Genomic DNA, 144,179 nt, shown 5'->3' with positions numbered 1-144,179 from the left:
CCGTAGTCTAGCTTTTTTATGGTGGTTTTGGAGCAGTGGCTTCTTCCTTGCTGAGCGGCCTTTCAGCTTATGTCGATATAGGACTCGTTTTACTGTGGATATAGATACTTTTGTACCCGTTTCCTCCAGCATCTTCACAAGGTCCTTTGCTGTTGTTCTGGGATTTATTTGCACTTTTCGCACGGAAGTACGTTCATCTCTAGGAGACAGAACGCGTCTCCTTTCTGAGCGGTACGACGGCTGTGTGGTCCGATGGTGTTTATACTTGCGTACTATTGTTTGTACAGATGAACGTGTTACCTTCAGGTGTTTGGAAATTCCTCCCAAGGATGAACTAGACTTGTGGAGGTCTGCAATTTTTTTTCTGAGTTCTTGGCTGAATTCTTCAGATTTTCCCATGATGTCAAGCAAAGAGGCACTGAGTTTGAAAATGGGCCTTGAAATACATCCACAGGTACACCTCCAATTGACTCAAATGATGTTAATTCGCCTATCAGAAGCTTCTAAAGCCATGACATAATTTTCCAGAATTTCCCAAGCTGTTTAAAGGCAGTCAACTTAGTGTATGTAAACTTCTGACCCACTGTAATTGTGATACAGTGAATTATAAGTGAAATAACCTGTCTGTAAACAATTGTTGGAAAAATTACTTGTGTCATGCACAAAGTAGATGTCCTAACCGACTTGCCAAAACTATAGTTTGTTAACAAGAAATTTGTGGAGTCGTTGAAGAATGAGTTTTAATGACTCCAACCTAAGTGTATGTAAACTTCCGACTTCAAATGTATTTTCACACACACCTGTTCCGAACCGCCCCAGAGTCTGCAACACCACTAAGCAAGAGGCACCACCAAGCAAGCGGCACCATGAAGACCAAAGAGCTTTCCAAACAGGTCAGGGACAAAGTTGTGGATAAGTACAGATCAGGCTTGGGTTATAAAAAAATACCTGAAACTTTGAACATCCCACGGAGCACCATTAAATCCATTATTTAAAAAATAGAAAGAATATGTCACCACAACAATCCTGCCAAGAGAGGGCCGCCCACCAAAACTCACAGACCAGGCAAGGAGGACATTAATCAGAGAGACAACAAAGAGACCAAAGATAACCCTGAAGGAGCTGCAAAGCTCCACAGCGAAGATTGGAGTATCTGTCCATAAGACCACTTTAAGCCGTACACTCCAAAGTTGGGCTTTATGGAAGGGTGGCCATAAAAAAAAGTCAGTGCTTAAAGAAAAAAATTATCAAACACGTTTGGTGTTCGCCGAAAGGCATGTAGGAGACTCCCCAAACATATGGAAGAAGGTACTCTGGTCAGATGAGACTAAAATTGAGCTTTTTGGCCATCAAGGAAAACGCTATGTCTGGCGCAAATCCAACACCATCCCCACAGTGAAGCATGGTGGTGGCAGCATCAGGCTGTGGGGATGTTTTTCCATCGGCAGGGACTGGGAAACTGGTTAGAATTGAAGGAATGATGGATGGTGCTAATAACAGGGAAAATCATGAGGGAAACCTGTTTCACTCTTCCAGAGATTTGAGACTGGGTCGGAGGTTCACCTTCCAGCAGGACAATGACCTTCCGAAGCATACTGCTAAAGCAACACTTGAGTGGTTTAAGGGGAAACATTTAAATGACTTGGAATGGCCTTGTCAAAGCTCAGACCTCAATCCAATTGAGAATCTGTGGTATGACTTAAAAATTGCTGTAGACCAGCAGAACACATCCAACTTGAAGGAGCTGGAGCAGGTTTGCCTTGAAGAATGGGCAAAGGCAAAAATCACTGTGTCTAGATGTGCCAAGCTTATAAAGACACACCTGCATGAGATTCTAGAATCTATCCAAGCAAGGAATAAGGCCTTTTAAAAAATGTAAGAACTCTCAAGAGCAGCATGATTTTGTCCTATATAAACATCACATAAATGAAGCACAGAGCAGGATGGATGAAGCTAAGAGGGGTTACTTTGCTGAGAAAATAATTGAGAACAAAAATGCCCTTAAAAAGCTTTGGAAATCATTTAAGGAACTAGGCTGTAGTAGTACTACCAAAAACAAACTAAACAGTATTGGACTGAACATCAAGGGGGAGCTGGTATATGAAAAAGCAGAGGTTGCCAATGAATTCAACAATTTTTTTTTTACTTCTGTTGCCAGCAAGCTGGTTAGCAAGCTGCCCACCAGTTCTGGTTTGTATGGAAGCAACCAAGTCAAGAAGTATTATGTAGAGTAGGGGTTCAGCCAAACTCTTTTTCTTTTGCAAAGGTAGCAACAGCCAAAATAGTCAGTATGCTGGCAGAGCTTAAATGCTTCAAAGCCACAGGCCTGGATAATATTCCTGCAAGGTTTCTTATAGATTCTGCTGAGCAAATTGGCCCTTGTATTACGCATATCGTTAATCTCTCTCTTGAACAAGGCACCTTTCCCAGGGACATGAAACAAGCTAAAGTTATACCTCTGTATAAGAAGGGGATAAAGTCTGACCCTGGGAATTATAGGCCTGTATCTATCCTCTGTGTAACATCAAAGATCCTGGAGAGAATTGTACATGAGCAAATGTATGAATATGTTAACAAACAGGGTCTAATGTATGATTTTCAGTCAGGTTTTAGAAAAACATAGTCCACTGATTCATGTCTACTTTACTTGACTGACTTCATCGGGAAAGAGATTGATGAGGGGAATCTGTGTGGAATGGTACTGCTTGACCTACAGAAGGCTTTTGATACAGGTATCCACTGTCTCCTAATCTCCAAACTGGAGGCACTGGGGTTAAGCAGTATCCCTCTAGGCTGGGTAAAGTCCTATTTATCAGGAAGGGAGCAAGTGTTAGAGATTAATGGTTTACTGCCTCAGGCAAAACCAATGAGTTGTGGCCTTCCGCAGGGGAGCGTGCTTGGGCCTCTGCTGTTTTTATAGTATATTAATGATATGGCAGATGCTTGTTCTTGCCGTCTTTTTCTTTATGCGGATGACTCTACACTTTTGGTGTCTCACAAAAGTAACACTATGTTGGAGAGCATACTTAGCACAGAGCTTACTAACATTAGCAAATGGCTTGGAGATAATAAGCTCTCTGCACTTAGGGAAAACTGAAGCAATTGTTTTTGGACCCAAACCTAAATTGTGTAGGTCGTCTGAAATCAGAGTGGAGTTAGGGGGTGAGGTGCTGACTACTAAAACCTCTGTTAGCTACTTGGGATGTATCCTTGATGGAAGCATGGGAGGTGTGAGCATGGTCAAAAAGGTGCTAGGAAAGGTTAATATCAGGACTAAGTTTTTGTCTAGAAAGTCCAAGCTGCTTGATAAGGACTCCATGAAAGTGCTAGCTACAGCCCTCATTCAATGCCATTTTGACTATGCTAGTACTTTCTGGTTTGGGGGCTTATCTAAACTTATGAAGGGGAAGTTCCAGATACCCTGATCAGCTTATTCTGGGCTAGTATTGAAGGTGAGTCCACGTACTCACATAGGTAGGAGCTGCTTTCAGGAACTAAACTGGCTGCCTGTTGAGGCTAGGGTGTCCCAGATTAGACTAGGTTTGGTTGACAGGAGTATTTATGGTCTAGCGCCCAGATATCGAAGTGATTACTTTCCTCGTGTTAGGGATGCACACAATCACAGCACCAGATCAGGTGTTGCTGTGTGTTTATACAGGTTTAGGAGTATCGCTGGGAAAGGTACTTTCTTGTATACTGGAGCCTCAGAATGGAATGAGTTGCCTCTGCCCATAAAAACAACATCCTCTGGGCAGCTTTAAAATAAAGTAAAAATTTGTTTGATGTCTTCTGTGCCCATATGAATAACCCCTATAATGTAACTGGAATGATGATAGACCTTCTGTTTTTGTTTTATTATTTCACTGCCATACTGTGTTCGATCTTGTCTAGCCATCTTGTCTCAAGAGGACCACAATGGAATTAAGTCCCAGACTTTGTGTGTTATCCTCGATGATTTTCTTCATGTGCATGTATGGCTTTTTCAAGTTTTATGTGAGCTTGTTTTTTTTAAATGGTCGAATTAATAAACTAAACTACCCCAAGAGACTTGCAGCTGTAATTGCTGCAAAAGGTGGCTCTATAAAGTATTGACTTTGGGTGGGTGAATAGTTATGCACACTCAAGTTCTGTTTTTTTGTCTTATTTCTTGTTTGTTTCCCAATAAAACATATTTTGCATCTTCAAAGTGGTAGGCATGTTGTGTAAATCAAATAATATAAAAAATAAAAATCTACTTTAATTCCAGGTTGTAAGGCAACAAAATAGGAAAAATGCCAAGGGGGTGAATACTTTCGCAAGCCACTGTACTACAATGGCTCAGACTATACTTTAGGGTTCATCAATTAGGTTTCGCCTTGGGCCAATTTTTTTCTGAGCTAATAGTCGGTCGGCCAGAACATAATTAGCACAATTAATTGGCCTACACTACAAATTGACCAAAATGTTTAATATCTGATTAGTACATAAAATTCTGTGACAAGAACAATAATTTTGATCTGATTACGCTCATAAAAATCACCATGTATCTATTCAATTATTATTTGTGTATATTTCTCTGTGCATTGATTGGTGGGGAAAAACAGGGCTACTGTAGCCTACTGTAGGCTACAATAGTGGCGATTTTAGCCTGTAAATCTTGGTGGGGCCAAAAAATAAAATAAATGTGGGATGCATGCCAGCAAAGTCACAACAATAAACAATACATTAATTGCACTATACCACTGCTACACCTGGCTATCAACTGAGCCTTGTCTGGCAGCGAAACAGTTCATTCAGCCTGATTTACTGACTTAAACTGCTGATATGGCTGACTTGTTTAATTAAACAAATGTGATTTCTACTGACAATTGAGATGTACAAACTATGGCATAAGGGGACGACAATTGCATAAGAGGCCATTCGTAATTTCGATTAAGACAACAATGAGCGAGCTAGGAAGGACGTAGTCAATATAACTTTGTTCAGCACTTCTGAAAATGTACAGCGACAGATTTCAGAACATGGACCGTTCTTACAGTGTTCTCCCTGTACACCAAGTCAGAACTGTAGGATAAGTAAAGGGGAAATATAAGCAGACAATGAAAACTCTTACTATATTCAATGATTACATTTTTCAAAAACAGGTTATAGGCTACATGTGCACCACCAAGTCAGAACAGTAGGCTAAATTAAGAGGTGAAAATAGACCAAATTATTAGGGTGGGGCAGACACATGGGCTACTAACAGCATACAACACAACATACTTAGCATTACTTTCTTAGCTACATTATACATATCTCCCTTGCATATTACATCATTTATGCAGCAGCATACAAGACATATTTGGACTCACCTTGTGCTGTGCTCACTTGAACAGGAAGGTGGCGCAGCGGGCATTCGTGTGCAAATTTTGTCATCAAAGTCTGGCATTCTCTGGATTTATGGTGCTTTCAAGACAACTGGGAACTCGGGGGGGGGGGGGGGGGGGGGGGGGGGGGGGGGGGGTGAATCATGATGATGTAAGTGATTTTCAGGTCGTAGCGCTAGAAAGAGGCCCAAGTTCCCGATTTAAAATTCCAAGTTGGATGAAAGTTAAAACAATTTTCCCAGTTGTAGCTCATTTCCCCCCCCCGAGTTCCCAGTTGTCTTGAACTCACTAAAGTAAAATTTTGCAGTTCTGAGTTGTTTTGAGCACAGCACAAATCATGCTTCATTGACAGCAAGACCAATGTTTAATTTCTATAACTTTAAACTAGGAAAATAGACCCTTAATCTTAGACTTGGGACCACACAGCCACGCCACTGAATAGCAGGCTAATGATTGCTTTGCAATGCTTGCAGTTAGCCACCGATTCCTTCCAAACCACTCATTGTTGAATTTGGAATCTGCAATGGCCGACGAGCACTGATACGTTTTAWRTATTTTCTCATTATTTCTCTTCATATAAGGATTTGCCAGTAGATTGTCGACTTGATTCATGACTGCTAGCTAAGATTTTGAAAGTCCAATCAAAGCTACTGTAGATATAACTTGATTTGACATTTGTGGCCATTGACCTCGAGTCTTCTTGGATGGGCACTTCTAATGCAACTCTATGGCAGTACAAGGGACTAGAATTTTAGAGCTCTACCCTTAGACTTGGTGGTGACGTAGTGTCTCCATGAGTGGCAGAACACTGAGCCAATCATGGTGCAATGTTCTGTATTTTCCCACCACAGAAAGCACTGAGCTAGGCTGAAACACCTGCATTTTGGAGCTGCCTTAAGAAATCAAAAGAGACCATGTTTGTACGCAGCTTTATTAACTTAATATATATATATTTTTTACATTGTTTGCAAACTTTTGTGACATATTAATGCCCCACCTGCATTGAACYACAGCTTGCCACTGGGCTACACTACTTTTTTTAAAGTCAACATTCGTTCAGAACAATAGGCTTGATAGCCAGAGAAAATGTAACTCAAAAGTATCAAAAAGGTGGATAATGAAAATCGTAGTTTCAGTGAATGTACAGAGACATATGGGTTCACCTTACCATCTTATTTGCAATGAAAATGTTGCCGTTTTTTTTACTGACATTCTGTCACTTAAACGCGTTAAATCTCCAGTTACAAGAAAAAGGTTAAACAGTCATAGACATGGTGGAACAACTTAAGGCCATTCTTAGGAAACTTCGGTTGTTCGATTTGTACTTGTCATCTGGAAGGCTACTACACTTCAGCACACTGAAGAAACAAGGGACCAGGTTGCAACTTGGAGGGGTTCATCAAGCAGTTGAGGAACAACTTCGCCAGATTTGAAGACTACAACATGCCCAAGGATATCATTGCGTTTGTACATGATTCTGTACCTGATAGAAACAGCACAAAATTGCACGTCATGCAATGTACGGCTCACCATCCAACTCTGCACTAACGCACTGTACAAAATATACGAAGCCCCCCCACCAGACACAGTAAGTTGCTAACTAGTATTGGCGGGAATTCTCTACAACAAAATGCACAATAAATATTCACCAAAAAACGCTGCATCTTGTGTGATGTTCGAATAACATTTACAAACAAATTGATATAAATTGTACATTTAAATCATCACTTGGGAGTATAAACATCACTTTTGACGTACAGTACTTTGCAACCAACAATTTACCGCTGGTTTGGTGCTTGTTCACTGGGACGAGTCTAACTGAAATATCCTCACTCGTAAGCAAGTCACGCAAACCAGCCAATAAGATGCCATGTTGGGTAGGTGAAGGCAAGACAAAACTAAAACCAAAAACCCATTGGCTTAACAATAAAGTGGCAAGGGGAATCACCAATATAACCCTGTTACACTTCTCTATCCGCCCAGGTGGATAATTATCATCCCTTGCTAAGAAAACGATACCCTTGCTGGATGCGGCCGTAATTCAAACTGAGCTGATTGAATTCCAGACATCGAGCTAAAATCAGGGATGTGTTTTGGGTGGCATGCTCAGAGGAATACAGCTAATAAAGACACTTGCATTTTATGTGCTAACAATGTTCGTATCGACTTACACCTGCGAGTCCTCATTTTCCTCTATGAATGCAATATAAACTCAGGACAGGACCAGCTTTCACATAAATCAATCGGAGGACTGCCTGCGCATCAAAATCACATCCATCTCACGCGACATCCACAAGATCGTGTCCGAGGGGAAATGAGTGAGTGAGTAACTTAATGGCCTATATGACGGTATTTAGTACATCCGTGAAAAGGAGAGCCGCACACTCTAGGAGCTCAGATGCAATAATTGAATAACCAACGTTTCGGCAGACAAGCTGTCTTCATCAGGGTATAATGACGAACACTGCGGGTCACTAGTTTATATAGTGTCAAAGGACACACACAGGTGTCTGTAATCATGTCTGGGTGCGGCTTGATATCATTTGTTAATTTACAGATGCAAATATAACATATAAAAAAACATAAATGGATAGCACAGGATCATAGATATAATTTTGCTACATAGTCCTACAAACATTTTCAATGAATAGCAAAATCACAAAAATGACTTCAAATCAAGGTCTACGTTGAGACCGAAGGCAGCAAGGGTCTTTAAATGAAATATCCAGGCAGCCTCTCGTTTTAACCATAAATTGTCGAGGTCACCCCTTTCATAGGGAGGGTGAAGTGTTCGATGCTGATATAACGTAGGGACGAAATCGAGTGGTTCGCTCCCAAAAAGTGGGCCGCCAAGTTTTTGCACCTAATGCTACGATACTCCGAGATTCGTACTTTTAATTTGCGCTTCGTTTTACCCACGTAATTTTTACCACAAGGACAAGTTATAAGATAAATAACTGCCTTAGTGGAGCACGTGATAACACCATTCATTGGGATTTGTTTCCCTGTTTGGGGGTGTTTTGAAGGATCCACATGTGTAAGTGCCATTGCATTGAGCGCAGCCATTACACTTGTAGTTTCTATCCGGTAGAGGCGCAAATAGACGTTGTGCAGGGTATTTTGGAGTGGGAAATCAGAGTTTACCAATTGATCTCTGAGACTTCTGTCCCGCGAGAATACGACCAAGGCAGAGACCGAAAACACATTACCGATACTGTCATCGGATTTTAGAATGTGCCAATGTTTGAACGATTCCCACAATTTGTTCAGAGCACTTTGAATAGTGGGCAGTATGAACGCAAGAATGCTTCTTTTTGCGGGACTGTCCTTGAAAGAGATCATGTCTCGATTTATTAGGGATTTTCTTAATGGCAGTATTAATCTGACCATTTTTGTGCCCCCCCTCCTTGAATCTTCTTTGCGTCTCAGCCATATTTCTGTCGACATCTGATTGTTTTTTGCAAATTGTTTTGATTCGACAGAATTGGCTGTAGGGCAAACGTTTTCCTTGGAGAGCGGGTGACAGCTCTCAGCACTCAACAAACTGTTACGATCAGTGGGTTTCGTGTAAAGATCAGTGTATAGAAAATTATCCTCACACAAAATCAGAAGTTCAAGGAAACTGATTTGACAGATGTGTCAGATTGCATAGTAAATCTCAGGTGCTCAGAACAAGAGTTAAGAAAAGCATGGAATGCCTTGAGCTGTTTTGCATTACCCCTCCATAGAAAATAAATATCATCAATGTACCGTTTCCAAATAATAATGTTAGGCAAGAAAACATTTGAGAGGATTGAGAATAGACTGTTTCTCCATGTAACCCACATACACATTATCATAGTTATGAGCCATAGGGGATCCCATAGCAGTACCCTTGGGTCTGAATAAATAACTAATTTAGAAACATGAAATAGTTGTGTGTGTGTGAGTACTATTTCAGCCGAGGGCGCGCAAGATGGCGGCCAGTGCAGATAATTTGTTTTGGTAGCTGAAGGAATTATTGGATTTCTTTACCCAATTATCGCCATTGGAATATTTCTACGGTCATAAAACCCCGTATTAATATTTTTTTGTTTATTTACCAAAGTAATTGATTACTTTCTGCAAGTTATTCACCTCTAAAACTAAGTTTGCGACAACACTAGATAGCCTGATAAGCTAGCTAGCTCAAAAACTATCTTGTCGAACGTACATGGAAACTGCCACGACCAGAACCAAAAGGAAAGAAATGGAGAGATTGTCAGATGGACAATTAACCACAAAAGATAGTATGATTTTGGGTACTCCTCTTCAGAATGTAACTGTTGGGGGGAAATAGTGCAATGGGTGATGAAAATGTGGTGAGCACGGACAGCAATGCTCACAACTTGCGCCCCTCCAGTCCCCAGCTCAGGCCTTTACCTTACGACCCCGGCACTCCAGTCAAGCCCCAGGGGGAAAAGATGAGAGGCCAAGAGGGTATGTCACTTCTTGACATGCAAAACAATATTGTAATGCTTTTGACAGCAAAGATAGATTAAAGGGCAAATGGCTTGGAGGTCATGGTTAGGGAGAATACGATGAAAATTGAGGCCATTAAAAAATCTGTTGACTTTATCTTTGGAGAAGTGAAAACCCTCAAAAGTGACATGAAGAAAGTGGAAGTTATCTGCTAGGAAAATGAAAAGAAGGTGGCTGAACTCGAGGCGGAGACATACCAGCGCAGGTGGAACCTGAGGCTCCATGGAATTCCAGAGCAGGRGGGTGAGGACATCAAATGCAGAGTTGTTGACATCTGTGGAGCTGTCATTCCCCAATCAAAAGCAAAACTTCAGGAAAATGTAGACATCGTCCATCGTTTGGGAATATATATATATTTTTTTATTCGTAATTTACTCAAGCGTAAGGCTATTTTCCTGTATTGCAAACGGTTTAATGCAGACTTTTACTTTTTACAAGAGACTCATGCTTGTTCTTCCGATCTATCTTTTTGGAAAAATCAATGGGGTAACGATATCTGGTCATCATATGGCAACAACCACTCTGCAGGTGTAGCAGTTTTAAGAGGTGCATTTAAAGGGAAGGTCATCAGTAGTAAGACTCACCACTCTGGACATTGGTTAATTTCAACAGTAAATTTCAACAGTGAAATGTTTTTATTAGGTTTCAACTGTTCTGCCTGCGGCTATGGAACCCTGACCTGTCCACCGGACGTGCTACCTGTCCCAGACCTGCTGTTTTCAACTCTCTAGAGACCGCAGGAGCGGTAGAGATACTCTTAATGATCGGCTATGAAAAGCCAACTGACATTTACTCCTGAGGTGCTGACTTGCTACACCCTCGATAACTTCTGTGATTATTATTATTTGACCATGCTGGTCATTTATGAACATTTGAACATCTTGGCCATGTTCTGTTATAATCTCCACCCGGCACAGCCAGAAGAGGACTGGCCACCCCTCATAGCCTGGTTCCTCTCTAGGTTTCTTCCTAGGTTTTGGCCTTTCTAGGGAGTTTTTCCTAGCCGCCGTGCTTCTACACTTGCATTGCTTGCTGTTTGGGGTTTTAGGCTGCGTTTCTGTACAGCACTTCGAGATATTAGCTGATGTACGAAGGGCGATATAAAATACATTTGATTGATTGATTGATTGATTAGGGAATATTTATGCATCCAACAACAAACAAAACAACAGGATATTATTTAAAGACTTTGAAGAAGACATTATTAGAGTTATAGGTGTATTTCAGGATATCAAAATTATCGTAGGTGGAGATTTTAATTCTGTATCTAATGTGATGATTGACAGATATCCCCCTTCTAACATATCCAGCATAGTTAATTCTGAGTTTAATAACCTATGTCTTGGATTAGTCGATATTTGGAGATCTAAATATCCTGATAAAAAGGAATTCACTTGGAGTAACAAGGACATGTTCAGACAGTCAAGAATTGACTTCGTGTTGATTTCAAATTCATGAGATAATTCTGTAGTCAAGGTATCAATCGAACCATCAATTCTTACTGATCATAAAGTTATATTCTTATCTTTAAATATTCATGGATCTGATGTTAAACCGAATTGGAGTTATTGGAAACTCAATAGTAGACTGTTGGAAAATGATCATTTCAAGATGGATGCCAAAGATATTATACAAGACAATTGGAGGAAAGCCCAACTATTTAAGTCTTATGGGAAATATTGGGAATTAATGAAGTATGAAATAAGACAAACAGCCATGAAGAGACGTAAAGAAATTGCTGAACTTAAAAGATTGAGGGAAGATAAACTTGTTAAGGAAATACTTTCTCTAATCTCTATGGAAGACCTTGATGAAGAAGGAAAGGGTCAGTTATTCTCTTTACAACTAGAAATGGACCGAGTGTATGAAGAGAGAGCGAAAGGGGCATTTGTAAGATCAAGAAGGAGATGGTTGGAGGAAAGTGAAAAAAATACAATACTTTTACAATTTAGAAAGAAAAAATTCTGAATTTACATCTATTCATAAGCTCAATATAGATGGCAAAGAAAATGAAAACCCCAAAGATATTTCAAAATATGTTTCAGAATTCTATGGTAACCTTTATACCAGTAATGCCTGTCCTACTAGTGACATATCTGCCTTTCTAGACTCTGTCAAAGACTGTGCAAAATTCATAGATGAAGACTTCCAAAGGTCTTGGTGATGAAATTATTTCTATTAATGAAATTTAAAAAATTATTTACATTTACATTTAAGTCATTTAGCAGACGCTCTTATCCAGAGCGACTTACAAATTGGTGCATTCACCTTATGATATCCAGTGGAACAACCACTTTACAATAGTGCATCTAACTCTTTTAAGGGGGGGGGTTAGAAGGATTACTTTATCCTATCCTAGGTATCCTTAAAGAGGTGGGTTTCAGGTGTCTCCGGAAGGTGGTGATTGACTCCGCTGACCTGCGTCGTGAGGAGTTTGTTCCACCATTGGGGTGCCAGAGCAGCGAACAGTTTTGACTGGGCTGAGTGGGAACTGTACTTCCTCAGAGGTAGGGAGGCGAGCAGGCCAGAGGTGGATGAACGCAGTGCCCTTGTTTGGGTGTAGGGCCTGATCAGAGCCTGAAGGTACGGAGGTGCCGTTCCCCTCACAGCTCCGTAGGCAAGCACCATGGTCTTGTAGCGGATGCGAGCTTCAACTGGAAGCCAGTGGAGAGAGCGGAGGAGCGGGGTGACGTGAGAGAACTTGGGAAGGTTGAACACCAGACGGGCTGCGGCGTTCTGGATGAGTTGTAGGGGTTTAATGGCACAGGCAAGCCCACGCAACACTGCAGTAATTCCAGACGGGAGATGACAAGTGCCTGGATTAGGACCTGCGCCGCTTCCTGTGTGAGGCAGGGTCGTACTCTACGAATGTTGTAGAGCATGAACCTACAGGAACGGGTCACCGCCTTTATGTTAGTTGAGAACGACAGGGTGTTGTCCAGGATCACGCCAAGGTTCTTAGCACTCTGGGAGGAGGACACAATGGAGTTGTCAACCGTATGGCGAGATCATGGAACGGGCAGTCCTTCCCCGGAGGAAGAGCAGCTCCGTCTTGCCGAGGTTCAGCTTGAGGTGGTGATCCGTCATCCACACTGATATGTCTGCCAGACATGCAGAGATGCGATTCGCCACCTGGTTATCAGAAGGGGGAAAGGAGAAGATTAATGTGTGTCGTCTGCATAGCAATGATAGGAGAGACCATGTGAGGATATGACAGAGCCAAGTGACTTGGTGTATAGCGAGAATAGGAGAGGGCCTAGAACAGAGCCCTGGGGGACACCAGTGGTGAGAGCACGTGGACTTAAAAAAGGTCTTGACCAAATCATTGATGATACCCAGTCTGGTTTTATGAAGGGCAGACATATATGTAATAATATTCTACTAGTACTGGACTTGATAGACTACAATGAGCACATTATGGAAGATAGCTTTATTTTATTTGTAGACTTTTACAAGGCATTTGATACAATTGAATATTATTTTATTTTTGAGACTCTTTGATTTTTTGGTTTTGGTCAATATTTTCAAAGTGTAATTAAGACACTTTACAATAATAGTAACAGCTCTGTTAAATTATCCCATGGAACTTCACAAAGATTCGACATTAGACGTGGAATTTAACAAGGATGCCCAATTTCTCCTTTCTTATTTTTATTTGTCACACAAGTTATGGCACTTCATATAAATAAGGATAGTTTTAGGGGTATTCAGATACAAGACAAAGAGATAAAATGTTCACAATTGCCTGATGACACCACCATTTTTTGAAAGATCATAATGAAGCCAGGAAAGCTATTGAGTGTATTAATGCCTTCTCACATGTATCAGCTTTATCTCTGAATATTAGGAAATGTGAATTATTTGCATTGAAAAGATGTGACTTAAACTCGGTATGTAATATCCCTGTAAAAGATGTGATCACATATCTTGGTATTACAGTTAGCAAAGATCAGAAAGAAAGGGCCAATTGGAAAGAGATTTAACTCCTGGTTATTAAGAGATCTTTCTTTATCTGGACGTGTACTTTTATCAAAATCTGAAGGTCTGTCCAGATTAGTTTATACTTCCCTTGCCTTGGATGTTCCTCTGCCAGTAACTAAAATGGTTGATACTAAATTATTTAACTTCATATGGAGGAATAAACCTCATTATTTAAGAAAAGCGGTAATATGTAGCACCCAAGGTGAGGGAGGGTTGAATGCTCTGGATTTTAAAACCTCTAATATAATATTTAAGATTAAATGGATACAAAACTATTTAAGAAATAAGGATTGCATCTGGAATATCATCCCTAATTTAATATTCCTACATATTGGTGGTCTAGAATTCTTACTCAAATGCAACGTTGATATCGGTAAAACCCAAAAAAAWTTTCAAGTACTTCTAACTTGGAACCTCATGTACAAACACAATTTTTCTCCTCATAGGTATACAATCTGGAATAATAAAGACATAAAATACAAAAACAAGTCTTTATTTTTCCAGAACTGGTTTGACAACAACTTTATTTGGGTTAACTTCTTATGGCTGCAGGGGCAGTATTGAGTAGCTTGGATGAAAGGTGCACAGAGGTGCCCAGAGTAAACGGCCTGCTCCTCAGTCATAGTTGCTAATATATGCATATTATTAATAATATTGGATAGAAAACACTCTGAAGTTTCTAAAACTGTTTTAATTATGTCTGTGAGTATAACAGAACTCATATGGCAGGCAAAAACCTGAGAAGAAATCCAACCAGGAAGTGAGAAATCTGAGGTTGGTCGATTTTTAACTCATCGCCTATTGAATACACAGTATGATATGGATCTGTTTGCACTTCATATGGCATCCAATAGATGTCAACAGTCTGTAGAACCTTGAATGAAGCTTCTACTGTGATGTGGAGCCGGATGGGAGCTGTTTAGAGCCAGGTCCTGGTCACGCGCATTCCACATGATATCGACTTGCGTTCCATTACTTCTATAGACACAAAGGAATTCTCCGGCTGGAACGTTATTGAATATTTATGATAACAACATCCTAAAGATTGATTCTATACTTAGTTTGACAAGTTTCTTCGACCTGTAATATAACCTTTTGAAGTTTTCATCCGATGTTCGGCTGGACCTGCACGAGCGTTTGGATTTGTGTACTAAACGCGCTAACAAAGTAGCTATTTGGACATAAATGATGGACATTACCGAACAAAACAAACATTTCTTGTGGAAGTGGGAGTCCTGGGAGTGCATTCCTACGAAGATCAGCAAAGGTAAGTGAAGATTTATAATGCTTTTTATGAGTTTTGTTGACTGCACAATTTGGCGGGTATTGCAGCCATAAGAAGTTTTAAACAATTATTGAATAGTGATGGACAACTATATGATTATCCAGAATTGATTAGAACACACAATGTTACATTCACTCCCGAGGAGTATCAAATTGTTGTTAGAGCTATCCCTAAAGGTGCTATTCTTCTTTTAGGAGAATATAACAATAATCCAAGTGCAACTGTTGAGGATTTTGTAGCCTCAATACAATTAGAAGGAATATAAGGAAACGATGTCAATATGTTACTATCCCCTCTGCTAAAATGTACTGAAATGCAGCCCTAGGACAAGTGAACTGGAACAAAGTTTCGTTGTTATCTGGTAAATATTGTATATCTAATAAGGTGAAAGAAGTATCATACAAACTCATTCATAGAATCTACCCTGTAAAGACCTTTATATACACAGATGTAAAATAGCTAATGATAACAAATGTGTATTTTGTGATTGTGACCAAGAGACTGTTGACCATTTATTTTGGGACTGCTCTTATGTCAGAAGATTTTGGTGTGAGTTAGAAGATTTTATTTTAAAAGAAACAACTATTAATGTTCATTTGAAAGACTCTGATATTATGTTTTAATTTGAACCAAATGATATGGTTCCTGATTTAACTTTCATTAAAATMAAGTGGGCAGAGAACAAACCCCTCTTCACATTATTTAAGATAGAATTGAAATATTATTTTGAAATGATCAGTAAATGTAAAAACAAAAAAGCAATACGCACCATGAAAGTATTTAACAAATTGAAAATTAATCTTGATATGTAATACCCCTATCTGTTAGGTTTATGTACTCTTGTTTGTATATTTCTGTTTTTTTGTATTTGTTGTGTTCATAATAAAAATATATATATAAAAAAAGAAAAAGAAATAAATACATAAAAAAAAAATGTAAGTACTATTTCAGCCGATGTTATAACACATGCACTGGAAGGTGTCACGTTGCAGAAGAAAATGTTCCATGGCTTCCATACCGCCCTCGTGTGGAATATTAATGTATAACGACTCAACATCAAAAGTAACTAACAAAGTATTCTCTGGAAGAGGATCAAGAGATTCAATAATATAGATCATACTGCTGGTGTCCTTTACCAAGGAGGGGAGCTGTTCTGCGAGTGTTCTAGTAAAAAAATCAACAAAAATCGATAAAGGGGCCATTACTGCAACAATGCCCGCTATAACTCTAACCCGGAAGCTTACAAGAAATCCTGCTATGCCCTGCGACGAACCATCAAACAGGCAAAGCGTCAATACAGGGCTAAGATTGAATCATACTACACCGGCTCTGACACTCGTCTTATGTGGCAGGGCTTGCAAACTATTACAGACTACAAAGGGAAGCACAGTCGAGAGCTGCTCAGTGACACTAGCCTACCAGACGAGCTAAATCACTTCTATGCTCGCTTCGAAGCAAGCAACACTGAGGCATGCATGAGAGCATCAGCTGTTCCGCACGACTGTGTGATCATGCTCTCCGTAAACAACTTGAGTAAGAACTTTAAACAGGTCAACATACACAAGGCTGCGTGGCCAGACAGATTACCAGGACGTGTGCTCCGGGCATGTGCTGACCAACTGGCAGGTGTCTTCACTGACATTTTCAACATGTCCTTGATTGAGTCTGGAATACCAACATGTTTCAAGCAGACCACCATAGTCCCTGTGCCCAAGAACACAAAGGCAACTTGCCTAAATGACTACAGACCCGTAGCACTCACGTCCGTAGCCATTAAGTGCTTTGAAAGGTTGGTAATGGCTCACATCAACACCATTATCCCAGAAACCCTAGACACACTCCAATATGCATACCGACCAAACAGATCCACAGATGATGCAATCTCTATTGCACTCCACACTGCCCTTTCCCACCTGGACAAAAGGAACACTTATGTGAGAATGCTATTCATTGACTACAGCTCAGCGTTCAACACCATAGTACCCTCAAAGCTCATCACTAAGCTAAGGATCCTGGGACTAAACACCTCCCTCTGCAACTGGATCCTAGACTTCCTGACGGGCCGCCCCCAGGTGGTGAGGGTAGGTAGCAACACATCTGCCTTGCTGATCCTCAACACTGGAGCTCCCCAGGGGTGCGTGCTCAGCCCCCTCCTGTACTCCCTGTTCACCCCGACTGCATGGCCAGGCACGACTCCAACACCATCATTAAGTTTGCAGACGACACAACAGTGGTAGGCCTGATTACCGACAACGACGAGACAGCCTATAGGGAGGATGTCAGCGATCTGGCCGAGTGGTGCCAGAATAACAACCTATCCCTCAACGTAACCAAGACTAAGGAGATGATTGTGGACTACAGGAAAAGGAGGACCGAGCACTCCCCATTCTCATTGACGGGGCTGTAGTGGAGCAGGTTGAGAGCTTCAAGTTCCTTGGTGTCCACATCAACAACAAACTAGAATGGTCCAAACACACCAAGACAGTCGTGAAGAGGGCACGACAAAGCCTATTCCTCCTCAGGAAACTAAAAAGATTTGGCATGGGTCCTGAGATCCTCAAAAGATTCTACAGCTGCAACATCGAGAGCATCCTGACTGGTTGCATCACTGCCTGGTACGGCAATTGCTCGGCCTCTGACCGCAAGGCACTACAGAGGGTAGTGCGTACGCCCCAGAGGAAGGCCCTGAAAATTGTCAAAGACCCCAGCCACCCCAGTCATAGACTGTTCTCTCTACTACCGCATGGCAAGCGGTACCGGAGTGCCAAATCTAGGACAAAAAGGCTTCTCAACAGTTTTTACCCCCAAGCCATAAAACTCCTGAACAGGTAATCAAATGGCTACCCGGACTATGTGCATTGTGTGCCCCCCAACCCCTCTTTTACGCTGCTGCTACTCTCTGTTTATCATATATGCATAGTCACTTTAACTCTACATTCATGTACATACTACCTCAATTGGGTAGCAAACCAGTGCTCCCGCACATTGGCTAACCGGGCTATCTGCATTGTGTCCCACCCACCACCCGCCAACCCCTCTTTTATGCTACTGCTACTCTCTGTTTATCATATATGCATAGTCACTTTAACCATATCTACATGTACATACTACCTCAATCAGCCTGGCTAACCGGTGTCTGTATGTAGTCTTGCTACTTTTTTAGCCTCGCTACTGTATATAGCCTGTCTTTTTACTGTTGTTTTATTTCTTTATCTACCTATTGTTCACCTAATACATTTTGTTGCACTATTGGTTAGAGCCTGTAAGTAAGCATTTCACTGTAAGGTCACCTGTTGTATTCGGCGCACGTGACAAATAAACTTTGATTTGAATAATAGGATGTCTTGGAGGTTTTGTAACATTCTTGTGTAATTTTGGCTAAGTATAGAAAGTCGCAATTTTAGGTATAGAAGTATAGAAAGTGGCAACACGACTTCTGCCGAAGTTGGTTCCTCTCCTTGTTCGGGCGGCGTTCGGCATCGCCAGTCTTCTAGCCATCATCGATCCACTTTTCATTTTCCATTTGTTTTGTCTTGTCTTCCCACACACCTGGTTTCAATTCCATCATTACATGTGTATTTAACCCTCTGTTCCCCCCATGTCCTTGTCCGCAATTGTTTATTGTAAGTGCATGTGCACGTTTATCTGGTGTGCGACGGGTTTTGTACCCATTGATTGTTTGTTCTGATTCTGGTGGTTTTTATTATTAAACTGCTCTGTTGTAAACACAGTTTTTGTTCTCCTGCGCCTGACTTCTCTGCCGCCAGTACGAACCCCTTACAGTGTTGAATAGCAAAAGTTGTGTTGTTTTTTTGGTGATTTGACCAGAACTTAAATACCTATCTAGGACAGTTAAGATAGTGTTCTGAAATTGGGAAGTAGGGTCACTTCTGAGATTCTTGTTAAAGGTGTTGTCAAGCAGTTGTCTATGACACTCATTTACATAAACTGTCCTATCAATGAGTACATCCAACCCACCCTTATTAGCAGGGGGGTAAGGACTGACATATCGGATTGTAAATCAAGCAAAGCTTGTTTTTCATCCTTAGATAAATTATGGAAAGATATGTACTCATGTTTGTTCTTAAAAAGATTACCAACATGTTTTTCAACGAGTCGTTGAAAAATGTCTCAATAGAGCAGTGGTGTAAAGTACTTAGGTAAAAATACTTTAAACTACTACTTTAGTAGATTTTTTGGTATATGTACTTTACTATTTATATTTGACAACTTTTACTTTTTCTTCACTACATTCCTAAAGAAAATAATGTACTTTTTCCTCCATACATTTTCCCTTATATCAAAAGGTACTCGTTACATTTTAAATGCTAAGCAGGACAGAAAATTGTCCAATTCACACACTTATCAAGAGAACATCCCTGGTCATCCCTAATGCCTCTGATCTGGCGGACTTACTAAACACAAATGCTTTGTTTCTAAATTATGTCTGAGTGTTGAAGTGTGCCCATTGCTATGCGTAAATAAATTAAAAAACAAGAACATTATGCCGTCTGGTTTGCTTAATATAAGGATTTTTTTTATTATTCATACTTTTACTTTTGATACGTAAGTATATTTTAGCAATTACATTTACTTTTGATACTTAAGTATATTTAAAACCAAATACTTTTTGACTTTTACTCAAGTAGTATTTTACTGGGTGGCTTTCACTTTTACTTGAGTCATTTTCTATTAAGGTGTCTTTACTTTTACTCAAGTATGACAATTGAGTACCTTTTCCACAACTGTAATAGAGTGATTGTGATTGGCTGGAGGTACAAAATAACTCTTACTTCTAAAAGGAGTCGGGAGTATGTGCAGGAGAGCAGCCTACATGTTCAGTTGAAATATCATGATTTGGGAGCTAAAGTATTCCCTTATTAGTAGATACTAACATTATTGTGAGTGCTAATCCAGGAATATTTAGGTCTCAAGCTGACAGTGTTTTCTGTTTGTTCTGTCGTTACAGGAGCAGGCTATCCCGATAGACATTCAGACACAGACATCGCCTTTTTTTCTTTAAATTATTGTTTTATGCAGGATGCTACATTTTTGGCCAGTTGCAATTGTTAGTAGGCCTAATAAAAAAAATCCCGCTTCTATTAGGCCATACATTTTTTTCTTGTGAAAGATACTGTTAAGCTTTATAGCCTACCTCAGCCAGTTGTTATTTTATATAGGCCTAGGCTCGGAATAAATAGACTCCAATTAAGCCCTCTTGTGGTTCGTAAAAACAAATTAAAATGAAGATAATTGTTGAAATTCATTTCTCGACTGGTGTAGGTTTTCTCCATCTGTCGCTGTACAACACTTGCGTAACAAGTTAGCTATATTTTCAGCACCAGGCGCTGTTCACCTCCTGTTGATTGCGCTGTGGTTGCAGCTTTACGTTTCAGCACCAAAAAATGGTCCGCTGCCTGCTTTATTAGTTGACTGTCTCCTGCATTCTCTCTCCTCATGAATGAAGTTCAAATGTAACTTTTTAATTATTTAGGTAGGGTAACTTCCTTCTTGGGACACTGCATTTGGAAATTGCTCCCAATGATGAACCAGACTTGTGGAGGTCTACAATTTTTTTTCTGAGGTCTTGACTGATTTCTTTTGATTTTCCCATGATGTCAAGCAAAGAGGCACTGAGTTTGCTTGATCCCTGCTGCAGTGTGTGCAGACCTGGTCAAGAACTACAGGAAACGTATGATCTCTGTAATTGCGAACAAAGGTTTCTGTACCAAATATTACGTTCTGCTTTTCTGATGTATCAAATACTTATGTCATGCAATAAAATGCAAATGAATTACTTAAAAATCATACAATGTGATTTTCTGGATTTTTGTTTTAGATTCCGTCTCTCACAGTTGAAGTGTACCTATGATACAAATTACAGACCTCTACATGCTTTGTAAGTAGGAAAACCTGCAAAATCGGCAGTGTCTCAAATACTTGTTTCTCCCAACTAGTAATATACATGTGCCTGCTGGAGGTCATTTTGCAGGGCTCTGGCAGTGCTCCTCCTTGCACAAAGGCGGAGGTAGCGGTCCTGCTGCTGGGTTGTTGCCTCTCTACGGCCTCCTCCACAGTCCCTGATGTACTGGCCTGTTCTCCTGGTAGCGCCTCCATGCTCTGGACATCACGCTGACAGACACAACAAACCTTCTTGCCACAGCTCGCATTGATGTGCCATCCTGGATGAGCTGCACTACCTGAGCCACTTGTGTGGGTTGTAGACTCCGTCTCATGCTACCACTAGAGTGAAAGCACCGCCAGCATTCAAAAGTGACCAAAACATCAGCCAGGAAGCATAGGAACTGAGACGTGGTCTGTGGTCACCACCTGCAGAATCACTCCTTTATTGGGGGTGTCTTGCTAATTGCCTATAATTTCCACCTTTTGTCTATTCCATTTGCACAACAGCATGTGAAATCTATTGTCAATCAGTGTTGCTTCCTACGTGGACAGTTTGATTTCACAGAAGTGTGATTGACTTGGAGTTACATTGTGTTGTTTAAGTGTTCCCTTTATTTTTTTGAGCAGTGTATATATACACTTATATATATTTAAAAAATTAATAATAATATTTACTTTTAAAAAAGAAAAAAAATATTAAAACCTCAACATCAATATTAGAGTCAACATACAAGTGTAAGTAAAAACGAATGTAAATAAGTTAGAAATTGTGCTACTAATGCACAAACACATAGCTTTAGGAAATTGTAGAAATAAAACATTTTCCTTCTTCAGAAGTAGCTAGGCAGGCTAACGTTAGTTAGCTAATTAATTTGCTAGCTATCATACAGTAGGTGTATATTAATAATTGTATAGTGTAATGAAAGAGGTAGGGAGCAGGTCTCGAACCCTCGACCTTCTAGCCCGAAGTCCAGCGCGCTATCGACTGTGCCCCAAAAACATACTCAAGTGGCAGGGTTTATATCCGCGCTTATAAACCCAGGGTCGTTACAATAGTTAATATAAGTAGACATGCAATCATAATTGACTGTAGCGCATATAAAGCACCCAGAAGCAGTGTTGCCAACTCCTCAGTAAGGAAAGTAGCTATTGGCTGTCCTAAAAGTTGCTAGAAGTRGCTAGATGACGTCATCACATAATTTGCATAATTGGCCATGTGCATGTAATCGTGATGGACGCTGTAGGAGAGAGGAATAACGTCGTGGGAGAGACAAAAAGTGAATAAAAAACAGCCTAAATATGTTTAGAACTACAAATGAACTTTCTCCTGTCGATTCTTGTTTTTTTTATGTCACAATTCCAACCCTCCTCCTTTATCCGGGCTTGGGACCGGCAAAAGTGACCCAAAAGAGACACTCTGGCGGAGTTACTTATTTTTTTATTTACATTTTTTTATATATATTTTTTTGTTTCGTTTTCTTAATTTGGTTTGGTTTTTAACCTTATGGTCCACTTAGGAGCCTACAACAAGTCACAGTAAAACATGAACATTTTTAACCATAACATTTTTTACATTTTTTAGTATACAATCTACATTAACAATCTAAATGGACCAAAAAGAGACCCAAAATGAGTAAGCAGCTGATGTGCCATAAAGCTGCAAAACATCAGGCAGCTGGTGCTCATAGCAAGCCTCACCAGACAGCTTCAGTCCATATCGAATGTACAGGATGGAGTTAAGGGTCTGCAAGGACATCCGATTTCTAAGTTTGCTTTTAACCACACTCATCGGCTGAATACTCTCTCGACTTCAGCATTCGAGTGTGGCAAGGACAACACAGACACAGCAGCCATGGCAAGTTCTTGAAACGGGTTGATATCAGCTGCATCCCTGAACTTCCAAATCTCACTCCAGAAGCCCAGTGTGTTTTTTGTCTCATTCCATTTACTAAGATGGATGGCACGCCATTTCTGGACAATCTTGTCTATCTCTGCAGGGGTCTTGTCTATCTCTATTTCTCCAGGGCTCTTATTGTGCTTTAGAGTTTCCTCCACATTGAAAACTGACATGTACTGCAATGCTTCGATGTTGTCTGGCAGTCTCACCCTCAACTCATTAGTGAGGGAGATGGTGAAGGCTACACACCGCTTTCGGACATTGTTTTTATTCTCAGGCGCAAGATGGAGCTCAGCTGCCTTTGATTCAAAAAGGGAACCAAGGTATGGTTTGGGACTGATGTATCCATCTATTGGCCCTTTGAGTACATCAACATTTGCCAGTGGATTCAGCACCCTGCCGCTCACAGACTTGATCAAGCTAACCAAGCTGTCAAGTAGCTTAAGAGGATCTACTTGCTCTCCCTCAAAAGCCTTGATGGCCAACTGTACCTCACCCAACACTGACTTCAAGAAAGTCGGATACAGTATGTTTTGAGGATCACTGTACATGGAGTATAAAACCTCAGCCATGTAGCAGTGTTCACTGGACTTGGTGACTGCGAAATGCAGCCTAAGCTCCTCCCACTGGTCCAAAATGCGTGAAACCGCGGGTTCAATGGAGAGCCAACATGTGGCACACACCTTGGTTATCTGTAAAGGTTTCTCCCCACAGTTGATGGTCTCATATATGGCCTTGTAGGCCTCCCTGCGCTTTGGAGACACTGAAACCCAGTTATAAGTCTCTCGTACGTACGTACTCTCCCAAGTACTCCACACTACCGGGGATGGTGTCATTGGAAGCATGACTTACAGAAAGCTGCAGAGAGTGGCACACACAACGAATAAGAACCAGATATTTGAGGCCATACTCCTCCTTCAGCACTTTATGGACCCCATTGTTAATCACCGTCATAACAGAGGCATTGTCAGTCCCTATCCCCAGGAGTTTGTCTTTTTTAAGACAACACTTCTCGAGGAAAGCCACAACAGCACGGGCAATAGATTTGGCATCTCCTCCCTCCAACTCAACAAGCCCCATAAATGTTGATACAATTGTCTGCTTGGTGTCACTAAAGTACCTTATCACAACTCCCAGGTACTTAGAAACACTTACATCTGTGGACTCATCGAGGAGTAGGCTGAAATGCTGGTCACCCTCATCTGCGACCAACCTTTTCAGAAAGTATGGTGCTATAACACCATTAATCATTTCTGTGCACTTTGTCCTGTGCATTTTGAAGTGGGTAGCAGCAGTGGAGTCAGAGAAAGCAGCTCTACATGCTTCTCCAATGTGAACACATGCCAGCATGGAACAGTGTTCAGCGATAGCTAATACCATGGTGGCTTCAACCTTTTTTGCAGAGTCAATTTTTTTAACCATAAATGGCAGTTTGTTTTGGGTGGAACTGTTATAAGGCTTTTGAGTATGTTATAGAGTTGTAATGTTTTTTTTTACATCACTAAGTTTGGCGTAGAAATCAGCCTTACAATACAGGCAGTATGCCCGTGTATCATCTCCAATAAACGGCTTCAACCAGCCTTTGAATTCAGGGTTTGATTCCCACTCCTTTCTGTATTTTTGAGTGTACAGTTTAGACTGAGACATGAAGAGCTAGCCAGCTAGATGTTTAGCTTATGCCACAGAGAGGCACACACACAGTGGACAAGGTGAGGAAGTGACTGAAGCTGTGTGAGTTAAATGCAGTGATTTATTTTTGTGCAGTGATTTATTTTAGACAAATAACATTTTACATTTACATCCCTCCCGGAATGTAAGCCACGGCGGGATCAGCCAGCGGTGACTTACCGCATGCGCGATTCATTTGCAGTCTGGATGCGGAGGGGTGAACATCTCCTGCTCTGACTGCAGCTGGGAGGGACTGCTGCGTGAGGACTGGGCCGCCTGTGAGTGCTTTGTGATGGGGTGGGACCCACGGCAGCACCCGCTGCTCATTGAGAAGAGTAAGAACGATACGTGCTTTCACGTCAGAGTCTCCAAAAGTCTCCAATAACACCAGAAAAAGTCGCTAGATTTGTCGCTAGTCGATTTTTAAAAAATGTGTCGCTATAGGGGTCTGAATACTCACTAAATATATCGACAAAGTCGCTAAGTTGGCAACACTGCCCAGAAGCTACTGGTGGCTGAAAACACAATCATTGCGGGATGAACGACTGACACATTTCTGGGCAAGGGAGGTCCATTTTAAAATAATTTCTTCCTCCCTCGCCCCTTGAACGTCATCAGAAGTGTATATCGACAGAACACACCTTCCACGTTGTGCATTATTTTCCAGGGAAAATCCCTTACATAAGAACAATTATTTATTTATTGAATATTTAACAAATACTATTCCTTGCGATGAAATATGTATTAAAGGAATAGTGATGGTTTAACTTGGTGTTTGTCTCCACAGCTCTCCATAAGGAGCCCTACATTATGTTCTCCACAGAGAATAAGTCTATTATCTGCATGAAGTGTTTCAGAGACATACAAGTGTGAGGGAAGCTCCTACTACAGCAACACAAGATTCACACAGGAGGAACACTGTTAGTAAAGCTCATTTATGTTTCTGCCAAATTATTGCACTTAGATTCGGTTCTGGTACCATGTATAGCCAAGTTATCTTTACTCATTGTGTATTTATTATTACTTTTATTATGTGTTTTACTTTTCTATTATTTCTCTATTTTCTTTTTCTGCATTGTTGGGAGGGTCCGTAAGTAGGCATTTCACTGTTAGTCTACAGATGTTGAATACGAAGCATGTGACAAATAAAATTTGATTCGATTTGAAATTTCACAGGGAGAGCCTGACATACTGCATTAACATTGCAACAGAATGCATACAACCCAGCTAGCACTTTCTGAGAACCATATGTTTCTTAGAGCTTGGTGAGAGCGTGGTTATCCTATGGTTGTTTTGCATACAACCTTCCCATAACATTCTGGGAATGGTGCAAGATAGTTGCTTGGCTTTTGGAACATTCTCAGCACATTTAAGGAACTTGACAAAGAAACATAATTTTCTTGGTATTTCATTACTTTAAACAGAACGTTTCCTAAAAGTTCAAACATGGTTACATTTCATTTCAAACATTCTCCAATTGGTTTGGCATTGGGAATGTTCTGAAATAGTTCAGAGAACATTAAGAAACAACTTTCTTCGTTGGGAATTGTAGTACTTCAGCATAACGTTTCCTACAGTTTTCCTCATGGTTCTATTTAAAATAATGTTCTCAAATTGTTCCAAGAATGTTAAGAAACAACGTTCTTCTGTGGGAATTTCAGTACTTCGCATAACGTTTTCTACAGGTTTCCTCATGGTTGTATTCAAAGTCTTGTTCTCAAATTGTGCCAAGAACGTTAAGTAAACTTTCCAGAAAACCACAAGAAAACTTTAGTAACATTCAGAGAATGTTCTAAGAATGTTATTTAAAAACTTAAACATTCTGTTCTCAGCATCAACAAAACTCTCTATCCTCTATCTTGTTCAGTGTGTTCAGGAGTGTTGGCAACGCCCACTAATTGGCCACACCTGAGGTTAAGGAGTCCTTGTTTCCTTTGAAATGGGGTCTGTTTGAATCGACTAAACTGAACAGCTTTGTATGCGTAAAAACAAACATGGTATGCTAGCTCCATCTTGGTGGTGCAATGGACTAATTCCATGGATAGAGAATAGAAGATTATAGGTTTGAATCTCACTGATGCCGTGTCACAATAAAAAATAAATGTGTTTGCTTGATTAATGCCTAAGGAAATTAATTTCCATGTGTCCTATCTCTGCTTGGAGTAAAAAAAAAAAGTTTACCCAAAATAAGATAGCAGTGTTATTAAAGTCTTATTGAAACATTCAGTGAAAGTTTTAAGGACGTTATTAAAAAAAAACTCAATAACCTATAATTTCCATTCTCAGAGCGTTAATTAAACCTCCCAGAAGGAACCAGAGTAAATAAAAAATCCCAGAAGGAACCCGAGTAAAACGTTCTCAGAACTTCTATGCAACCTAAAAATAGAACAGGCGAAATGTTCACTTCCGTTCTCAGAATGTTTAAAAAACATTCAATTTTACCGGTCTGGAAACTTATGACTTTGTTCCCAGAAACAATGGGAAACCAAAAATGTATGTTCCCACAACTTCCAAGGAACCAAATGTTCTAGCTGGGAAGGATGTGAGATACTAGAGCAGGCAGTGCTGGTGAGTGGATTTACTTTTATTCTCTTCATACATTGTGTGTTATAACATCGATGGTTCGCAGTCACCCCCTCTGAAAATCCATGTTTTATCTGTATAGTCCTCAACTCCATTGCCTATGTAGTAACTCTGAATTGTTTCCATGCTGTATTTTACATGCCATAGTATTGGATCCTTATGTTGTTTTTGAAACGCAACAGGCTGGGTCTTGGGTTTGAGATAAAGCATATGATCATGTGTGTTTGGTTTAGCTACAGGTTAGTTCCAGGTGAATGAGCATATCTACCATGTCCATGTGTGAGCCTTGCTTCCTCTGTAGGCAGTGAAGGAGCTGCAGACATTGGCCCGTGAAGCTATTATGCTGAGGGCCATGATAGGGGAGGTGTGCTCCAATATCGAGGAAGAGGAGAACGCAATCTGTGACCTCTTCAACAGTATACAGGTAAAACTTCACTAAAGGACTCTTTTCAGGTCACCTGAAAGAAAAACAGATGCTATTGATAATGTTGTTATTGAGATACGAATGTATTAAATGAACATTGTGAAATGTAACTATCTAAGTGCAAGACAATAAATATAATTCCAAATTTGAATATGTGATGATGGTGCCTGACCACTGGGTGTCTCTCTTGCTCTCTTTGTGAAAATATTGAAAGGTCTTCTGCACTCAACAAAAACTTTATCAATGGAGTTAAACCAAACACTTACTGGTACAATTACAAGACAATGTCTACCACAAAATTACATTTTAGAGAAAACTCACTACAAGTTAAATCCCCAGACAGTTATTTGCTCAAATGGAGGGTTGCAGACAAGGACCACAGTCTTTTTCACGGTAGGCCTACTACTAGCAGACAACGTCATAGCCCACAGCCATTTTACATTTTAGTCATTTAGCAGACACTGTTATCCAGAGCGACTTACAGTAGTGAGTGTATACATTTTCATATTTGTTCCCACTGGTCCCCTGTGGGAATCAAGCCCACACCCTGGCATTGCAAATGCCTGCTCTACCAACTGAGCCACATTTTTCTTGTGGTTAACTGTTTCTCTGCTCTCATCTGTCAGGAAAGAGAGGAAGAAAATTCTGTTGCGAGCGGCTCACAGGTACTGCATTACTTTGCTTTGAAACGGTTGCTTTGATGCCATAAAGACAATGGATAGGCAATCTGTTAGGAATGGATTGAAGTTTGCAATTTCCCCAAGATCTCAAAGTGTCTTACATTGTACAGGGTTAACAAACCTAATTTACCACTAAGAAAGTACTGCAGGCATTTTATGCCAGAACCCTGGTGTAGGCTAGTTTACATTTGGCCCCATGAGAGAGACTTTACAGTACACAGTTAAAACAAGAATGGAAAGGCAAACAGTGAAGACTGCTTCAAACAATACTCATCGTTCCACTGTTGCAGTTCGTGGTTACATGAAAAATGTGTGTAGATAACCTCTGAAGTGTTGATATTCTCTGGGAGCAGTCCATCACAGCTAGTGGAGCAGGAAGCTACAGCCTGGGGGCCAATGGACGGCAGCATTACTGTCTCTGGAGTGTGTGAGGGAGAAAGTGTATCAGATTGCATTGTGTAGAGATTTTTAATGAGATTTTTGTGCCCTTAGTCCTCCATCTTTCTTGCCCCGCTGCCTGGAAGCAGACCAGTGACTGTCTGGATTCCCAGAAGGGAGTTAAAGGCTATTTATGGCAGGCTGTGTGTTTCCGTCTCTGTGTCTGTGTGTCTGTCTGTGTGTATGTGTTTGTAATGGGAAGCAGACTATAGATAAGGACCTGGATATATAGAGCATGAGTTTCTGTGTTGTTGTGTGGGTATTTCTTAACCCTCTGCATCGAGGGGATAGTTGTGTAGTGGTAATGTTGTGTGTGTGTTTGCAGCCAACATGAAGTAAAGGAAAAGGTGCTAAAGGAGCGCAGATATCACACCTTGCTGTCCTCCTGCCAACCCTGCAGGTTAGGTCATAAGACACCCCTAACTCATATCTCCATATCTCTAACTAATTGCTGAACTCACATGGAACTAAATTATACCCATAAATAAAATTGACAGTGGGGATAGATTGTTAGTTATTACCTGAACAGTTAATTATTCACCAGCCCTCCAGTGTGGTTGACCGCTGACCCTCACTGATGCCCTCTCCAAGGTTCATTCAGCCTTCCTCAGCTCAGCCAACAAGTTTGAGTGTCTGGACATGGGATATGTGAGTACTGGCACTTCATATTCTGGGGAGAATCAAAGATAGAATGGGTAAATTCACCAGAGGTTTGCATCACACTTGGTTTCTCTCTCTTCCACAGAAACTGAGGCTGAGGAGGATTGTGAAGCTCCCTCATTGAATGTGACCAGTGCAAAGCAGCAAAGTGAGTGTGACTCATCTACTCTGATCTTACAAAACAATGTGATTTTTCTCAACATGTAGAATTAGTATTGTATACAGTTTACTAGAACTACAGTAAATGTCTTGTCTCTTCCCTCAAAGAAAGGTGCTAGCCAAGCTCTGACCTAGATGATCTCTCTCTCCCCTCAGATTAACACAGACTACAGGGGTGAATTTGCTCGCTGTCTGGAGCCCTTACTGCTGCTGGGACAGCGCCGCCCAGCCTCCATCACCGGGGCAACTAGTATCGCAGCTCTGTGAGTGTTTTTGGCCTTAAAATATAATCGTTGGCTTGAAAGGCTTTGAAATCTCCCTTCATCATCTATCTTTCAGTGTACAAGGTTGAATGTAACATTTCAATATCATGATAATATGGTGGGTTTTTATGAAACTCTGGACCCAAACTTTCACAAATATAAAAGATGAGATATGATTTGAAAATCGCCTAAGATTAAAAGATGAGATATAATATGAAAAATGCTTGGAAGCACAACTAGCAGATGGCGATAACCACAGAGAGAGGGAAGGAGATGCCATGAACCCCACCTAGGTCAGTTATCCTGTCTATCTGTAAGCGCAGGCCACAGACATGCTTAGGCTACGTAGCTAAAGGTTAAATAAAAGGCTACGTAACTGACCTTTTTGGTGGCGGTCTTGTTGTTATAGCAGGCACTAGTCCCGTTCTGTCTGTGCCAGAAAGACTGCTGATAATAGCTCGGCCAGCGCAAAGCCAGGGTTCCAGGAAATAGCTTTTTTCCTGCAATGCTCTGTTTTACAGCCGTGTCCGTCTGGATATCACAGCACACTCTGGATCCCTAGCCAACCTTGACACACACTATACACACCTCTATACACACACAAACTGGGTATGAATGTATTTGGCTGAAGTATAAGATCCAGTGAGGACGCCTGGACCCAAATTCAAGCATTGGGCTTAGCTGTTACCAGAGTTTTATCAGAAACAAAATGTCTCCTTCGAGAGCCTTGGTTCTTAGTGTAAGCTATAGTTGTAGGTTTTTGACACAGACAGAGAGGGTCATTGGTTGTCAGAATGGAGCCATTTGTTATCACAAACTCATTCAGATGCAAACTCRCTGTCTCTGGCCATGTGGACACAAGTGACGCATGCTCCCTGACCAATTTTCCACATCAATTACTCCCAACTGTTCACAGGTTCCCAAACCCCCACCATACTGACTGTCCTCCCTCCCAACCAGTGCCACTCCATGTAAGATGCGGAGTGGGCGGGGATGGCACTGAGCAGGCTGGCACTATTTTTACCAGAATTTCACAGAAATCTCCAGGATTCATCTGATAGCTAGGCACACACAGAAGTGGCGGGCCATTTTGTTCTATGCCACTGATATCACTGACTTTGCCAATGTCTTAAATTGGTATCAGTGGTGGGGGCAGCAGGTGGATGCTCACAGGACTAAATGTGTATGGCAGAGTGAGAGAGCGATGCTCACAGCAAACAGTCACAGACTTACTCTAGGGATAGTTCTACTGCTGTATCAGGGCATTTGCCAGGCAAGAAAATCTGGACTAAAAGCATCCCAGAGCCCAGGTAAGCTGCATGGCTTCTCTAGTCGTGTGCCGATAAACTTTTTATAGAATAACTGTCTTTACCTACTGGCTAATGATACAGTCTTTCCACCTTTCATATATTTCAGTTTATTCTATGTTTTATTTGCAACATACATACAGTAGCCCTCTCTCATTCATGGTTTACAGTACAATGGTAAACTATGGCAAACATTTGGTTACAATTGTGATATTAACTGTTAGGAAGGGCTGTTAAAGTGGTGTACAATATAATGGAATAGCTACAGTGCCTTCAGAAAGTATTCACACCCCTTGACTTTTTACACATTTTGTTGTTTTACAGCCTGAATTTAAAATGGATTAAATTGAAATGTTGTGTCTCTGGCCTACACACAATACCCCATAATGTCAAAGTGGAATTATGTTTGTAGAAATTTTGGCTAATTCATTAAAAATTCAAAGCTGAAATGTCTTGAGTCAATAAGTATTCAAACCCTTTTTTATGGCAAGCCTAAATAATTTCAGGACTAACAATTCTCTTAACAAATCACATAAGTTTCATTGACTCACTCTGTGTGCAATAATAGTGTTTAACATGATTTTTGAATGACTACCTCATCTCTGTACCCCACACATGTAATTATCTGTAAGGTCCCTCAGTCGAGCAGGGAATTTCAAACCCAGATTCAACCACAAAGACTAGGGAGGTTTTCCAATGCCTCGCAAAGAAGGGCACCTATTGGTAGATGGGTAAAAATACAAAAACGCAAACACTGAATATCACTTTGAGCATGGTGAAATTATTAATTACAATACACCCAGTCACTACAAAGATACAGGCATCCTTCCTGACTCAGTTGCTGGAGAGGAAGGAAACCAGTCAGGGATTTCACCATGAGATCAATAGTGACTTTAAAAAAGTTACAGAATTTAATGGCTGTCATAGGAGAAAACTGAGGATGGATCAACAACATTGTAGTTACTCCACAATACTAACCTAAATTACAGAGTGAAAAGAAGGAATCCTGTACAGAATACAAATATTCCAAAACATGCATCCTGTTTGCAATAAGGCACTAAGGAAAACTGCAAAAAAATTGGCAAAGAAATGTACTTTGTGTCCTGAATACAAAGCATTAAGTTTGGGGCAAATTCAACACAACACATCACTGAGTACCACGCTTCATATTTTCAAGCGTGGTGGTGGCTGCATCATGTTACGGGTATGCTTCTCATCGGCAAGGACTATGAAGTTTTTTTAGGATAAAAGTAAATGGAATAGAGCTAAGCACAGGCAAAATCCCTGAGGAAAACCTGATTCTGTTATGCTGGTGAATGAGGACCCAAAAGCGACGTAATAGAAACAGAGTCTTTATTCCAGTCTAAAACAAACAATAATTCTCCTGGATATTATTCAAGGAAAATCCAAAACAGGAAACTGAAATCCTCTCGTCAGTAGAGAGGAACGACTGGAGACGCGACCACAGACTGCAGGTCGCTTCAGGAAGGCACAGGCCGTAGCTGACAGAGACACCTGCTCACACGCAGCATCTGAAGAAGGCAAAAACACGACAGGGCGGAACAAGGACACAGAACAGCAAACATCAAACAAGAATCCGACAAGGACAGAAGCGGAAAACAGAGGGAGAAATAGGGACTCTAATCAGAGGGCAAAATAGGGGACAGGTGTGAAAGAGTAAATGAGGTCGTTAGGAGAATGAGAAACAGCTGGGAGCAGGAACGGAACGATAGAGAGAGAGAGCGGGAGAGGGAGAGAGGGAGGAGGAGAGAGAGGGATAGAAAGAGGGAAAGAACCTAATAAGACCAGCAGAGGGAAGCACAGGGACAAGACATGATGATCAAAGACAAAACATGACAGATTCAGTCTGCTTTCTAACAGAAACCGGGAGACAAATTCACCTTTCAGCAGGACAATAACCTAAACAAGGCCAAATATACACTGGAGTTGCTTATGAAGATGACATTGAATGTTCCTGAGCGGCCTAGTTAAAGTTTTGACTGAAATTGGCTTGAAAATCTATGGAAAGACTCGAAAATGGCTGTAGCAATGATCAACAACCAACTTGACAGAGCTTGAAGAATTTTTAAAAGGATAATGTGCAAATATTGTACAATCCAGGTGTGCAAAGCTCTTAGAGACTTACCCAGAAGGACACAGCTGTAATCGCTGCCAAAGGAGATTCTAACATGCATTGACTCAGGGGTGTACTTATGTAAATTATGTAAATTTATTTTTTTCATTTTCATGTTTTAATTTTGTCAATATTGGGTATTTTGAGTAGATGATTCAGAAGAAAAATAATATTAAATTATTTTTTAATTCAGGCTGTAACAACAAAATGTGGAATAAATTAATGGGTATGAATACTTTCTGAAGGCACTGTAACTATTACTCCAGTGGTGTGTTGTGGTGGCAGTAGTAGTGGTGGTGTTGGTGGCAGTAGTAGTGGTGGTGTTGGTGGCAGGAGTAGTGGTGGTGTTGGTGGCAGTAGTAGTGGTGGTGTTGGTGGCAGTAGTAGTGGTGGTGTTGGTGGCAGTAGTAGTGGTGGTGGTGTTGGTGGCAGTAGTAGTGGTGGTGGTGTTGGTGGCAGTAGTAGTGGTGGTGGGGTTGGTTGCAGTAGTAGTGGTGGTGGTAGTAAGGAGTGAGGAAAGCCAGGTCAGGGCCCTCTGTCTGCATGACCTGGTGTCTCTGTCTTAAAGCTCACTGGAGACAGCGAGAATTAGCAGTCTTCAGTTCAGCCAGGCCTCAACAGTGCACTTAAGGGACTCAAGTACAGTCTACAGTAGTTGATCGTTTCCATTTGTTGCAAATATATTAAGTAAAGTACTGTGGTTCTACTGTACTCCATTTTTATAGTAATTATTTTCTGAACTAGGACTCGACAAGCAAATGTTTTGCATTGTTAGTTGTAAACATGGCATTCTTCAGAGTGTTGAGTTAAGGTTTTAATGTACACTCTTCAATTAGGAATCACTCTCTCTGGAACATTAGCAGTGAGGAGAAGTTGTGAACAAAATGAAATATTGAACATAAGGGATATAAAATGGTATAGATAGGCTGGGTGTAACGGGTGTCGTCGTCGGATGAGGAATAATCGGACCAAAGCGCAACGTGGTAAGTGTTCACYCTTTTTATTTAAACTGAACACTATAACAAAATAACAAAGAGAATAAACGAAACCGAAACAGTCCTGTCAGGTGCAGAAAACACTGAACAGAAAATAACTACCCACAAAGCATCGGTGGGGAAAAGCTACCTAAGTAAGGTTCCCAATCAGAGACAACGATAGTGAGCTGTCCCTGATTGAGAACCATACCCGGCCAAAACAAAGAAATACAAACATAGAAAAAAGAACATAGAATGCCCACCCAAATCACACATAAAAAGCTCTCTACGGTCAGGGCGTGACACTGGGAAATATACACAAGTACATAATTAGAGCCTTAAAATGAAACATAGTATCTTTACCTCATCCTCATCTGAAGTATTTGTGTATAACCCTTGAGGGTGTCACTTGATCCTTCAACACCTTAACTATTGCAGCAAGGAAATACCGTAATAAATATGAGACAGAGTGAAGGTACCCTAATGCCCTGTGGTTGGGCCTCCCCTCTCCATGTCCTGCCACTCCCCGTCCCTCAGTGACATGCCCCGGGGCTCAGCCATAGGGTGACAGTGTTGGGGTGTGTGCGTGTGTGCACGCTTGTGCGTTTGTATTATTGTCCCAGATCCTCAAGACTGAGATCTAGAACATGATGGACCAGGTACAGGAGCTACACAGGGACCTGACCAAGCGCCACTCCCTCATCAATACAGACATCATGGGGGAGATACTGGACCGCTCCCTGCACATCGACAGAAAGATCAATCAAATGTAAAAAATAAGCTTTAAAACCCAGGTTGAAGGGACCACCCTTACCACCCCAACGGCAGCAAAGTGCTTAGGCAAAGACACCTGGATCCACGCATCCCACTGTAAGCAAGTAGCAGAGCCAGAAGAAGATGCTACTCCTGTTACTCCTACAATCCAGTAGGAGCACTCTGCTTACCCTGAGACTCGCAGATATTGTGGCTGTGGGCATCCTCTGGGTGGTAGCAGACTTCGAGCCAGAGGCGGGAGAACGTGCTAGTAACCTCTCCCCGACCTCTTCAGTCCAACGAGACTGTGGAAGCCGAGAAGTAGATGACCCTGCTGACCTGAACCTGGATCCTGGTGACCCCGCTGAGCTGAAGAGAAGAAAGAGGCCATAAACATTATGGGGTTTCCCCCGGGTCAAACACTTTCTTACAAGTAGCTAATAATGTTTCTGTGCTACAGAATGTATCAGATTGTTGGATTTGTGGACTGTTGACAGACAGTGCTGAGACTATGCCATTGCTAGCTATACCCCTTAATGCTTATGTAATATTGATGTGGACCAAAGCAGGTAACCTTTCAGACTGAGAGCTTGATTGGGTGGAGGATGAGGTGTTTTTATATGAGAAGATTTGATTTTAATAATCACACCTCTCTGCCCAAGCAACCCATCACCCTGGCATACTCTCCCCCAGGTTATTTGGGTTATATAGAAAATGGAACTGGTCCCCAGTTGGGGGAAAGTCATTGTAAATGTAACCTTTCTGTATACAATAACCTTACCCTACCCTTACTGTTGAGAAATGGAACATTCCACCCTAACATGTCATTGAGAATACATTATAGACTCAAGAATGTCAGTGTGTATGCTAAACCTACTTCGTCAGTAAGTGGAACTATGTATGTGTGTGGGAGAAAGCCTACTCTTATCTGCCTACAAACTGGTCAGGATCATGCTATGCTGCCTATGTTGTTCCTGCTGTGCGTGCTACCCCAGTACCCACAAATCACAATTTCTCCCACTTGTATAAGAGGACCATTGTAGCCGGCCCTACAAAAAAAAAATTCTCTGCATTAATTCCCAATTATGGCATGACAACTGTGCTTCATTCAATTAGAGATCTAGCAAATGAAGTTGAAAGAAGAGCTAATGCTACTGCTATTGAATAATTAACTGCTGAGCTTGTGGCTATGCGTACTATGGTCTTACAGAATAGATTAGCTTTGGATATTCTCCTAGCATCTCAGGGAGGCACCGGTACGGTGGTGGGTCAAGAGTGTTATGTCTGTTCTCATGCCTGACGACCTTGGTGAGGAGATTGTGTGAAACAGCAGTATCTCCTCTTCACCAGATGGTCATGACCACAGAAGTTAACTTAACACATCTTGCCACTGTTTCACCCTTTCTTGGGGTTCCAGATTGCCCTATTGGAAACGACCCAGATCCCTATGAACCTTCCTTTTCGCCAGATAGTTATTATAAAGTTACCTTTCAGGAGTTCCATTCAGACCACCCCTTTCTGTGTAAAATGACAATTTCCCAGAAACCAGAAGGTTTTAAGTTCTGTTTGACAACAGCTCAGATATATCACATATCCATGGCATCAAAGGGGTAATTGCTGTGGCAGAAGTGGAGAGAGCTGGCGTTATGTCTTTGTTCTCTATTCTGTGTTAGACTGTGATGTTATGCATTTCATAGACTCCTGTTATCACTGCACCCTAACAGAAGGCCATTGTGTTCTGGAACTGTTGCTTGTCTAAAATAACTGTTGTGTAAACAATATGATTGTATATATAGCAATATGATAGATATAAGGGACATGTAACCATTTACTCTTCGAGCTCTCTGACTGCGATCAGAGACGGATCTACCTTACAGCTGCCCGTATGTATTAAAGATTCACTACTATAATTATAAATTAGTCTCTGCATAATCTTTGGATTGAGTTTTCTACAACAGCTTCCATCAAGACCATCGACTACCATTGGCCAGGAATGCAGACAGCCAGCCACAATGAGATGCCAGCATATTAGACTGCCCCCTCCTGTGTGGTCCCCAGCTCTGTGCCTAAATAGGCCCCTGGCCCCCACACACAACAGGGCAGAGACAGCATGTGATCTCTTCTTCTGTTCATATAGCCGCTCCTGACATTTAATGGTGACATTTCCTGGCATAGAGGAGTTGTCATCCCTTAGACAAACAGGTCTCAGAGGACTGCAGTCACACTGACACGCACTGGACTCAATGACTCACTAACTGGACTCAATGACTCACTAACTAGAGTAAATGGACAAACTGAGAGGGGGGTGAATCCCCTCCGATCTCACTCCTCAACATGAAAAGATCAATCTGAAGGACTCACCTCTCATTATGGACTGAATGGATGAAGGATCTTGAGTTTTATGCTGAGGAAGTGACTGACTACCATTTCTCAATCATCAATGCATGGTTCAGACCTACAATAGCATACAGAGGAAGAGTGCTTCCTTAGTCTATATTACTGAAATTGTAATATGCTGTTATGCTGTGAGTTATCCTGAATGGACAAGTCTGTCTGATTGTATGGTTCTAAAACCAATTGTTGTATTTGTATCATATGATCACTAGTTGTCATATACATTACATAAGGGAATGTACCTATCTGGTTATGCTGGTCCTCATTCTCAGGAGGTCATAGATAGTTCTGGTGTGACACCAACAAATAGAACAGTCCAAATGTAAAGTGCAGTCATCTGTATAATGCATTAATGTGCATGTAACCTGTGCATTAATCATGGTGAAATGAGATGAGTATTGACAGGTTTCCTTAATTTACCCAAGAATAAGTGGTAAATTGGTGAAATGTATGTAAGGCACAGGCAGGCATCCCTTCCCCCTTTCTCTTGCCACCTCTTCTCTCCCCCGGTCCCCCCTCTCTCCTTCTCTCTCCATCCCTCCGAGGCACAGGCACAGCCTAGTAAATGTATTCCTTCGTGTTCCTCCCTGTCCTCTCCTCCAGCACATTAATAAAGTGTCAGCAGCATGCTCCAGGGTTTTCCACCACCAGGAAATCAGCAGGCTACTCTCTGCATCTTTCTCTCTCTCTCTGTACCACCCTCTTTCCATCCTTCTTTCTTATTCTCCATTCCCCCTGAATCCTCCTTGTCCCTTTTCGTACCAGGTAAACATAGATTGCACACAATTACATTTTGAATTCAATAAAGATTTAACTGTACATTTCTATCTGGTGTATTTTGTTTTTTGTTACATGTCTTTTGAATATTTATCTGTATAATAAGGTCCACAACATAGGCTACTAGGTGCAAAATATTCCTTTGAAAGTAATTGCTTCACCAGTAAGTACACTGAACAAAAATATAAATGCAACATGTAAAGTGTTGGTCCCATGTTTCATGAGCTGAAAAAAAGATCCCAGAAATGTTCCATACGCACTAAAAGCTTATTTCTCTAAAATGTTCTGCACAAAATTGTTTACACCCCTGTTAGTGAGCATTTCTCCTTTGCCAATATAATCCATCCACCTGACAAGTGTGGCATATCAAGAAGGTGATTGAACAGCATGCTCATTACATAGGTACACCTTGTGTTGGGGGCACAAAAAGGCCACTCTGAAATTTGCAGGTTTGTCACACAAGACATTGCCACAGTCTCAAGTTTTGAGAGAACATGAAATTTGCATACTGACTGCAGGAATGTCCACCAGAGTTGTTGCCAGATAATTTTATGTTAATTTCTCTACAATAAGCCACCGCCAAAGTTGTTTCATCGAATTTGGCAGTACGTCCAACCGGCCTCACAACCGCAGACCATGTGTATGACGTTGTGTGGACGAGCGGTTTGCTGATGTCAAGGTTGTGAACAGAGTGCCCCAACGTGGCGGTGGGATTATGGTATGGGCAGGCATAAGCTACAGACAACAAACACAATTACATTTGATCGTTGGCAATTTGAATGCACCGAGATATCATGACGAGATCCAGAGGCCCATTGTCGTGCCATTCATCAGCATGATAATGCACGGCCCCATGTCGCAAGGATCTGTGCACAATTCCTGGAAGCTGAAAATGTCCCATTTCTTTTAGGGCCTGCATACTCACCAGCCTTGTCACCCATTGAGCATGTTTAGGAAAGCTCTGGATCGACGTGTACAACAGCGTGTTCCAGTTCCCGCCAATATCCAGCAACTTCGCACAGCCATTTGTATTTATTTGTATTTGTATTTATTAGGGTCCACTTTAGCTGCTGCCAAGGGGGTCCTGGGGTCCAAACACATTAAGGCAAACACATTAAGGCACTTCCATCACACATAAAACAAGATAAAACAGTACATAATATAACATTATTACACCACTAAATATCCACATTACAAAATGTATAATGTATAATACCACCATACAACAATTTTACAACGTACGTGTGTTTAGAGTGCGTGTGTGTATGTGTGGCTGTACCTGTGTGTGTGTGTCTCCATTGAAGAGGAGTGGGACCACATCCCACAGGCCATAATTAACAGCCTGATCAACTCTATGCGAAGGAGATGTGTTGTGCTGCATGAGGCACAGATACTAAATGGTTTTCTGATCCACGTCCCTACCTTTTTGTTTAAGGTATTTGTGACCAACAGATGCATGTATTCCAAGTCATGTGAAATCCATATATTAGGGCCTAATTACTGTATTTCAATTGACTGATATCGTTATATGAACTGTAACTCAGTAAAATATTTGAAATTGTTGCATGTTGTGTTGATATTTTTGTTCAGTATAATATCCCCCTCTTATATTGTGGATAGAAACAGGAATGACCTGAGGGCGGGAAGGAGCGAGGGGGGAATAGCGATTGGTCGCACTTACTAAGAAGGGGGAGGGAGAGGGAAAATGGGACAGACAGGACAAATAATGCTTATAATATTTGTTCTCTATTGTTTTTCTTTTCTTTACACACAGTGCATTCGGAAAGTATTCAGACACCTTTACTTTAAACCACATTTTGTTACGTTACAGCCTTATTCAAACATTGATTAAATCGTTTTCCCCCCTCTTCAATCTACACACAATACCCCATAATGACAAAGCAAAAAACAGTTTTTAGACATTTTTGCAAATGTATAAAAATAAAGAAATGGAAATATCAAATGTACATAAGTATTCAGACCCTTTACTCAGTACTTTGTTGAAGCACCTTTGGCAGCGATTACAGCCTCGAGTCTGCTTAAGTATGACGCTATAAGCTTGGCACACCTGTATTTGGGGAGTTTCTTCCATTCTTCTCTGCAGATCCTCTCAAGGTCTGTCAGGTTGGATGGGGACCGTCGCTGCACAGCAATTTTCACGTCTCTCCAGAGATTTTCGATCAGGTTCAAGTCCGGGCTCTGGCTGGGCCACTCAAGGAAATTCAGAGACTTGTCTCAAAGCTACTCCTTCGTTCTATTGGCTGTGTGCTTAGGGTCGTTGTCATGTTGGAAGGTGAACCTTCGCCTCAGTCTGAGGTTCTGAGCGCTATGGTTTTCATCAAAGATCTCTCTGTACTTTGCTCCGTTCATCTTTCCCTCGATCCTGACTAGTCTTCCAGTCCCTGTCGCTGAAAAACATCTCCACAGCATGATGCTGCCACCACCATGCTTCACCGTAGGGATGGTCCCAGGTTTCCTCATGACGTGACGCTTGGCATTCAGGCCAAATACTTAAGTCTTCATCAAACCACAGAATCTTGTTTCTCATGGTTTGAGTCTTTTAGGTGCCTTTTGGTAAACTCCAAGTGGGCTGTCATGTGCCTTTTACTAAGGAGTGGCTTCCATCTGGCCACTCTACCATAAAGGCCTGATTGGTAGAGTGCTGCAGAGATGGTTGTCCTTCTTGAAGTTTCTCCCATCTCCACAGAGGAAAACTGGAGCTCTGTCAGAGTGACCATCGGATCCTTGGTCACCAACCTGACCAAGAACCTTCTCCCCTGATTGCTCAGTTTGGTCAGGCGGCCAGCTCTAGGAAGAGTCTTGGTGTTTCCAAACTTCTTCCATTTAAGAATGATGGAGGCCACTGTGTTCTTGGGGACCTTCAATGCTGCAGACATTTTTTGTACCTTTCCCCAGATCTGTGCCTCGACACAATACCGTCTCAGAGCTCTACGGACAAAGCTGTCATCAAGGCAAAGGGTGGCTACTTTGAAGAATATCTAATAGAAAATATATTTGTTTAACACTTTTTTGGTTACTACATGATTCCATATGTGTTATTTCATAATTTTTTATTCTACATTGTAGAAAATAGTAAACATAACAAAAAAAACTTGAATGAGTAGGTGTGTGCAAACCTTTGACTGGTACTTTATGTAAATAAGGTATTTCTGGAAAGAATTCCCCAAAAAAAACCGGGGGAGAGAAGGGGTATTTTGTGTAGATTGATGAGGAAATAATTGTATTTAATCCATTTTAGAATAAGGCTGTAACAGCACAATTTGGAAAAAGTCAAGGGGTCTGAATACTTTCCTAATGGGCTGTATGTACTTTTTGAGAAAAAAAATCCTATCTGTGATCTGAACCCTTCACAAAAAAAAGTATTATAATAATTATGCAGTAAAACCAGGACACAGGCAGATGGATGTTTCTATAGAGCAGAGGCTGAAGGTTATTTCCATTACAGTATGTGGGTCTGGGTCTGTTCAGCCCTGCTGCTTCTCAGAAAGTATTAGGGTCAGGCTGGCCCTACAGAAAAGAACAGGGCCTTTCCTGTGCAGTGCAGAGGAGTCAGGGGCACACACTCATTAAAAATACATTTGTGACAGCAGAGAAAAAAATGGCTGTGCCACTGCTCTGGGCCTCCACTGCCTCCCCGTGGTCGTATATCATCTCCCCTCATTGAACCACTGGCTCCTCTTCCTCTCTCTACACACTTACTGGTGGTTATTGTGCTTCAGATCATTCTTGCAACAGCCTTAAACACAGACTCCTGTAACCTTTACAGTTGTGTACATGCATGACAGAATGATCCTATAATATTGCACAAATCCATTGGAAAAGTCGACAGAGGTTAAAGGACCAAAATGATCCTCAGAACCCATACATTTTCTGGGATATAGGCCACTAAACCAAACCGTATTTCATCCCCTGTCCACTATAGAGGATGTGATGTTGACGAGCCGTGACTGATCCCAGCCTGATGGCCAGTGTTGGACAGTAATTGGAATCAATGTTGATGCCCTCATCACCACGGTGACAGGTGCAGGGGCAGCCATGTAAAAAGGTCAGAGGGAGAGAGAGTAGTCCAATGGGATTGTTGATCTTTAAGGAAAAAACATATCTCACTAGCACCAAACCAACCTCTTCACGTACACACTCACAGACACACATCGCCACTCAACATGCACACACACGCACAGACACGTGCACGCACACACACTCACTGACAATGTCAATGCATGTTAATGCAAGTCAATTTCCTTTACTAGTCCCTGTCTCTTAGCTGTATAATTGAAGGTTGTCTTTCAGCATAGGATTTCTAATCTGACCCCTGTCTCTGTGAAGGTCATACTGTCCTCTGTCACCAGGGCTCTGACTAGGAGCTGAGATTCTGATGGAACAGAGTGTCAAGAACAGAGTGCCCAGCCCACACAATGAATCCCACTGGATCCACTGACACCAGGGCAGTAACACACACATCGTTTGGGTCACTCACACACAGAGGAGTGATGGAAGGCCTTTCTCCAGCTAGAGTATTGTCACACTCCTGTGGAGAACAGATAAATACATCATAATATAGCAGTGTGTTACAGCTCAAGATAATACACTGGAACCTTGGCCTTCTCTTGATTCCCTTCTATCTGCCTCTGAGTGTTGCAGTATGGAAGGAAGTAGGAAGAGAAAAGAGGGACCTATTGACCCCTCCTAACAATAACCACATGCGTAGTGGTAAATACTGTATGCCTTGTCTGTGAGGCTGACAAGGTGTGCATGGTTAGTTATCTTCTTTAGGGAACAGCCTCATTGTCATTCCTTCTTCTTTTACACAGAATACTTACGAAATTCCAAAGTAATGCTAAAACGAGTATAAATATGGTCGATTCAATACTGATGACGCATTTTCTACAATGCTGAAAATCCATAGTTTTATGGCTTGAGAATTCACTCACAGAAAGCTTCTCTGGGGGATTATTTCTAATGCAATGAGACCTCTTTTTAATGCTCAGAACAACAAAGCCAGTCGCCGTGTCCTTGACTGGGAGGAATCACAGGTGTGTGTGCCTGAGGATGTGTCAACCCAGCAGGGCGCCATGCAGGACTCAGGAGACACAGCCCAGCAGCCCCTGTATTAATCAACAGCTCGTTGGGGCTGCCAGCCCCCTGCTCTCCTCCTCCTTCTCTTCCCCATTCTCCTTCTCCTCCTCCTCCCGGACATCAGCCTCCGTTCTCGTTAGGAGCTCAGCAGGAATGAATCATTAACAGATCGGTTACTCGTTAATTAAGACCTCTCCCAGATGCTCTCACAGAGGGGAGAGAGAAAAGAAAGAAAGGAAGAGAAAAGGAGGAAGGAGGAAGAAGAAGAAAGGCACTCACAACTAGGGTTGCAAAGGGAGGGTATATTACTTTCGAAGTTTATCAGTAAACTACCAGAATTTTGGCATCGTTCAAGGATTTTATGTAATCTATCACAATCTAGCACATCTCAAATCAATTCAAATCACATTTTATTTGTCACATGCGCCAAATACAACAGGTGTAGGTAACCAACAATGCAATTTAACCAACAATGCAATTTTAAGAAAAATAAGATAAAGATAAGAAAATATTTACTAAAAAAAAAAAGTAAGAAAGAAAGTAACACAATAAAATAACAATAACGAGGCTATATACAGGGAGTACCGGTACCAACTAAATGTGCAGCGGTACAGGTTAGTCCAGGTAATTGAGGTAATATGTACATGTAGGTAGGGGTAAAGTGACTATGCATAGATAATAAACAAATAGTCCGGGTAGCCATTTGATTAACTGGTCAGCAGTCTTATGGCTTGAGGGTAGAAGCTGTTAAGGAGCCTTTTGGAACTAGACTTGACGCGCCGGTACCGCTTGCTGTGCGGTAGCAGAGAGAACAGTCTATGACTAGGGTGGCTAGAGTCATTGACAATTTTTACGGCCTTCCTCTGACACCACCTGGTATAGAGGTTCTGGATGGCAGGAAGCTTGGCCCCAGTGATATACTAGGCCGACCGCTCTACCCTCTATAGCGCCTTGCGGTCAGATGCCAAGCAGTTGCCATACCAGGCAGTGATGCAACCAGTCAGAATTCTCTCGATGGTGCAGCTGTAGAACTTTTTGAGGATCTGACTGTTGACCTGTTTGAAGGTCTTAAAACTTCTTATGGCTGCAGGGGCAGTATTGAGTAGCTTTGATGAAAGGTGCACAGAGGTGCCCATAGTAAACTGTCTGCTCCTCAGTCCCAGTTGCTAATATATGCATATTATTATTCGTATTGGATAGAAAACACTCTGACGTTTCTAAAACTGTTTGAATTATGTCTGTGAGTATAACAGAACTCATATGGCAGGCAAAAACCTGAGAATTCCACTTCCTGTTTGAATATTTTCTCAGGTGGCAGATTTTCAACCAAGCTCTCATTGAAATTACAGCGAGATATTGATGAGTTTTCACTTCCTACAGCTTCCACTAGATGTCAACAGTCAATAGAACTTTGTCTGATGACTCTAATGTGAAGGGGGCCCGAAGGAGACAGGAATGAGTAATCACTGCCACGAGCTGACCATGCTTTCACATGCCCGTTCACATGAGGAGGACCTCCGTTCCACCGCTCATCTGAAGTCAATCTAATTCTCCGGTTGGAACGTTATTCAAGATGTATGTTAACAACAAAGTTTTTTTGAAATCTGACACAGCAGTTGCATTAAGGAGAGGTATATCTATAATTCCATGTGTATAACTTGTATTATCATCTACATTTATGATGAGTATTTCTGTTGAAACGATGTGGCTATGCAAAATCACTTGATGTTTTTGGAACTAGTGAATGTAACGCGCCAATGTAAACTCAGATTTTTTGTTAAAAATATGAACTTTATCAAACAAAACATGCATGTATAGTGTAACATGAAGTCCTATGAGTGTCATCTGATGAAGATAATCAAAGGTTAGTGATTCATTTTATCTCTATTTCTGCTTTTTCTGACTGCTATCTTTCGCTGGAAAAATGGCTGTGCTTATTGTGGTTTGAGGGTGACCTAACATAATCGTTTGTAGTGCTTTCGCTGAAAAGCATATTTGAAATCGGACACTTTGGTGGGATTAACAACAAGATTACCTTTAAAATGATATAAAACACATGTATGTTTGAGGAATTTTAATTATGAGATTTCTGTTGTTTGAATTTGGCGCCCTGCACTTTCACTGGCTGTTGTCATATCAATCCCGGTAGCGGGATGCAGCCATAAGAAGTTAAACAGATGTCCTGGCCCTTTTGGGTACTTCAGATTATTACAGGTATCTGTAATTATCTCTGGCCCTCTGTGTGGCCTTATCACATGTAAAATATATGAAATATATAAATAAGATAAATAAAAAATAAAATGATTAAGCTGTAACAAATGATCCTAAATATAAACAATCAACTTAGTGAATAATATTGGTGTTTAATATTGTTAGATTCTAGCTTGAAATATCCTTATTCATGTTACCAGACTAGAACTTTTTGATTACTTTACACGTATAAGGAATCTATATGTTGGGGTTCAATGAATGGTAAATAGAGACTTGGTGTATGGAAGCTACTGAGGGAGAAAATGGGATGTGCAGAAAGTTCATATTCTGTTCCATGTTTCTAAGGAGGGAGGCGAAGGGCAATAGTTATTCTCTGATAAGGCAGGCCAGCTGCGGAAACTAGGGAGAAGCGAGGAATTCAGCTTGAGGTCAAGTCAACAGATTGTCACAGGTTCCATTTATTTGATTGTTGTTCCCTTGGGTTACCGCTGGAGGGCACCCTTGCCTTGTGTTCTGGTTTCCAGGTTACCCTAATTATTACTTATTGGTTTCACCTGGTTTTGATTACCTTCTCTGAACACCTGGTTGCCTTGCTATTTAGGTTCCTCTGTTGCTTGTATCTGTGCTTAGGGCTTATKTTTTGTTTAGTGCACTCTTGTGCTGTTGCCTTGTTTTTGTCAAGACTTTAAGTAAAGAGCTGAATTTACCTTTACCTCTGGTTGCTGTGTTTCTCTGTGACTTGGTTCGAGTTCGTACAAGCATCATTGTAACAGGAGACCTAAGCCAACAATGGACCCAGCAGAGATTTCTCAGTCTGAGGAACATGCCGAACTCCACCATTTACGGTCGGCTCTCACCCAGCATGGAACTGTGATTGGCCACCATGAGGCGTGGCTGCAGGCATTGTCGGATGATTTAAGGGCTCACCAACAGGAACTGCCTCTCACTAAGCTGGACATTCCGTTGTCAGTCACTGCGCTGTATGGTCAACCCCTAGGGTCTGGGAAGGTGAAGCAACTCACCATGCCTATTCAGCTACGACTTCTGGATTACCATGTGGAGCTTATCCAGTTACATCTGGTGGACTCCTGAGCTTTCCCTGGTTCTTGGACATCTGTGGCTTCCTTTCCATAATCCTCAAATTGACTGGCCCTCGGGAAGGATTCTGGGATGGAGTCCTTCATGCCAGCTCACCTGCCAGTAGTTCTCTCCTCATCCTTCTGGTCCTGCTCATCTGGTGGCTCCCGATGCTCCAGTTCCCCTGGCTGGGGATGACAAGCCTGATCTTTCCCGTGTACCTCAGGATTACTGGGATCTGGGTCAGGTCTTCAGCAAACAAAGGGCCAGCGAACTGCCTCCTCACAGGTCCTACGATTGTGCCATCGACCTACTGCCTGGCACTACTCCTCCGAGAGGGGGGCTGTCCTTCTCAGGTCCAGAGACTGCAGCCATGAACAGTTATATTATGGATTTTATTTGGCCGTCCACGTCACCTGCAGGAGCAGGCTTTTTCTTTGTTGGGAAGAAGGATGGGTGATTACGTCCCTGTATCGATTACCAGGGTTTGAATAACATTACCATCAAGAACTGTTACCCTTTGCCTCTTATGTCATCAGCTTTTGAGAGACTCCAGGGAGCTACGTTTTTTCAAAATAGGACTTACAAAACGCGTACAATCTGGTGCATATCAGACAGGGAGATGAGTGGAAGACACCGTTCAACACCCCTAATAGACATTATGGAGTACCGTGTCATGCCGTTTGGACTTACTAATGCTCCAGTCATTTTCCAGGCCCTGGTTAATGACATGCTGCGCGACTTCCTTCACCAGTTTGTGTTTGTATACCTGGATGACATCCTCATCTTCTCCAGGTCCATGGTTGAACACGTCCAGCATGTACGCCAGGTCCTTCAAAGACTCCTCTCTCACCACTTGTTCGTGAAGGCTGAAAATTGTGAGTTTCACGTTCCTCAGATCTCCTTCCTGGTGTTCATTGAGTTTGAGTTTGAGTTTATTTATTTTTACTGGGACAGTGCACATTAATCAACTTTTCAGTAAAAGTGCCGGTTTTAGCCAGCCGGCTAATTTTCAACAGCAGTCCCTGGGCAGGTTATTAAAAACAATTACAATTGTGTCTCAAGACTGTGTACGGATCAACTCCTACAAGGTAGAAGTGGTGGTCAACTGGCTGCAGCCCAGCGCTGTCAAGCAGGTCCAGCGTTTTGGGGGTTTTGCTAACTTCTACCGGAGATTTGTGAGAGACTTTAGTTCTGTGGCTGCGCCATTGACAGCGCTCACCAAGGGCTCGGCTGGGCATGTAAGCTGGACCTGTTCCAGGACCTGCAATGTCGGTTTTCTTCTGCACCCATTCTAGTTCATGCGGATCCTTTTCTTCCCTTCGTGGTAGAGATGGTTGCTTCTGACGTTGGCGTGGGTGCGGTTCTGTCTCAGTGCTCGGCTAAAGACCAAAAGCTTCACCCCTGTGCCTTCTTCTCCAGACGTCTTACTCCAGCGGAGAGGAACTATGATGTCGGCAATCGGGAGCTGCTTGCGGTCAAACTGGCTTTGAASGTGTGGCAGCACTGGTTGGAGGGTTCGGAACATCCTTTAACGGTTTGGACAGACCCCAAGAACCTGGCCTACATCCAGGAGGCTAAACGCCTCAATCCCCGACAGGCTCGTTGGGCTCTTTTCTTCACTCAGTTCAGATTCACGTTATCTAACCGCCCGGGGTCTAAGAACATGAAGCCGGAAGCCCTGTCTCACCAGTTCCCCAGCTCCAGTGAGGATCGGCCACTTGGATCCATCATCCCCAAGTCGCTCATCCTCACGCTGGTGTCATGACGTTGGCCTGGGGGAAGGTTTATGACAGTCATAAATACCCCCCCCCCGTTCCTCTCCCTACTCTACTGATGTGACATTAGAAAGCCCCTTTGGTTAACATAGAGATTCTGGGAACATCAGAAGTTGGGGGGAAATTAACTATATTCTGGTAATCCGACCAACTGAACATATGCGGTGGTACTTAAGGTATATTATGTCAGTTCGGTTGCCCTCTGACACATTCTCATCAATGAATAGAAATGGACAATGGAACGAAAATTGCAAAAATCTCTGAAGTTGGAGACTTTTATCTCCCTCAACAACTTTAAACATCTGCTATCTGAGCAGCTAACCGATCGCTGCAGCTGTACATAGTCCATCGGTATATAGCCCACCCAATTTACCTACCTCACCCCATACTGTTTTTATTTATTTACTTTTCTGCTCTTTTGCACACCAGTATCTCTACTTGCACATGATCATCTGATGATTTATCATTCCAGTGTTAATCTGCTAAATTGTAATTATTCGATTTATTGCCTACCTCCTCATGCCTTTTGCACACATTGTATATAGATTCTCTTTTTTTCTACCATGTTATTGACTTGTTTATTGTTTACTCCATGTGTAACTCTGTGTTGTTGTCTGTTCACACTACTATGCTTTATCTTGCCAGGTCGCAGTTGCAAATGAGAACTTGTTCTCAACTAGCCTACCTGGTTAAATAAAGGTGAAATAAAAAAATAAAACATAAACTCTAACTGTGAAAAGTCTAAATATCCGAGGTATCGGATTTCATATGGAATTGTTGTTTAATTCAAATGTTTGAATATGAAAATTATTTGTGAAGAGATTAATGTAATTTTAGCTTCCAAATGAGAGATTTGGGTTTTCATAAGTTTGGGCCTCTGCTCAACCAGTGGCCCGCCCCTGTGAAGAAGACATGGGTATATAACTTTTCAGACACACCCTCTCCCTCCACATATAAGCCATTGACAAAAATATAACCATCTGTTTCCGAGGATATGAGGGTGACGATCCCATGTCAGAATGGTTCCAGATAAAACTACAGGAACGAAGCCACACATCAGCATGAGCATTGTTTGCGACTGGTATGAACTTTGAAATCTTATTCACTACAGAAGTGATACCTCCTACCGTTGAGTTAGCAACAGCTGCTACAAACGCAGGTGAGGAAGGACAGTCAGAGTATCTCGTCTACTACACAACGACGTTACTACAAACGTATCCAGTGACCACCAGAGACATTCTTCAAAGGACAGAGGACTCGGTTTGGCACCACGCTCTTCATCCTACCACCAACCTACTTGAAATATTTATTGCATTTTCCTTTTCCAAATGGGCGGTAATTTAGAATGCATAAGATACTGTATTTACGATAGCACAGCTTCGCCTCTGTTCCAGTCTCCCGCTCTTTCACTCAAACCCAGCCCTTTTCCTTTGTGTAACAAGCTGTCATATCTGTTCCGCCCGCTAGGGACGTTTTCCTTTATGACGGCAATTTGTAATCAAGTGATGATTTAATTGTGTATGTGTGATTCTGTGTGATTAGTTAGGTATTTAGTAAATAAATAATTAAACCCAATTTTGTATTGCTGATTCAACTTGTTAGCCAGGGTTCGTGAAGATAACCAAGAATTTACAACTTTCAGATGAGACTGAATAAGATGACGATTAATATTGACTGCTATTTATGTAAAATATGATTAGGTCTTTAAGAGTTTATTCGGAAGATAACAGCTCTATAAATATTATTTTGTGGTGTCCCTCCTCTCTAGTTAATTACATTTACATGATTAGTTCAATCAGGTAATATTAATTACGGAGAAAGTGTTTTATAGAATAGCATGTCATAACACTTAATCCGGCATAGCCAAAGACACGACACTGGTGTCCTGAGGTATAGAGACTGTAGTGAGGGAGGCTCAAAGTAGGGAGGCAGTTCCTGATGGCTGTCCTTCTAACAGACTTTTTGTTCCTCTTGGGGCACAGTCCAAGGTACTTCAGTGGGCTCACTCGTCGTGTCTCACCTCTCATCCAGGAGGGCAGTGAACGCTAGAGTTTGAGGAGGAGGTTTTGGTGGCCCTTGGTGGAGGCGGACACTCAGACCTTCGTGGCTGCCTGTCCGACGTGCTCCCGGAACAAGACTCCTCGTCAGCAGCCTCTGGGGCTTCTTCATCCTCTGCCAACACCTTCTCGACCCTGGTCTCATCTCTCTATGGATTTCATCATGGGCCTTCCATCCTCAGAGGGCCACACTGTCATCCTGGTCATTGTGGACCGCTTTTCCAAGGCAGCACATTTCATTCCGCTGCCTCAGCTTCCATCTGCCCGTGAGACTGCTCAGCTAGTCATTCAGCATGTTTTCTGCCTTCACGGACTTCGTCTGGACATCGTCTCCGACCGGGGCCCCCAGTGTCCTCTAGATTCTGGAGGGTGTTCTGTACCCTTCTGGGGTCATCAGCCAGTTTATCTTTCGGCTATCACCCTCAGTTCAACGGCCAAACGGAGCGGGTGAACCAGGATCTGGAGACCGCCTTATGGTGCTGTGTGTCCGCCAACCCCGCCACTTGGAGTCAGCATCTTCCCTGGTTGGAGTACGCACACAACACTCTCCAGTGTTCCTCCACCGACCTGTCACCATTCCAGGTGTTGTACGGGTACCTCTGTTTCCAGATCAGGAGATTGAAGTGGCGGTTCCATCCAGTCAACGTCTCATCTCTCTTTGCCGCCGGACCTGGAAGAGGGCTCGGTCAGTGCTCCTGAGGTCCTCTGCTCGGGCTCAACGACAGGCCAACCATCATCGCCATTCTCACTCTCTCCTGTATCCAGTCCAGAGGGTCTGGTTGTCTACTAGGAATCTGCCCCTACGCGTGGAATTTAGGAAATTGGCACCCCGGTACGTTGGGCCATTCAAGGTTCTACAGTGCATCAATCCAGTGGCCTATTGCCTTCGTCTTCCCCGGTCCATGAGGGTTCATCCCACCTTCCACATCTCCAGACTCAAGCCTGTGGTGTTCAGTCCTCTGGTTCCGGCCAGTCAGCCTCCACCTCTGCCTCGCATGATAGCGGGACAGCCAGCCTACACTGTGCCAGCCTACATCCTCTCCAGTTGCCAGTATCTTGTGGATGGGGAGGGTTACGGTCCTGAGAAGCGATCCTGGGTAACACAGATGAAGTGAGAAGAAACCTCTGGGAAGGGGGCCAGAGGGTCCCACCACAACGATCCTCCAACTACAGTTATATCTCACACACATACACTTCCACACCCACGAAGGTTCTAGCATCAGAAAGGGCCATGACTACACCAGTGAGATGAACCAATTAAGTTCCTGCCTAGCAACAGAGATGAATTGGCTGTCTACATGTGTAAGGAGTTGACTTCGCCTATTAGGAGATTATAAATATATGTGCTTGTGTAATCATACCTTGTCTTTGCAGCTGTATGACCCAGTGGGTGAAAAAAACTTAGTTTGAGATTTTTCTAGTTGTCCGTTTTACTCTTTATCAAATAAAATTGTATTTATCACATGCACAGAATACAACTGGTGTAGCCTTCACAGTGAAATTGTTGCTTACGAACGTTTCTCAATGATGTAGAGTTTTATGAAATAAAAAAACTAAAACAATTAGTAACTAAGACGAGGAATAAAATAAAATATGCAAGAATGGAGCTATATTCAGGGAGTACCAGTACCAGATCAATGTGTAGAGGTTCAAGGTACTTGAGGAAGATACAGTGCAGTTGGAAAGTATTCAGACCACTTCCCTTTTTCCACAGTTTGTTACCTTACAGCCTTATTCTAAAATGGATTGAATTATTTGTTTCCCTCATCAATCTACTGTGGCAAAGAAGGGGGTCGAGTGATAAATGGCAGATATGTGAGAGCAGAACTAATAAACGGGCTCTGCCCGATCACTAAAATGGCCACCCCGATCAGAACTAAAGATCACAAAATGGCCGACTGCCAAAGCTACAATTCCCAGAGGCAAGGGGAACCCTCAGAAGGTGGGGCCGACCCACAGATAAAGGGTCAAGACAAACCAGGAAGAGGGAGAGAGGGCTGGAAGGATCTGTGAACCATAGAGAAATAGACGATATATATTGGCTGGATTTACCGTGTATGAGCTGGACTGTTTTGGACTTACCTGTTGGCATTTGGACCTGGACCTCCCGAGAAACCGATTCGTGTATCGAACCCTGCTATCCTTGACCTTGCCTGCAGCCTGGGTGGACCCGGACGGAGAAACAAACACACAGGTACTGTCCTGTTCGAAAGAACTCTCATTCTGGTGATTTTGGTGACAGTTTCCCACTTAATTTGTGACAAATGCTCCTAACCTTGAATAGGTTTGCCACACTACACACAATATCCCATAATGACAAAGCAAAAACAGGTTTTTAGACATTTTTGCAAATGTATTACAAATATAAAACAGAAATACCTTATTTACATAAGTATCCAGACCCTTTCCTATGAGACTCGAAATTGAGCTCAGGTGCATCCTGTTTCCATTGATCATTCTTGAGATGTTTCTTCAACTTGATTGGAGTACACCTGTGGTAAATTCAATTGATTGGACATGATTTGGAAAGGCACACACCTGTCTATAAAAGGTTGCACAGTTGACAGTGCATGTCAGAGCATAAAACAAATCATGAGGTCGAAGGAATTGTCCATTGAGCTCTGAGACAGGATTGTGTTGAGGCACAGATTGAGAAAGGGTACCAAAACATTTCTGCAGCATTGAAGGTCCCAAAGAACACAATGCCTTCCATCATTCTTAAATGGAAGAACTTTGGAACCACCAAGACTCTTCCTAGAGCTGGCCACCCGGCCAAACTGAACATTCAGGGGAGAAGGGCCTTGGTCAGGGAGGTGACCAAGAACCCGATGGTCACTCTGACAGAGCTCCAAAGTTTCTCTGTGGAGATGAGAGAACCTTCCAGAAGGACAACCATCTCTGCAGCACTCCACCAATTAGGCCTTTATGGTAGTGGCCAGACGGAAGCCAGGTTCACCTTCCAACAGGACAACGACCCTAAGCACACAGCCAAGACAATGCAGGAGTGGCTTCGGGACAAGTCTCTGAATGTCCTTGAGTGGCCCAGCCAGAGCCCGGACTTGAACCTGATCGAACATCTCTGGAGAGACCTGAAAATAGCTGTGCAACAACACTCCCCGTCCAATCTGACAGAGCTTGAGAGGATCTGCAGAGAAGAATGGTAGCAGAGTGAACGGTCTATGGCCTTGGTGGCTAGAGTCTTTGGCAATTTTTCGGGCCTTCCTCTGATGCCTCCTGGTATAGTCCTTGATGGCAGGGAGTTCGGCACCAGTAATATGCTGGGCTGTCCGCACCACCCGTTGTAGCGCTTTGTGGTCAAGGCCGGTGCAATTGCCATACCAAGCAGTGATGCAGCCAGTCAAGATGCTCTCAATGGTGCAGCTGTAGAACTTTTTGAGGACCTGAAGGTCCATAACAAATCTTTTCAGCCTCCTGAGGGGAAAAGGTGCTGCCGTACCCTCTTCACGACTGTGCAGGTGTGTGGACCATGTTAAGTCCTTAGTGATTTGGACGCCAAAGAACTTAAAGCGCTCAACCTGCTCCACAACAGCCCTGTCGATGTGGATCGGGGCGTGCTCTCACCTCTTTCTCCTATAGTCCACAATCAGCTCTTTGGTCTTACTGACGTTGAAAGAGAAGTTGCTGTCATGGCACCACATTGCTAAGTCTCTGTCCTCCTCCCTGTAGACTGACTCGTCGGTGATCAGGCCTACCACTGTTGTGTCATCAGCAAACCTAATGATAGTGTTGGAGTCGTGCCTGGCCGTGCAGTCATGAGTGAACAGGGAGTACAGGAGGGGACTGAGCACGCACCCTGAGGGGCCCCCTTGTATGTGTATGCGCCAAATAAAATTTGATTTGTTGAGGGTCAGCGAGGTGGAGGTGGAGGTGGTGTTGCCTACCCTCACCACCTGGGGCCGACCTGTCAGGAAGTCCAGGATTTGTATTTATTATGGATACCCATTAGCTGCTGCAAAGGCAGCAGGTACTCTTCCTGGGGCCCAGCAAAATGAAGGCAGTTATATACAATTTTAAAAACATTACAATATATTTCAGAACACATTAAGTGTGTGCCCTCAGGCCACTACTCTACTATCACATATCTACAACACAAAACTGGGGCCTGTATGACCTGCCTTGTTGATCGCGTTGTTAAGAAGGCAGAGCAGCGCTTTATTAAGGACAGACCTCTCCCCATCTTAGCTAATGTTGCATCAATATGTTTTGACCATGACCATTTACAATCCAGGGTTACTCCAACTTGTTCAATTTCCACATTATTCATTACACGATTTAGTTGAGGTTTAGTGGAATGATTTGTCCCAAATACAATGCTTTTAGTTTTTTAAATATTTAGGACTAATTCATTTATTGCCACCCAATCTGAAACTGACTGCAGTTCTTTATTAAGTGTAGCTGACGTGTATAGTGTTGAGTCATCAGCATACATAGACACACAGGCTTTACTCAGAGCCAATGGCAGGTCATTAGTAAAGATTGAAAAAAGTAAGTGGCCTAGACAGCTGCCCTAGACTCTACTTGGATTATGTTGGAGAGGCTTCCATTAACACCCTCCGGATCCAGTTGCAGAGGGAGGGGTTCAGTCCCAGCGTCCCTAGCTTGGTGGTGAGCTCGGAGGGAACTATGGTGTTGAACGCTGAGCTGTAGTCTATGAACAGCATTCCCACATTGTTAATTCCCCTCTTGTACAGGTGGGAGAGGGCAATATGAAGTGCAATTGAAATTGCATCATCTGTCGTTCTGTTGCAGTGGTATGCAAATTGGAGTGGGTCTCGGGTGAGGTTTTCAGCATGAAATATCCTTTATATTTGTTTTACACAACTTTATTTATTTTACTATGTCAATAGTTTGAAGAGTTGCAGAGTTAATTGAAAGTAATGCCATTGTTGATTTTAGATGCTTTTTTTCATTAATTAGGCTAATTTATCTTGAACCATAAGGTCTATCTACTAGAAATTCATGGAAAATATGGAGACAGATGTAAAAAATGAATACTATATATGAATAATTCTGAAAAATAAGTTATTCAAGTATAAATGACTAAAGTTACAATAGAGTGCCATAGATTTTCTGTTGATTACCAAAATGACTGAAGATTACAGTAACTTTGGTAAACTAACAGTAGCAGAAGAATTGCATACCAGAGTGAAATCTCACCAAAAGCCAATTAATAAATTATTCATAGATTTTTCAAGTTTAAATCTACTTTGGCAATGTATTAAATATAATACCGACAGAATAAATACAGTTGAGTGTAAAAGGGTCAGGGCTGTAAACCAAGGTAGATCAGTGTCCTGTCCAGTCTACTCTGATAAATCAAAGCAGTGGTGGGGCTGTGGAGTGGCTCCTGGCAGGGAAGAGCAGTGCCAAGGTTATCAGAGACCTGTCTGAGAGGAGAGACAGATTGAAAGAGAGGGAAGAAGAAAAAGGAAGGGACATGGTGGGAACATCATTATGATGCATGACGGAGATGTATGATATGGTAAAGCCTGTTTAGGAGTCACCTTAATAAAAAGTACTGTAAAGGAATTTTAATGTTTGTGCTTTTCTGATAACTAATTTCTGTGTTCTATTCATGTGCTGTTCTAATAGCCAATTTATGTGTTCATACAAGTGACTAATTTAATGAATCCTCACTTATCAGTATCTGCAATTTGGCATGAAAGAAAGATATCTGTTTCAAGGTCTCAGCTTAGAGAGAAGAAGCCTCGTGAGGTGTTGGTCTGTCACATGTTATGAACCAGTATTGGTCGGTCACATTAATGAAAAAAAACTGTAATGATTAATTAATTATGCTAAATCATGCAAATATAAGTTGTCTGTGAATAGCCGTATATAAGACAACTGTTGGGACTGCCCAAGCAGAACTCCTGATTGACATGTGGTGCATTGAGTTGGTTGGAACCTCTCCAGCGGCCTGACAAATAAAGGATGATTCATTTAAGATTGACTTCGAGTGTCCCTGTGTAAGAATTTCCACGACACTACTTTGAAAATCATACAGCACTATAAATTGTCAATATGTTTAAGAAGAGCTCAAGTGGGTTCTATTATAATTCCTGCCAGACAGGCTCTCCTATAAAGAGTCAATGGAAACAACTTAACCAACAATAGCCATGTTGTCTTGTAGTGTGCACCTTGTAGAAACAGTGCTCTGTATTGTCTTATATAAAGACAAATGTAAAAGATCTGTTGTTTACACTGAACGAAAATATAAAAACATGTAAAGTGTTGGTGCCATATTTCATGAGCTGAAATAAAAGATCCCAGAAATGTTCCATAAACACAAAAAGCGTATTGTTCAAAAAATTTGCACAAAATTGTTTACATCCCTGTTAGTTTCTCCTTTGCCAAGATAATCCATCCACCTGACAGGTGTGGAATATCAAGAACCTGATTAAACCGCATGATCATTACACAGGTGGACCTTGTGCTGGTGACAATAAAAGGCCACTCTAAAATGTGCAGTTTTGTTACACTACACAATGCCACAGATGTCTCAGGTTTTGAGGGAGCGTGCAATTGGCAAGCTGACTGTAGGAATGCCCATCAGAGCTGTTGCCAGATAATTGAATGTTAACAGCCTGATCAACTTCACACGAAGATGTGTCGTGCTGCATGAGGCAAATGGTGGTCACACCAGATACTAAATGGTTTTCTGATCCACGTCCCTACCTTTTTGTTTAAGGTCTATGTCACCAACAGATGCATATCTGTATTCCCAGCCATGTTAAATCCATAGATTAGGGCCTAATTTATTTCAATTGACTAAATTCCTTATATGAACTGTAACTCAGTAAAATCTTTGAAATTGTTGCATTAATATTTTTGTTAAGTGTAGAAAACCGTTTAATTGTCTAGTGTTTTCATAGACAAGTGCAAGGGTATAGCATTTGGTTGTAAGTGCAAGTACTGCAGCATTTCGTTTTTTTAAAGTACATTATGCATATTTTTCTCAACCCTGGATAATACTTCAATAAAACACTCCATGAAAAATGTAAATTATGTCAGAGCTGTAGTTTTTTTATTAACTTGTGGATAGAATTTCAAGGTTGTGAATGTTTGGTATTCACCCATGTTACTCAAATCAATATGGCTTGTAACTCATTCAGATCAATAAAGAGTGTCTGTATTTTCTCAAGAGAACAACTCAACACTGCTGGGACAAACACAGTTGTTCACGAAAATTGCTTCACAGTCAGTGTAAAGATAAGAGTAGTGTTCTTTGACGAAGGCTTTAGGGCATTTACACATGAAAGGCAAAGACACAAATCTTACAAAATTGATCAGGTACATAAAAAAAAAATATGCATTTGGAATGATTGAGGACACAAGTGCTAACATTTTACAAGGAATGTGCCCTGTTAAACACTGACAAAACTATGCAAATCACAACCAGGAATATAGTTGTTCTTCCTGGTTCATATTTACTAGGCTGTAACAGGCATCTGCTTCTCTCTCAGCTCAGAGGTAAATCCTACCTGTAAGGTATAGAAGGCAGAAAGTTTCTCATTCTTAATACTGATTTTAAAAGTATACTCACAGTGAACTAGTTTCAATAAAGAATGTCAAAGAACCGTTGCAGACCAAATGACTTGCACGCTTTCTACATCTTGACCTTTTCAAAACCCTCCTGATCCTGAAACAGGATCTAACATTAGAGGGTTATATTTCACTTTACAACAAAGAGATACAAGTCCTCCCTGAAAGCTGTAATGCTCTGTCACATAGTCAGATTGTGAGGTAAAACTGGAAATGTCTGACAGGATTGTGTTAAAATGAATAGTCAAATGGAAGGGTTTACAAACTGCACCACCATTAACCTCTCTATTTGACATTATCTTCAATATGTTTTGATTTGAGTAGATGGTGGTGCTGAGAATAGCTTATGATACACTAACATAAGGCTTGCTAAAAATAACACTAACATAAGGCTTGCTAAAAATAACACAAAACCAGAGCACTGGTTATTCCAAACACTGGCAATAATACTGTTGTAAACACTCATGTCCATCTTCAAGGGTTAGGACAACACAGACCTTTCATCAGGCATCTTTTAAATAAAGTAAGAAATATAGTAGCATTTAGGACAGGGTAGATATTGGTAAGAGGGCAGGCAAACTCCGCTGTATAATTCTGTATTATCCCCCTGTTATTACTACACCATAAAATTCAAAAACTTCATTTCTCTCATTTTAGTGTTGGTCTTGTGTCCAAGGTATGTGACATTACCCTGAGCATCAAGCATACAGTAAGCAGATCATATTATTTTACCATGACAGTGAGTATTTAGAACGAGGCATTACTGGTAAGGGATTGAATAAAGCTCAGGACAAAAGGTCTTTTGCAGTTCACAAATACCCATATGAAAGGAAAAAAAACATATGGAAAAACATTATGGATGTCTTCATGACACCATGTAATTCCAAGAGAATAAAGTGAGTGCTGTATCTCAGTAGGAGTGTGGTGGTCCAGGCTTGGTGCCCTCGGCCTGGTTGAAGGGGTTGGCTGAGCTGGTGGACTGGTCCTGCTGGTCAATGGACTGGTAAGCATCTCTGTTTCGTGTTACACTGGGGAAGCCTGCTGTGTAGAGACAAGAGATCTTTCAAAATATAGCTGATACATAGAACATTAAACTGTCAAATGTTTTTATCATTGTTTCAACATAAAACCCAACATCAACCTCCATGTTAAGGTTGAACGTTCATACAGAAAATGGCAAATTACAATTGAATTACATTCAATGACACCAAGCTGCAGGACTCACTAACACAGCTATGATTGTGTGTGTGACTACCACAGTCAGGTGACCCACAGTCAAATGATAGAGAATGAAAAGGGAGGAACAGAACACCACCCAGGAGATAAAAGGAATGGATATCTACAAAGCCAAACTCCTTGGGAATTGTTTACACTGAAACCCCTGTATATGAGAGTCCCTTCAAAACACCACATCGCAAACAAACTTGATTTAGAACACACTTTTGAAGAGGAAATATGTGGGGATAATCCTACAGGCTGCAGTATTCACTCATGATGAACCACTAGTGCATACTGAACAGTCGCCCAGTCCTGTATGGTCACTCAGACAGAATACCAATGGCTGCCTAAAACCAAACCTGGGAACATAGAAATTGAGTGCCCAACATGTGATCAATCTTATAAGAGCCAACCTTAGCGTTCAACCACTATGGATAATGAAAATCAGATAACGAAAACACTGACGCAAAAATGGATTGAGCATTTTCACTTAAATAGCGTTTATTAAAAATATTACTTTAAAATGTCTGCATAAATAAATTTTTGAAAGTCCAACACCGTGATATATAAGTGCACAAAGTTGTTAAAATCTCAAATCATCCATTTATGACCTTAAATATTCAACCTTATTCTGATAAATAGATCCAGTCAAATATTATTTACTTCGTAAAGTCATAAAAACATTAAATCAAACAAAAGCACAAACATCAAGCAAGAATATGTAAAGATCATTTTCATGGAGTGAAACAGATGTCACTTTCAGAATTTTAGGAAGGAGTGACAAGCAGATGTGTGATTGGCAGAGGAGGATGATAGGACACAAACACAGATACTGGAGTCATGTGGCAAGAGGTAAGACTGGACAGTCAGAAAACAGGACAAGAAGTAGAGGCATGCCTATAGTTCTTCAGCCCAGCAGTTTCCCTTACTTCCTGTGTGAGGGGAGGATTGATGGAAATAAAGGAATGATGAAAAAGAAGATGAGGATCAGTAGCGGCGGCCGATAAAGGCACTGTCGGCACTATCCGTGGTGCAGCGACTGTCCACTGAGGTGTCTAAGTCTGAGGGTCAGAGGCAAGCAGCAGAAGGGGGAAAGGTGGAGACAAAACGCAAACAGGGTCAGAACAGAGATACAACAGACAAGACAGAGGATTGTTTCCACTCACAGACAGAAAGCTAAAGACAACATTCAATCACTAGTAGTGCGACAGTGTGAGGTTTAGTGAAATGGTGACAATTGGATGTTTGGTATGGGAAGACGAAAGCTGACTATAACAGGGTTTTGTGCCCTGATTTAAATTTAGACTAAGATATGACGTAGATGCAGAAAGTAAACAGCATAGTTGGTCAATTTCCACAACAACTGAGCGCATTGAAGTGCGAGGTTCAACTTCTCTGTTTTGGTGCCCAGGCTACCATGCTGCGAACAGTGTGAAGCGAACCCATGCACGTTCACAGATACTGTGTGTGTGAGGGCGAAGTCTTGCATCTAGTCTCAATATCTGCAGTGCTGCTGATGGCAATGTAATTTTGTTGAGTTTACCTTTAATATTTTTGATGAAAGTGGAATAAATAAATGGTTTACTTTGTTATCATGTGTAATAATGTAGAAGGGTGATGCACTGCAGCCATTTTGCACTTGAATGCTTATAGAAACGCTGGTACAAGAAATAGACTTCAGCCTAATTTCTTGTAAGTAATGTCAAGGGGCAAAGTAATGTGAGAAGTGTTTTTATGACTGCCAATCAAAATACTAACTTCTGGTACTGTAATTCTACATAATGTCCTGTACTTATCAGCGTTAAATGGTTTTAAATCGACACACACCTTGATTGCCTTCTCCTTTGTGTATAGCACTGCAGGACGCCACCTTGATCCCAGAGCCCCCCCCCCCATGTCAAGCAATCAGAGAGCATTTAAAAGAGACCTTGAAAACTTAGAAGAACATTAACTATATTAATCACCTAGTTTCCAATCAAAGTCACATGTCCCTGCTGTGCTTCATTCAACTTTACCACAGCCAAGTCAACTTCATTAATGCTCTATTCTTATTTGAATATACATGGGAGTCAAATTGGCTTGATCAACTTATACAACTTTTGACAAAACATATCTTTGTCTATTCAGGGTAACAAGGCCTGACAGAACCATCAAATTATCTAGTATGGACACACCATTCAAATGGATTTCAGGCATGTCCTACTGCTCTACGGGGCAACATAACATGCCATTCCTGTTCCAGTAGGTTTTGAGAACAGTCACCAAACCTCTGCAAAAACACCCAGGACTTGTGTTGTGCTAACATCTCAGTTTGACTTAGATCAAGTTGAGAAGGGAATGGGTTCTGCCACTGCCATTATAGATTCCACTTTCTAATTGTCCTTTACTGTATTCTTCCAATTAGCTGGGAAAGACAGAGGAACTCCAATCAGATTATTTTGCTAATCGATGATATGTGACCTGGCTAGGATGGTCCACTAGTTAGTGGGTGTCTCAGGCGCATTTGTCTTGTGACCGTCTCTGTAACTCAATTAGCTTGACTCTGGTTTGATCTGCCTGCACTACAGTTTTACACAAAGGCTCTGAGCAGCCAGCCTGTGCACTACAATCCTCTCATGGCCAACGACATAAAACAGCCCAGGCAAGATTATAGCCTGGAGAATGTTATTTCCTCTCAACAACTCCTTGGCACTAGAATGATATCACATCCCACCATGCTTCAGACTTTGTCCATACCAGTCCAGGGATAGTCCTGAGACTATTTCTACAAACCCCAAAAACTTATTTTAACCATTAGAAGTGACAGTGAGTAACTAGCCCTACTGCAAACTAATGGTTAGTGAGTAACTAGCCCTACTGCAAACTGCTGCCTCTACTCACCAAAGTTGACATTGTAATCTCCTCCGCGCTCTCTGTACATTTGGTAGACGAAGAAGCAAGAGACAGGTTTGAGTAGCAGGCCCAGGATGGCCATGCCCGCACTGAAGCGGAATGTGTCCCTGTTCCTCTCTGCTAGACCCTCGGCCAGCGGATAGTAGATCCCAAAATGGATGATGTCCGTCAATATTGTCACTGCAATCCCAATAAGAAACTGAAAGAGAAATGCAGATGGAGAAACTAGACAAATGAGTATAAGAGCCTGATGAGGTAGGATGATTCTTATTGATAGCTAGCCGACTAAACTCAACGCCATGATAAACTATGGTGTTGAGCAGCGACTAATGTGGGCGGACTGGAGCTCCGATGTCATTTTATGTAATGTGTGTAATTGAGGGTTATTCTTTGGCATTTTCTGTCTGAGATGGTACAGGAGTTTGAGGAAGTGATTCACCATAAGTACAGCATCGATGGAGTCCCTCTGAGCGATGGCCCACACACCCACAGCCAAGACACTGAAGTTCCCCCAGGCATAAGAGGGGGGTAGCCAGGCCATGCAGCCCCTAGGAACCACACACAGTAAAAAATACCAACAGACACTTCCAAATGTTCAGCATACACTAGCGTCTCTAAAAGAGTAGGCCTAATATAAATCTCCAAATTGTATTTGACAAACTCTGGAGGCAAAGCATGTAGCTGAGAAATAGTCCATTATCAGCCTGTGGTTAAAGTCCACCTCTTGTGTGACTGACTGTAACTATGAAGTCTTCAGGTAGAGCATTATGTTTGTGCAGCCATCCATAGAGAAAACGCAACACAAGTGAACCATGTAGACCACTTTCCTCAGTTGGAGTCGGATACAAGCGAAATTCCACAGGTGTATGAAAAACCCTTGAGAGGAGCCAACCCACCCACTTACTCACCAGATGGTCAGTAGCCAGTGCATTAGTACTATGGCCTGTGGGGACAAAGAAAGTAAACATCATACACGTGATTTTCACATTTTTTGTGCCCAATGAGGCAATTTGCGTCAACTCCACTTGAATTGATAACGGATGCCTGACATTTCATTAAACGATCAGTGATTTACAATAAATTAAGAACGTGAATTGATTGGAGAAGTTTAACCACGAATTCAGCATCTCGTGATAAGCCCTGACTGAGTCATTTCACGCAATAGAAGGGAGAAGATTGTTACACAATTGTTGCTATTTTTTAGACTACAATGACAGAGCGCTTATGTTCCTGTAACTGTAACCGGGCTGATGTGATGCGTTAATAAAATCATGTAAATAATGTCGAAGTGCGTATCAAGTAAGAACAGTGTAAATAAAGTTAGCATTGTATGTATGACTTACAACTATTGCAAACATGTTAACAACCGACTTTACCTTGAGGTTTACGGCAGGAATTTCCATATTTTCAGGCCAATGCAATGCAGATGTTGTGGTCCCCTTCAACTTTTGAGGTTTCTGAAGATTTAATACATAACTGTTCAACTTCTCTCATAAAATGTCTCAACCACTCCCACTAACCAGGCAGCAAACACAAACCATGTGACAACAGCCTGACTCCTTCCACCTACCCTTTGCACCCCCGTTATTTCATACTGCAAAAAAAAAAACACGTGAGCATCAGCTGCTTGGTCTTGGTCACCATTCTGTAAATCAATTATCATAAACATTAGACCATGTAGGCAGTCTATTTATTGGAATATGGGAAAATATGTTCATGTTCAAACATACCAAATGTATTACAAGCATTCTGGCTGAACTGGTTAGAGTGGCCACTTTTCATAGGCTACATGTCACAAAAGTAAGGTGTTCAAAATAACATAAATCACAAGTTAAATATCTGGTGTTGTTCCCATGAGTCTATAAAGACTGTTCCAGGACAGAAGACAAATAAAATCTTGCTGATGGTTTTATTCTCCACTGTCTCCCACCCAGGTGTCTTCCGTCAGCCTGGTCTCATAGACTAGACTTAACATAGTAAATATAAATTCAATATTTAATTGAATCCGGGACACTCAAAATAGTATGATATGTTATGTTTGGTATGGTTGTGAGTGGATGGGTGGTCATAGAACATAAATGTCAAGCAAAGCAAAGGTTGTGAGTTTGAATCTCTTCATGAAAATATTTTGCTGATTTGCAACTTTTCAACGACTTACTACTTTTTTGCTACGGATGGGTGGGCATATAATGTAAACGTCCAGCAAACCATAGGTTGCAAGTTTGAATCTCTTCACGGACAACTTAAGCATTATAGCTAATTAGCAACTTTTCCACTACTTAATACTTTTGAGCTACTTTGAAACTACTTAGCATGTTAGTGCACCCTAACCCTAAACCTAACCTTAACCCTTTAACCCTTACCCTTCCCCTAACACCAACCCTAATCTTAACCCTAACCCCTAGCCTTGCTAACATTAGCCAGCTACCTAATGTTAGCCATCTAGCCACCTAGCTAGAATTCGTAAGATATAATACATTTGACAAATTCTTAACATATAGTACATTTTGGAAATTCATAACATATTGCACGTTTGCAAATTCATAACATATAATATGAATTGAAATTCCTAACATATCATACGAAATGTGTAATGGACATTGACAAATTAATAAATACCATACGAAATGTAACATATCATACTAAATGGAGTCTCGGATTTACGTACATAATAATAATACGAAATGCTCTAAGACCAGGTTGGTAATATGATTCTATCAGCTCATAACTGCAGAGGGAATTGCAAACCCACGGTAGACATATGATATGTTACAAATTCTAGCCAGGTGGTTAACGTTAGCCAGCTGTCTAGAATTTGTAACATAGCTGGCTAACGTTAGCTAGGCGAGGAGTTAAAGGGTTAGGGTTATGGTTAGGGTTAAGTTTAGGAGTTAGATGAAATGGTTAAGGTTAGGGTTAGGGGAAGGGTTAGCTAACATGCTAAGTAGTTGAAAAGTAGCTAAAAAGTAGTAAGTAGTTGAAAATGTGCTAATTAGCTCAAATGCTAACATTGTCCGTGATGAGATTCCAACTCGCAACCTCTGGGTTGCTTGATGTTGTGTTGTACGCCCGAATAACCACCCTACTTTCGTTATTGCCTGAAGTAACTATCTGTCTTATGTAACAATACCAAACACAACATATCATATCTTACCACATGTACTATGTTACGTCTAGTCTATGAGACCAGGCTGATGTTACATATCTTGTCATTTTCTCTGCAGATGGTCATTAAACCTATCTCACTGACTGAGGTGGTCTATCTAATAATAACATCCAGATCCTGCGTGAAGAGAATACGATCTCTCAGAACAGCAAGTGCTTCAGGGAATTGCTAATGTATCTCATCTCTCTGTAACTCACCTTAAATGGGTTCTTAATGGACAGTTTGTCATGCTCCTCATGAAATCCAAATGAGGTAGAAATGAAACTATGCTGTGCAAAGTATACAGTGTCACGCTGTTAGGCATCTCTACAGCACAGGAGTTTGGTGGCACCTTAATAATTATTAATGTGTGAGGACGGGCTCGTGGTAATGGCTGGAGCGGAATTGTGGAATGGTATCAAATACAACACAAGGTTGCCATGTGTTTAATTCCATTCCATTTGCTCCGTTCCAGCCATTATTATGAGCCGTCCTCCCCTCAGCAGCCTCCTTTGCTCTACAGGTACATCTCTGTAAAGTAACAGTTGTTTCCGAGGTGCACTGCTAACAATAGAAAATCCTTTATTCTAACTCCATTCGTTTGTATGGGTGTTGATTCATGCAGTGAGACAGTTACTGGATGCTAAATGCTGTGGCGTGACTATTGAGGTGGAAAGAGGTCTCATCTTTGTATGTGTGGCATTATGGTGTCTGTGACAGCAGCATTGTAACGTAGTCAATTTGATTCTTCTTTTATGTTTGAAAAAAGTGTACAGCTAATTGGTGATTTACTGCCTTTGCAACCTGAACTCAGGGGTAGATGTAACACAGTAAAGGTAAATCTGCCTCCTTCCATTTATTGTGAAAGGGGGATACCTAGTCAGTTGTACAACTGAATGCATTCAACTGAATTGTGTTTTCCGCATTTAACACAACCCCTCTGAATCAGAGAGGTGCGGCAGGTTGCCACAATCAACATCCACATCTTTGGCGGCCGGGGAACAGTGGGTTAACTGCCTTACTCAGGGGCAGAACGACAGATTTTTTCCTTGCCAGCTCGGGAATTCGATCCTGCAACCTTTCGGTTACTGGCCCAATGCTCTAGTATGATATCTTAAGGTATGTATTAATTTGTGGATGTCCAAAAACCATTTTGTGTGATATGTTACAAATGACAATTCATATGATATGTCACAAATTGCAATTCTTACAATATGTTACGAATTTGCAATATGTTTGATATGTACTAATTCCAATTTGTTGTGGCTATGAGCGTTACACTGATGCCTGTACTCTGGAGTGGGATCGATTTGTAGGTGGAGGGTCCGTCATGGTCTGGGGCGGTGTGTCACAGAATCATCGGACTGAGCTTGTTGTCATTGCAGGCGATCTCAATGCTGTGCGTTACAGGGAAGACATCCTCCTCCCTCATGTGGTACACTTCCTGCAGGCTCGTCCTGACATGACCCACCAGCATGACAATGCCACCAGCCATACTGCTTGTTCTTTGCGTGATTTCCTGTAAGACAGGAATGTCAGTGTTCTGCCATGGCCAGCGAAGAGCCCGGATTTCAATCCCATTGAGCACGTCTGGGATCTGTTGGATCGGAGAGTGAGGGCTAGGGCCATTCCCCCTAGAAATGTCCGGGAACTTGCAGGTGCCTTAGTGGAAGAGTGGGGTAATCTCACAGCAAGAACTGGCAAGTCTGGTGCAGTCCATGAGGAGGAGATGCAGTGCAGTACTTAATGCAGCTGGTGGCCACACCAGATACTGACTGTTACTTTTGATTTTGACCCCCCCCCCCCCCCTTTGTTCAGGGACACATTATTCCATTTCTGTTAGTTACATGTCTGTGGAACTTGTTCAGTTTATGTCTCAGTTGTTGAATCTTGTTATGTTCATACAAATATTTACACATGTTAAATTTGCTGAAAATAAACACAGTTGACAGTAAGAGGACATTTATTTTTTTGCTGAGTTTATCATAATAAATTTAGTGTCTCCGATTTACATTTACTATCTTACGTCTAGTCTATGAGACCAGGCTGGCCACCTGCTGTACTGGAGGCCTGAACCAAATCTTGTATGTCATTAATTTATTGTGGCCACTAGATGGAGGTGATATAGCTTGAAGCCATTTAGAAACCATAGCACCCAATTTGAAGAAGAAGACAATGCTCTGATCTGAGAAACACTCTTTTCACTCCACTTCGAAAATGGTCTCCTAACCTGCTATGAAAATCACGTCCGGTCATAGCTGTATCGATGCTGCTTGAAAAGAGTGTGTCTCGCTCTGATATATGGGAAGGTCTCAATTTCATACTCCTCTCTCCTTGTCTCCTTCTCAAAAGCCATTGATGAGAAAGGCAGAGGTCCCTCCCCTCTGACCTTCTCCTTCAATGGGATTTGAGGAGGATGAAATTGAGATTTTCCCATTGGCTGATTGCTCCCAACCCATAGGGATCCCCATCTAGTTGACTACTTTAAAATTGTGGTAGCCTTAAGTGGCAATGTCCATGCTAAAACTATTTAGAAACCAAGTTGAGTCCTCTAACTATCGCTAATGGTGTGACAGGGATTAGACAGTCCTGGTTATCGTTAGTGTCCCCCAATTCTTTTAAGGTGTCTGTCCTCTCGCACCCTGCTGGTAATGAACCCATTTGTTGTGACAGTAACATGGCAGATGGCCACTGGCCAACCGTAGCAGGTGCGACCTCTGACCTGACCTCCTGTTGACCTCTTTGACCTCTGTGACATCAGCGACAGTAACCAATGTAGAATTCATGCAGTAATGTTTCTATTCAAAGCAGGTATAATTTCTGTCATTTTAATTTAAAGACGTATTTAATCTCAAAATGTCGTAGAAACAGCCACATCTGTCTCGTTGCACGTTGGTCAGGTATCCTCTGTCTCTAGAGGGGACTGGGGAGGGAGGGATAGGAAGAGAGGGAGGTGTTTGTGACAGATGGATGTATTACTTTAATTTGTGTTGTAATTTTGCTTTACACCTGGGAGCCAAGTCAATAATCGGAATTTAATTGAATATGTGGTTGTCACCTCCCATGAGAGTGATAGACAGCACATACACAACACTCCTCTGAAACATCTTCTCATACACTAAGTGTTAAACAATTCTCCATTCCTTTCTATCTTTAGGCTTTATGGGCTGTTTTACAGTCTAGGCAGGTCCCTTATTGATGCTGCTATTCCCCATGTATCCTGCCACGATTTGGCTGGGTGTGATCCATCATTCGACTGGCTGCTTTCCAAGTTTCAGCAGTGCACTCAGTAGCACAACACTTTCTCAGAGGTTATTATAAAAAATACATCACTACTGCTTTTATTCCAAGACTGTAAATCAGGGTGAGAGCAACATGGTGCTCCCAGTGTGCTGGTTGTTTGGGACAAAAGACAAGTGTTACTTACTCTGCCTGATCAAATATTGATACAGGTGCAATTGTGTGGTGGGAGTGGGAGCTAATGCTTTACTCACCAATGCACTTGATGTCATTTATTTCCCTTTCTTTACAATCTGTGGTTCAACTTTTGTTTGACCACCTTGTTTCTCCATGTGAAAGAGAGAGACAAGAGAGAAAGAGTGTGAAAGAGGGATGCAGCAGTGAGACTGTGGAGGATCAAGGTCACCTGCGTAGGAGCAGAGAGAGACAGGGAAAGAAAGTGAGAGAGACAGCATCTGTCCTCCTCCAGGAGGCCCTGGGCTCTGACACACAGCATCCCACTGAGAGCAGGGGGCATACAGCCCCATCCTCAGAGCTCCTGTGGCTCTTTGGAACCAACTCTCACATCTGTCTCCACACAGAGTGCTGAGAAGAATTATCCTCACTGGTGTCATGGAGTATAATGTTTCATAAAAGACCCTGATCCCCGTGACTAAACAAACTGAATGCATAGAGGTAGCATAATGATAATAATCTTAACCAAGCCTCCCTCTGCCCTGCCTGTCCATGAAATGGTCAAAGGACATGAACCCCCACTGACTCATATGAGCCATAGCTCGCTCTGTATCATGTGAAACTCTGTGGTATGATGTAACATGAGGTCCTGGACATTTGACATGGCTAAATCCTACACCCAAAAGATCAACCCTCAACACTCAAGAACACTAGGGACAACCGTCATCATTGTACAAGAATTTAATCACATACAATTAAGTTGAAAAAACACAATATAGACAGAGAGTTCTGTTTGAAGTATTGTATAAATAAAACATATAGTTAAACATATAAAAGGAAACTCAAACAAACATTTTTGCTTATCATACTAATTACCTTTTAAAGAGTAGTGTAACATTATCAGTAGAAAAGCAATTGGCAATCAATTCTCAGAAAAGACATTCATATGTACAGGACACAGATAACCAGACACTGCACATTTGTTGTTTTGGACCTAACGTACATGTACATGATTTTGTGGCATTGAAGTGGCGGAGACGATATGAGTTGGTAGTATGAAAATGCTGAATGAACTATCACTGTCAGGTGATGTATAGCCTGTGTTCTGTCTGTTTTGTCAGAGGGAGTGGTCATGTTCAATGTGTTGTGTGTGTGTGTGGGGGCCTCTGGTGTGTCTGTCGCCCCTCACACTGTGATGAAGGCACCCTGGTCACTGTTGGCTGACTCTGGCACCACGCAGCGGCCCCTTCGCCTGGTCACGCGACGCTTCCGGTGGAACTTGGCATAGCAACGGAACCCTTAGACAAAGTAATAGGACAATAGAGGATGGATAAGCAGGCTACTGACATATAGAAAGAGACCTTTATCACCTACTGTTTGTTGGTTGTGTTCTCTCCAATTCTCTGATGTTCTGTGGCTTTCGCCTGATACATCCCTTACTCACCTTCCTCGCACATACAGTCGTCATAGCACTTGTTGTTAAGGCCCCGGTTGTGAGGCTTACACTCGTGTTGTCTCAGGTCACAGCAGGAGCCTATAGGAGGGGATGGAGGGAGAAACCATGTGACTTCTGGTTGTAAATTCAAAAACAAACGTTTCAACCGTCACATGGCCTTTATCATAACGATCCTTCAGGAGACCATGACCTGAGTGGTCAGATGTCAAAGATCAGGGGTCAGGAGAGTAGTGGATGTGCGACAGTTTAGTCACTGACCTGGGAGACAGTCCAGATGGTGGTCACATGGCTCGATGGCATCAGTGTCCAGAGTCACATTGCCACTGCTCAGGTTCTTACTGCGCCGCTTATCTTCAGCATGCAAAACAACAAACAACAGATTGCCAATAAAGTACTTGGACTGAATGATTCAACCCAGGCTCAGACGAACAGATGGACAATCAAGCAAACACTTCAATGTCAAGGAAATAACAGATATATCAAACGTGTTTATTCTGTGCTGTGTGTTCAGTACATTCCAAGGGATCATTACAAATGTAGGACATTAATATGATCACCCTGTTACAGCAGAACTTTCCTGCAATGCAGGCAATGTTACATTTGTAGTGTATTTGAGGTTTTAAAAGGATTCTGAAGTTTGTAATTTCCACATCATGAAAATGTATCAACCCCTACAAAAATGGCCATTAATTATAATCCACATAATAATTCAGATTTCCCGTTGCTGCAGGATTATTTTCCTGCTGTAGTAATCTGGCTCAAATTAAGATCCTACATCTGTATGGTTTTTTGGGGGGTGGAGTGAACACACTCATGTGTGACTTTCCACCAACATTAACATTAGCTGGATCTTCTCAAAACATCTAAAGTGCTGACCTTTCTTCCTGGAGGATGGCCAGGCGTCCACTGGCTTCATGTCCTCGTAGTCTGTCCAGTCAAACAGAGTCATGTCCAGAGTGGGCATCACCTCTCCTTGTATCTTCCCCCGGCCAGACTTCTGTAATGCAGAGAAAATACCCCATTACAGCCTCACACCATTGGTCTCTAACTACATTCCAGTATGTTTCTGTTGGGGTGTTAATGTGCACTGCCACCTGGCCCATAAAACAGCATGTTAGTTGTGGACACCCAGGACTTCACACCACAGAGTGCTTTACAGGCAATCAGTTGGCTACTGAGGACATGGCTACCTACTATACTGTTTATGGCCCTAAGGCAGCATACATACATCATACATCAGATGGTAGTGTTACTACTGGTCAGAGGAGAAGGCCTGTGCTGAATCACACAGCTGTAATTTTACCAACACTGTCAACAATGTCCTTCAATATTAAACCCTGAGCCGAAGCAATTTTAAGCGGAAGTCAAATTTAACAAAAAATCTCCTCTGAGGATTACTCAGCCAAAACCGATATGTCATAAACTTCAACAAAACTCTTTACATAATGCATATCCTCTGGACCTCTGGGCTGTGTTAACAAAATAATAGCAGGTTATTATGAAGTCAATTTGACATTGAGAGGTCTCCTGGTGATGTCTAGAGAAACTGGACCAACCAGGCTTCTGGTGCACATTGATCCCAGCTCATTCCGTCTCACCCCGAGGAAATATTGAGGAACATGAATTAGATGTGGGATATTAGTGTTTCGCTGTTCATTTAGCCAGCAGCCAGAATCAAATATTAATTAAGAACGCTCCCAGCATCCCTGTGTCATTGAACCCAGGTCCACGCCAAGCGAGGCTATCGCTTCCACTTCAGGACGGTATCTGACAGCTCCTGAATAAAGACATACACACGGTCTCCAAGGTTCTCCGGCAGCTTGTAAACAGCATACCAAGCAGTCAGACAGACCAGACATCAAACACTCACAGAGGCCAGTAAAGCCAGTAAAGCCAGACAGGGCTACAGTAATTCTGGAATTATGGGCCTGGGAGAGGAAAACACCACGGGCCTGGGAGAGGGAAACACCACGGGCCTGGGAGAGGGAAACACCACGGGCCTGGGAGAGGAAAACACCACGGGCCTGGGAGAGGGAAACACCACGGGCGTGGGAGAGGAAAACACCACGGGCGTGGGAGAGGAAAACACCACGGGCGTGGGAGAGGAAAACACCAGACAAAGAGTAGGCTCCCCAGAACAGCAGAGTACTGTTATTTACCAGTCTAATGAGTGTGTTGGTGGTTTGATAGCATCCTGTGATAAATAGAGGGATGATAGATGAGAAGGAGTATTTTTGAGGAGCAGAGAAGATATCTAACTCTGTGTGTGAGCGCTGTGATGGCAGGCAGCATGCTGGGAGAAAGTGACTGACAGATGGCTATGAGGAGGAGGGGCCAGGCAGCTACACTTCGCCCACCACACTTCTACAACCCCCCTCCTCATACAAATGAGCCCATTGCCTCCTAGACGTTCAATCATGGATTTACCAGACAGGAATACATAATAACACAGACAGTAACAGAGAGGGTGTTCTACTACTTGACCAATGATGGTGTGAACTTGAACCCCGAGGCATGTGTTATGTAGATTAGCATAACTATATCCATCATATCTAAAAACCCTTGAGACCAGTCTACCATATTGGCTATTATGTTCCAGCCACCCTCAACTGATAGGTAATTTAAAAAGCCTGTTACCTCGTTTTCCTGAGATGAATAATGAGCTATGTGATACATTAAGCCCATTATGGAGCCTAGGTATTTCCAAATAGGAAATACAGTCGCTCTTTCTTTACCATGAACACGTATCTCTATTAACCCTACAACACTGAGGCACAACTGACAATGGTATTTCTAATAAGCACTCATATATCTTTATGGGGTACCTGGGGTTTGGTGGAGGCTGGGGGCAGCGTTGGGAGATGCTCGCTCATCACCGTGGAAACCGCATAGGAGCCGGAGCCAAAGACCGCATAGATGGGGGAGGGGGGTTCAGTGGGCGTGGTCAATCTGTGAAAGGGGGAGGCGGCTGCAGCGGCGGAGGAGACAGATCCCTCCTCAGACAGATCCCTGTTCTTCAGAACAGAGCCCAGCTCAGGCTCAGGGAGAAAACCTACAATGAGGGAGAAGGACAGAACAGGGGTGAGGGAGGTGAAGGATAGCCAGACATTATTATATACACCTAACAAGATCTTTCCCTGTTGCCAAGAAAAATGTATTACATTTTCTTTGTTCATTGTTATGTATAAGGTCAACTACTTAAATACTTAATCAATTTATCAATGCCCTATGACAAAATCACAGATTTTAACACTATGATAATGTTTTTAAATTGATTAGTATTTGTGCTCTTTTAGAACTCTTTATATGGCATTTATAGAGAACTAATCCCTAACAGGCTCACGGCTCATTATCTGATAACCCTAGATCCATTGGGGACTCACCTTTAGTGAGCCGACCCTTATCTCTTCGACCTCCATGTCTCCTCTGGTCAAAGTGGTGCCCATGCCCCTGGCCCCTCCCCTTGCGTGGCCCCAGAGGGTGGTTGTCTCGGGCATGAGACGGGTTCCTGAAGCCCCCACGACCCTTCTCCTGCTCCCTGCCCACAGGACCCATCTCCAGTCTCACCGGGTTCAGGCCCTCCAGACCCGTCCCATCATCCTCAGGCCGAGCTGCAGGGTGCAGGGGCCTGCGGGAGAGAAGCCCAGCCCCAGAACTGGCTTTGGCACCGCGGGACCCTTGGCCACCATGCCCCCCTCCACGCTCCCTACCGTGCCCATGCCCGTGACTCTGGAAGCCCTGATCAGGGTACTGGAGGGCATTGCCACTGCCTGGCGAGGGCTGTGCCAGTCTCCTCTTGGCATGTGTGGAGCCAGGTTCAGCGCTGTGTGAAACAGCCAGAGTGGAGAACAGGAGAACCAGAGGCAGACACCAGGAGGAAGACATCATCTATAACCACAGAGCCACCTGCTGTAAAAATACAACAGTTTTCAGTACACTCATTCTATATTTTACATGACAAAATGGACAGAAGCAGCTACATTATGATGACACAAACACACTATGGACTGGGCAGGTGAACTATACTTCTCAGAAAGTCCAGAGTACATTCAAATATACAGTATGTAGACAAACTTGTCTCCCCGTCATGTTTTATATAATCCCTACAGAACATAGTGTTTCACACCATCAGTCACTGCTGATTGGTGTGATATCCCTCTGTGAGTGCCTGTGGCTTTGAGCCTCTGCAATGGAGTCCACCACCAGGCAGCCATACTATCCTCCTCTGCCATGGAGTCCACCACCAGGCAGCCACACTATCCTCCTCTGCCATGGAGTCCACCACCAGGCAGCCACAACTATCCTCCTCTGCCATGGAGTCCACCACCAGGCAGCCACACCTATCCTCCTCTGCCATGGAGTCCACCACCAGGCAGCCACCTATCCTCCTCTGCCATGGAGTCCACCACCAGGCAGCCACACTATCCTCCTCTGCCATGGAGTCCCCACCAGGCAGACACAACTATCCTCCTCTGCCATGGAGTCCACCACCAGGCAGCCCACACTATCCTCCTCTGCCATGGAGTCCACCACCAGGCAGCCACACTATCCTCCTCTGCCATGGAGTCCACCACCAGGCAGCCACTATCCTCCTCTGCCATGGAGTCCACCACCAGGCAGCCAACTATCTCCTCTGCCATGGAGTCCACCACCAGGCAGCCACCTATCCTCCTCTGCCATGGAGTCCACCACCAGGCAGCCACACTATCCTCCTCTGCCATGGAGTCCGCACCAGGCAACACACTATCCTCCTCTGCCATGGAGTCCCCACCAGGCAGCCACTATCCTCCTCTGCCATGGAGTCCACCACCTAGGCAGCCACACTATCCTCCTCTGCCATGGAGTCCACCACCAGGCAGCCACACTATCCTCCTCTGCCATGGAGTCCACCACCAGGCAGCCACACTATCCTCCTCGGAAGACCCCAGACAGTACGCTGTTCCCTTATCCTCTGTTCCCAGAAGCACTCAGTACCACCATATCATAGCCTACTCACCCTTCCACCATCCCAGATGCTGTGCTACGGCAGCACTCATCAGTCCTAGCAGTAATCATTACCCTCTTGTGCTAGCCTCATAAGCTGCAGTGGCTCTTTAGGAGCCTATATAGGACAGAGACATACAGACCCTTAGTGCTGTAAAAATGTGTTGTAAAAATGAATTTCCCAGTCTGTCTTTGGCCTTGGAACATCCTCTTCATCATAAGATGCTTCAGCCGTTCTCCACCACAGCCTTGCATTGTGTATACCTGTGGGCTCTAGGAGCTGCATCGCCAACCCACCTGTCTACTTATTATAACAGTAAGAATCAAGTGTGAGGTCGATATGATTGAGAAATAATGACATAACCCAATTAGTGGCACTGCCACTGACCGCACTAAGGAGATCAAAAGGTGATTGGTACAGTGGGACTTTCTGAGAATATGGGCATGGGGCCTGAGGATTAATAACCACTAGCTAACTGACTGACTTCATTTGTATTCAACTCAGGATGTCCTAGTAAAATGTCAGAGTCCTTGTTTCTAACCCCCTGGTCTAGTTCATGTGAGTTCATTTGGGTTGTTTATTAAAAGAGAACAAGGTGAGCTTTCTGTTCCTCTCTGATGGGTTTGGACCATCCATCGCCCTGGCAACGCAGCATGACTGCTCTGCCCCTGGCAGGCCACTCTTTTATGTTAAAGACAGACGACGGTGCGGCCCATACAGAAAATCTATAGAGGAGAAGTATTGACCTGCTGCTGCTGGGGTGTTGTGGGTCGATAGCCTTGCCTCTTCAATCACACACACACACACACACACTTTCAAACACTCCACCCTGAGGTTTACAGTGAGTTATTTAGGTGCTTTGAAAACAGGCCAGGACTAGGAGATTGCGTTATGGGGAGGAGGAGAAGCAACTGCTGTCAAGGGGAATGTGTGGTGCTATTGCAAGCAGGCCTGTATGGGGATTAGACACAAACTGCTTTCCCTTGCCTGTCTCTGGAGGGAGTTCTACCCACTGTGCAGTTTGCAAACAACAGTGGGACGGTAGCTGCTGAGGTGAGACCTTTATCGTCTATAACCTTACAGTGTGTCTGAGAGAGAGGTACAGTGCCATTTCCCACACAAAGTGTTGTGTCAGGCTTGATCTCATCCTCCAGCCCTCTACATTTGACTCAGCTGTGGTAGAGAAGGGTATTTTTATTCATAGAACAGAGAGCATTCCCAGAAAAATGGCATCTCTAGAAAACACTCTAGCTTGTTGGTCTGCTCAGTTCTGGAGTAGTGAGATCCATGAGGCCTTGCTGACAAAATGAACCAACCAACCAGTCCCAAAAAATAAACAGCATCAAAATGCACATGATGTACTGTACATATTGACTGAGCCCAGACTCATATTGGAGATCACAGAATCCTCTGAAATGAGTGTGCAGATAATGGGGCGCAGACACAGAGGCTGAGCAGCAGCCTGATTGAATGGCACCACAAATATTTCTCTCTCACATAAAGAGAAAAGGGGTGCCTCCATAGAAACGGAGTGGACTGCTAGTCGGAGCCTGAATAGCCCTGTCGCCTTAAAAGGAAGGCGGTGGGTAACAGAGAGGGGCACAGAGGCAAAGAGCATCCTTGCCTAGCGGAGCCCCTTCTCCTTTGGCCCTTTGATGTAGCCGTTAACAGGTGGTCCTTTGAGAAGACTCAGGATGGGGGTGGAAATAGAACACTCTGGGGTGGAGTTCTCAGCATCTTCTGATGATAAGCAGCCCCTACTAAACAGTGTATTATACAGCGCTGTGTGATATAGGTAGGACGCAGCAGGGGTTAGCATCTGGCGCCGAGGCGGTGGCCAGGCCAGGGGGGCAAAACCAAGTGGCCAGGCCAGGGGGGCCAGGCCAAGCGTGAAACTCTTTCTGAAGACAGAGAGGGCTTTGAGAGCACATGAGGAGGAGTAGGATACAGTATGCGGTGTACTTTCAGTTTATATACATGGAAAGCTGTGAACATATTGAACAACCTATTGAAAAACTGAGGAAGAAGAAACCACGATAGCACAGATTCTGAAGAACGTTGTAGAACGACTGCACATCATGAGTTGCACTAGCTGGGTTAAAACAATTGAGATGAATTCGTGTTCAGACAGAGGGAGGTCCAGGGATGATGGGAAATCTAGCAGCAGAGTGCAAAGGGCCACCTCTGAGGCCTGGTTCATTAAACACTGAGATCTGAGACCTCTCTCTGGTCCATGACCAATTGGTCAGTGCTCAACAATATCAGGCCCCGACATGCTTCACAGAAGCCCAGCTTACAACAGATCATGGACACAGCTGAAATGATAGTTTGAAGAGGGCCTCTGTGGTAGTGAGCAGCGAGGCAAGGTGAGGCGAAGCAGTGGAGGTACAAGGCACTGGGCTGGCAGTGGACTCTGTTTTATGTGCATAGATAACTTCACCTGCTGGGCCACAAGCCTCCAGAAGCCATCTGCTCCTGTCCTGTTGTCTCTCCTAGCAACCAGCGTGGCCACGAAGAACGACCAAACAAAGACCCCAAAACCCCCGGAATCATTCTGGGTTTACATAAAGAGATTACAGCCCCATGTCTAAAAGCACATTTATATCAGATGATTTACCTGATTAGCAGTGTTCCGTCAGGTTGCAGAGTGTGTGCCTTCTGTGTAATGTGACAGTGAGAGGACAATGGGAAGTCAGGAAGGGAGGGGGTGGCTGGGCTCAGGTGGACTCTGGTCCCTGTCCCCATCACATACGGCTCACTGGAGAACAACAGACTTCACACCAACCAGATCAGAAACGCATGACTAATTCACCATCCTTTCTTTGCTCCCCCAGTGAACAATGCCAATAACCCCCCCCACCCCCAAAACAAAACCAAATGTGAGGTCTTGTGGTAAACACAGCTGGTGATCCACTGCGATAACTGTACACTCTAGTCAAAATAAGAAGGCATAGAAAAAGATCATTCAATAGCCTGCATATTTAAATGCCCAAGAAAGGATTGATTTCTCAATCATTTGTGAAACTTAAAGCGTCAATGGATGCCTTCATGTATCTATTAGCCGATTAAAATATGCTGTTCATCAGGTGTTTGCCATGTAATTAACACATAAGGTTCTCAATGTTTACCAACACTTAACTTTCATAAGTCTGATTTCCATCAGATTTCTCAACAAATACTTCAGGAAAGCTACTGAAAGCACTATAAAAATTTGTTTCAGCAAGTAGCATTTCAACTGTCCAATCAATAGAGAGCAATAGTAATGGCATCTTTTTGTAGGCACTGACTCTACCTATGGGAAAATGAATGGAGTTTTTGTAGGATTTTTGGATAAATGCCAAAAATAAGGTCTGTGGTAAACACGGGCTTAGGAGATCTTATACGTTTTGTTCTATAAGATAATCTTCAGCAGCTAAAGTCACTTTTTGTGAATTTTGAGCACATAACGGCAACATAATTCCTAAAGGTCATGTTAACTGACTGATATGTCATAGAACAAAACATATAAGATCTCTTCAGCTTGTGTTAATCTCAGACCTTCTTTTCGGCGTTTATCCCAAAACTCTATTCTTTCCCCATAGGAACAGCTGAACGAACCAGAGGTAACTCATTTCTGAGTTTTAGGACTACAAGCTGGCGAGCTCTATGACCGCTGATTTAAACAGTTTGAATTCTTCAGCTCTCTAGAGAACAATATTGGAGATTTCATACCATCAACTGGGAGCTTTTGCAGCTCTGAGTGTGCAGCATTATCCGCTGAGCCCCTGGAAACTGCTCAGTGTGATGAGAGCCATAAGGAAGGCCCATCTGTCAGCAAGTGAGCCGATGCAGAGAAGAGGCACAAACTGATTCTGTGGCAATTTCGTTGCAGGTACAACAGATGTGGGGCAAGATCGAACATTGCCACGGTTGCACAGCAACATCACAGACATCCCGCAATGTGGCCATTATCTTCCCGTAGAGCACGCTCAGTGCACACACACACACTCACAGCGGGGCAACCTCCTCCAGATACCCACAGAGCAGAGAGAGAAACACGTTCCAGCAACGCTCTGAGACACAAACAGCACCAGGAGAACAGAGCTACAGACATCCCACTGAGAGGAGAGAGAAAGACAAGGGAGAGACAAAGAGACAGGGGGAGGGTAGGCCAAGAGAACAGACAGACACAGAGAGACACAGAGAGACACAGAGAGACACAGAGAGACGGAGACAGAGACAGAGAATTTATCGAGGGCTGGGTTAATTGGAACAGTGACAGTGGAATCTCTCTCTCTCATTTGATGTCACACAAGGAGACCAGCTGGGTCCACTGTTCAAAAACCAAAACACAACAACAACCAATCAGACTGAATCAACCTTGAACCCAAAAAGATCACTGTTGACAGCATATCACACTTTAACGCTCATTATAAGACATGGAGATGGTGGCCACGCTAGTTAGTAGATCATCAATATAGTCCATCATGGAGGAGATTTGCTATATTGGCACAGCTCACTGCTTTACCTAGCCTACCCATTATATGAAGAGGCAGCATAGTGATAGTGAACTAAGAAGTTATCTACGTAAGTGGAATGGGGGAATAACATTTGTTAATTAATGCTTGGTTAGGCTACCAAAAAGTCATGATTAATCTTTCCATATTTTCCTTGAGTTTGCTATTATTTTTATGAAATTTCTCTCAATAGTGAATGTGGACTGGATGTGATCCCCAGATTGAGAGCTTGGGAGCTTCACAATCAGGTCTCTCCACAGTTCTCATAGTGATCACATTCACATTCGTACTGATTGGCTTGCTTTTAATTAACAGGCTTATTAATGAGTCCACAAATATTGTACACCCACTGTCTCTGCTTTATATTCACTTACAGTTGATTAATAAAATGCATGATCTCACAAGGAGACAGCCTACCTAAAATCTCTCACTCTCTCTCTCTACATAATTGCAATATATGATTGTCTCTTTTAACATGTTAATTAATACTCTTTGGGCTATTTTCCTGATACAGAACAAAAACAGAATATTTTTTTTCCTATGCCAAATAACAGAACACATCGTTTTGTTCAGATATGATTATCATAAAACGTACCACTAAGCAATTACTTATATTGAAGGCACTATTGAGTATAATAAAAAGGCAAACAATTTCACATATTTCTTTCAATTTAGAATAATTGGCCGCCATGGTTTCTATCTTGCCTTCAGTGGAGTTCATTCATATAGCCTAATAACTTTATAGAAGAAACAAGTGGGTGTTATTAATGCACTAGCTAGTACAAGATGTAGTCTATTGAATGCAACAATCTAAAGCAAAATGAATGATACAGGTGGCACATTTGGTTAGCTATAGTTCGTTATTGCGACAGAGAACCTTTAACACTTGAATAAAATGACAAATGACCTTACCCGCGTTGGTTAATCCGTTGAGGTTGACTATTATTGCAAAGGGAATTCAGTCATATGGGATGACCGATAGTTTGATAAAGCGCACAGGACTCAAATTCCGTCTGTGTAGGCTCCGTTCACCGTCTGTGTGCTGGTCGTTGGGATTCTATCTGGTTTTTGAAGAGTCACCGGCTGGAAGCGCGTAACCGTATGCGCGTTCATGTGGGGATTTATGTCAGCGTTTGTCCCATTAGGTGAGGCTCATGAGAATAGGTTTCCTGAGCTTGCGATAGGATACATCAATTTGTCGCCAGTGTTGGCCGGTAAAGTGAGAAACTGTCGAAATGTAATCCTTCTTTGATCACAATTATCACCTTCGTGAATTATATCAAAGTTTCCTACATGCAATGGGAACTGAACATTGAAACAAGTAGTACGCAAATAGTGTGTACACAAGTGTACATCAATAAATCATTTCGCAGGAAAAATGAAACTAAACAGAATTGGGTTTCTTCTTGTGTAAGAATATTGTAGAACTTAAGAACCGYCATCCGTTCATGTGGCAGTAGGGGGTAATGAAGAAGATGAGGCACAGCATGTCGTGGAGGACCCCCTGCTTGGCACGGTGCATTATAAGCGTATGACTCCCCAGCGAGCAACTACTGTGCCACACACACCAGCACTCCATTCTCACATTGCGCCACCGGCACTAAAAACGCTTTGATGATTCTAGAGCAGTGCGTTGTACTCCCTCGCATCCTAGCAGTTATCCACTCCTCAACTCCCTAAAATTCCATAAGTACCACCCTCCAAAAATCAAGAAACACAAAAGAGAAATTGCATTACTTTAAAATAAATTCACATTTAATTACAAGTGATTGTAAAGAGAACAATAATTTCCCTAAATGTCCTCATGAACTCAAGTAATGCAAATTAATTATATTTACACTTATTTCACATGTATTTACAAATGATAACACACAATATCAATCCACAGGTTAAGCAAATAAAGTCATGGAAACATTTGGACAGCAATATCTCAACCCAAACAAACTCCTTGAATTTACAAAGGCTGCCAACATAATGTTATTGATAAAAAGATAGCTTAAACATTTGCTATAAAATTACCTTAAATAAACTTTATTGATTGACAACTCAGAACATCCAAATCATTAATTTGGTTGTTAGGAGCTCATGTTCAAATGAAAATACTGCCACCTTCTGTAATTACATTTTTTAACCCCTCAATAAAGTGCCCAAAATTCCCTGTAACATTTTAGCTTCTCAGGCAATTATCGTCACAATTAAGTGAATAATCTCAATTGACCTAGTGGCAGTGATGAAAGGAGGAAAATCTTGGGATTCGAAAGAAAGACAGAACACAAACCCATAGAAAAGCCACTTTCATGTAGCCCCTGGTAACAAAAATCCATGTTTCTCCTGCAATAGAAATTAAACCAGGTTGGTTGCATTTTGAACAATCTATGCTTTTTTTATCACTCCCACCTCAAGGCACATCTACCATATATTTGTGAAGCGTCACCACAGATTGCTATAATTACCCTGGTAGCACAGCATTCGCAAAGCATCTCTTCACCACTGAAAGGGTGAATGTTGTCATGGTAACCATTGGGATGCTGTGAGTAAACAACAGGGTACTAATAACCCGTCTATAAATGCAGTTAGTAGAGGATCTCACTTGCATTGACAGTCAATCTGCAAAGAGGACACCTCTACCACTGACAAGTTTGTCTGTTCTGATACCATAACTAGAATTTTGGCAGTGATCTGCAAGAACACAAGATGGTGCAAAGTACGGTTGTATATTCAAAAAAAGGAAGACATTTAAACATTGTTACTAAGCGATGTTATACTCTACCCTGTTTTGACATCCTTGCTAAAATAGGCTGCCAAGTTTTCAAATCAATCCAAGCCCACTGAAACTGATCTTAAAAACTCCTCCCTGTACAATCTGCATATCAATCATCATGAGTCGGTGAAATCAACCCCATTACAGCTAGCTGGACCTCTCCAACTTGTACCTGAAACAGTTCAACCTGTCCCATAATCAGACTTCAAAAAGAGTGATGAGATCATGACGGCATCACAGGAACATGATCCAGGGTGGTGGGTTTTTTGTCTGGTGGCACCTCGTACTTGAAGACCACACTGAAGAGCTTGCCTCCCAGTCGGTCAGCCAGCCAGGAGTTCTTGATGACTGCCATCTTGAGGCTCTCGCAGCTCAACAAGGCGTAGTAGTTGGTGTGGATGGCCCGGCCCATGCCCTCGATGATCACCAGGTCTGTGTGGCGTTCCCGCACAACCCCAGCCAACACCTTGTCCAAACGGCTGAGGGGAGAGAAATTATCATATTTACAGGAATAACCTTAAACATGTATATTAGAAGAAATCACTTAGTAACTACACTGAACAAAAATATACATGTAACATCCAACAATTTCAAAGATTTTACTGAGTTACAGTTCATAAGGAAATCAGTCAATTGAAATACATTCATTAGACCCTAATTTCACATGACTGGGAATACAGATATGCATCTGTTGGCCACAAACACCTTAAAAAAAAAAGGCATGGGTGTGGATCAGAAATCCAGTCAGTATCTGGTGAGAACACCATTTGCCTCATGCAGCGCGACATCTCCTTTGCATAGAGTTTATCAGGCTGTTGATTGTGGCCTGTTGTCCCACTCCTCTTCAATGGCTGTGCGAAGTTGCTGGATATAGGAGGGAACTGGAACGCGCTGTCGTACACGTCAATCCAAAGCATCCCAAACATGCTCAATAGGTGACATGTCTGGTGAGTATGCAATCCATGGAAAAACGGGGACATTTTCAGCTTCTGGAATTGTGTACGGATCCTTGTGAGATGGGATGTGAGATGGGGCAGTGCATTTTCATGCCGAAACATTTATGACATGACAATAGCAGGATTGTCACAGAATCTCTGTGCATTAGAACCGGAATCGATAAAATGCAATTGTGTTTGTAGTCCGTAGCTTATGCCTGCCCATACCATAAGAACTGGTACATTATTGATACTGACCCACAATTGAAATCCATTTTGAAATATCCCCTTAAAAGACCCCCAAACATGAGAGATAGTGATTAAATCTGATTACCCACCAGAGAAAAGGGAAACTCTTTTGCACAAGGTTCCAGAGGATAATTACAAATGTGGCCGATGTGCTCAATGCAGCTTTACGTACAAAGGCAACTCATTTACCCACCCTCGTACAGGACAAATACTTAAGATCAAGGGCCTGTTTACCTGCATGTCCACCAATGTTATTTACATGTTGAAATGTCCTTGTGGTCTGTCTTACATAGGGAATCCCCGTACAAGCCTTAAGACACGGATCAGTGAGCACTGCAGCAATATACGGACATGTGAGACAAAAAATCTGGTTGCTGATCATTTTGTACATGCTGGACATCCTATTAGCTCTCTGAGATACATTGGAATATAAATGGTCAAGATGTCACGCAGGGGAGGGGACATTGAGAGGAAACTTCTTCAAAGGGAATCTGTCTGGATCCACAGGCTCAACACACTCTCCTCTTGGCCTTAATGAGGAGTTTGACTTCAAACTGTTTTTATAGTTTCAATATGTCTAAATAGTTTTTTTTATCCTAATTGAATATTGTATGTATATTACTGTAAATATTGATCACATTCCCTGTGTATGATCATATTTTTGATCCATTGAATGTTAATATTGTGAAACTACATAATAAATATAAAAAGAATTACCTCCTGTTTCAGGAAGTGATGTCACTGAGTACTGCCCCTATATATAGGACCTTCCACCCCCACCTGGGATATGGATGTCTGATGAAGACCTACGGGTCGAAACGTTGTTAATAAATACCACCTGGAAGCATGAGCAGCAGTGTGCGGCGTTTTCCTTTCTGGTTTCCATGAGTTTGCCTAATCTCCAGCACCTGCGGAAAGTACCTGGATGTGCGCATGTTCTTCAGCTTTGGTACATGTCCATACCATAACCCCACCCCCACCATTGTGCACTCTGTTCATAACGTCGACATCAGCAAACCACTCACCCACACAACGCCATATGCCCGGTACTCTTGAAATCGGAAACACATCCGTGAAGAGCACACTTCTCCAGTGGCCATCGAAGTTAAGCCTTTGCCCACTGAAGTCAGTACCAACACTGAAACTGGAGTCAGGTCAAGACCCTGGTGAGGACAACGAGCACTCAGATGAGCTTCTCTGAGACGGTTTCTGACAGTTTGTGCAGAAATTGTTCGGCTGTGCAAACTCAGTTTCATCAGCTGTCTGGGTGGCTTGTCTCAGACAGTCCCGCAGGTGAAGAAGAAGCCGTATGTGGAGGTCTATGCTGGCGTGGTTACATGTGGTCTGCGGTTGTGAGGCCGGTTGGACGTACTGCCAAATTCTCTAAAACGACGTTGAAGGTGGCTTATGGTACAGAAATTAACATTAAATTATCTGGCAACAGCTCTGGTGGACATTCCTGCAGTAAGGTTGTTTTTAAACATAGTTAACACAGGTATGTAACGTTGAAATAAAATTCAAACATATGAAATAAAACAAACCTTAAGTCTAAGCACGGAGAGCTGGAGCCACTCTGGACTAACGTCAACCTGTCCTCCTTCACAGCAGACCTGAAAAACAAATTAAATGACATTGAAAATGGTGGGAAAGGACCACTGTATCCATTATCCAGTCACAAATGCAGTGATAAGACTTAAAGACTCACTGTATGACTGGATCCATTGCAGCTATTCTTTCAGTCAAGATCTGCAGCTCATTGTTTGTCACATCATTCAGAGCTGGGCTTGAGTTGCTGGCAAGGACTACCTGGAAAACAGCAAATGCAGGGTGTCAAAGCCCCAAAAACATCATAAAGTGGAAAAAAGTAAATCTTGCTTCAGTCATCTTGTTTTATTAAACCCTGTGTGTATTTGAAGGGGTGGTGAAGGTGACAGCGTTTCAAGATATTAGCGGGTGGACAGTGTGGTTCCTTACCTCTGTTCCCCTGCAGAGAAGCTCTCTGACAAATGGGAAGACTCCCAGTATGATGTCTATTCCACTATTATCTACGAAAAATAATGCACACTTATGAGGTGGGCCCTGCAAAAGAAAGCCAGTAGGCATAGTATTCAATTACTGTTCCACAGCATCAAGTCATACACATCTTTGGGACAAATCCTAAATTGAGATCTAGGCACAGAACTTCTGTGGAGCTTAAGTTAGGATGTGGCCCATAACAAGAATACAGCTAATATCATCAAAATTTAAAAAACACTAACTTCAGGAAACAGTGTAAATTCTTACCTTCAGTCTCTCGAACCATTGGTCATAGGTGTCGACAAGCCACGGCCGCTCTATGGAGAAAGCAGGACTCTCATTATGTAGCCTACATAGGTTACACCAGCAATATAAAATGCAGGATCCATTTAAATATCCAAATGTTTTCCCAGTCAACAAGGGCTTTCATACCTTCCAATTGTCGTTTCGCCTGTTCAAAGCCAAACTCCGGATCAGACTCCAGAACACTAAGAGAAAACGTGAGCGACAGTCTTTGTTCATTCAAAATTGCCATATAATTCTCAAGAATATACATATATATATATTATAGCCAGAATTTGTCATAATAATCCTCCATAGTCCCAAATTAAGGAGTGCAGACTCATTAAGACTCACTCTGAAACAGCCTTGGCTCCCCAGTCAAAGACGTTCCCAGCAAGGAGGCCCCTGACCAGGGCAAACTGCCTCTGCTCCCAGCTCAGCTCCTCCAGGGACTTGACTGCCTTCTGGAAGTACTTGAGGGCCATGTCATTCTCCCTCTGCTTGATCTGTGGAAGATGAAGACAAAACTGAGACACAGAAGCCTCCTCCCACTTCTCACAGCTAATCTACCACATTAGCAAATCATATAATGACAGACACTAATCAAGGCAAGTGGGCATGAAATGACATTAAAATGCACCCAAGACCACACATGTAAGCTTCATCATTAGATGCCCAGAAAAAGAGAAGCACTGGAGCATGTATTGGGAACAGTGAACAGAGAAAAAGAGTGCTATAGAATCCAGTCAAACCTTCGAGTAGGGGTCAGGGAAGTTGAACTCGTTTAAACAGTGTTCTCTTGTGTCTAAAAGACTTCTGACAGTAAGGGATCCATAAGCACTACAGGTGAGAAGAGAAGTACTCTACATTAGCAGACAGAAACACATACAGATTGCACAGGAAACAGTGAGACTTCATCATGTAKAAGAGTCAATCTCATCCACTACTTGGGAGGCATTCGGAGATACGCATCTACATAAATGATCAAGAAACAGCTCTAGTCGTCTAACAGCCTTTAAAAAGGATCTGCAGCTGTGGCTCCCCTTACAAAGGCTGGTGGCGGAGGGTCTGCAGCTTGTGCAGGTACTTGTGCCGGAACTTCTCCCCTCGTTCAGCAGCCTCTGGAAGATCAGGCTGGCTGGCCACAGCTCTTTTTACCACCTGTTCAAAGCACATCACCCAGGTCGGCAATTTTAAAAGCAACCAGGTTGAGGACTCGCTGTGTCAATGAATGCAATGTGTGTGTATTGATGAATAGACCAGTAGAAGATGCTCTGCCTCTTACCCCATCCAGGGCCTCCTCAAAGCAGTAGAGCCAGTACTCCCGTGCAAGGGCATCCTCTGAGAGGTCCACTGTGTCTGGGATGTAGGAGGACGGGTCCTGCAGCAGGGGCAGGTTCACGAGCTGCCTCTCCAGACGATCCATCTCCAACATGTCAAACTGGAGCCGAACAAGAGACACACTAAGCACTGCAAATAGTGCTGGGCTAATGCACTCATGCACACATCAAAGTGAAACCAAAGCGACCAGACTCCTTCAAACGTCACAAAAAATGCCAATATATCCGTTTTCAATACGCCACCTAGTGGTCAGTGAGTTGACAATAGCATGTGTCAAGCTCCATATCACTCAGGGACAAGTACACTGTCAGTGCAGTCGACACACACATCAAAGTATCAAAGTTTAGATGTACCCTATACGGACTCCTCACATTAGTCAGTGCCTTGAGTATGCTTTTAAAGTTCAATGTCTAAGGTGAACAGACCTGATTACTATTCTCCAGTGTCACAGGTGACTTTAAGGTTGGTTATAACACATCACAACACAATTCAAAACAGTGACTGCTAAAAGCAACACTTCAAACGCTGTTAAACAATGCAATGTGAAAGGAAAAGGCTGGCATTTGGCAGTTAATGCAACAATTGTCTCTCTGAAACCTTATTTAACCCAATGTGAATGTTAGGGCAGGTGTAGAGCTACAAAGCCAGAAGCATGACGAAATATGTAGCCCTAATCAAACCACTACACACAGAGCATGGAAGTACTTACGGGAAACTGAGGAAAGGGTTACAGTAGGTAAACAGATGTAAGATATGGTGGATATGAAGAGAAGAAAACAATCAAATGTTAGATGAAATTATCAATGAAGGTTGTTGTCACACCAGGCCTGTGGATTTTAAAAAGGACAGCGGTGGTGACATTTCCACAGAAAATATCAAATCTACAATTATCTCAGAAATCAGATAAAAGGGTGGTGGGGGGGAATTGCTAAAATGGTTAATGAAATGTCACCAAAATTAAATGGCAACAAGTGGGTTATGAGCACACCCTAGTGGTCCAAAGCTGACCTTAAGGTATTGTCTTATTTTCTTCTCCAAAGGACTTACTGTTCCACTGCGTGCACGTTGCATGGGGTTCAGGTCTGGAGAGGTACTCATCAGGCCAGAGCTCCCAGCATAGTTCTCCCCCCAACTGTACTGGTTWGGATCTAGATAAAGTGACAATTATAATACCAGTGAAAACGACTCAAAATAAAAACTTCTCATCAACAGGAAAATGCATACCAAACCAAGAGTGTAATAAGGCATGACTGCCAGTGCCACTTTCTGTCATGAAGAAATTCCATAGAGGAAAACATCGACTTACTGTCTTCCTCTGCTCCCTTGAGAAAGGCACCAATAGTTCCCAGATAGCCTTCATGTCTCAGGAACAGCGCCTGGACTTCACCCTGCAAAAAATATATATATATACATATCCAGTCAGAAGGAACCATTTCCAACTCTCATTACACTTGCAGGTTGTATCATGTAAAAGTAGCCTATGGGGACAATATAATCAAACCTGTCATATCAATGTTTTTGTTTTTTCTAACTGCCCACACAAATGTCTCCATCTGAAAATGTAAATAATTTACCTGTGAGGTGACTGGAGTCTACCTGCTGCGTAACAGAACCCAAAGACATTCTGAATACATTGAATTAAGGAAAAAGGGTACATTTCCATGCTACTGTGTAAATACAGCAAGGCAGATTTGATTGCTGGTTTTCAAGCTCTGAACCAGGCCCAAGGGACATATCCCTGGTTTTAGTCAGCTGACATCAGATCAAGCTCTTTCAGGGCTAAATCTTGAACCAGGCCCAAGGGACATATCCCTGGTTTTAGTCAGCTGACATCAGATCAAGCTCTTTCAGGGCTAAATCTAGAGCTCAATCAAATGTACCTGAGGGCAAAACATGGATTGAGAAAGAAATGCTTGTTTAGGAGGTACATTGGGGGGCTTGCCTTGGTGAAGAAGTTGATACTGTAAGTGATGGTGTGCATAGTGACAGGGTGTCCTCGGATGAAGAAACCCCCAAAGTAGACCCTGGTCAAGTTGTGGAGCCGGGCATAAAGGCAGGCCAGCTGCCCAATGTCATTGCTGATCATATGGAGCAGGCTCTTAGCCATATCTTCTTTAGAGAACTCTAATTCAGGAGGAAACAAAAGTATGTCAGCATACAGCCAAGTGAAGATCCAGAAACATGGAGTCACTCTAGACAACAAGCAAAGGTCCCATTGAAGTAAGTACAGTGTTGGTTTATGTATTGACCGTTTGTTTCAGGTATTATTGGCATTACATTAAAAACATTACCGATCTAATAGAGTGAGTGAATGAGTTGCTTGCTTTGCCTCCATGGCCGTCTGCCTCGTCTATTTCTCAACAGTAACAGTAACCACACAGCCTAGCACAGTAACTGGGTAAGAAGTCAATCTGTTAGTGCTAAACAGGAATGTAACCTACATTACAGTATATGGCAGTGGAGGCTGGTGTGAGGAGCTATAGGAGGACGGGATCATTGTAATGGCTGGAATGGAACGTATCAAACATATGTTAACTCCGTTCCATTTCAGCAATTACAATGAGCCTGTCCTCCTATAGGTCCTCCCACAGGTAGATTGCATGCCAGGGAGTCCGCTCCTGAAGACAGTGCAATGAAAAACAGGTTATGGGGCCAAAGAATAAACATACTGCAAGGGCTCTGTTCTCTCTTTACCTTTGTCAGRAGTAGCAGATTTTCCAAAGCTGCTTGCGATAAGGTCCCCAGTCAAGCCCAAGGACCCATAAGATCCCCCGTAGATGTCTTTGACTAGCATGTCAACACTTGTGTGCTGCCCCTTCGAAGCCAATTGAAGTAGTTCATCAAATCTCTAGGTGAGAGCAGGAAGACATGGGAGTACAGTAGTTTTAAAAACAGCACTTTAACCCAGATAGCCAAGCTATTTTGTAACATCCATGTTTTTTTCTGGATCAAAATGGGGCTTAGGTGGTTGGCGTGGCCATTGGTGCAGTTGCCAACTGAAAGTTTAAGAGGCCCTCCTGTTGGCCCTCCTGTTGACACAATCACTGACATGAACCCTGCAAAATAAATACTTGCACACACACCAGATTAGCTGACCAAAGCCAATTAAATGTTTTTTTTTATGCAAGATTGTATGTACAGTGCATTCGGGAAGTATTCAGATCACTTGACTTTTTCCACATTTTGTTACGTTACTTTGCATTTCTAAAATTGATTACATTTTCCTCATCAATCTACACACAATACCCCATAACGACAAAGGTAAAACAGTATTTCGAAATGTTAGCAAATTTATTTATATAAAAAAATTACAGAATAATCTTATTTACATGAGAATTCAGACCCTTTGCTATGAGACTCAAAATTGAGCTCAGATGCATCCTGCTTCCATTGATCATCCTTGAGAAGTTTCTACAACGTGATTGGAGTCAACCTGTGGTAAATGAAATTGATTAAACATGATTTGGAAAGGCACACACCTGTCTATATAAGTTCCCACAGTTGACAGTGCATGTCAGAGCAAAAACCAAGCCATGAGGTCGAAGCAATTGAACGTAGAGCTCCGAGACAGGATTGTGTTGAGGCACAGATCTGGGGAAGGGTACCAAAACATGTCTGCAGCATTGAAGGTTCCCAAGAACAGTGGCCTCCATCATTCTTAAAATGGAAGAATTTTGGACCCACCAAGACTCTTCCTAGAGCTGGCCACCCAGACAAACTGCGCAATCAGGGGAGAAGGGCCATGGTCAGCGAGGTGTTCAACAATCAAATGGTCACTCCAGAGTTCCTCTGTGGAGATGGCAGAACCATCTCTGCAGCACTCCACCAAACAAGCCTTCATGGTAGCGTGGCAAGACGGAGGCCACTCCTCAGTAAAAGGCATGACAGCCTGCTTAGCACCTAAAAGGACTCTCAGACCATGAGAAACAAGATTCTCTGTTCTGATGAAACCAAGATTGAACTGTTTGGCCCGAATGCCAAGCGTCACGTCTGGAGGAAACCTGGCACCAGGTTGTTGGTGCCAGGTTGGGGATGTTTTTTAGCAGCAGGGAATGGGAGACTAGTCAGGATTGAAGGAAAGATGAACGAAGAAAAGTACAGGAGAGATCCTTGATGAAAACCTGCTCAGGACCTCAGACGGGAGCAAAGGTTCACCTTCCAACAGGACAACTACCCTAAGCACACAGCCAAGACAACACAGGCATGGCTTCAGGACAAGTCTCTGAATGCCCTTAAGTGGCCCAACCAGAGCCCGGACATGAACCCTTATCGATCATCTCTGAAGAGACCTGAAAAAAGCTGTGCTGCGACGCTCCCCGCTGTCAAAAGTGTGTCAACAAAGTACTGAGTAAAGGGTCAAAATACATTTGTAAATGTGCTAAAAGTTCTATGAACCTGTTTTTCTTTGTCATTATGGGGTATTGTGTGTAGATTGATACATTTTTTAAAATACATTTTAGAATAAGGCTGTAACGTAACAAAATTTGAAAAAAGTCAATGGGTCTGAATGCACTGTACATGACTTCTCTGTCGCGTGTGATAATGTGATTGAACACAATCATCAATATCAATGGAGTCATAGGTTGGAAATCAACCTTATAGTTGTCACTAGTCTTCAAGCACACCTGTATGAATAAGGCAACAGGTCCTGATGGCATCTCTGCTTTTCTTCTAAAAACATGTGCAGAGGAATTTACTCCGACTTGGTGCCCTATCTTTCAGAGGTCTGTAGACTCCCATACCATCCCATCTCTGTGGAAAAAGGCCATCATCACTCCAGTCCCCAAAAGAAAATAATGACTATAGACCTGTTGGTCTGACCATCATAATGAAGTTCTGAAAAGATCTGTATCAATCTGCCTATAAGAAAAGTTGCAGGACTGATGATTTATTGATTTAAGTTAAGCGTTTAACACAATACAGCCACATGTCCTAATCAGCAAGTTAAAGCAGATGGGTTTTAACCCCTATACCATAAGGTGGTACCACTCATTCATGACTAGCAGTACAACATATTAGTTAACAGTACCCTCTCTGAGGCTATAGACATTAGCATGGGGGCCCCGCTGGGTTGTGTGAGTTCACCCATCTTATTCACTCTGTACACAAATGAATGAACTAGCAGTAATCCTGATAAATATATTGTCTTGTTTTCTGATGATACTGCCATTCTTGGTCTGATGTCTAAAGATGCTGATACTACTGCGTACAGGTCAGATATTCAAACAATACAAATTGGTGTTTCACCCTAAATCTGTCGGTGACCACGTGCCTGTGGTTGTCCACAATGCCACAGCACAGGTTAGTTTGTTCAAGTACCTGGGTGTACACATGGCCCTTCCAGCTCGGCATATTGTCCAAGTAAAGGGACTGCTGCAGAGACCAACAACGCCTACATTTCCTACGTAGACTCAAGGTTTTTGAAGTTAACCAGAAAATTATGCTCTGGGGCCTCCCGAGTGGTGCAGGGATCTAAGGCACTGCATCGCAGTGCTAACTGTGCCACTAGAGATCCTGGTTTGAGTCCAGGCTCTGTCGCGACCCAGAGACCCATGGGGCGGCACACAATTGGCCCAGCGTTGTCCGGGTTAGAGGGGGGTTTGGCCGGCAGGGATGTTCTTGTCCCATCGCACACTAGCGACTTCTGTGGCGTGCCGGACTCAGTGCACGCTGACAGTCACCAGGTGCACAGTGTTTCCTCCGACACATTGGTGCGGCTGGCTTCCGGGTTAAAAATCGGGCATTGTGTCAAGAAGCAGTGCGGCTTGGCTGGGTTGTGTTTGAGGACACACGGCTCTCGACCTTCACCTCTCCCGAGTCCGTACGGGAGTTGCAGCGAATGGGACAAGACTAATTACCAATTGAATACCACAAACTTGGAGAAAAAGGAGTAAAAAAAGATTTTAAAAAGAAAAGAATGCTCATTCTACCATGCAGTCAGACAGTATCCTAAATTATTTCAGATCCATCCCATGTACTGCACTCTTAGTATCAGCTCCTACCCTCAGGCAGAGGCTATAGGGTCCCTCAAATACCTAATCCGCAATAAGGCTGAGCTGTGTTAGTACACCACTGACAGAATAAGGGAAAATGTAAAGTATTATACATGTGACTATATGAGAAGTATAAGGGTAACGTGCAATGTATGTATTACACTGAGTATAAAAACATTAACACCTGCTCTTTCCATGAGAGACTGACCAGATGAATGCGATGATCCCTTATTGATGTCACTTGTTAAATCAGTGTAGATGGAGACAGGTTAAACAACAAATGTAAGTTCCTTTGAACGGGGTATGGTAGTAGGTGCCAGACGCACCGGTTTGTTAAGAACTGCAACGCTGCTGGGTTTTTCACGCTCAACAGTTTCCCGTGTGTATCAAGAATGGTCCACCACTCAAAAGGACATCAAGCCAACTTGACAACTGTGGGAAGCATTGGAGTCAACATGGGCCAGCATCTCTGGAAAGCTTTGAACACTTTGTAGAGTCCATGACCAATTGAAGGTGGTAGTAAATGATTGTTTAATGGCGTTAGACCAAGGCTCTGCATCGGTCCTCGTGTTCCTAGACCTTAGTGCCGCCTTTGACACCAATCACCACACTCTTTTGGAGAGATTGGAAACCCTAATTGGTCTACACAGACAAGTTCTTGCCTGGTTTAGATCTTATCTGTCGGAAAGATATCAGCTTGTCTCCGTGGATGGTTTGTCCTCTGACAAATCAATTATATGTTGTTTCGGTGTCCCTCAAGGTTCCGATTTCACTATCTATACACACAAAACCATTCAAAAGTTTGGGGTCACTTGTAAATGTCCTCGTTTTTGAAAGAAAAGCAAATTTGTTTATTCAAATAACATCAAATTGATTCAGAAAGTGTAGAGTGTAGACATTGTTAACATTGTAAATGACTATTGTAGCTGGAAACAGCAGATTTTTTGGGAATATCTACAGGCGTACAGAGGCCCATTATCAGCAACCATCACTCCCGTGTTCCAATGGCATGTTGTGTTAGCTAAACCAAGTTGATCATTTTAAAAGGCTAATTGATCATTAGAAAACCCTTTTGCAATTATGTTAGCACAGCTGAAAACTGTTGTTCTGATTAAAGCAGCAATAAAACTGGTCTTCTTTAGACTAGTTGAGTATCTGGAGCATCCGCATTTGTGGGTTCGAATACAGGCTCAAAAATGGCCAGAAACAAAAAGGACTTTCTATTCCATGTGAGAAATTGCCAAGAAACTGAAAATCTCGTACAACACTGTGTACTACTCCCTTCATCGAACAGCGCAAACTGGTTGTAAACAGAATAGAAAGAGGAGTGGGAGTTATTTTCTTTCAAAAACAAGGACATTTCTAAGTGACCCCAAACTTTTGAACGGTAGTGTATATTCTACCTCTTGGTGATGTCATTCGGAAACACAATATCAACTTTCACTGCTATGCAGACTACACACAGCTGTACATTTCGATGAAACATGGTGAAGCACCAAAATTACCTACCCTGGAAGTATGTGTTTCAGACATAAGGAAATGGATGGCGGCAACATTTTAAAACTCCGACAAAACAGAGATGCTAGTTCTAGGTCCTAAGAAACAAACAGATCTGCTGTTTGATCTGACATTTCATCTTGATGGTTATAAAGTCGTTTCAAATAAAAGTTTAGGAACTCGGCGTTACTCTAGACCCTGATCTCTTTTGACGAACATACACAAAAGTATGTGCACACCCCTTAAAATTTGTGGATTCAGCTATTTCAGCCACACCCATTGCTGACAGGTGTATAAAATCGAGCACAGCCATGCAATCTCCATAGACAAACATTGGCAGTAGAATGGCCTTACTGAAGAGCTCAGTGACTTTCAGCATGGCACCGTCATAGGATGCCAACTTTCCAACAAATCAGTTCATCACATATCTGCCCTGCTAGAGCTGCCCGGTCAACTGTAGGTGCTGTTATTGTAAAGTATAAATGTCTAGAAGCAACAACGTCTCAGCCGCAGTGGTAGGCCACACAAGCTCACATAACAGGACCACCAAGTGCTGAGGTGCATTGCGCGTAAAAATAGTCTGTTCTAGGTTGCAATCTCACTACCAAGTTCCAAACTGCCTCTGGAAGCAACGTCAGCACAAGCAAGAACTGTTCATCGGGAAAGTCATGAATATGGTTTTCCTTGGCCGAGCAGCCGCACATAAGCCTAAGATCAGCATGCACAATGCCAAGCGTCGGCTGGAGTGGTGTAAAGCGTGCCACAAATGGACTCTGGAGCAATGGAAACGCATTCTCTGGAGTGACGAATCACGCTTCACCATCTGCCAGTCCGACGGACGACTCCGGGTTTGGCGGATGCCAGGAGAAAGCTACCTGTCCGAATACATAGTGCCAACTGTAAAACGTTTGGTGGAGGAGGAATAATGGTCCGGGGCTGTTTTTCATGTTTCGAGCAAGGCCCCTTAGTTCCAGTGAAGGGACATCTTAACGCTACAGCATACAATGACATTCTAGATGATTTTGTGCTTCCAATTTTGTGGCAACATTTTGGAGAAGGCCCTTTACTGTTTCAGCATGACAATGCCCCCATGCACAAAGTGAGGTTCATACAGAAATGGTTTGTCGAGATCAGTGTGGATGAACTTGACTGGCCTGCAGACCCCTGACCTCAACCCCATCGAAAACCCAGACTGTGAGCCAGGCCTAATCGCCCAACATCAGTGCCTGACCTCACTAATGCTTGTGGCTAAACGGAAGCAAGTCCCTTCCCAGGAGTGGAGGCTGTTAAAGCAACCAAGGAGGGGGACCAACTCCATATTAATGCCCATCATTTTGGAATGAGATGTTTGACGAGCAGGTGTCCACATACTTTTGTCATGTAGTGGAACAAGAACATTTCAAGGGCAGCTTTTCCCCCCCCATCTTCCTAACATTGCAAAAATCTGAAACTTTTTGTCCAAAAATGATGCAGAAAAACTAATCCATGCTTTTGTCACATCTAGATTAGACTAATGCAATGCTCAACGGCTAAAGCACTGAATAAACTTCAGTTAGTGCTAAATACGGCTTCCAGAATCTTGACTAGAAACAAAACATTTTATCATAATTTACACCAGGGCTAGCTTCTCTACACTGGCTTATGTTAAGGATAGGGCTGATTTCAAGGTTTTACTGCTAACCTACAAAGCATTAGATGGACTTGCTCCTACCTAGCTCTGCGATTTGGTCCTGCCGTACATACCTACACGTACGCTATGGTCTCCAGACGCAGGCCTCCTTACTATCAATAGAAGTTATAAGCAAACAGCTGGAGGCAGGGCTTTCTCCTATAGAGCTCCATTTTTATGGAATGGTCTTTACTGAAGACTCATCTCTTCAGTAGTTTCTATGATTGAGTGTAATCTGGCCCAGGAGTGCGAAGATGAACGGCCATCGCTGTCTCTGCCTGGCCGGCTCTCCTCTGGGATTCTCGGCCTCAGACCCTATTACTGGGGCAGAGTCACTGGCTTACATGCCATCCCTAGGAGGCTTTTTCGCTAAACTTGACTRGAGTGGGTTGAGTTACTGTCGTGATATTCCTGTCTGTTTTTGCACCCCCTCGGGCTTGTGTAGTGGAGGAGATCTTCATGGGCTATACTCAGCCTTGTTTCAGGGTAGTAAGTTGATATCTCTCTAGTGGTGTGGGGCTGTGCTTTGGCAAACTGGGTGGGGTTATATCCTGCCTGGTTTGCACTGTCTGGGGGTATAGTCGGACAGGGCCAGTGTCCCCCGACCTCCCCTGTTTCAGCCTCCCGTATCTATGCTACAATAGTATATGTGCCGGGGGGCTAAGGTCAGTCTGTCTTATCTGGTGAAATTCTCCTGTCTTATGTGGTGTCCTGTGTGAACTTAAGTGTGTGTATAGTTTTTTCTCTCTCCCTCTCCCCCCACTCTCCTCAGCTATAAAAAGCCAACTGACATTTACCTGTTACACCCTCTACAACCAGGGCCTAACATTAACTTTTTGGTCCACCAGCCAGTGTGGCAGGTACAAGATTTTTTTTTACTAGCTAGCTAGATTTTTTAAATAAAAAACAAATCTGATGCACATGCTTTGTAATGTTCCTAAAACAAGAAATGTGGTATGTTAAATTTAATTACATTTTTTGTGACCAGTCTTTTAATCAAAATATCAGAGACAAATGTTTAAGGCAGAGAGGTTACCATGGTAACGGGGCCACTGGAGTCATGTCACATGTGTCTGTCTGAGATCTGACTATTAGTTGAAGCAGCAGACTCAAACTAACATTGAAAAACTGAGCCTGTGAACAAAACAATGTAAATAGACAAGAAACACAAGGACAAAGTCTCACTTTGTAGACTTTAGTAAATTTGACCAAGTTTTATGCCTGTGCTCAGCACCTCCAAAAATCTACAGTATCAGCACTTCACTCAGTGCGCACAGCTCCCCTGCCAGGCAGTGGTTGGATATAGTATGAATACTTATTTGTTCAATTAGCAGCTATGAAACAAAACAGCATAAATACTTTGAAAACAGCTACCGTAGCATTTTTCTAACTAACATAAGACTGCTGAACAATTTATCAAATGGGCACCCGGACTATTTACATTGACACCCCCTTTATTTTTACACTGCTGCTACTCGCTGTTAATCATCTATGCATAGTCACTTGCGCCTACCTTCAAGTACAAATTTCCACAGCTAGTGGTTAGGGCYTTGGCCAGTAACCGAAAGGTTACTGGATCGAATCCCCGAGCTGACATGGTAAAAATCTGTTGTTCTGCCCCTGAGCAAGGCAGTTAACCCACTGTTCCCCAGGCGACAAAGACGTGGATGTCGATTAAGGCAGCCCCACACCTCTCTGATTCAGAGGGGTTGGGTTAAATGCAGATTTTTTTTCTTCAGTTGAAGGCATTCAGTTGTACAACTGACTAGGCATCCCCCTTTCCCTTACCTGTGCCCCCGCACATTGACTTGGTACCGGTACCCCCTGTATATAGCCTCGTTAATGTTATCTTTTTTTTWWTTATTTTTTTACTTTAATTTAGTAAATATTTTCTAAACTTTTTATTGAGCGGCATTGTTGGTTAAGGGCTTGTATCTAAGCGTATTTCATGGTAAGGTCTACATCTGTTGTACTCGGCGCACGTGACAAAACATTAGATTATATATTTWTTTTTTTATTACTTTATTGTAATGCTCGCACTGTAGAGCCATGCAAATTGACCACCTGCCAACGTGTCTGGTGAAATAGACGTTCTTACCCGCCAATACCTAAATCTACCCGCACTTGGCAGGTGTTAATTTTATGCCCTAGTGACCACCATTTGCCTCATGCAGTGTAACATCTCTTTCACATAGAGTTGATCAGGCTGTTGGTTGTGGCCTGCGGAATGTTGTCCCACTACTCTTCAATGGCTGCGCGAAGTTGCTGGATATTAGCATGAACTGGAACATGCTGTCATACACATCGATCCAGAGCATCCCAAACTTGCTTAATGAGTGACATGTCTGGTGAGTATACAGACCCTGGCTGAACTGGGACATTTTCAGCTTCCAGGAATTGCGTACAGATTCTTGTGACACGGGCCGTGCACAATCATGCTGAAACATGAGGTGATGGCGGTGGATGAATGGCACTACAATGGGTCTCAGCATCTCAACACATTTAGATTTCAGCAATTTAGCAGACGCTCTTATCCAGAGCGACTTACAGTAGTGAGTGAAAACATTTCACACTTTTTCGCCGTACCAGTCCGAGGGAATCGAACCCACAATACTGGCATTGCAAGCGCCACTCTCTACCAACTGAGTCACACGGGACCCCTCATTACGGTATCTCTGTGCATTCAAATTGATATCAATAAAATGGAATTGTGTTCATTGTCCGTAGCTTATGCCTGCCCATACCATAACCCCACCGCCACCAGGGGGTACTCTGTTCACAACGTTGACGTCAGCAAACTGCTCGCCCACACAACGCCATACACGCTGCGCCATTTATTGTCCCCAGCACAAGGTGCACATTAATAATGGGCCTGCTGTTTGGACATAGACTGCCCGTCCAACACGCAGAAAATTCCCTGAACCCTATTCAGAACGAGAGCTTGTAAGTACAGAGGGCAGTCTTCCAGATAATAAAAATAAAAGTTGCAGTAATGTCAACTGGCAAGATATTAGGCAAGAACCAACAAAATAAGACTATACATTTCAGTTCATTTTGAGTAGCCTGACTATTTAAAAAGCCTATTGCTTGAAGTGTCAGCATGGGGGTGAGGAGTTTTACCTTTGTTTTTGTGAGTAGAGCTCCAAGGCCCCAGAATGTCCCCCCACCTATGGAGCTTCCTCCAACACGCTCAAATGTATCCTCTGATTCAACCTGTTTGGAAATAAATATTGTTTGTTGAATGAATTGGTACATAGGCCACATGTCACACCAGATCTAGATGTGTGTCAGGCATTGGTACCTTGATGATTGACACCCCTGAGCCGATGTTGATGAGCAGGTAAGGGAAGATGTCAGGGTGAGTGTTCTGGAAGCGGAACTCAGAGTCTGCATGCTTGACATAGACAAAAGCCTCGTGGGGGATGTTCCTCAGCACAAAGTTGCAGCCCTTAATCAGGCATGTCATTTCATCCTCCTTGTCCACCCTTGTCAAAACATGAAGAGCAGCTACATTATAATAAGCTCAACCTTATACCGGTCAAGCTGTCTTTAAAAATAAAGCCGTTTTAGATTTTAACCAAATACCTCAAAACAACATATTCCTTTTCTCACCTGAGCTTCAGTTTCTTCTCTATGAGATCTTTGAACTTATGAGCCCCTCCACCGGTGGCTTTGATGACTCTGGTGTCAGTGTTGACCAGGTGGTCTTTGATAAAGTCCAGGCAGGTTTCAATGTAGGCATTTTCAAACTTGATGAAGTGAAGGCGAGCCAACATCTCCTCCTGCATTGAGATCTCATAGAGGGGGTCATCCTCAGTGTCCTGGTGAAGAGGGACACACAGATAAGGAACCAGACCAACACTGCAGACCTGAGACCTCCAGGGCAACCTGAATGGGCTCAGTAAGACTTGTAAGTCTACACATTCACTGTCCCAAGGTACACAGCCTTTTGAAGCCCAACATCATGAATCAGTGGCCTATATGTCTACCACAAACCCCACACTCAAGCAATTCCATATTGGCTACTCTCCAATTAACACAAGCTTAGTTAGTTTACTTTTCTGTAACTACATTCACACACCTTTATCAGGTTGGCCCATTGGAGACCTAAAACAGTAGTGTGCTGAGAGATAAGAACAACTATTCTGGCACGAGTCCTCCAGGCTTAAACACTGTAATAACACTAATAACACTGCATTGCAGTGCACTTGGGCAGCAAATCACTTTAGCCCCTCAATTGAACACTGACATTTGATGTTATTGTTGCCGAGTAAATAGCTTAAATAGCACACTACACGTTGGACGCAAGCTCTTATTTAGCTTTGTCCTCTGCTCCATTGGACCTAACGTTTGTTACTGACAGTGTTCCAAAGTTTATTGACACCACATACCTTTGCAGTATGGTCGAATGACCGTACTTTCGCTACTTTGTGTTGAACAGTGGAGTAATAGGCGAGTTTCGTCAGCGAGCCACCTGTGGGAGGAAAAAAGGGTTTGTGCAGTCTCACGTGAGATAGATAAATCCATCAGTCAACTATTGACAACTCAGCCACTCTGGCGCAGCGGTCAAATTAGGTGGTTTAGTTAGCCATTTGAGAAACCTGTAGCTATCTAGCCCATAAACAAACGCTAATTAGCCAGCTAACAGTGGCGCGAAGGTAACTTCGCAGCTACTGGTAGCTAACTACAGTACTTAAATCAGCTAGTTTAGCTAGCCAGCCACACGTCGTTGCTTGCTAGCCTCTCGTGTGCCTGCTGTGTTGTCAAAGTAACAAGACAAGTTAATATATTCAAGTAGCGATATAAATATTAAATTAGTGTATACCTATGTCTATTGCGAACCTCTTTGCATTTTCCAAATTCCTGAAGATCTCATTGGGTGGAAGAGTTATGCTTTTATCCATGCTGTGACTACTCCTGTCTACTCTCTCACTTTCCGCCGCCATCTTGTGTTGCGCAATGACGTTCAGGTACAAAAAAATAATAATCCCACAATGGAAAAATATCTAGGGTGTTCAGGAGGACGCCACGTTTTGGAACGTTCAGACATGTAGAACAATGAATTACATTGGTCCTTTTCATGGCATTTATATCTGCAACGTTCGATAACGTTTGGCAACTGAACATGGCCCTGGATTTCTGTGATAATGTGGTAGGTAATCTCTGGTCTTCTGTGATATTTTCTGTAAACCTACATACATACACATAGGTGAACATTTGGTAAAACACGAAGCTATTCGGCACACATTTGATGTGCAACTAAAAGCAATATCATATCATCATAAACCTCCTGCATGTCATGCTGATGTGATGGGAATATCTTCATAACAAAATGGTCATTTGCAAGCATTTAACGTTTAGGCCTACGCCTACACAATTATTGAACTGAAATGTAAACTATCATAGTAAAGATAAGAAAAAGTATTTCATTTGATTGTTTTGGAATGTATTAAAATGTATGGGGATATTGCCTACATTTACTGTCTTTACAAAAGACACACTGGATTGTTGAAAATAAACAAGAGTTTTGAGAAAGTTTTTCTTCAATCTGCAATAGACACATTCAGGTAATGTATTATAATTTACACACAAAACATCATAAAGCAAAATTTACAAGTTTGATCTTAAAACAGATCAGTTATTGCTTATCACAGAGAGTGATGATTACAGGTATAATAGGCTACCCAGTTTAGGTAAATCATCCTCACAGGAATAATGATGCTGTAGTTTAGGTCCATTATTATCAAATGGATAACTGATACATGCTTCATATAAAATGCTCAATATGATGTAAATCTTTATCAATACACAAATGTAGTGGAAACAATGGCTTATTCTCTAAGCTTTGACCTTTAAACAGATCATTAGACAATCACAAAAATATTGGTAATTTTAAGTTGAATAAACACATAATCAACGTATTCAACACATATTTCACCAAACATAAAGCTTATTATGATGTCAATTATATAATACCATCACACAACAAAAATCTAATTTTCATGGACAATTGTCTTAGAATAATATAATAATAATATATGCCATTTAGCAGTACAACTTCTTGAGTACAACTGAAATTAACAGTCTCAATCACAGCAAGACTTTAAAAAACTCCTGAATAAGGAGATAGAGAATATATCTTCCTATTGTCATTACTGTCCATGACAAATATGACATTAATATAGACCAACATGGTCCATTGTGTTTGTCTCAGAGTGGAACTCCACTCTGTAAGACTCTACCAGGGCCTCCAGAGGGCGATGTTAACTGGACTCTTCTCTTTACTGATGTTGTGCTAGGTTGGGGAGCTCAATTTAGGTAGGTCACTCTCCCTCCAGTTCTTATCAGAGGATGACTTCAGGCTCTGGAAGTGGCTCAGCAGTCTTCTCTATGATCCTCCATTCGCTAGCTCAAAGTCAGCACAAGAACTGTTCGTCGGGCTAGGTCCAGCCAGCCGGCCAGATAGATAGGTCCGGCCAGTCGGTCGGCCAGCCTGAGCGCTACAGTGCATTCGGAAAGTTTTCAGACCTAGCTATCTGGCCGACCGGCCCTGGATGTAGGTATTTAGCTTGCCGGTCGGACCGGCCTATCTACAAATAATGTCAGAATCAGACCCATAGCTCGAACATAACTATGTGTTTTCAGATTTTTTAAGGTTTAAACAGAAGGCGCTATGAATTTCAGCCCGGCTCTGACATATGCGATAGCCTTTAAACGAGTTGGACAAAGTCAGTTTGGTGTCAGTATCAGTTTGGTGTCATTATGATAACAGTGGTTTACAGGTTATTGTCTAACTATGCTTCCGTGCATGCGATTTGCAAAAATGATTTTTGCCACACATGCAGGGCCACTGATACTCCTCCAGATATCAATATGATGAGAGTACACGGTCCATTTCATATCATAACAGGGAAGTGTGAACTTGCAATATATCATATGGCCAATGCCAATGTACCACATTGCAATTGGACAGCCATCAAGTCAGCCATCTCATTGCTTAAAATTATCATAAACAGTCAAAGGACAGCACATTTGAATGGTATTTGTACAGTACAGTTTCCCAATTGTGGACTTTATTAGTCTAAGCCCTTACAATGGGCATTTGCCATCACAAATTGAACATGCAGTTAAGCATGTTCAATTTGTGATGGCAAATGCCCATTGTAATATATGGACAGTGTACATTAGACATATGATATATTGCCAAAATTTGCATTATGAAATGTTGGCACTGACAATATATAATTTGTCTAATGTACACTGTCTGTATCCAATATATTTAAGAAGTGATTTACCATCATATTTCCCTCATCAATCTACACACAATACCAAGAGTGTGCAAAGCTGTCATCAAGGCAAAGGGTGCCTACTTTGAAGAATCTCAAATATCAAATATATTTTGATTTGTTTAACACTTTTTTTGGTTACTACATGATTCCATATGTGTTATTACATAGTGTTGATGTCTTRACTATTATTCTACAATGTAGAAAATAGTAAAATAAAGAAAAACCCTTGAACGAGTAGGTGTGTCCAAACTTTTGACTGGTACTGCATGTTCCATCAACATTCATCTCTAGTAAAAAGCTTTGTGTGTAACGATGTGCACTGAGAGTCACGAAGCAAGTTCAGGGAGTGAGTGTTTTAATAAATTATTGAAACATAATACAAACAAGATACACGAACAACACACAGACAGGAAATGGGGAAGGAACCAAAGGGAGTGACATATATAGGGCAGGTAATCAAGGAAGTGATGGAGTCCAGGTGAGTGATGACGCGCAGGTGCGTGTAACGATGGTGACAGGTGTGCGCTATAACGAGCAGCCTGGTGACTTAGAGGCTGGAGAGGGAGCACACATGACATTGTGTTAGTCTATTTCTTCATTGATAAATATTGTACTCATGAGTTTTATTCCCAAGGGCTTGTTGGGAGCTGCTTGTGTAGAGATCAATAAGCATTTAACAAGGCACATCTTTGTTTATTTGAAGCTCTCTCAATGTGAAAAGTGTGGGAAKGCTTTGGAGAGCAGTCACAATAAAGTGTCATTAGCATCATCAGTCCCACCAGAACTTTTGAGTCTCAGTGGAGGAATAGGCATACTTCAGGAAGTGATTAAAGCAACAGTTTACAAGCCTGAAAACTGAACGCCAAGATAGCGTAGCAGTCGGACGTCTCTTTGTCTTGTCCCGTCCCATGTATATATATTTTTTCTTCTTACATATTTTCGTATATATTTTTTATATTTTTTTTWATCTCAATTTCCATCTACGGACTGAACATACTCTCGTGCAACCTGCCTCACCCAGTCTGGAACGAATCTGCTATTTTTTACACTTTAGAACCGGAACCCCCATCAGAAGCTAGCCAGCTAACGAGCTACTAGCTAATAGTCAGTTAGCCACTGCTAGCGGTCATCACCGTTAAGTCGGACATCAGCCAGCCTCAGCCCCGGTCAATTCCTGCCAGTCTGCCTAGCAGACTATCAACCCAGAGCATATTGGACTGATTTTCTCGACCACATCTCCGGATTCCTACCGCAAGCTCCAAACCTTTACACCGGATCATTGCAGCTAGCTAGCTGCTATCCGAGTGGCTACTCCTGGCTAACGTCTCTGTCCCGAAGCTAGCACCAGTTAGCCTGGAGCTAGCTTCGAGCTAGGCCCATCTCCCAGCCGGGAGGTCCATCAGCCAATTCTTGGGCTACAATACCTATTTTGCCAATTGGCCTGGACCCTTTTACTGCCGACACGGAGCCCCGCCGATCCATCACGACTGGTCTGCCGACGTAACCGTCCGAGGCGATTTCAACAGGCTCTTCCGTTGTGACTTCCCCCAAAGGCCCATCTGCTAGCCTGCTAGCCCCGGCCCGCTAACTATCTGAATCGCCGTGTCTCCAGCTCGCCTAGCTACTCACTGGACCCTATGATCACTCGACTACACATGCCTCTTCCCTAATGTCGATATGCCTTGTTTACTGCTGTTTTGGTTAGTGATTATTGTCTTATTTCACTGTACAGCCTCCAGCCCTGCTCAATATGCCTTAGCTAGCCCTTTTGTTCCACCCCCAACACATGCAGTGACCTCACCTGGCTTAAATGGTGCCTCTAGAGACAAAACTTCTCGCATCGTCACTCAATGCCTAGGTTTACCTCCACTGTATTCACATCCTACCATACCCTTGTCTGTACATTATGCCTTGAATCTATTCTTCCTCGCCCAGAAATCTGCTCATTTCACTCTCTGTTCCGAACGCACAATATGACCAATTCTTATAGCCTTTAGCCGTATCCTTATCCTACTCCTCCTCTGGTGATGTACAGGTTAACCCAGGCCCTGCAGCCCCTAGCTCCACTCCCATTCCCCAGGCGCTCTCATTTGTTGACTTCTGTAACCGTAAAAGCCTTGGTTTCATGCATGTTAACATTAGAAGCCTTCTCCCTAAGTTTGTTTTATTAACTGCTTTAGCACACTCCGCCAACCCGGATATCCTAACCGTGTCTGAATCCTGGCTTAGGAAGGCCACCAAAAATCCTGAAATTTCCATCCCTTACTATAACATTTTCCGACAAGATAGAACTGCCAAAGGGGGCGGAGTTGCAATCTACTGCAGAGATTGACAGAACTCTGCAGGCATACTATCCAGGTCTGTGCCCAAACAATTTGAGCTTCTACTTCTACTAAAAATTCACCTTTCCAGAAACAAGTCTCTCACCACTGCCGCTTGTTATAGACCCCCTTCAGCCCCCAGCTGTGCCCTGGACACTATATGTGAATTGATCGCCCCCCATCTATCTTCAGAGTTCGTACTGTTAGGTGACCTAAACTGGGACATGCTTAACACCCCGGCCGTCCTACAATCTAAGATAGATGCCCTCAATCTCACACAAATTATCAAGGAACCTACCAGGTACAACCCTAAATCCGTAACCATGGGCACCCTCTTAGATATCATCCTGACCAACTTGCCCTCTAAATACACCTCTGCTGTCTTCAACCAGGATCTCAGCGATCATTGCCTTTGTGCGTAATGGGTCCGTGGTCAAATGACCACCCCTCATCACTGTCAAACGCTCCCTGAAACACTTCAGCGAGCAGGCCTTTCTAATCGACCTGGCCCGGGTATCCTGGAAGGATATTGTCCTCATCCCGTCAGTAGAGGCTGCCTGGTTGCTCTTTAAAAGTGCTTTCCTCACCATCTTAAATATCAAATCAAATCAAAGTTTATTTGTTACATGCGCCGAATACAAGAGGTAGACCTTACAGTGAAATGCTTACAGGCTCTAACCAATAGTGCAAAAAAGGTGTTAGGTGAACAATAGGTAAGTAAAGAAATAAAACAACAGTAAAAAGACAGACTATATACAGTAAGACAGGCTATATCCAGCAAGCATGCCCCATTCAAAAAATTTAGAACTAAGAACAGATTTAGCCCCAGACTTGACTGCCCTTGACCAGCACAAAAACATCCTGTGGTGTTCTGCATTAGCATCGATTAGCCCCCGCGATTTGCAACTTTTCAGGGAACTGAAAAGTCAGGAACCAATATACTCAGTCAGTTAGGAAAGCTAAGGCTAGCTTTTTCAAACAGAAATTTGCATTCTGTAGCACCAACTCCAAAACGTTTTGGGACACTGTAAAGTCCATGGAGAATAAGAGCACCTCCTCCCAGCTGCCCACTGCACTGAGGATAGGAAACATTGTCACCACCGATGAATCTACGATAATCGATCATTTCAATAAGAATTTTTCTACGGCTGGCCATGCTTTCTACCTGGCTACCCCTTCCCCGGCCAACATCTCAGCACCCCTGCAGCAACTTGCCCAAGCCCCCTTCTCCTTCACCCAAATCCAGACAGCTGATGTTCTGAAAGAGCTGCAAATCTGGATCCCTACAAATCAGCTGGGCTAGACAATCTGGACCCTCTCTTTCTAAAATGATCCGCTGAAATTGTTGCAACCCCTATTACCAGCCTATTCAACCTCTCTTTCGTATCGTCTGAGATCGCCAAAGATTGAAAAGCTGCCGCGGTCATCCCCCTCTTCAAAGGGGGTGACACTCTAGACCCAAACTGTTATAGACCTACGTATGTATATCCATCCTACCCTGCCTTTCTAAAATCTTTGAAAGCCAAGTTAACAAACAGATCACAGACCATTTCGAATCCCACCGTACCTTCTCCACTATGCAATCTGGTTTCCGAGCTGGTCATGGGTGCACCTCAGCCACGCTAAACGATATCATAACCGCCATCGATAAAAGACAGTACTGTGCAGCCTTCTTCATCGACCTGGCCAAGGCTTTTGACTCTGTCAATCACCGTATTCTTATCGGCCTTGGTTTCTCAAATGACTGCCTCGCCTGGTTCACCAACTACTTCTCAGATAGAGGTCAGTGTGAAAATCGGAGGGCTTGTTGTCCGGACSTCTGGCAGTCTCTATGGGGGTGCCACAGGGTTCAAATCTCGGGCCGACTCTTTTCTCTGTATATATCAATGATGTCGCTCTTGCTGCTGGTGATTCTCTGATCCACCTCTACGCAGATGACACCATTCTGTATACATCTGGCCCTTCTTTGGACACTGTGCTAACAAACCTCCAGACGAGCTTCAAATCCATACACCACTCCTTCCGAGGCCTACAATTGCTTTTAAATGGAAGTAAAACTAAGTGCATGCTCTTCAACCGATTGCTGCCCGCACCCTCCCGCCCGACTAGCATCACTACTCTGGACGGTTCTGACTTAGAATATGTGGACAACTACAAATACCTAGGTATCTGGTTAGACTGTAAACTCTCCTTCCAGACTCACATTAAGCATCTCCAATCCAAAATTAAATCTAGAATAGGCTTCCTATTTCGCAACAAAGCATCCTTCACTCATGCTGCCACATACCCTCGTAAAACTCACTATCCTATCGATCCTTGACTTCGGCGATGTCATTTACAAAATAGCCTCCAACACTCTACTCAGCAAACTGGATGTAGTCTATCACAGTGCCATCTGTTTTGTCACCAAAGCCACACATACTACCCACCACTGCGACCTGTATGCTCTTGTTGGCTGGCCCTCACTACATATTCGTGGCCAAACTGGCTCCAGGTCATCTATAAGTCTATGCTAAGTAAAGCCCCACCTTATCTCAGCTCACTGGTCACCATAGCGACATCCACCCGTAGCACGCGCTCCAGCAGGTATATTTCACTGGTCACCCCCAAAGCCAACACTTCCTTTTGCCACCTTTCCATCCAGTTTTGCCAAAATCAGTGAAGCTGGAGTCTTATATCTCRCTCTCTAACTTTAAGKATCAGCTGTCAGAGCAGCTTACCGATTACTGTACCTGTACACAGACAATCTGTAAATAGCACACCCGACTACCTCATCCCCATATTGTTACTTATCCTCTTGCTCTTTTGCACCCCAGTATCTCTACTTGCACATCATCATCTGCACATCTATCACTCCAGTGTAATGCTAAATTGTAAATATTTCACCTCCATGGCCTATTTATTGCCTTACCTCCCTACTCTTCTACATTTGCACACACTGTGCATAGATTTTTCTATTGTGCTATTGACTGTACGTTTGTTTATGTGTAACTCTGTTGTTGTTTTTGGCGCACTGTTTGCTTTATCTTGGCCAGGTCGCAGTTGTCCTCAACTGGCCTACCTGATTAAATAAAGGTGAAATAAATAAAAATAAAGTTGCACGGAAACTGCATTGTTGGTTAGGGGCTCGTAAGTAAGCGTTTCACTGTAAGGTCTACACCTGTTGTATTCAGAGCGTGTGACTAATAAAATTTGATTTGATTTGATTTGAAGTTGTGTTTTGGACATGATAGATACATTTATAAAGCAGTAAAATTATTGAAAAAGAAAATGAATATTCTCTGAATCATCTGAACAGCTAGACATCTAAAATATTTTAAAGTTTTGGCAGTTATAAAAGGTGGAAATCAAGAAATCGGTTATATTGAGTTATTAAATTAGACTAATTAGGCAATACGAGCACAATTATTAGGGAAAGAAATATTAGGAAACACTATGTTTTATTGGAAAGTATTTGAGTCATTCTCACATGTGTAAATTGTGATGATGAGTGTGTGCTCTGTCAATGTCATTGATCCCAACATCAGGCAGCAGATCTGGGAGTCACCACTTTCCCAGATTCACACAGCGCTCTGTGAGTCACTCTCCATCACCCTCCACCTGTTCCCCTGAGATGTGACCATTGTCCCCCAGTAATAAGAACACTGAGCATGTGGCAGCTCCACATTCCTCATTGTGCTCCCAAGCTCACCCATTGGCTACAGACTGTGAGATTCTCCTACAAGACACACATATTCATATGCAGATTTGGGACTATATATAGGAGAGATGAAACCAGTAGAAATCAGATTATCTCTACACAAAGACCTCTACAGCACAGACATCCAGCCACGACACCTTAAATCACTTCAGCAATGATCTACTCTAAGGAGCACCTGACTCTGACCAACAAGGTAAAGTGAGATTCAAATCCAAGGAAGTTAAGTTCATTAGACAGATTTTTTATGTGTTTCATTAATGTTATATATCAGAATAAGGTTATTAATGATCCTCCTCTTGCAGCTAAGAAAGCCAGTGCTGAAAGATCGTAACAACAGCAGCATTGAGCAGCTCAAGTCTTCCGTGTTTCCAGAGATCCTCAACCAGCAGCCTGACTCCAAGCTGGAGAAAGCTGACATCCTGGAGATGCCAGTTTGCTTTCTAAGAGGACAGCAACAGTATCAACCAGTGAGTTCCTCCTCCTGCTGCTCAGCACCTGTCAATCAGGGTTACTCCAGCTGTGTCCAAGATATTGTCCACTTCCTGTCCAAGGATGAGGTGACGACAGAGTCCCAGAGAAGACTGCTGAGCCACTTCCAGAGCATGCAGCCATCCTCTGATAAGAGCCGCAGGGAGAGTGACCTGCCTCAGCTCAGCTCAGCTCCCCAACCCAGCACAGCATCAGCAAAGACAAGAGTCCAGTGAACAGCGCCCTCTGGAGGTCTTGGTAGAGTTCTACAGACTTAAAAGCTCCACTCAGACAAACACAATGGACCATGTTGGTCTAACATTAATGGACAGTAATGATAATAGGAAGAGACAATCTTCTCCTTCTGCAGAAAATGTCAAAGTTTTAATTTGATTGTGTTAATTATTTTTTCATGAATATGTGAAAAGCCTTCCTAATGAAAGTTCATATTGATATCATCACTTTTCATTTAACATGAGTATTATGTAAAGTTATTTTTACTTTGTAAGAAAATTCCTATYTTGTTGACTGTTCATTATAATCTATTTATTACCCACATTGGGTGAGATAGCAAAGAATGTTTAAATTCTTTAATCGTGCAACACTATCCTTCTGTTAATGAATTTCAGAAAATATATTCTTGTTGATGACTTAAAAAACTTTAATTGATTTGCTTGATATCCAAGCCTGGTTTTTGTGATGAACTACCAATTTGTGTTGGTTTGTATTACAATTTTTTAATTCTCGTATATTGAGATATCTAACATATGTCTGCTTTGTTTTTAAAGCTGCATTTGTCTATGTAATGTAACCCACACTCTATGATGAGTGCCTGTGTGACTTGAAGCTGTTTTCTCGCAATTGTAGTGATGCTTAATCACAAAGTTTAAGTTCTTAACAATTAAGAAACGTATTCTCTATATGAAAATAAAAACAATCTTGAAATGTGGCTGATTGTTTGTGGTTTATTAAAATCCTATACTTTGTGTTAGAGTCTGAGTAATGGTCATTTGACACCCTAAAGTCTTAGATCCTAGGAAATAAAGATTCAATGGTTTATGTCATGAATGTAAGATTGTCCAATATGTATTTCATATTCTATGTGAATGAATTTAGATGAGCGTTTAGAGGTATGAGACATGTATCACTAATACCTCTGAAATTATTATCAATTTATGATGATCAATTTTTACAATCAAATACAGTAAAGGCACCTGCATACTAGGTAGGTTCAGTTTGCTCCTACCAGAACTCAGCTAGGCTAAGCGAACATTTGTGGCTCACACTCTCTTAAAATACCTTTGTTTGAACAACGAGAAAAAAGCGGCAATATTACTCTTTGTCTCTCTTGAGATGCCGAAGCAATCACTATACTTTTCCTCAAAATAGTCCAAATTAATTTAAGACAAATCAGTAAATCTGTAATTAATTTTGCCAAGGTCTTAGTCGCGCAATTTTACATTTTAACTAAGATGTTTGGTGCAGTACTTCTGAAATGAAAAAATGTGCATGACACCTAGTCACCTCTCAAGTGAAAATATGCATGAAAACTAGTTGTCTATAGTTGAATGACAACAAACACTATTAAAGAATTCAGTCCACAGTTCCGGCTCCTACTAGAAGGACTGTTGACCAATCACTGACGAAGGGGCGTAGACTTCGGCTACCGAACTTTGACTTGCTTCAACAGGCTTAATGCCGTGTTGACGTGCTAGTCGCAACTACAAAACGCGGAAATGTATGACTCGCTAATAGGTTGTAGCATAGCCGCGGGAAGTAGTTTGGTGGGGGGGGGGCTGGACTAATCTTTTTGCCATATATCAGTACACTAATACAGGACTATTAAAGGCCCAGTGCACTACTTTTGTAAAATCAATGTTTAAAAAAAATAAAAAATAAAATGAATATACATATATTTTTATTCTGATTTTTCTGGGGAATTTTTCAGCACCCCTACTTCCCGTGGCTATGGGTTATAGTTAAACACGTGCCGCGTTCGACCAGTTAGCAAGTCGTACGAGTTTCATAGTTCCTACTAGCAAGTGAACGACGGCATTAGTGTGACAGAGCATTTGTCTACGTTGGTGGTTGTCCGCAAGCACAGAAGAGTGACTTTAGTTTACAGAAGAAGGAGACACTCATATTACTGAAACTCATACTACTTTCCTACCCAACATTTTTCCTACTTTTTATACTGAGCATGCTTTACACATTTTATATTGAAAAATCTGTTCTGCATTGTTCCATAGATTACAGGTGTTCTGTATCTTGAGTTGGCTAATATGTTGATGCTAGGTAGATTTTTGGGGTGTCTTGTAAAAATAAAGCTTCTTGATAACCTCGTTTTATCATAGTCAGGTGGGCAGACAGACACAGAGTAGCCTTCTTTGTCTGGGATTGGACTCAACTGCATAGCTAATGGTATGAATAATAAGACACACTTATATTGTTCTTCCATTGAAAGCAAATCAGTGAATGGAGAAAGTGTGGGAAACCCAGGAAAACACACTCACAGAGCCTCTTTGGGACAATAGACTCAGACCCCTACCTACTGGTGTCAAGGGATAGGGAGAGGAATTTTGTTCACATAATTTCCCAAACCAAAGACATTAATAAAAAGAGTCTGGCAAAAATAACTACATGTGATAGTCTTATTTTTAAATATAGCCTTTTGTTAAAGTTCTTATTCTAATAAAAACATCAATAATAATTTGCCATATGGGAAACAGGATTTTGAATGAAACTTGTTTATTCTTGTTTAGTCTACCAAGAGTATTTCCAAATCATCAATTAGTCCAAATATTTATATTACCACCTCCTTGATTGAAAAACAAACTTTACCACTAAGGGATTGATGGGCAATGAATTAGCATTTAACAATGCACACTCTATTGTTTCATGGAATATCTCTCAATGGGCAGAGTGTGGGAAAGCTCTGGAGAGCAGAGTCACAGTTCAGTGTCATTAGTATCATCATCATCAGTCCACCAGCACCTGACTGTCTGGGGAACACTCAGAGACAGTGAGGAATAGGCACACTTATAGAGGGGAATTAAAAAATAATTTATGTTTTTGGAACTATCCTAATAGAAGAAAATCTAATAWATAATATAATCTAATTCTTTTAAGTCCTAATTTGTAATGACATTACATTTTTACTTTAATAAAACCTAGCTATTCCCTAGGAGAAAAACATTTATATCATCTTAAATGCCATTTAGAAAACAGAAAGAATTGCAGACATTGACTTGGACTAACTTGGATGCAGAAAGATAAAGACATTTATATATATATACAGTTGAAGTTAGAAGTTTACATACACTTAGGTTGGAGTCATTAAAACTCATTTTTCAACCACTCCACAAATTTCTTGTTGACAAACTATAGTTTGGCAAGTCGGTTTGGACATCTACTTTGTGCACGACACAAGTAATTTTTTCAACAATTGTTTACAGACAGATTATTTCACTGATAATTCACTGTATTACAATTCCAGTCGGTCAGAAGTTTACATACACTAAGTTGACTGTGCCTTTAAACAGCTTGGAAAATTCCAGAAAATTATGTCATGGCTTTAGAAGTGTTTGCTAGGCTAAATGACATCATTTGAGTCAATTGGAGGTGTACCTGTGGATGTATTTCAAGGCCTAACTTCAAACTCAGTGCCACTTTGCTTGACATCTAGGTAAAATCAAAAGAAATCAGCCAAGATCTCAGAAAAAAAATTGCAGACCTCCACAAGTCTAGTTCATCCTTGGGAGGAATTTCCAAACACCTGAAGGCCCCACGTTCATCTGTACAAACAATTGTACGCAAGTATAAACACCATCGGACCACGCAGCCGTCGTACCGCTCAGGAATGAGACGCGTTCTATCTCCTAGAGATGAACGTACTTCASTGCGAAAAGTGCAAATCAATCCCAGAACAACAGCAAAAGACCTTGTGAAGATTGTGGAGGAAAACAGGTACAAAAGTATCTATATCAACAGTAAAACGAGTCCTATATTGACATAACCTGAAAGGCCGCTCGCAAGGAAGAAGCCACTGCTCCAAAACCGCCATAAAAAAGCCAGACTACGGTTTGCAACTGCACATGGGGACAAAGATCGTACTTTTTGGAGAAATGTCCTCTGGTCTGATGAAACAAAAATAGAACGTTTGGCCATACTGACCATCATTATGTTTGGAGGAAAAAGGGGGATGCTTGCAAGCTAAAGAACACCATCCCAACCGTGAAGAACGGGGATGGCAACATCATGTTGTGGGGGAGCTTTGCTGCAGGAGGGACTGGTGCACTTCACAAAAGAGATGACATCATGAGGATGGAAAGTTATGTGGATATATTGAAGCAACATCTCAAGACATCAGTCAGGAAGTTAAAGCTTGGTCGCAAATGGGTCTTCCAAATGGACAATGACCCCAGCATACTTCCAAAGTTGTGGCAAAATGGCTTAAGGACAACAGAGTCAAGGTATTGGAGTGGCCATCACAAAGCCCTCACCTCAATCCTATAGAAAATTTGTGGGCAAAACTGAAAAAGCTGTGTTGAGCAAAAAGGCCTACAAACTGACTCAGTTACACCAGCTCTGTCAGGAGGAATGGGCCAAAATTCACACAACTTATTGTGGGAAGCTTGTGGAAGGCTACCCAAAACGTTTCACCCAAGTTTAAACAGTTTAAAGGCAATGCTATCAAATACTGATTGAGTGTATGTAAACTTCTGACCCACTGGGAATGTGATGAAAGAAATAAAAGCTGAAATAAATCATTCTCTCTATTTCTGACATTTCACATTCTTAAAATAAAGTGGTGATCCTAACTGACCTAAGACAGGGAATTTTTATTAGGATTAAATGTCAGGAATTGAGAAAAACTGAGTTTAAATGTATTTGGCTGAGGTGTATATACACATGCACATGCACCCCCCCCCCCCCCCCCCCCCCCCCCCCCCCAATGATGGACTGCAGTGGAGAAGGTGGAAAGCTTCAAGTTCCTCGGCTTACACATCACTGACAAACTGAAATGGTCCACCCACATAGACAGTGTGGTGAGGAACTTCTTCAACCTCAGCAGGCTAAAGWAATGTGGCTTAACACCTAAAACCCTCACACATTTTTACAGATGCACAATTGAGAGCATCCTGTCGGGCTGTATCACCACCTGGTATGGCAASTGCACCGCCCACAGCCGCAAAGCTCTCCTGAGGGTGGTGCGGTCTGCCCAACGCATTACCAGGGGAAAACTTCCCGCCCTCCTGGACACCTACAGCACCCGATGCTATAGGAAGGCCTAAAAGATCATCAAGGACATCTGAACCACCCGAGCAACTGCCTGTTCACCCCGCTATCATCCAGACGGCGAGGTCAGTACAGGTGTATCAAAGCTGGGACCGAGAGACTGAAAAACAGCTATTGCATCACCCATCTCATATGTATATACTGCATTATATTCTATACTACACCACTGACTGTTAAAAAGACATCTCCAGCACATCAGAGGCTGCTGCCTATAGACATAGATTAGGAATCACTGGCCACTTTAAGGAAATGAAACACTAGACACTTTAATAGTGTCTCTGTATCTTGCATTACTCATCTCATATGTATAAACTGTACTCTATACTATTCTACGGTATCTTAGTCACTTTAATTGTGTGTAAATATTGCATCATGCATCTCATATGTATATACTGTATTCTATACTATGCCACTGTATCTTAGTCCAATGCCACTCTGACATATAAGTATATATTCTTAATCCATTCCTGTCACGGCTGTCGTAAGAAGTGGACCAAAGCGCTTCACAACCGTGAAGCTTAAGGGCAATGTGCCACAAACAAAGTTAACTTCCCACACTGAAAGGAGGGAAATAGGGCTACCTAAGTATGGTTCCCAATCAGAGACAACGATAGACAGCTGTCCCTGATTGAGAACCATACCCGGCCAAAACATAGAAATACAAAATCATAGAAAACAAAAACATAGAATGCCCACCCCATATCACACCCTGACCAAACCTAATGGAGACATAAAAAGGCTCTCTAAGGTCAGGGCGTAACAATTCCTTACTTAGATGTACGTGRATTTTAGGTATATGTTGTGAAACTGTTAGACATTACTTGTTAGATATTACTGCACTGTCGGAGTTAAAAGCATAAGCATTTCGCTACACCCACAATAACATCTGCTAAACACGTGTATGTGACCAATACATTTGATTTGATTAGAAAGCACTGTACATTTTTATGCAGAATATGTGTGTCAGTCCCAATGTGTACGTTGTGATGATGAGTGTGTGCTCTGTCTGTGTCATTTATCCCAACGTTAAGCAGTAGATCTGGGGTCACCACTTTCCCAGATTCACACAGCGCTCTGTGAGTCACTCTCCATCACCCCCCACATGTTCCCCTGAGACGTGACCATTGTCCACCAGCATTAAGAAACCAAGCACCCCCATTGGCTACAGACTGAGAAACGCCAACAAGCCCAGTACCCACACATTCATATGCAGATTTGGGACTATATATAGGAGAGAAGAAGCCAGTAGAAATCAGATGTTTTCTACACAGAGGCCTTTATAGCACAGAGATCCAACCATGGCACCTACAATCCCTTCAGCTATGATCTACTCTAAGAACCACCTGACTCTGACCAACAAGGTAAACTGAAATTACATTTTGCTTTATGACTTGTTTCTTGAAAATAGTTGTCATCATTTTATCTCACCTGTAATACATTCTAGAATAATTTTATTAAAGACTCTCCTTCTTGCAGCTAAGAAAGCCAGTGGTGGAGAAGTTACGCAGAGATCGTATCAACAGCAGCCTTGAGAAGCTCAAGTCTCTCCTGTGTCCAGAGATCCTCAATCAGCAGCCCGACTCCAAGCTGGAGAAAGCAACCATCCTGGAGATGACAGTTAGCTTCCTGAAACGACAGCAACAGTATCAACCATTGAGCTCCTCCTCCTGCTCAGCACCTGACAATCAGGGTTACTCCAGGTGTGTCCAAGAGATTGTGCACTTCCTGTCCAAGGATGAGGTGAYGACACACTCCCAGAGAAGACTACTGAGCCACTTCCAGAGCCTGCAGCCATCCTCTGATAAGAACAGGAGGGAGAGTGACCTGCTTCAGTTGAGCACCCCAGCCCAGCACAGCATGAGCAAAGAGAAGGGTCCAGTCAACAGGGCCCTATGGAGGCCCTGGTAGAGCCTTACAGACTGGAGCTTCATTCTCATGCAGGACATTTCCCAGTCCTTATTACAGAGGAGTTAATCCACATTTTCTGCATTTGCAGGAGTTTATGTTAATTTGTAATGAAAAGATGCATTGAACAATATCAGTATTTGAATCTTCCTCTCTTGATTACAAGAGGATCAATAGCGTATTCTGTTTTATATTTCATTTTTATGAAGTGAATATACTGTGTATAGGTTCCCTGTGGGAAAGTTTTAATCATTTATGAAATAGTGTTCACTGTCTTTCTAGCGGAAAGATTGTGAGTGAACAATGTTCATTCCTATTTGTACTGTTTTGATATCGAAATGTAATATCTTAATGGCAAAACATGCAAACGTCATTACATTTATGTAGACACTGTTACCAGAGCGACTTAAACTAGCGATTGCATACATTTACTTCTTTATACTTGTCCCCCGTGGGAATCGAACCCACAATACTGGCGTTGCAAGCACCGTGCTATACCAACTGAGCTACACGGAACATTATTTCTTTCCCCTGAAAATTATATCACCATTTTAGACAGAATAATACTTCCTCTCGACAGTGAGAGGAGTTAAAACGTGTAGACCTACTGGTTTGTATCGCTATGTGAGTGTATCAGTATTCCTCGTATTCTGAGAAGGTATTCTAAAGATTGAAAACATGTTTTCAAAATGAATGTAAATCTTCAAATCAAGTCGATGCGAATAAAAACAATCATCGAAAACAATTAATGTTTGTTTGATTCATTACACTCCGTTGAAATGTGAAATGTCAAAATGTTTCTAATTAAKCTGGTTTCAAGAGATAGTACAGTAGCCTACGTATGTCTACCTAAACGGCTTTCATAATTCATACCTAAAAAATCATACCATACCAACTGCCAAAATGTCTCCAAAATGTCAACATTCAAAGGCCTATTTATTTTTCTGCAACAACACGCGCACTCATGACATCTATGTAAGTACGTGTCAGTGACTTCTAGGCCTTTTAAATTAAGACGACTTGAGACAAAACAAACTCGGTTTAACTTAATAATGTGTTCTGCTGCTGAATCTCACCAGTGAGAGACAAACATGACAGATACAACTCAAAAGTTGCCAACTAACTAGGCCTACCTAAGTATTCAAATTGACTGAGTTAAAGAGATTACGAAATTAGGTCGTTTGATGTGCAATTCATTTAAAATTAAAACATTGATAAGAGACTCAAAATAAAATGTCAAAGTTTTTAAAAAACTGCTCCGAGGGGACTTTTTTGTCATTAGTCACGCAGGAAACAAYTTCATATGCTGCCTTCTCGTGAGTGATTATTAATTGAACTATGTTTACTTGTCAATTTGCTGGTCAGTAATTACTGCTAATGCAATTAATTATTTAATGTATTATTAGTAATGCAATAATTATTAATTAATTAGTCATTAATGCTAGTTGTTACTATTAATAACTACTGATGGAAATTATGTCACAGTTAGTGCTCAACAGATACAGTAGACTGGTTGCGCCCAAATACGCTTGCTTATCCTACATGTGGTTTCCTGCAGTGCCCTACTTAAAAGTGATGCACATAATACAAGATAATTAAGAGTCCTATTCTCTACCATTCTCTCCTAGTGCACTTCCCCCGATGGATTAAAGGAATTAACTGGTGTAAAAAATATGGAGGACCACCAGTCCCATGCATGTAAATCCATGAGAGCAAGTCAAACCTTTGGGGGAAATGGTAAGACCTTCTTTATGTGAAGTACCATAATGATGCTTTGGACTTTTTTTGCAGTGTATACGTTTTCGTGGAAGTACATTCAAATAATCAGAAGATGTATTTCTGTTTCAATATGGTGGTAAATGAAACCAGTAAAATTCAGTATTCATTTCAGACACTAATCACCAGTGGTGGAAAAAGCACCCAATTGTCATACTTGAGTAAAAGTAAAGATATCTTAATAGAAAATGACTCAAGTAAATGTGAAAGTCACCAAGTAAAATACTACTTGAGTAAAAGTCTAAAAGTATTTGGTTTTAAATATACTTAAGTATCAAACGTAAATGTAATTGCTAAAATATACTTAAGTATCAAAAGTAAAAGTATACATAATTTCAAATTCCTTATATAAAGAAAACCAGAAGGCATCATTTTCGAATAAAAATAAATTACAATTATGGACAGCTAGGGGCATGCTCCAACACTCAGACATAATTTACAAACAAAGCATGTCTTTAGTGAGTCTGCCAGATCAGAGGCAGTAGGGATGACCAGGGATGTTCTCTTGATAAATGTGTGAATTAGGCAATTTTCCTGTCCTGCTAAGCATTCAACATTTAACGAGTACTTTTGGGTGTCAGGGAAAATGTATGGAGTAAAAAGTACATACTTTTCTTTAGGAATGTACTAAAGTAAAAGTTGTTATAAATATAAAGAGTAAATTACAGATACCCCCAAAAAACGACTTAAGTAGTACTTTCAAATATTTTTACTTAAGTACTTTAGACGATTCCAAATCAAAGATAGGAGGAATAGACAAAGAAAAGTGTGTTGGATTTTGTCTGCAGTTTTATTAGCTGAAAAATTAGACAACAATATTAACAAGAATATAAATCCTCTTTGGATAAGATAAAGATAAAATAAGATAAAATAAACATTTACCTTATCTTTAACAACCCTCCAGACGAGCTTCAATGCCATACAACTCTCCTTCCGTGGCCTCCAATTGCTCTTAAATACAAGTAAAACTAAATGCATGCTCTTCAACCGATCGCTGCCTGCACCTGCCCGTCCGTCCAACATCACTACTCTGGACGGTTCTGACTTAGAATATGTGGACAACTACAAATACCTAGGTGTCTGGTTAGACTGTAAACTCTCCTTCCAGACTCACATCAAACATCTCCAATCCAAAGTTAAATCTAGAATTGGCTTCCTATTTCGCAACAAGGCATCCTTCACTCATGCTGCCAAACATACCCTTGTAAAACTGACCATCCTACCGATCCTCGACTTCGGCGATGTAATTGACAAAATAGCCTCCAATACCCTACTCAATAAATTGGATGCAGTCTATCACAGTGCCATCTGTTTTGTCACCAAAGCCCCACATACTACCCACCACTGCGACCTGTACGCTCTCGTTGGCTGGCCCTCGCTTCATACTCGTCCCCAAACCCACTGGCTCCAGGTCATCTACAAGACCCTGCTAGGTAAAGTCCCCCCTTATCTCAGCTCGCTGGTCACCATAGCAGCACCCACCTGTAGCACGCACTCCAGCAGGTATATCTCTCTGGTCACCCCCAAAACCAATTCTTCCTTTGGCCGCATCTCCTTCCAGATCTCTGCTGCCAATGACTGGAATGAACTACAAAAATCTCTGAAACTGGAAACACTTATCTCCCTCACTAGCTTTAAGCACCAGCTGTCAGAGCAGCTCACAGATTACTGCACCTGTACATAGCCCATCTATAATTTAGCCCAAACAACTACCTCTCCCCCTACTGTATTTATTTATTTATTTATTTTGCTCCTTTGCACCCCATTATTTCTATCTCTACTTTGCACATTCTTCCACTGCAAATCTACCATTCCAGTGTTTTACTTGCTATATTGTATTTACTTCGCCACCATGGCCTTTTTTTGCCTTTACCTCCCTTATCTCACCTCATTTGCTCACATTGTATATAGACTTATTTTTCTACTGTATTATTGACTGTATGTTTGTTTTACTCCATGTGTAACTCTGTGTTGTTGTATGTGTCGAACTGCTTTGCTTTATCTTGGCCAGGTCGCAATTGTAAATGAGAACTTGTTCTCAACTTGCCTACCTGGTTAAATAAAGGTGAAATAAATAATGTAAAAAATGTATTTTCATGCACAACAATGCACTGTTCCTTTACAGAAATCAAGGTATGCATGGAATTTATTTTCTACCGTTATTTGAGGCAGCGTTTCACCTTAAACCAGATCTCAGGGTATTTAGTTAATAATTTCACAGAAAGAATAAAGTAGTAAACCTCTGCTTACATAAATACATACAATGCATTTCAAATGCTTCTGCAACTTTACATTTCATGTAAAACAACAGAATAGGTTCCAGAGCAATCTCTAACAGTCTGGTACAAATAGGACAARCAGCCAATCACCATGGTGGGAATACTTTCCCGACGTAGATATGGCGCTCTGATATATCCAAGCTGAATTTGCACATGAACAGTATATTGTGCTCTGTTCACCATAGGCTCAGTTCAGGCCCGCTCCACAGGTTTGTATCTCACGCTGCAGTGATAATTTTGTCTCAGACCCTAGTGTCAGCCCAATATGTAACCCCTGACCTATAATCTCCCCATCCATGCATCTCTCTCAGTTCATTGTTCGAAGCAGAGTGGCACAATGTCCTCCTCTGGAGTGGGAAAGAGACTCAGCATGTCCCTGGAACATTTGGAATAACTGGTGGGTYACAGCAAGGCCTTCTTCGGAGTGAAAAAAGACACAGTCTTCTCCAAAATAGGAGATATAGGAAATGTAGGGATCCTATTCTGGAGATGTTCTATAATAGCTATCTTCAGTTTCTCCACACCGCTGCTGCATTTCCTCTCCAACAGAGAGAGTTTACACCTGAAAAACAAGACAAGACAGTCATGAACACCTCTTCTCTCACACACTGTTTCTATTCATTTTAATACCTCATGACCTAAAGTATTTCAGTGTAATTTAACCTGATCTTATCTAATATGCTGATCCTTCACATTCATGATGAGTGATGTCCATGTAAGCTGGCATTTTCAAATATTGGTCTTGAGTTTGCAACTCGTCAATAAAGTAGAGATGATGGTCTTTGTAGGTCTTGCCCGAGAGTTTGTGTTGTTGTAGCTCCTCTGCTGTGCTGTGTTGCTGCGGGTCTTGGGCCAGCTGATGCTCAGAGAGTCGTTGTTAGTGAGCTCTACATCTCCACTCTCTATTTATGTGCCTACTTCTACACTGTCTCACACTATGCAGCCAATCAGATGGTGGGACAATATTCAGTGGGAATAATAGCTGAATCCTCACAGGACAGGTGGGAAGTTGTTCTTTATGCCATATGCCAAAGAGGTCGGCCACGTTAGTCGCTGGGAAAGTGTCTGTGCCCATGTGTAATCAGAAATATCATGTTCCCATGTTGAGTAGTGATACAAATCATCATATTGCAAATATAACAAATATGTTAGGATCACATGTCTTTCTGTTCATTACAATACATAGACGCATCAAACAAAACACAACACACGTCTTTATTTATAATATGGCCATTTTACGGGAGAAAAGATTTGATAAAGCCAGTGTGCAGCACATAGGTGCTTGGATTACCTGTCTTTGGACTGATAGCCAACCATTAAGGCAAAATCATGACTTTAACCAAGATGCTGTATGCACGGACATACTTCAGTCCAATATTTTGCCACGTGAAGGTTTTGACTACGTACATAGGCAAAATTATTCCAATATCCTAATGTGTCAAGTATATCAATTTTGAACATTTATATATGATAAATTGAAATAAAACCATATCAGCAAGGTTGTATGTTTGTTATTAAAGAAAAAAACTAGTTTTGAAAATGTTGTATTTGTACAAATAGAAATGACTGATCTGTTTGTTATTGGGAGAGTCTCTTTCTGAAGTGAATTATAACTGATCCAGATGGTTTTCCCTGTAAACCACTCTGTGTCCCTGCATGGGAACAGCCAGTGTGTCTTTGTGAGAGCAGACACACTTCTATAGTGTCTCAGGGCTAGCAGGCTGCATACAGAAGTCGGAGAAGCCGTGTGTCCCTGTGGCTTCCAGCTCCAGAGAGAGGAGAGCGTGTGACTGGGGCACGCTCAGCATTGTGCAGAGAGCCAGCTGTGCTATGGAACTCAGAGGAGGGAAGTGTGCTGCCAGGGGCTTCTGGTAAACATGAGTTCTGAATGGCCTCCAATCTGATCAGTACAATGTCACTGCGTCAAACATCTTTCAGTGAAAGCTACAATATTATGAGTACCAGTGTTTTATAATGTGGTATTTTAATGAATTTTTGTAAGTTGTGATGCTGAGCGTGAGCTCTGTCAGTGTCATTGATCCCAACATCAGGCAGCAGATCTGGGAGTCACCACTTTCCCAGATTCACACAGCGCTCTGTGAGTCACTCTCCATCACCCTCCACCTGTTCCCCTGAGATGTGACCATTGTCCCCCAGTAATAAGAACACTGAGCATGTGGCAGCTCCACATTCCTCATTGTCCTCCCAAGCTCACCCATTGGCTACAGACTGTGAGATTCTCAAACAAGCCCAAGCCACACACATTCATATGCAGATTTGGGACTATATATAGGAGAGATGAAGCCAGTAGAAATCAGATTATCTCTACACAATGACCTCTACAACACAGAGATCCAGTCACGACACATTAAATCACTTCAGCAATGATCTACTTTGAGGAGCACCTGACTCTGACCAACAAGGTAAATTGAGATTCAAATTCAAGGAATTGAATTTTATTAGATCATTTTTTTTGTGTTTCATTAATGTCATATACCAGAATAAGGTTATTAATGACCCTCCTTCTCTTCTTGTAGCTAATAAAGCCTGTGGTGGATAAGTTGTGCAGAGATTGTATCAACAGCAGCATTGAGCACCTCAAGTCTCTCCTGGGTCCAGAGATCCTCAATCAGCAGTCCAATCCAAGCTGGAGAAAGCTGACATCCTGGAGCTGACAGTTTGCTTCCTGAGACAACAGCAGTAGTACCAGCCAGTGAACTCCACCTCCTGCTCAGGACCTGTCAATCAGGGAGATATTGTGCACTTCCTGTCCAAGGATGAGGTGAAGGCACAGTCCCAGAGAAGACTGCGGAGCCACTTCCAGAGCCTGCAGCCATCCTCTGATAAGAACCAGAGGGAGAGTGACCAGCCACAGCTGAGCTCCCCAACCCAGCGCAGCATCATGTGCATCAGCATGATTACTACCTRTGAGGGTTTAGAGCTTGAGGTAGTCACTTAATACAAGTACTTGGGAGTATTGCTAGACAGTACACTGTCCTTCTCTCAGGACATATCAAAGCTGCAGGCTAAAGTTAAATCTAGACTTGGTTTCCTCTACCATAATCGCTCCTCTTTCACCCCAGCTGCCAAACTACATCTGATTCAGATGACCATCCTACCCATGCTAGATTACGGAGACATAATTTATAGATCAGCAGGTAAGGGTGCTCTCGAGTGGCTAGATGTTCTTTACCATTCGGCCATCAGATTTGCCACCAATGCTCCTTATAAGACACATCACAGTACTCTYTACTCCTCTGTAAACTGGTCATCTCTGRATACCCGTCGCAAGACCCACTGGTTGATGCTTATTTATAAAARCCTCTTATGCCTCACTCCCCCCTATCTGAGATACTTCCTGCAGACCTCATCCTSCGCATACAACACCCGTTCTGCCAGTCACATTCTGTTAAAGGTCCCCAAAGCACACACATCCCTGGGTCACTCGTCTTTTCAGTTCGCTGCAGCTAGTGACTAGAACGAGCTGCAACAAACACTCAAACTGGACAGTTTTATCTCAATCTCTTCATTCAAAGACTCAATCATGGACACTCTTACTGACAGTTGTGGCTGCTTTGCGTGATGTATTGTTGTCCCTACCTTCTTACCCTTTGTGCTGTTGTCTGTGCCCAATAATGTTTGTACCATGTTTTGTGCTGCTACCATGTTGTGTTGCTACCATGTTGTCACTCTGTGGTTAGCAATATTTGATCTGTTTTAAGATCATACCTTAGTTGTGAAATGTCATCCCTATTATAATTATAATGTGTATACTTCATATGAAAGAAAACGGTTCTATCTTATTGTAAAACCTCTTGTTAATTTTAAACAATATGTTGTCTTTTATCAAGACAGTAATTGTGTAGTATATAGCCTACTACTGTCTTAGAGATATGTCCAAGTTCTTGTTGTGATGTTTAATCACTTTATTTCTATTGAAATATTTAACTTAAATTAAGGCGTTCAATGATGTGAATCARTAAGTCAATCTGAATAAATACAGACATTATAAAATGAAATCTTCTCATTTGTTACTCTATTCTACTCTTGACAAAGACAGCCTTCCATCACAGTTACATTACTGATTTATGAAATTCCACATGTAGAACCAAAAAAAGCCTACTATGATCCATTACTGTAAACAAGGATATTGAATACAACACTGAATACATATTAATTTGTACCTCTCTTGGTGCTTCATTCAAAATCTACCACGTAAGATAAAAGTTAAGAGACATTTTTATCCACACAGAATTGCATGATATTAATTGTTTTAGTTGACATGTGAAATTGACTATAGAGAGATAATTAATCATAAATGCAAATTCCCCAGGAAGCATGACAGAGTTTWAATTTTTTACTGATGCACCTGTTTTATTTAAATGTATTATTTTGGGAGATAATCAGAATGTATTACAATTGCATATCAGTTTGTTTAGTTTGGTTATCAGTGATCCCAGGTGTTGGGCCCAAACTGTTGCTGTCATCTTAGTTCTCTGAAAATGTTGGGCATCTATGCCACTCAAACTCAAACGCTAATGTGATGTGTAATAAGACACACTTCTATTGTTCCTCCATTGAAAGCACTGAATGGAGAGAGTGTGGGAAACCCAGGAAAACTCACTCACAGAGCTCCTTTGGGACAATAGACGGGGACTTTCAGAGGTTAGAGGGGGTGTCTGGGTCTCTATGGGGAAATCATTGGATCTATTGCTAATGATCCCATAAATGTTCAGTATTTGGGTCTTGGGTATAGGCAGAAGACACCTACAATAAGGCCTAAGTACATAAGTAATGGCATGAAGCCATTTGTATGTGGGACATGGTTGAAATGTTCAATTTTGTTTCTGTACAGTACACAAACACACACTCAACTTGAATTGATTCTCTGTAACAGTGAGTCTGTTTCCTACAATAAATATTTAAATAATGAGCTTTACCCCCAGGGGCTCGATGGGAACTGTTTGTTTAAAGCCTCCTTATGTTTATCACCACCCTGATCAACAAGTCCCTCCTGACCATATAGGTGCCATCGATCTTCAAAACAGCTGCTGTCACCCCTTTATTGAAGAAAACCAACCTCAACCAGGACATCCTATCCAACTACAGGCCCATCTCCAACCTCCCCTTCCAAATCCTCAGAGATTGTAACATCAACTTCCACTGCTAGGCTGACGATACCCAGGTCTACATTAACACCAACCCTGACACCATCTCTGCCTTAGCAAAACTCAGCAACTGTCTAGAGGGCATCAGGGCATGGATGAAAGAAAACTTTCTCCAGTTGAACAGTAGCAAGTCTGAGGCTATGCTTATTGGGACACCCAAGCAGGTCACCAGTGCTGGAAACATCTGCCCTACAATCAGTGGCCAGGCCATCCACCTGTCCTCTGTCATCTCCAACCTAGGAGTCTAGTTTGATCCTTCTCTGTCCTTCGATGCCCACATAAAACAAATATGTAAAACATAATTCCTGGGTTATACCATCACTCTCCCAGCCAGATGCAGAGAAACTCATCCACGCCTTCAGCTTCTCTCGGATCGACTATAGCAATGTACCATTTGGGGACCTCCTAGCCAAATTACTACAGAGGCGCCAATTTATCCAGAACAGTGCTGCCAGGGTCCTGACCAGGACCAAGAAGTCAGACCACATCACACCTATCCTGGCCTCCACTGGCTACCGGGCAACTACAGGATCGACTTCAAAATTCTCATGCTTCTATTTACAGCCCTGAATGGATTGAGCTGCACCTACAACAGTGACCTCATCTCAGTCAGTGAGCCAACTTGCAGTCTCCAGTCGAGCCACTTCATACTGCTTCAAGTCACCAAGACACAACTCGAACTGTAGAGGACAGAGTCTTCTGCTCCCTTGCCCCTCGCCTATGGAATGCTCTCCCTGACCATCTGAGAGCCGCTCTATCACTCAGAACTTTTAAAACCTACTTCTACAGACTGTCTTTTTCATAGTCCTAGTCCCAATCTAAAATATATTTAGCACCTAGCCCACTTTTGCTATTTTACCTGCCTTGACTCTAAATGTATGTTCTTTTTATTGTATATATAGTGAACAATAATATTAACGCAACATGCAACAATTTTAAAGATGTTACTGAGTTACAACATCCTGATCAACATCCTGATTAATTCCTATAAGGAAATCAGTCTATTGAAATAAATCAATGAAGCTCTAATCTATGGATTTCACATGACTGAGTATACAGATATGCATCTTTTGGTCACAGATACCTTAAAAAAAAGGTAGGGGTGTGGATCAGAAAACCAGTCCCTATCTGGTGTGCAGCGTGACACATCTCCATCACATAGAGTTGATCAGGATGTTGATTGTGGCCTGTGGAATGTTGTCCCACTCCTCTTCGATGGCTGTGCGAAGTTACTGAATATTGTCGGGAACTGGAACATGATGTCATACACATCGAACACGTACATGCATCCCAAACATGCTCAATAGGTCTGGTGAGTATGCAGGCCATGAAAAGAACTGGTACATTTTCAGCTTCTAGGAATTGTGTACTGTTTCAGCTTCTAGGAATCTGAGTCTCTATCCTTGTAACATGGGGTAGTGCATTATAATGCTGAAACATGAGGTGATGGCGGAGGATGAATGGCACGACAATAGGTCTCAGGATCTCATCACAGTATTTCTGTGCATTCAATTTGACATTGATAAAATGCGATTGTGTTCATTGTCCATTTGTACACACCTACTCATTCGAAGGTMTTTATTTATTTTTACTATTGTCTACATTGTAGAATAATAGTGAAGACATCAAAACTATGAAATAACACATATGGAATCATGTAGTATCCAAAAAAGACCCCTGAATGAGTAGGTGTTCTAAAACGTTTGACCGGTAGTGTAGGTCAAGGACTAGTTAAAGTGTATATTTACCTGGAGTTTTTCCTTATTGTAGGCTACAACTTTAACCAGTTTTAGTCTTGAAATCTTTGGTTGTTTACTACACTACTCATTCTGTTTAGCACATGTCCTGACATGTGAATCCTTAAAGAACTATGCTGAATGGGTGTAGACAAAGAAGAGCTCTCCAGTAGGTGTACCAAAACATTCAAGGAACATTTTCTCAAAAGTGGGGTTACAAGTTTATCAACTTCCAAAGCAGAGTTACTTTCCCATTGTTCCTCAACTGCAATGTATGATATACCATTTTTTAGCTCTGAGTCTCTACTTTTATCCAATGTAAAAAACTAAATTTCTACATAGGACCGAATCCAGGTGGTTAGTCACATTTATGAATGTGTTATTCAATGCTATGGGATATAGGGGTAAAAGCCAAATGCAATATTTTATCAAATCTTTTGTAAATCTTTTTTTTAGGGTACCTAAAGAGGTCCTAGAATTCAAAATGAAATAGCTAAATGATCTATGGTATGATCATCTTAAAACGATTCCATATGTTAGCATAGTCCCCCCATGCTGCTGTTTCCCTCCAGAATCTAGATGGTCTGTGACGTCAGGCTCTGTCTATAGTACAACACAGAGCCAATAGCCGTCACTAATTGTCCACTGAGCAGGTTTTGTAATGCATTGATCACAGCAAACAGGAGTCAGTGTGGGAAACTTAGATCAGCTCTCTACTCACACTGACCAGTAGATCCAAGACCGAGGACAAATCTGCTGCTTCTGGACTCCCAAAACAGGGAGTGTATTCCCTCCCAAAAACGTTATATCCTACTTTGACCTAATATTGTCTAATTGTTTTATTTTTCGGGTTTAAAAGAGGTGAAAAACTGAAATCACAAGGAATTACCAAATGGATATTGTTTAGAAATAAAGTAAAATAATGCAAATCATTCATCAAATCAGATTAACAGCTCATAGTTCAAAATCAAAATCATTTGAAGTGCCTAAACTTGACCAAAACTGCACTGTATCAAGGAAATAGTAGGCTGTTCTTCAAAATTGAACAATCAAAAGGATTTGGGTAGCACCAAGAGTTTTAATGTACAGGATTTGTGTCAGTCGCACAAGTGTAAATTGTGATGATGAGCGTGAGCTCTGTCTGTGTCATTGATCCCAACATCAGGCAGCAGATCTGGGGGTCACCACTTTCCCAGATTCACATAGCGCTCTGTGAGTGACTCTCCATCACCCTCCACCCCTCCACCTGTTCCCCTGAGATGTGACCATTGTCCCCCAGAAATAAGAACACTGAGCATGTGGCAGCTCCACATTCCTCGTTGTCCTCCCAAGCTCACCCATTGGATACAGACTGTGAGGATCTCCAACAAGCCCAAGACCCACTATATATAGGAGATGAAGCCAGTAGAAATCAGATTCACTCTACACAGAGGCCTCTACAGCACAGAGATCCAGCCATGGCAACTACAATAACTTCAGCTATGATCCTCTCTGAGGAGCACCTGACTCTGACCAATAAAATAAATTGAAGATTCAAATTCAAGGAAATATATTTAATTTCATTGATTGTTTGTGTTTAAATAATGTCATATTCCAGAATAAGGTTATTAATGACTTCTCTTCTTGCAGCGAAGAAAGCCTTGCAGCGAAGAAGCATAGACCGTATCAACAGCAGCCTTTCCTGGGTACAGAGATCCTCAATCAGCAGCCCGACTCCAAGCTAGAGAAAGCAACCATCCTGGAGATGACAGTTTGCTTCCTGAAACGACAGCAACAGTACCAGCCAGTGAGCTCCTCCTCCTGTTCAGCACCTGTCAATCAGGGTTACTCCAGATGTGTCCAAGAGATATTGTGCACTTCCTGTCCAAGGATGAGGTGAAGACACAGTCCCAGAGAAGACTGCTGAGCAACTTCCAGAACCTGCAGCCATCCTCTGATAAGAACAGAATGGAGAYTGACCTGCCTCAGCTCAGCTCCCCAACCCAGCACAGCATGAGCAAAGACTAGAGTCCAGTCAACAGCGCCCTCTGGAGGCCCTGGTAGAGTCCTACAGACTGGAGCTCCACTCGCAGACAATCACAATGGACCATGTTGGTCTAAAATGTACAGTGGGGAGAACAAGTATTTGATACACTGCCGATTTTGCAGGTTTTCCTACTTACAAAGCATGTAGAGGTCTGTCATTTTTATCATAGGTACACTTCAACTGTGAGAGACGGAATCTAAAACAAAAATCCAGAAAATCACATTGTATGATTTTTAAGTAATTKATTTGCATTTTATTGCATGACATAAGTATTTGATCACCTACCAACCAGTAAGAATTCCGGCTCTCACAGACCTGTTAGTTTTTCTTTAAGAAGCCCTCCTGTTCTCCACTCATTACCTGTATTAACTGCACCTGTTTGAACTCGTTACCTGTATAAAAGACACCTGTCCACACACTCAATCAAACAGACTCCAACCTCTCCACAATGGCCAAGACCAGAGAGCTGTGTAAGGACATCAGGGATAAATTGTAGACCTGTACAAGGCTGGGATGGGCTACAGGACAATAGGCAAGCAGCTTGGTGAGAAGGCAACAACTGTTGGCACAATTATTAGAAAATGGAAGAAGTTCAAGATGACGGTCAATCACCCTCGGTCTGGGGCTCCATGCAAGATCTCACCTCGTGGGGCATCAATGATCATGAGGAATGTGAGGGATCAGCCCAGAACTACACAGCAGGACCTGGTCAATGACCTGAAGAGAGCTGGGACCACAGTCTCAAAGAAAACCATTAGTAACACACTACGCCGTCATGGATTAAAATCCTGCAGCGCACGCAAGGTCCCCCTGCTCAAGCCAGCGCATGTCCAGGCCCGTCTGAAGTTTGCCAATGACCATCTGGATGATCCAGAGGAGGAATGGGAGAAGGTCATGTGGTCTGATGAGACAAAAATAGAGCTTTTTGGTCTAAACTCCACTCGCCGTGTTTGGAGGAAGAAGAAGGATGAGTACAACCCCAAGAACACCATCCCAACCGTGAAGCATGGAGGTGGAAACATCATTCTTTGGGGATGCTTTTCTGCAAAGGGGACAGGACYACTGRACCGTATTGAGGAGAGGYTGGATGGGGCCATGTATCGCGAGATCTTGACCAACAACCTCCTTCCCTCAGTAAGAGCATTGAAGATGGGTCGTGGCTGGGTCTTCCAGCATGACAACGACCCGAAACACACAGCCAGGGCAACTAAGGAGTGGCTCCGTAAGAAGCATCTCAAGGTCCTGGAGTGGCCTAGCCAGTCTCCAGACCTGAACCCAATAGAAAATCTTTGGAGGGAGCCGAAAGTCCGTATTGCCCAGCGACAGCCCCGAAACCTGAAGGATCTGGAGAAGGTCTGTATGGAGGAGTGGGCCAAAATCCCTGCTGCAGTGTGTGCAAACCTGGTCAAGAACTACAGGAAACGTATGATCTCTGTAATTGCAAACTAAGGTTTCTGTACCAAATATTAAGTTCTGCTTTTCTGATGTATCAAATACTTATGTCATGCAATAAAATGCCAATTAATTACTTAAAAATCATACAATGTGATTTTCTGGATTTTTGTTTTAGATTCCTTCTCTCACAGTTGAAGTGTACCTATGATAAAAATTACAGACCTCTACATGCTTTGTAAGTAGGAAAACCTGCAAAATCGTCAGTGTATCAAATACTTGTTCTCCCCACTGTATGTCATGGACAGTAGTGAGAATAGGAAGATATATTCCTCATATTCTGTTTATGCATGAGGTTTTAACCGTCTTGTTGTGACTGAGAACATTTTTTAAATAAAAATGTAATTGAATAAACAATTTTTGTTGTTTTATTTGAAATAATAACCTTTATGTTTTATGAAACGTGTCATGTTGATCATGATAAACAATAACTTGAATGGTTCACAATGAGGATTTTTAACTAAAAATAGGTTTTATATCATCAAACTGTTTGTGATTGTCTGTATGACTCATCTGCTTTAAGCTCAAACCATATAGGAAAACGTTTTGTTACCACGACATTCTTCTCGTGATAAGGTAATATTGAAAAGTTATTGAGTATGTATCAGTCTGAGTATTTATCCATCATGAGTATTTACCCCAAAATGATAGAATTTGCTTTATGTGAATGTTATTCTGATCATTTCAGTGAAGATATTGCAGAGAAATGTGTGTTCTCTCAATGTAAAACCTCTTGTTAATTTTAAACAATTATCTTGTCTTTCATAAAGACTGTAAATGTGTTTCTTGTACTCTGGAGTATCATAAGAACTTGGACAATTCTCCAAGACGTGTTGTGATGTTTAATCACGTGTCTATTCACCTTGAGGTGATGTCTCATTGAGTCAATTTGAATAAACCAAAAAAAGTTATGAATTGACTGATATCTTGTTCTTCACTTTTTTCCCCAGTCTGAGCTAGTTACTCATCTCCTCATGCAAGAACAAATTGGAATTTGTGAGTGAAACCTTGTGTGCTCTTAGAGTTGTCCATGGTGCTTAACTAGAATTMCCCACCACTGAACAATGTAGCACAGGAAGCAGTCTTTCTAAACTAAGCTACTAATGCCTTAGCCAGCTCAGGTTGATCAATGTTAGCCTACCTACATAATTATGTTGAAAGTCATTCCACCATTGACAGTGTGTAACTTGAGTCACTGTGATAACAGTGAAAGACATGCTACACGATATTACAAATATCATTTAAATAAAATAATCAGGAATGTTTAATAAGTGGTATCAATTACAACATGTAAAAATAATCATTGCTGAACTTGAAATGAAAAGTAATATACAACAAAACAGAGTATAAAGCCTTTATAAAATGCTAAATAATTTGAGAAGCTTAATCCCTATAAGAATAAAATTGCTTTGAAGTGTATTCATCATACACTGTAGACAATTTCATGGGTACATTAAAACAAGATATACTTTTGTTAGTGGATTCGGCTATTTCAGCCACACTCGTTGCTGAAAGGTGTATTTAAAAAATAAATTAAAAAAAGAGCACACAGCCACGCAATCTCCATTGACAAACACTGAAGAGCTCAATGACTTTCAACATGGCACCACCATAGGATGCCACGTTTCCAACAAGTCAGTTTGTCAAATTAAAGCCTTGCTAGAGCTGCCCCGGTCAACTGTAAGTGCTGTTATTGTGAGGTGGAAAGGTCTATGAGCAACAACGGCTCAGCCGCAAAGTAGTAGGCCCCACAAGCTCACAGAACGGGACCACCAAGTGCTGAAGCGCGTAGTGCATAAAAATCGTCTGTCCTCGGTTGCAACACTCGCTACCAAGTTCCAAACTGCCTCCGGAAGCAACTTCAGCCCAATAACTGTTCTTCGGGAGCTTCATCAAATGGGTTTACATGGCTGAGCTGTTGAACACAGGCTTAAAATTGCCATGCGCAAAGCCAAGCGTCGGCTGAAGTGGTATAAAGCTTGCTGCTATTGGACTCTGGAGCAGTGATGAATCATGCTTCACCATCTGGCAGTCCAGCGGATGAATCTGGGTTTGGTGGATGCTAGGAAAATGCTACCTGCTCAAATCCATAGTGCCAACTGTAAAGTTTGGTGGAGGAGGAATAATGGTCTGGGGCTGTTTTTCATGGTTCGGAATAGGCCCCTTAGTTCCAGTGAAGGGGAATCAACGCTACAGCATACAATGACATTATATACAATTCTGTGCTTCCAACTTCGTGGCAACAGTTTGGGGAAGACCCTTTCCTGTTTCAGAATGACAATGCCCTTGTGCACAAAGCGAGATCCATACAGAAATGGTTTGTAGAGATCGGTGTGGAAGTACTTGACTGGCCTCAACCCCATCGAACAACTTTGGGATGAATTGGAACGCAGACCGCAAGCCAGGCCTAATTGCCCAACATTAGTGCCCGACCTCACTAATGCTCGTGGCTGAATGGAGGCTGTTATTGCAGCAAAGGGGGAATTAATGTTCATGATTTTGGAATGATGCTTCAACAAGTAGGTGTCCATATACATTTGGTCATGTAGTGTATGTGCAAATGTTGCACAACTGGCGATAAAAATACAAAAATAACATAATCATACCACAAAGACAATATGCATTGGTTGTTAGCCTGAGGCGCAAATCTGATCCAAAATGTTGAGATACTTTCCCCAGTCTTGCGGTCATTGTCAGTATTACCACGGTCTCCACAGAGAGCCTTGGGATCGCGGTGATGATGATCTCGATGTTGACCGCTTGGCAGGGCTTTGCTTGGACGGTGGTGTTCTCTGGAGCACCTAGAACCGTTTGATCTCCCCTCGTTCTGCCGCCTGCAGGGACACGTGAAGGGACAGCTGCCGGAGGGTCTCCTGCAGACACTGGGAGAATCCCTGAGAGTAGCTGGGTGAAACACCCGCAGTGGTTGTCTCCTATAGGAATCTCACTGCCATCTCTAAAATATCGGCTTTCTCCAGTTTGGATGCGGGCTGCCGATATTGCTGGCCACACATCTGTCCACTGTGGAAAAGTGTCCTCAGCTGCTCTAGATTAGTCTCTCCGAAAATTCTCCACAATTACTTTCCTTATCTAAAGGAAGGAAACAGAACATGATTAGGCTATTACTCGTGATAAACTTCGATAAGCACAAACTTTCTGAAATTGAATATTAGCCTATACTTACCTAATTGTTGGATGAACAGAACGAGTTCAACATAAGTATTACTTTCAGCAAAAGTAGCCATGGCAGTTACCTGGGAACTGTAGAGTGGATATTCTTTAATGAGCTCTCACAAAGCGTATCCGCACAGCTCTTCAGCAACCCAACCTAGATAAGTCTGTGTTGAGTCTGAGGACTCAGTATTTATACCATGCGCTGCCTACTTAATTGCGTGGACTTTTAACACCTGAGACTTTCCCCCACACTCGACAGGCAACCGTAGAGCCAACGATCTGCAATACAATTTTATATTTGATGACATCCCCCATCTGCCATGTGAGTCACGCCGTTGGAAAGAACATAAGCACGTGGGTTAATCACACCTTACAGAACAGCATGGTTTTAGGCGATTTCTGAATTTAATCAAAGTCATACTGAAGTTCACGAATGGCCTGCTGCACCAAGGTGGCACAGGAATACAATAGAGATGAATGTTACAAGTATTAACTGTAACGGTGTTCCTCTCTCTCTTCATACGAAGAGGAGGAGTAGTGATTCGACCAAGGCGCAGCGGGTTGTGAATACATAATGATTTATTTACAAGAACAAAACGAGCTATACTTGAAATGATACAAAATAACAAAAGGAAAGTAGACAGACTTAGAACGACGAACTTACATGAAACACGAAGAACGAACGAACAAGTACTTACTACAAAACAAACGAACGAACGAACGAAACAGTCCCGTATGGTGCAAACATATACACAGACACAGGAGACAACCACCCACAAACAAACAGTGTGAAAACACCTACCTTAATATGACTCTCAATCAGAGGAAATTAAAAACACCTGCCTCTAATTGAGAGCCATATTAGGTCACCCTTTAAACCAACATAGAAACAGAAAACATAGAAATGCCCACCCACACTCACGCCCTGACCGACTAACACATACAAAACAACAGAAAATAGGTCAGGAACGTGACATTAACAGTGTTTCCTATGTCATTAATATACAAGGTGAACAATAAATGGACCAAAAATTAAACTCTGAGCACCTTTTTGAATCTCAAGAAATTCAGATTTAACCCCAGATATCTGAAACCATAAACAGGCTGTATATCCCAGACCTACCTTGATAACTTCTTCAGCAAAACAGAATGATCAGCATCAAATGTCTTCGACAGGTCAATAAACAACATAGCACAGCTCTTTTTAGAAACCAAGGCTTGGACAAGATCATTAACTAACGTGGTTGCTGTGGTAGTACTATGCCCAGGCCTAAACCCTGATTGATAATTGTATTTTTAATATAAACCAGATAAAGAGGAACAAAGTTGTAAATTAACCAATGATTCAAGAATCTTAGCTAAACAATGTAGTCTTGAAATGAGGCGATTATCAGGTAGGAAGGTAAGACCCAGATGCAGACCACGTCAAAATAACGATAGTTTTAATGATCCAATAGGGGCAGGCAATAGAGGCAGGGGTCAGTAAACCAGAGGTGAGGCAACAGTACCAGACGGCAGGCAGGCTCAGGGTAAGCGGTCAAAAAAAAAAAAGAGGACAAAAATCCAGCAGGGAAAAAGGTGCAGGTCAGTYGGCAGGCAGAGTGGTCAGGCAGAGTGGTCAGGCAGGCAGGCTCAGTGAGGACAGGCTCAGAGTCAGAACCAGGAGGACAATGAAAAGAGCAACTGGGACTAACAAATATATATCATTTTTTAAATATATATTTTTAAACACTTTAACGCCGCACCGCTGAGAAACAAATCACTTGTTGACTTGACAAACAAGACCAACTGGCACAGACAGACAGAAAACACAGGTATAAATATACAGGCGCTAATGGGGAAGATGGGAAACACCTGGAGGGGGTGGAGACAATCACAAAGACAGCTGAAACAGATCAGGGTGTGACAGCGATAGTTGCCAAGATCATTTGTATCCCCACCTTTATGGAGTAGCAGCACATATGCATATTTTCATGCTTTTGGAATACTTCCTGATAACAATGTTAAATTAAAAATGTGGGCTACTGAACCAGCAATAAAGGGAGCTGCACACTTAAGCAGACCAGGCTCCAAATGATCAGCCACTGTGGATTTTGCTGTTGTCTCATGTTAGCAAAGCATCCAGGACTTCTTAATCTCAGAATTTCCGAAAAGAAAACTCTTGACCAGCATTTTCAGTACCGTTCAAATGATTTTCACCTTCAACATCAAAACTATTCTTTTCAAGAGCTGGCTTTGAAATACATTGAAATATATAGCCAACAGAGATAAAATGGTGAATAAATGCTTTAATGATATCAATTTAGTCAGTAATAGGGCCAGAATCTAAATTCATTTATTGGGGGAAAGAAGAGGAGACACAACCCTTCAGTGATGTAACAGCTTTCCGAAATGTAGCTGGGTTCCCTGTATATTCAGATAGTGTATTAACATAATCTGATTTTGCTTTTTTAAATAGTTTTCCACGCAGATTTCTCAATTGCCTGAAAGACTGCCAGTCTGGGCCTCAGTCTGTGAATCTACCTTTGGCGCAGGCAGCATCTCTGTTGTTCATGACTTCAGATAGCTCTGGACTGAACCAAGGCCTATTTTTATTTCTCAGATTTTTAAAGGGAGCTTGTTTATCTACAGTACAATGCAAGTGAAAACATTTGAGAAGTGGTTCAGAGCCAGCCATGGGTTAGGTATAGATGCAATACAATCAAGGTCACCAAAATAAAGGGCCCCAAAAAAATGCCTGTTCATTGAAATTAAAAAAAATCCTCTTGTTGATAAAACGAGGTTTAGATCTAGGCATCCGTATATCCCTGACACATACAATGGGACAGTGGTCAATAATATCCCAAGTAAATACCCCACTCCCAGCATATTTCTCTGGAGTATTTGTAAATAAGAGGTCAATCAAAGTCAATTTCGTAGGGTCCTTTAAGTTTGGACGAGTAGGCTTTGTAATCAGTTGGGTCAAATTTAGATTAGTACAAAAATCCTTTAAACAGTCAGCATCCTGCGTTCCCCATGCAATATTAAAATCTCCAGCGATTAACACCTCTGGGGCAGTAAAAATGGCAATTAAATCTGTGCGTTTGTTTAGTACACACTTCTTGGCGGAGTGTGGAAGATAAATTCCTACAACTGTTACTTTTGAGATTGAACCCACCTGAAGACTTAAAGCCAACAATTCAAATTGTTTAGGACTGGAGGGAGCCTTTAACAGAGACACAGAAAGAAGATTATTTGTGTAGCAACACCACCACCTTTGCCTTTCCTGTCAGCCCTTAACACATTGTAACCATTCATAGCAACCTCAGAGTCCAGAGTTTTATCAGTTAATCAGGTTTCAGATAAAATAAAATAGCAGGGTCTGCCTGAGAGAACCAGATCTTGACATGATCCATTTTAGGTAATAAACTATGAACTTTAAGAATTTAAAAATGTCAATCCTTTTCTGAATTTACAATCACACAAACTTTGAGTACAAGTCAGATTACTTTGAGATTTCAGAACAACAGGAGACTCAAATATTGGTTTATACCTATTAGGAAAAGAAAACAAAGTAGGAATAGCAATGACATTTCTCTGGTTAGCACCATTAGGCATGTCACCACTTTCAGACAGTGGCGGATTTAGGCATAGGCGACATGGGCAGCTGCCAAGGGCAACATCTTGCCGGGGGTGGCATGGTGCGCCCGCACAATTATTATTAAAAAAAATATATATATATAGATATATAAAACCCAGCAAAAAAAAACATCCTCTCACTGTCAACTGTGTTTATTTTCAGCAAACTTAGCATGTGTACCTCCCGGGTGGCGCAGTGGTCTAGTGCACTGCATCACAGCGCTAGCTGTGCCACCAGAGATTCTGGGTTTGCGCCCAGGCTCTGTCGCAGCCGGCCGCGACCGGGAGGCCCGTGGGGCGACGCACAATTGGCCTAGCGTCGTCCGGGTTAGGGAGGGTTTGGCCGGTAGGGATATCCTTGTCTCATCGCGCACCAGCGACTCCTGTGGCGGGCTGGGCGCAGTGCGCGCTAACCAAGGTCGCCAGGTGCACGGTGTTTCCTCCGACACATTGGTGCGGCTGGCTTCCGGGTTGGATGCGCGCTGTGTTAAGCAGTGCTGCTTGGTTGGGTTGTGTTTCGGAGGACGCATGGCTTTCAACCTTCGTCTCTCCCGAGCCCGTTCGGGAGTTGTAGCGATGAGACAAGATAGTAATTACTAACACAATTGGATACCACGAAATTGGGGAGAAAAAAGGGGGTAAAATTAAAGAAAATATATATATATAAAAACTTAGKATGTGTAAATATTTGTATGAACATAAGATTCAACAACTGAGACATAAACTGAACAAGTTCCACAGACATGTGACTAACAGAAATTGAATAATGTGTCCCTGAACAAAGGGGGGTCAAAATCAAAAGTAACAGACTTGCCAGTTCTTGTTGTGAGATGTTACCCCACTCTTCCACCAAGGCACCTGCAAGTTCCCGGACATTTCTGGGGGGAATGGCCCTAGCACTCACCCTCTGATCCAACAGGTCCCAGATGTGCTCAATGGGATTGCGATCCGGGCTCTTCGCTGGCCATGGCAGAACACTGACATTCCTGTCTTGCAGGAAATCATGCACAGAACGAGCAGTGTCAGGATGATGTCAGGATGAGCCTGCAGGAAGGGTACCACATGAGGGAGGAGGATGTCTTCCCTGTAACGCACAGCGTTGAGATTGCCTGCGATGACAACAAGCTCAGTCCGATTATGCTGTGACACACCGCCCCAGACCATGACGGACTCTTCAACTACAAATTGATCCCGCTCCAGAGTACAGGCCTCTGTGTAATGCTCATTCCTTCGATGATAAACGCGAATTCGACCATCACCCCTGGTGAGACAAAACCACGACTCGTCAGTGAAGAGCACTTCGTGCCAGTCCTGTCTGGTCCATCGACGGTGGGTTTGTGCCCATAGGTGACGTTGTTGCCGGTGATGTCTGGTGAGGACCTGCCTTACAACAGCCCTACAAGCCCTCAATCCAGCCTCTCTCAGCCTATTGAGGACAGTCTGAGCACTGATGGAGGGATTGTGCGTTCCTGGTGTAACTCGGGCAGTTGTTGTTGCAATCCTGTAACCCAGGTGTGATGTTCGGATGTACCGATCCTGTGCAAGTGTTGTTACACGTGGTCTGCCACTGCGAGGATGATAAGCTGTCCGTCCTGTCTCCCTGTAGCGCTGTCTTAGGCGTCTCACAGTACGGACATGGCAATTTATTGCCTTAGCCACATTTGCAGTCCTCATGCCTCCTTGCAGCATGCCTAAGGCACGTTCAAGCAGATGAGCAGAGACCCTGGGCATCTTTCTTATAGTGTTTTTCAGAGTCAGTAGAAAGGCCTCTTTAGTGTCGGAAGTTTTCATAACTGTGACCTTAATTGCCTACCGTCTGTAAGCTGTTAGTGTTCAACAGGTGCATGTTCATTAATTGTTTATGGTTCATTGAACAAGCATGGGAAACAGTGTTTAAACCCTTTACAATGAAGATCTGTGAAGTTATTTGGATTTTTACGTATTATCTTTGAAAGACAAGGTCCTGAAAAAGGGACGTTTCTTTTTGATGAGTTTATATATATTCCGAATGGTGACATTTGCGCGATCGGTTTTCTATCGCTCATTTGCATGTCATGTCAGTGATATTATGTCACTGTGTGGGACTGTGGGTCAATTAACCTTGTCGGAGTGGGCGACCTGATTCAAGTTTGTGAGCTAGGCAGGCTACTGCCTGGGAAGGTCTCCCACTCAGAAGTATGAGATGGGGAGCGGGGCAGGGGTAGGTTGACCTCAAGTCTCCCCACTGGAAGCCAGAGGTAGGGGGAGCGAGGGAATCTATCAAATAGCACACCTCTAATTGTACAGTACTAATGCATGGCAATTAGTTGTGCAATTCAGTTTGTGTGTTTCTTGTTTGAAGTGCTATAGTGTAATAATCAGGTCCTCTGTGTGTTATTCTATTTGTGTATTTGTGTGATATAGGATTTGTGCAATTTAGTTTTATTAGTGTGTTTTTTGTTAGCAATAGGGTAATAATGTAATAATTTGATTATCTTTTTCATTTGTATTTATATACTACAATTCGTTTCTATTTGTCTTTGTTACTTCTTTTTGATATMTATGAGTCTTATTTTTGTATAGTTTTTATATTTATATAATTTAAAATGTTATGATTATTTCTTTGTTTTGTTGCAAATGTCTGAATAAAACTTACAGTTAGTGCAGAATGGGTATTTGTTTTGGTTTGTCGGGGGGAGAGCTGAAGGGGGGAGTTCACCCTGTGAGCCATACAAGCTAGAACCGCCACTGCTTTCAAATACAACATGTGGAACTCTCACAGTGACCAAAGAGGAGATGCTAAAAACTGACTTACATGTAATTCTAATATTGTCCTCACATCAATTTAGTTGACCAAGAGCCTTTCCAATGTTTGATGACAACAGCCGGGAGCCATTTTCACCCAGGTTAATTGCGCCTTCCACAAAGTAGCCAGGCCTATTCCAGAAAAACTCAACAATTTTGACAAAGGACATGCCCAAGTCCTTGGTCAGACGCATTAACCACTGGTGAAGAGACTAAAGACGGCTAAAATACAGTGTGTGCAAATGGAGTAAGGAGGTAAGGAAATAAATAGGCCATGGTAGCGAAGTAATTACAATTTAGCTAATTAACACTGGAGTGATAGATGTGCAGATGATGATGTGCAAGTAGAAATACTGGTGTGCAAAAGAGCAAAAAAGTAAATAAAAACAATATGGGGATGAGGTAGGTAGTTGGATGGGCTATTTACAGATGGGCTATGTACAGCTTCAGCGATCGGTAAGCTGCTCAGATAGCTGATGCTTAAAGTTAGTGAGGGAGATATAAGTCTCCAACTTCAGCAATATTTGCAATTCGTTCCAATCATTGGCAGCAGAGAACTGGAAGGAAAGAAAGGGTCCCTTATTAACAAGGGTCCCTTAGGGTCCCTTATCAAGTCTACCATTTTGACCCAGTCCCCATCTGCAGAAGCCTGATAGAGAATGTTCCTAGGTAATACAAGTGTAACGACCTGCTTGTGTTCAGTCTGTGCCTCTGATATCTGTAGTACCGTTCCTTTGTTGGCCAGTTAACCATGAGATAATTCATGCCTCTCCCATTGTTGTGTTCGCCTCGCCCACTGACCTCGGAGTGTGGGAAAGCTAATCCAGCCTGGGACTCATGGTTTTGTAATGATAATGTGCTCTTATAAATAGGGGAGTGGGCTACTCTCTCAGCTCACAACTCACTCAACTTCCTCAGAGAAGCACACACACTCTCTCTCTACCCGAATGGCTCCTACCTACACCAGCGACTCTGCCAACACCATGCTCTCTGCTAAAGACAAACATAAAGTAAGTATTATTTATAACATATGTTTGTGTCATTGTTTACTGTTGAATCATTTTCTTCTTGATTTGAACATTAAGGACATAGAACTAACTGAATGCCCTCTTTTCTTAATCAGCTAAGGAAACCAGTGGAGAAGATGTGTAGAGACCGCATCAACACCTGCATAGAGCAGCTCAAGACCCTGCTGGAGAGGGAGTTCCACAAACAGGACCCCAACACCAAGCTGGAGAAGGCTGACATCCTGGAGATGACAGTGGGGTTCCTGAAGCAGAAGCTGCAGCCTCAGAGCCCAGTCCCCCAGAGGGCCCACAGTGAGGGCTACTCCCAGTGCTGGAGGGAGACCCTGCACTTCCTGTCTTCCAGCTCCATGAAGGACATGATGCTTCAGAACCTCCAGAGAGCTGGCCAGGACGTCTGCCCCTCCTCGCCACTCTCCTTCCAACATCAACACCACAGCCAGGGCCCAGTGAAGCAGGCCACCAGTGGTCACAAAACAGTCTGGAGGCCCTGGTAGAGACAAACTATTTAACAAACTGGATGGGTGTTTACCGTCTTTCATGCTGTAGGAAATCTCTATTTCCAATTGTAATATCTACTTAGGTCCTTTATGAAGGATAGTGAACATCATATGACAAGCGTTATAGTTTGTTGTCTCCTGTATGGAGCTGTCTGTAAAAAAGGCTTCTATGAATCTGCTTTGTGAGTAGACGTAGGGAATACTTTTTCTGTCATGTGGCATATGACTCCTATGGAGTCGACTCAAGTATTGATTTGTGTGTGATTCTGTGATGAATATAGAATCAATAGCATTCAAAATGCTAAATATTTATTGGAGATTACTTCTCATGTTTAAGTGTTCTTAAAGGGAAATCAGATTATGTTACCTTTTGTAAAGGAACTGATTGCACATAATGCATATTGAAACATTTGTATTTTACATTTTTACAGTGGATGTGCGTAGACTTTGTATTTTGACATTGTTGGTGTTTAACCTAAACTGGATGCACAAGTGGATATCAAACCAAAATAAACAATGATATTGACAATGCATATTGGCAGGCTGCTATTGATTATTTTATCGCCACTGAAGTCTGAAGTCTCTCTCTCTATGTCTTTTGCTCTCTCTCTCTCTCTCTATTTATATCTGTCTATCTATGTCTTTCTCTCTCTGTCTCTCACACTGTGCCACACACAAATCATGTATTCTAAATCTCAGAATCTACTGTCTTCATGAGTCTAATGGCAACAGTTTTAACAAAAGCGCAGTCTTTAGTTTGTAGCTCTAAATTATAGTTAATGTGTTTTATTATTTATTAATTTGCATGTGTTGACAATATGTTGACATTGCTGGTATGACACCCCGGATAAGAGAGCATTAAATGCATAACCATATAATAATATATTGTCACGACTTCCGCCGAAGTCGGTCCCTCTCCTTGTTCGGGCGACGTTCGACGGTCAACGTCACCGGCCTTCTAGCCATCACCGATCCACTTTTCATTTTCCATTTGTTTTGTCTTTGTTTTCTACACACCTGGTTTCAATTCCCCTCATTACATGTTCATTATTTAACCCTCTGGTTTCCCCCATGTTTGGGTGCGTGTTTGTTTTATTGTTAGGCTGTATCTTACGGCTGGTATTATTGTTACCGGGTTTTGTTGTTACGCCCGTTTATTCGTAGTACAGGTATTTTTTTATACATTTATATACATTTTTTGACATTTATACATTTATTTCCTGTTTTGTACTGTTTTCTTGAATTAAATACCTTGTCCACACATCTCAGCTCTCCTGCGCCTGACTCCTTTCACCAGTTACCCACAGCCTTGACATATATGGACAATGCATTCGGAAAGTATTCAGACCCCTTCACTTTTTCCCTCATCAATCTACACACAATACCCCATAATGATAAAG

At 42.2% G+C, this 144,179-nt stretch overlaps 5 protein-coding genes, 1 long non-coding RNA gene and 3 pseudogenes across 11 annotated transcripts; 6 read left to right on the top strand and 3 right to left on the bottom strand.

Moving 5' to 3' along the window:
* The first annotated feature begins 29,271 nt into the window (after positions 1-29,271).
* LOC111973429 (uncharacterized) lies at positions 29,272-29,840 on the top strand. The gene is made up of 3 exons (XR_002878584.2): positions 29,272-29,356; positions 29,454-29,516; positions 29,684-29,840. It is a non-coding gene; the product is annotated as an uncharacterized lncRNA (long non-coding RNA).
* A 28,911-nt stretch (positions 29,841-58,751) lies between these two features.
* agtrap (angiotensin II receptor-associated protein) lies at positions 58,752-63,583 on the bottom strand. 3 transcript variants are annotated; one of them, XM_023992914.2, is made up of 5 exons: positions 63,399-63,583; positions 62,931-62,965; positions 62,462-62,570; positions 62,011-62,221; positions 58,752-58,953 (listed from the first exon to the last, which is right to left on the bottom strand). In XM_023992914.2, exons 1-5 carry the CDS (start codon positions 63,423-63,425, stop codon positions 58,823-58,825), a joined length of 513 nt encoding a protein of 170 aa, XP_023848682.1. In that variant the 5' UTR covers positions 63,426-63,583; the 3' UTR covers positions 58,752-58,822. The 3 variants fall into 3 exon arrangements, with proteins under 3 accessions (XP_023848682.1, XP_023848690.1, XP_023848698.1); XM_023992922.2 differs by having other exon boundaries at positions 58,752-58,950; XM_023992930.2 differs by lacking the exon at positions 58,752-58,953 and adding an exon at positions 60,017-60,191 and having other exon boundaries at positions 63,399-63,571.
* Positions 63,584-69,306: 5,723 nt separating this feature from the next.
* LOC111967657 (draxin-A) lies at positions 69,307-80,591 on the bottom strand. 4 transcript variants are annotated; one of them, XM_023992903.2, is made up of 8 exons: positions 80,430-80,591; positions 77,639-77,794; positions 73,421-73,925; positions 72,863-73,089; positions 70,914-71,034; positions 70,296-70,388; positions 70,026-70,115; positions 69,307-69,879 (listed from the first exon to the last, which is right to left on the bottom strand). In XM_023992903.2, the coding sequence occupies exons 3-8, from the start codon at positions 73,923-73,925 to the stop codon at positions 69,767-69,769; spliced, it is 1,149 nt and encodes a 382-aa protein (XP_023848671.1). In that variant the 5' UTR covers positions 77,639-77,794; positions 80,430-80,591; the 3' UTR covers positions 69,307-69,766. The 4 variants fall into 4 exon arrangements, with proteins under 4 accessions (XP_023848671.1, XP_023848654.1, XP_023848644.1 ...); XM_023992886.2 differs by having other exon boundaries at positions 73,421-73,946; positions 80,430-80,590; XM_023992876.2 differs by lacking the exon at positions 77,639-77,794 and having other exon boundaries at positions 73,421-73,946; positions 80,430-80,590.
* A 1,694-nt stretch (positions 80,592-82,285) lies between these two features.
* On the bottom strand, positions 82,286-101,246 carry pank4 (pantothenate kinase 4 (inactive)). Its single transcript, XM_023992862.2, has 19 exons — positions 101,086-101,246; positions 100,652-100,734; positions 99,873-100,081; positions 99,562-99,745; positions 99,381-99,473; positions 89,796-89,949; positions 89,044-89,225; positions 88,408-88,489; positions 88,149-88,249; positions 87,046-87,201; positions 86,809-86,921; positions 86,513-86,600; positions 86,115-86,266; positions 85,911-85,966; positions 85,746-85,795; positions 85,437-85,541; positions 85,168-85,268; positions 85,004-85,072; positions 82,286-82,757 (listed from the first exon to the last, which is right to left on the bottom strand). The coding sequence occupies exons 1-19, from the start codon at positions 101,204-101,206 to the stop codon at positions 82,502-82,504; spliced, it is 2,355 nt and encodes a 784-aa protein (XP_023848630.1). The 5' UTR covers positions 101,207-101,246; the 3' UTR covers positions 82,286-82,501.
* Positions 101,247-109,650: 8,404 nt separating this feature from the next.
* Positions 109,651-110,987, top strand: LOC111970881 (transcription factor HES-5-like; annotated as a pseudogene).
* A 5,600-nt stretch (positions 110,988-116,587) lies between these two features.
* Positions 116,588-117,986, top strand: LOC111970776 (transcription factor HES-5-like). The gene is made up of 2 exons (XM_023997543.1): positions 116,588-116,697; positions 116,813-117,986. The coding sequence occupies exons 1-2, from the start codon at positions 116,635-116,637 to the stop codon at positions 117,242-117,244; spliced, it is 495 nt and encodes a 164-aa protein (XP_023853311.1). The 5' UTR covers positions 116,588-116,634; the 3' UTR covers positions 117,245-117,986.
* A 5,688-nt stretch (positions 117,987-123,674) lies between these two features.
* Positions 123,675-125,315, top strand: LOC111970674 (transcription factor HES-5-like; annotated as a pseudogene).
* A 3,995-nt stretch (positions 125,316-129,310) lies between these two features.
* LOC111970575 (transcription factor HES-5-like) lies at positions 129,311-130,300 on the top strand (annotated as a pseudogene).
* An 11,852-nt stretch (positions 130,301-142,152) lies between these two features.
* On the top strand, positions 142,153-143,310 carry LOC111970497 (transcription factor HES-5-like). The gene is made up of 2 exons (XM_023997321.2): positions 142,153-142,264; positions 142,378-143,310. The coding sequence occupies exons 1-2, from the start codon at positions 142,202-142,204 to the stop codon at positions 142,774-142,776; spliced, it is 462 nt and encodes a 153-aa protein (XP_023853089.1). The 5' UTR covers positions 142,153-142,201; the 3' UTR covers positions 142,777-143,310.
* The last annotated feature ends 869 nt before the right edge of the window (positions 143,311-144,179 follow it).

Source organism: Salvelinus sp. IW2-2015, linkage group LG1 (assembly GCF_002910315.2).
Source record: "Salvelinus sp. IW2-2015 linkage group LG1, ASM291031v2, whole genome shotgun sequence".
In the NCBI taxonomy this organism is placed as follows: Eukaryota; Metazoa; Chordata; class Actinopteri; order Salmoniformes; family Salmonidae; genus Salvelinus; species Salvelinus sp. IW2-2015.
This window is presented reverse-complemented; position numbering and strand designations above follow the sequence as displayed.

What these genes read in the sequence shown, in the direction of transcription:
- LOC111967657 (XM_023992903.2), bottom strand. Translation starts at nt 73,925, where the DNA reads ATGATGTCTTCCTCCTGGTGTCTGCCTCTGGTTCTCCTGTTCTCCACT. An exon ending in CAGCCTCCACCAAACCCCAG is followed by an intron (nt 71,035 to 72,862) that starts GTACCCCATAAA and finishes TCTGCATTACAG; the next exon opens with AAGTCTGGCCGGGGGAAGAT. An exon ending in CGACTGTATGTGCGAGGAAG is followed by an intron (nt 69,880 to 70,025) that starts GTGAGTAAGGGA and finishes ACTTTGTCTAAG; the next exon opens with GGTTCCGTTGCTATGCCAAG.
- agtrap (XM_023992914.2), bottom strand. Translation starts at nt 63,425, where the DNA reads ATGGAAATTCCTGCCGTAAACCTCAAG. An exon ending in CACTGGCTACTGACCATCTG is followed by an intron (nt 62,571 to 62,930) that starts GTGAGTAAGTGG and finishes TGTGGTTCCTAG; the next exon opens with GGGCTGCATGGCCTGGCTAC. An exon ending in CCATCGATGCTGTACTTATG is followed by an intron (nt 62,222 to 62,461) that starts GTGAATCACTTC and finishes TTTCTCTTTCAG; the next exon opens with TTTCTTATTGGGATTGCAGT.
- LOC111970497 (XM_023997321.2), top strand. Translation starts at nt 142,202, where the DNA reads ATGGCTCCTACCTACACCAGCGACTCTGCCAACACCATGCTCTCTGCT. An exon ending in CTGCTAAAGACAAACATAAA is followed by an intron (nt 142,265 to 142,377) that starts GTAAGTATTATT and finishes TTTCTTAATCAG; the next exon opens with CTAAGGAAACCAGTGGAGAA.